The sequence below is a fragment of the Scyliorhinus canicula genome, chromosome 15, assembly GCF_902713615.1.
Source record: "Scyliorhinus canicula chromosome 15, sScyCan1.1, whole genome shotgun sequence".
NCBI lineage: Eukaryota > Metazoa > Chordata > Chondrichthyes > Carcharhiniformes > Scyliorhinidae > Scyliorhinus > Scyliorhinus canicula.
The window spans coordinates 61,565,916-61,687,811 of NC_052160.1; the positions used below are offsets into that span (position 1 = coordinate 61,565,916).

Below are 121,896 nucleotides of genomic sequence, written 5' to 3' on the forward strand. Positions count from 1 at the left end.
CCCCCCCCCCCCCCCCCCGTCCCCCCCCACCCCACAGGCTGCCACCCGACCCTTCAACGCCGAGGTCCGGCCAGCTCAGAGCAGGTTAGAATGGCGCCGGTGGGACCCGTTTTTTTTTTTTTTGCGGCCGTTCGGAGAATCGTAGTGGGGGGGCCACGTAGAGCGGCCCCCGACGGGTGTCGCCCCAATGACACCGATTCTCCGTTCCGCTCTTCGTCGGGGTGGCGTGGCGCGATTCGCGCGGCCCCCCACCGATTCTCCGACCCGACGCGGGGTCGGAGAATCCCATCTCAAACATTTTGCTTCCTGCCAAATTAAGTGGCCCCTCCAACCACGATTCCCGTTGCTGGTGGGATCAACCAATTCTGTCCTAAAAGAGGGAATGGAGATTATTTTAGATTATGAATGTGCAGCTGACACCTGGTGCGAGCAATAATGCATCCATGGGAACTTCAAGACTCTTCAAGTGTCTTGGAGGAACCACACGTCCAGTTGCTTGAGCTCAAGCTCAGGATTTCTGAATTTGAGCGACAACTGGAATCCTTTTGGAATATCGTGAAGGATGAGTTTCCTCGATTGCACATTCCAGGAGGTGGCAACCCCACAGAGCTAGTAGCTGGGTGGCTCTCTGGATGGGAAGGAAGAGGCAGAAAGTGCAGGAGTCTTCGAGGTGCTGCGCCACTCTCAAACTGAGAGTGCATTGGAGACTACCGTGAGTGACGATATCTTGAAGGAGTCAGTCCAGTCCATGGCAAGGGACTGCACCGGAAGGAACTGGAAAGTACAAAAATGCAGTTGCTACAGAGGACCCCTGAAGTAGGGTCCAGGCAGGCGTTTCTGTAATCATGACCCCGCATGGTGTATTGTCTCCCTAGTGCCATGGCTAAGTTTACTAATGAAGAGTTTTCAGATTATTCTGCAGAGGGATTGGGAGTGAGCAAGACGCTGTGCTACATCTTGGTACCAACCATACAGAGTGCAAGTATTGTGGTCCTACGGTCAGACTCTTAGGAACTATAGGTGAAATGTTTAAAAATCAGACCTCAAAGGTCGTCATCTCTGGATGCCTCAGTAAAAGTAGAAATAGGGAGATACGGAGGATGACTGCTAAAGTGGGCAGGCATATAATTTTGTACTGCACAGTCCAGATTTCAGCACATCTGGCCCTGTTCTGGTACCAGACCCCTTAAGGTCCGTTATTTAAAAGCTTGTATCGTTCACAAGGTCATGGCCCAGTATGAGGGAAGGTCCTGGTCTTCAAATCTTGTGGTAGAGGTTTCAGCACCACTTACACGCAGAATGCAGCTCACCTTTAGGAGCTGCAGTCTGGTTTTAACTGGCACTAGTCTCACATGAACTGCTTCTGGCTTTGGAAGCTATCACATTCTGCCCTCCTTAAATCTATCAACTAACCATGGGAAATGCCACAGACATTTTGCTCATAATTCATTAAAGTAGTAAATCTGGTATTTAAATTAGTTATTAGTGGCAACACAACTTGTGCAAATTGGGGAGGAATCTCATTCAAAACCAAGTTAGAAAACTAGTTTTTTTTAGAATTAATTCATGGGATGTGGGCTTCACTAGGGAACTATTTAGTGCCCTTAATTGACCTTGAGAAGGCGGTGGTGACCTGTATTCTTGAACTGCTCCTGTCCCTGTGGAGTAGGTACACCCACAGTGCTGTAGGAGGGAGTTCCAAGATTTTGACCCAGTGACAGATGTAAATGTTCCTGGATAGTAGATTTTTAGTGTGACTTGACAAACTTTAGGCAATTTTCACATTGTATTCACTATACTAAATTAATACGGTCAAGCAGCCATTTTGTACTAACATATTGGGCTAAAGAAACCATTTTATGTTCTGTACTTGGCTCAAATGTATTAATCAAGAATCACTGAATAATTAGTAACCAACCAGAAACAGTTGACTGCCTAACTAATGCACTTCAATTAATTAATTATTGCATGCCTGGGGGATTATATTCAAAATTCTGTAAGCTTGTTTTAAAAGTACTAATGATCTATGGTAGGATCTCATCAAAGGGTGTGGGAAAGAACAGAAATCAGAAACTGTGTGCTAGCTTAAAACCTCCTTGTCCATGGTAAAGTTGAGACAAGAGCTGGCTAATGAATAGAGACTTGTTCAAAATCAGACAGAAGAGACACCATGAACAGTCACATTGTCTTCTCTAATGGGGCAATGTATGTGGGTGCCTGAAATCTATTAAAATAATTCAACAACGAAGCTGACCAAATGCCAAATTATAGCATGTTCAATTGGAGATGAAGTAATGGTAAGAATTTGGGGATTAAATGTGGAATGTTCCAGAGAATGAAAGCTCCTGAGGCAGAGTTCGGGAGCATTGCTGTCAACAAAGGATCTTGAGGGAATTACATCTCTCTGGCCTGATCAACCATGTACAGCTGTACAGATCTGTCATAAAGTTATTAAGTATATATTTTCTTTCTATGAGACTTCTTTCTAGCAGCTTTCAAAGAATCCCACCTTGCCTTGAAAGTTGCCAACTGTGATTTAATGCATTCCTGGAGGTTTCATCATATGATTTGCACCCACAATCCAGCCATTATTTGACCAACACGTCCATCCTTGTGATGTATGGCTTTCCTACACCAATGAAAAAGCAAAAAGACTCATTACTTAATTGGACGATGCTTGACCGTCAGTCAAACTCCGCCTTTTTCTCCCCTTTTTAATATTCTTATAGCTGGTAAAGAGAAAAGTTCAAAAAATATTAAGGAGAAAAATATTTTATTGTTGATGGAACCATCAATTCACCAAACACGTGTTTCCGATATAAATCTAGGCTTTAATCGACTTACTTCAGAGCCAGCCTGTTACCCGTTGATGAACTCTTAGTGAACTCAGGCTGACTCTGGACAAGGGTATTTATACAGCGGCACTAGGGGGAGGAGTCGTGGGCGGAGCCAAGGGTGGAGCCCAGTACAAGTTCCTGAGTACTCCCAGAGCTACTCCCCCTACTGGTAGGATAGCGCTACTGCACTTACAAAGACAGTGTGAATTATCTTATATATATATATTACATTCACCACAATTGTCCCGATGAATTTTCTCCAGGGCTGCACACAATGAAATGAAATGAAAATCGCTTATTGTCACGAGTAGGCTTCAATGAAGTTACTGTGAAAAGCCCCTAGTCGCCACATTCCGGCACCTGTCCGGGGAGGCTGGTACGGGAATCGAACCGTGCTGCTGGCCTGCTTGGTCTGCTTTAAAAGCCAGCGATTTAGCTGAGTGAGCTAAACCAGCCAGAAGCGTTCTGGAGATTGACCTTCAATTGCTGGAGATTCCAAACGCCTGCCGCTGAGCATCGGTGGTGGAGGCAGTGAACGTTTAAAGTGATGGATGGGGGTACCAATCAAACGGGCTGCTTTGTCCTGGATTGTGAGGAGCCTCTTGAGCGATATCACCCATGCAACTGGGGAGTATTCCATCACACTTTTGAATTGTGCCTTCAAGATTCATGGACAGGCTTTGGGGAGTCAGGGGGTGAGCTACTCATCTCAGAATTACCAGCGTCCGACCTGCTCTTATCGCCACAGTATTTATATCACAGAATGATAGAATTCCTACAGTGCAGAAGGAGGCAATTCGGCCTATCGAATCTGCACCAACCCTCCGAAAGAGCACTCTACATAGGTCCACTCCTATGACCACCCCACCATATCCCCGTAACCCCACCTAACCTGCGCATCTTTGGACACTAAGTTGCAATTTTGCATGGCTAATCCACATAACCTGCACATCTTTGCACTGTGGGAGGAAACCGGAGCACCCGGTGGGAACCCATGCACACACGGGAAGAACTCCACACAGACAGTTACCCAAGTCCAGAGTTGGACCCAGGTCCCTGGTGCTGTGAGGCAGCAGTGCTAACCACTGTGCCTCCCCTGGCTGATTGAGTTCAGTTTTTAGTCAATGGTGACAACTAGGATGTTCATGGTAGGTGATTTGACAATGGTAATGCCATTGAACATCAAGACAAGGTGTCTTGTCTGTCTTCTAGATAATGGACAACTGTATGGTGCAAATGTCATCTGCCACTTATCAGCCCGAACTTGAATGTTGTCCCGCTCTTGTGTATGCAGGCATGGACTGCTTCAGTACCTGAGGAGTTGCAAATGGTACAGAAAACTGTGCAACATCATTGACCACCTAATTTCTGATCTTGTGATGGAAAGAACATCATTGATGAAACAGATGAATATGATTGGACCAAGGACTCTATCCTGAGGAACTCCTGCAGTGATGTTCTGAGACTGAGATGGTTGGTTTGCAACAGCCAGAGCTATCATTCTTTGTGCCAGGTATAACTTCAACCAGCAGAAAGTTATCCCCCATTACCCGTGGACTTCAATTTTCTATGCCCCTTGATACCGCACATTGTCAATTGCTGGCTTGAGGTCAAAGGCAGTTACTCTCATCTCATCTCTGAAATTTAGCTCTTTTATCCATGATTGGACCAAGGCTGTAATGATGGTCTGGAGGCGTGAGATTCCAGTGGAACCCAAACTGAACATCAGTGAGCAGGTTATTTCTCAGTAAATGCTCCTGATAGTAGTGTCCACAGCACCTTAAATCGCTTTGCTGTTGATTGAGAATAGGCTGTTGTGAGTGGTAAATGGCAGGATTGGATTTGTCCAGCTTTTTCTGAATAGGACATACCGAGGCAATTTTCCACTCCCAACCCTCACCTCACAGGCAAAACCTACCTGCTCTCAGCTCGGCTGCAGCCTGTCAATTAATATGGCTGGCTGTCAGTTAGGACGTCTATCTAAAACAAAACTAAGAAATCCTGCAACTAAAACCTGCTGGACTTTCGGGAAACCTGCACTTTCAGATTTGCAGTCATTACTCTAACCTCCTCTTCACTGCATGTGCCTTGTTGGGCGGGATTCTCCAACCCCCCTGCCGGGTCGGAGAATCGCCGGGGAGCGGTGTGAATCCCGCCCCTGCCAGCTGCCGAATTCACCGGCGCCGGGGATTTGGCGGAGGTGGGAATCACGGCGCACTGGTCGATGGCCGCTGGCAGCGTCCCCCCCCCCCCCCCCCCCCCCCCCGGCGATTCTCCGGCCCGCAATGGGCCGAACAGCTGCCCGTTTACGGCTGGTCCCGCTGGCGTAAATTACAACAGGTACTTACTGGCGGGACCTGGCTCCGCAGGCGGCCTCCGGGGTCCTCAGGCGGGCACGGGGACTCTGGCCCGGGGGGCGAGGGCCGCCACGGTGGCCTGGCCCGCGATCGGAGCCCACCAATCCACGGGCGGGTCTGTGCTGTGGGGGCACTCCATTCCTCCGCCACAGATGCTGTGGACCTTCATGATGGCCGACGCGGAGATGAATCCCCCTGCACATGCGCTGGGATGACGCCAGCACACGCTGGCGCTCCTGCGCATGCGCCAAATCACGCTGGCCGATGGAGGCCCTTCAGCACCAGTTGCCAGGCCCCTTCCTCACCTTCGGGGCGACCCGACACTAGAGTTGTTCACGACACTCCTTCGCGCTGGAGTTGCTCCCCCCCGCCGGTTTTCGCAGAATCCCACCCAAGATCAGGTCCCAAGTTTCTTGAACCCACAGCCCTCACACTCAGAGAAAAATGATTACCACTGTGCTGATGGGCTTGATGACTGGGAGATGGTAGTTTAGTGATAATGTTGGTGGGCTAGTAATCCAGAGGCCCAGGATAATGTTCTGGGGACTTGAGTTCAAATCCAATTCATAAATCTGAAATTGGAAGCTAGTCTTAGTGATGGTAACCATGACAACGATCATTGATGGTTATTAAAAACCCATCTGATTCATTAATGTCCTTTCAGGAAGGGAATCTGCTCTCCTTACCCAATCTTGCCTACATGTGACACCAGGCCCAGAACAGTACGGTTGACTCTGAACTGCCTGCTGAAATGGCTGAGTAAGGCACTCAGTTCAAGGGAAATTAGGGATGGACAACAAATGCTGGCCTTGCCAGTGACATCTACATCCCATCAAAGAATAAAGACTATGGCATTATTCCAACCATGGCTGGAAAGAATAAACAGGAGCCCCATAGGAACTTGTGCAAACTCCTTCTAAAATGTCCACTCCATTGTGTGAACTGATTACTGATATATTTGTGCATTTCTAAGGTTCCCTAGAGTTCTGCCCTGGAAATATGTATTTTTTTCTACAACAAAATTGATGCATTCTAGTTACTTTTAAGCCTTTCTGTACTTAATATCTTTACATATTTATCCTATACCATGAAAGCACAGGGGTTGGATTCGCCAGTCGCCGACGCCAAAATCACATTAGGCAAACGGCCGGGAAATCCAAGTTTCTGACCAAATCGGGGGCGGCACCACTTTCAGAGGCCACTCCGCCCCCTCCAAAGCACCGTACTCAGAGGGTACAGCGCGCCACCTATCGATGGCCTCGGGACATTGCCTGAGGCCCACCCCCCGATGCTCCGCCCCCAACCGGCCGAGTTCCCAACGGCGTGAGTCTCTTATGGTCTCATCCATCAGGAACTCAGCATGGCGGCTACGGACTCAGACCAGTGCTGCCACAGTCGGGGGAGGGCCATTCTGCGGGCAGTGGGGAAAATATTGGGGGCTGTGGGAACTGTGGGGGGGGGGGGGGCGAGCCGGACAAAGGGATTGGCAGTATTTCGCGAGCCAGGTCCGTGGGCTGCGTCCGCCATGTTGCAAGGTGTGGCTGCTGCAGGGCGCTGCCATACGCATGCGTGGCCACGGAACGGGAATTCTCCGGGGAGTATCGGCAGCTAGAGCTGGGTGCTCTACGCTGCTGTCCTGCTAGCCCCCAGCAAAACGGGGAATCGGTGGTCAGTTTGCGCCATTTATTCTGCCATAAAACACTGCCGTTCCATTGCAGCACAGTGGTGCAGTGGATTAGCCCTGCTGCCCAACAACGCCGAGGTCCCAGGTTGGATCCCGGCTCTGGGTCACTGTCTGTGTGGAGTTAGCACGTTTGCCCTGTGTTTGCGAGGGTTTCATCCCCACGGTAGCCTTGCGGTTTGCACAATTGCTTCACAGCTCCAGGGTCCCAGGTTCGATTCCGGCTTGGGTCACTGTCTGTGCGGAGTCTGCACATCATCCCCGTGTGTGCGTGGGTTTCCTCCAGGTGCTCCGGTTTCCTCCCACAGTCCAAAGATGTGCAGGTTAGGTGGATTGGCCATGATAAATTGCCCTTAGTGTCCAAAATTGCCCTTAGTGTTGGGTGGGGTTACTGGGTTATGGGGATAAGGTGGAGGTGTTGACCTTGGGTAGGGTGCTCTTTCCAAGAGCCGGTGCAGACTCGATGGGCCGAATGGCCTCCTTCTGCACTGTAAATTCTATGATATCTAACCCAAAGATGTGCAGGCTAGGTGGATTGGCCATGCTAAATTGCCCCTTAATTTGAAAATATGAATTGGGTACACTAAATTTATTTTTTTTAAACACCACCATCCCCACGCTGGCGTGGGGACATAGCCCCAGAATCAGAGAATCCAGCCCCAGATCATTTGGGTTTTCAACCACATCTTCACCTCTCTAAAAGCTGGTCCAAATATGTGAACATAATACCATTCAGCTTGGCCAAGTTCAGTGCTGTGCACCAGGCTTAATCATCAAGAACTACAATCTGACCCATGAAAAGTAATCCTTCTAAAGGTTGGTTTAGCATTATGTTTCTATAAATATAAATCACTAGGTAGCCCGCCAGTAAGAAGCATCCTTGATATTTCCAATGACCTTTTTGAAAAGAAAAGGGTAAAATTCAAAAACACGCCTTCTTTTTGAACTCAGCAGCCTTCTCCTGACAGGCAATTCTTCTGCTAGGCTATTAGAAGTCTAATGTGTTGTGATGCTCATCAAACTCCAGAAGGAAAAGTATGTCATGGAACGCCTGTTCAATTTCTGTCTGTTCTTGACCAATACCATTTCTCTCCAACTCACAAACATTTTGAAATCAGATGGAGATGTGCGTACACCGTCTCCATTAGCCTGAGGCTGTAATTACAGCCTAGGTTTACATGGACTGAATAAATAAGGGCATATGAGTTTAAAATGGGAATATTAAGTAAGAACATAAGAAATATCAAGTATACACCATATAGTACCATTATGGCTGATCTTCAACTTCAGCTGAACTTTCCAGCTAGCTCCCCATATCCCTTGATTCCCTGAAAGACCAGGGGCTGGATTCTCGGTCGGCATGATCCTCCGTTTCCCTGGCAGAGCACTCACGCCCGCGGATTTCCCGGTGGCGTGGGGGTGCCCACAATGGGAAACCCCATTAGGGGGGTACATAACACCAGAAAATGGGAGTGTGGGACGACCGAGAATCCCGCCCCAAATATCTGTCTATCTCAGCATTAAATATAATCAAAAATGGAGCTTCCACGACCCTCTGGAGTAGAGAGCTCCCAAGATTCACTGTCTGTGTGGAGTTTGCACATTCTCCCCATGTCTGCATGGATTTTCTCTGGATGCTCCGGTTTCTTCCCACAGTCCAAAGATGTGCTGGTTAGGTGATTGGTCTTGCTAAATTGCCCCTTCTTGTCTGAAGGGTAGTTGGGGTTACGGGGAGTGATAATAATTATAATCCTTTTATTGTCACAAGTAGACTTACATTAACATTGCAATGAAGTTACCGCGAAAAGCCTCTAGTCGCTACATTCCGGCTCCTGTTCAGGTTCACAGAGGGAGAATTCAGAATGTCCAAATTACCGGAATTGAACCTGGGACCCTTGAGCTGTGAAGCAATATTGCTTCCCATTGTGCTATCGTGCTGCCCCAGGGTGGGTAAGCTGCTCTTTCAGAGGGTCAGTGCAGACACGATTAGCCAAATGGCCTCCTTCTGCACTGTAGGGATTCTATGATGATGACAACCCCTTGAGTGACAAAATCTCTCATCTCAGTCCTAACTGATCAGTCTCCTACCCTGAGACTGTGCCGCAGTTTTCTAGATTCCCTTGCCAAGAGAATCAACCTGAGTATCTATACTGTACGGATTCTCCTGTTTAAAAACTATTTGTTCCTTGTTTACCCCTTGTATTTTTTTGCTATTACAATTGTTATCCATGTATGTTTTAGTTAATAAATTTAAATTTTTTACCAAATCATTTTTTCCAATTAAGGGGCAATTTAGCATGGCTGATGCACCTCACCTGCACATCTTTTTGGGTTGTGGGAGTGAGTCCCACACAGACACGGGAGATCCATGGATGATTAATGGACCTGTGCCTTTAATGTAGACTTTGCCTTTAATTCAAGCTGGAGAGATCAATGATGACTCAGTTTGACTGACTTGGCAGGTTTCCAATGAGCTGGCTCAAAATGCTAGACTTTGCCGATAACCATTGCCGATTGGCTCTGATTTCTCTGGAATGTCTCTATCTTCAGTAAGGTTGGGTTGCTTTAGTTTCCCTTTCGGTTCAGAAGCTAGAAGAAGCATCTCTGATTTTCTCTCTCTGCTACGACAGAATCTCTCTAAAAATCCAGTGTAAGAACTCTCCTCCTTCCCCCGTAAAGCTAGATGCCATTTTAGTGAAACTGCAAAGGATTGAGATTAAAACTCGGGCTGGAAGCTGGGTTTGATGCAGGTTTAAGAGTCTTAAAGAGACATAGCCTCAAAGGTGGACCTTTAAGTTGAAGGCCCAGTTTAATAAAGGCTACAGTGTCTCTCCAGAAGAAATTTAGTGCCTCTGAGTACTGAATGAATGTTTATGCAAGACCATCACCAATGGTACACCGGTGGCTTCGATCACTCAGCGGGCTGGGAGGAAAGCCTGCGGCAAACAATTCAACATTGAAAGCCAGGACTCTTCTCCTTTTTACCTTAATCCTGATTATTTTTACCCCTTTCCACCCTCTGTGTTTGTTTGTCTTGTGTGTGTGTGGGTAGAGGGTGGGATAGCTAAAGGGGGGTAGTGGGTTATCTTGCCATTATTCTGTTGTAATCACTGCACATTTCATCTTCATCTCTGTTATAAATAAACAGTAATTGTGTTTCAACTTACAAACCTGGTGACTGTAAATTATTGGACAGCCAAGGGCCAAAGATTTCAGGAGTTTTTACACGAATTATTGGTTAATTTACTCGTGCAGGGACTCCTGGGCCTCTGGGGCTGGAATCGACCACGCACTAGCCCAGGGTGTCATAACAACCCCTTCAGAATCTCATTGCTGAAAATGGAAAATAGTGGGCAGCACAGTGGTTAGCACTGCTGCCTACAGCGATGAGGACCCAGGCTCGATCCCGGCTCGATTCACTGTCCATGTGGCGTGCGCACATTTACCCCGTGTCTGCGTGGGTTTCACTCCCACAACCCAAAAGATGTGCAGTTTAGGTGGATTGACCATGCTAAATTGCCCCATAATTGGAAAAAAATAATTTTACATTTTAAAATTAAAACTCTAAATTTTAAAAAATGGAAATGGAAAATAGCAGTCACATGCAGGCTGATGGTGAACATTTTTTTAAATTGCAGCATTGAACATGTTTTTTTTGATGTGAGAATTAATCTCTGCCCTTAAGCATTTGTTTGAGTTTTCTTTTAGCCGTCTGAAAGCAATACCTCTTGGAATTGAGCTCAACTGAGCCAGTTGAGCCAGTTGAGCTCAATTCCAAGAGGCATTGCTTTCAGACGGCCAGCTGACCTCAATCCCATGAGGCACTGCTCACCCGCGGCCAGCTGACCTCAATCCGTTGAGGCACTGCTCACCCGCGGCCAGCTGACCTCAATCCCATGAGGCACTGCTCTCCCGGGGCCAGTTGGCCTCAATCCCATGATGCCCTTGTTTGCTCCGTAGCCTCGTGACCTCACTCCCATGCTTCTTCGCGGGCAACCATGGGGAAAGGAACAGGTCAGAAGGATATCGTGAAGGGAATTTATTAACTGCTCGTTAATTAATTTTGAAATCAGCGACAGAAGGGAGTTTTTGGTCGCGGTAGATGGGGCGGGAATCTCATCATGATCGCTGCAAATGGAGCGGGGCCTTTGCTCAGACGCGGGTTGCCATGGAAACCAGCCTTGCACATGGCTCCTGGAGACCATCCCTTCCTTGATAAATAAACCCAGAACAGAAAACAGCGGCAGTTATCAGTGCAGTTAGTCAGCACCCTTTTATTTGGGGTGTGGTTTGAAAACGTTTCCTTCCCTTTGCGAGGAGTGGACATTTTCTTCCCAGCAATCTCCTATTCTAACTATGTCAAAAGTACAGCACTGTGCAATTAAGATTTGGCTCAATGCCGTTCCAGCCTGCTTCATACCACACGAGTTGCAGATTACATTTGCATTCCACATTGATAAGCATTCCACATGGTATGAACTTGGCCATGAAGCCCGTTGAGCCTGATCCACCATTTGTGTCAGATCATGGCTGACCCTTAACTTCCACTTTCCTGCCCGATCTCCATCCATATCATGGATCCCCAAACATTTACCAATTTCAGCTTTGAATTTATTCAACAACTGAGCATTCAAACCTGCTTGAGGGGTGAATTTATCCTTCCTCAAGTATGGAGATCAAAATTGTACAGAGTATACTCCAGGTGTGGTTTCAACAAAGCTCTGTGCATTTGCACCAAGACCTCAAATCCTCTTGCAATTGAGCCAAACATACCATCTGCCTTCTGAATTGATAATTCTTACATTGAACATTTCCTGATATACACAGCCCGAGAGGTTCCACACGGGTTCCAGAGCCTCGGTTCAGTGAGAGGGCCTTAGAATATGGCCTTTCTTCATTGAGCCTTTGTGGCAGCTGCCATGAGCTTCAATGCATCGCTCAGCACATAGTCCTGGACCTTGGAATATGTTAATCTGCAAAACTCAGTTAGGGATAGCTTCTTGCATTAGAATAGGTTTTGAGCAGACCAAAAAATGTCATCCACCAAGTTGATAGCCTTCCTGTGCCAGTTGATGTTTGTCTTGGTGGGTACCCTTGAGAACAGGACATCAAACGCAGAGTCCTGTCTTGCAGAGCTGCGTATGATGAACCTCGACAAAAAACTATCGCACCTCTTTCCAAACATTCTTTGCAAATAAACTCTACCCCACTTCAGCCATCTAAAGAACACTATGTGAAGGCGCTGAGATTCTGGGTCTGCATAGTAATTTTCTTTTAAATTTTTCAGTTTAAAGGGCAATTTAGAGTGGCCAATCCACCTGCCCTGCACATCTTTGGGTTGTGGGGGTGAGACCGATCGTGACACAGGGAGAATGTGCAAACTCCACAGACACAGTGACCGGGGCTGATCGAACCCAGGTCCTCGGTGCCGTGAGACAGCAGTGCTAACCACTGCACTCCTCTGGATCTGCATAAAGGATCTGATGTGGAGTGCCCTTCACACCAGAATTCAAGTGCTTGGTTAAAAGTTCTTATGATGAAACATTCTACTAAGTGACTTTAATAGTCTGCTCATGGAACCACCTGATAGGATCCACCATCTCCTTTATAGAGTTTCAAAGATGTCTTGTAGAGAGCACTGCCTCTTTGAAATGTGGTCAAAGGTGTTTTTATGCACAACACTTTTCTACTAGGAAGTCCTCTTTGAGAAATGCTCCCACAATTGTTTGTAAAAACCTGGTCATCAGGTGCAATGTATTCTCAGTCGCTGTACATGGCAAGGTCTGGCCCATGCCTCAGTCCTACACTGTGACAATCTCAGCCTCCATTTTAACTGGAGATTGAAAATGTACCGTATTTGTAGTGACACGATAGTCAAACCTTCAGATAAAGGAGGGAAAACATATGCGACATTGGCTTCATCTTGAATATGGTGCAGTCCCAACCGAATAGAGCGTTCAATGGGAACATGGCCAGATCCATCTTTCAGAACATGACAGATAGCACGTAGTGACACTGATGTTAACCCAGGTTCTGTGCAGAGTTCAGGTGGACATAAACGTGGCGATCAGGATGAAGCCAATGTTACATATGTTTTTCCTCCTTTATCTGAAGGTTTGAATATCATATCCCTACAAATACGGTCCATTTTCAATCTCCAGTTAAAATGGAGGCTGTGATTGTCACGGTGTACGACTGAGGCATGGGCCAGACCTTGCCATGTACAGTGACTGAGAATACATTGCACCTGATGACCAGATTTTTACAAACAATTGAGAGAAGCATTTCTCAAAGAGGACTTCCTCAAAAAGGTAGCACTAGATCTGCAGGAATGTTGAAGACCTCGCACACCTTGACATCTTTTACTGTTTCAGTTAGGAGCCTGGAAGTGGCATCCATTTTGTTGTCATCTCTGCTGACACGTCCAGCCAAAGTCCATCAAAATGGTCATTTATTCTGGTCCCAATCCTTTAGTCTGTTCTTGGATACCACAATAAATTCTCCTCCGAGCCGCGCACCATCTTGTCTTGGAAATATATCGCTGTTCCTTCACTTACTGATTCAAAATTCTGGAACCCTTTTCCTAACAGCATTGTGGGTGTACCTAAACCAGATGGACTGCAATTGTTTAAGATGGTGGCCCACCCACTACTATCTTTTCAAATGCTTGCTTCACCAAACCCCATGAAAGAATAAAAATAGATACCTGTGGTTTATGTGAACTACTGGACTAACTCCTGGGTGAGTGACCACTCTTGGTCTTTCACAGGAGCGTAGTTCCACCAGGGTGACAGCAGCAATGTTGTGCGAGGAGAAAAGTTTGGGAGGTCCATAGTCAGTGCTGGCTTTTCCCTTTGTCCTCCATAAGAGTGTTCATCGTTACAGTATAGAAGGAGGCCATTCTTCCCAGCAAGTCCATGCCCGCTCTCTTTTCAGCAATTCAGTCAGTCTAACTCCCCCATTTTATCCTCGTAGTCCTGCAAGTTTATTTCCATCATGAGTCCATTCAATTTCCTTTAGAAATCTTGATTGTCTCCACTTCCACCATCCTCATATGTAGCAAGTTCCAGGTCATTACCACTCATTGGCTAAAAGAGTTCTTCCTCACCTCTTTCCTGGATCTCTTGCCCAAAATCTTAAATCTATGTCCAATAGTCCTTGTACCATCAGTTAATGGGAACAGCTTTGTCTGCCTTATCCAAATCTGATGTAATCTTGTACCAGCCATAAATAGCCATAGTCCATGAGGGACGGTAGATACCTCTGTTCATTGCAATTCTGTAGATCACTGTCATTCCTCCCTCTGCCTGGTTTCTGTTGTTTGCACCTATCCAGTCCTTCTCCAGCTTGGCCTGTTCTTTCCTGATGTTTCACCTTCTATTGTCGCCAACACCGGACTCTCATCCCACCTTTTCCAGTGGTCAGACTTTCTGCATTTCCACTTCATCACTCCGGGTGAAAGCCCAGGAGATGCTCAGATTCTCGAAGTTCCTATGGACAAGTTCACTGGTGGCTTCTCTCTGTCCGGCCGATTCGAAGGACCTTTCAGCTACTTTTCAAAAGCTGTAACCGTCAGCCTTAACTGAGGGTCCAGCTCAGACTCATGCAGCACAATGATCCATGCCAAGGATGATTTTGTCCACCTCCATCAAATCTCCCTTCAATCTTCTGTGCTCCAAGGATAACAGTCACAGTAAACTAATCTATGATTTTGCTGCTCCTGACTTCCCAGAGCAGATGAGGTATGCTGGCATATCATTACACCCCCATGTTCCAGACATTCTGATGGAATCACAGAATGGTTCAAAAACAAAAGGAGGTCATTCAGCTTGACAGTGTCCCTCTGGCTCAGTAATCACTGTGTTTACATGATTGACTCTTCTGCTACTATTGGTGTTAGACCAAAGCCACCCAACTAATGAGAAAATCAGCACTCCCCATTCCAAATATAACAACACTACACTGGATCTTAGGCAAGAAGCAATCCCATGCGGGTAAGTACCCTAGAACTTCCTAAACTCTGACCAACTCTGGACAGTACAGTTGAAATCAGGAACTCAGCACAGCTTAAATATGGTGGATTATCAATTAATCTCTTGTTGCTGGCTAATCATGCTTTCAAAGAAGTGCGAATGTATAGGCAGAATCGATTTTATCCAGCTTAGTGTTGCAATAGATGATGATAACATGCAATTTATTTATGTCAAAAAGTATCTGTGAGTTTGATGCCTCTGGCTAACGGCCTGCAAGTTCTCTTTGCGCAAGGAAGCAGCCAATCATGAATAAGTCTGCAGTAATTGACACCAACCAGACTTGTGTTTGTCGCGGTCGAGCTCCCTGCATTGCCTCCCAGGCTGCCCTCAAAACGAATGGAGCATCCCTGAGGTGCAGGCTGCCACTACCTGTAAATGAACTTGAAAATCACCCTGACAAATGCTCCAACAATTTCTGTGTTAAAATCTTGCGTACATGCTACAAATCCGCCAGTTTATTGTGGATGCTGTCCTATCTGGCTTAAAACAAATATTGGAGCACATTGCAGAGCTTAACTGAAACATTTCCACCATTTTCTGAAATTTACTACAGGCAAGACAATAATAGCTAATGTTTGATTTCCTTGATAAACCTGTTCAAACGCTATTTGTTTATCTCTTGTTAACATCATCAGTAGTATATCATCAGCTACTCGCACACAAGCAAATGAAAAAATAGAATGAAACTCTTCAACAAATTGGAAACAGTATAGCCAAGTACAGGATAAATGGATTTGACACACCAATGCAGTACTGAGTGGAACAGTGCCAAAAACGGATGTCTTGGCCATTCATCTCTTTGCTATCGTGGCATCATGCTGCACACAAAATGAAAGCTATATTTCCCTACGTAAGAAGAATCATTGCCTTCAATGTAATTTATTGTGTGTGAAACATTTGAAATATTTCTGAGAAACTCAAAATAAATGAAAGTTTTTCTTCCATTTTAACAGCAAGAAAAAGGCTAATTTTGAGGTTATAATCAGTTCATGTTCCCAGATCGTCACCAGTGTTTTTATGTATGTTGTACCCTCAATCATTGAGTAATCTAATGAAACGAGATAGTCAATTTGCTTGTGTGTGTACAAAAGGCAAAGGACAGTAGAGAAAGTGTGACTGGGAAATTAGATATATATTGATATATATGTCTGTGATGTTATAGTGTACCATCGACGGGAGGCAAACCTACTCTCTCTGCTTTATTCCAATGTCCAATATTTTATGTTAACAATGTGGCTGTCAGTTCACAAAGGAAAAATTCAATAATTATGAAACATTATTTATCACCACACAAGCACAAGTAGTAAATAACTCTCGACAACATGGTGCAATGATTGTACATGGCACATAGACTCCCAGTCCATTCACTTTTATTTCCCTTCTTTTGGGTCAATCTTATCCCATGAATCTTTCTTTGTCTTGGTATCGGCTGCCACCCTTGTCTCTCCATTGGATCTGAATGGAGCGCAGCAGTTTGAAAATGATTTCCAGAGTTCTTTCAGAAAATTCACCCGGAGGATGCATTGTCTCTTGGAGAACCTGAATTTTTTTTCAATTTCTTACTTTCGCCTAAAGCCCGCAGAAACAAATAGTTCCTACCAATTTTCTCACCTACATTTGTGATGTCATCAGTACATACGGTTCCATGAGCACCAACAGCCCTCTGATATTTATACCTAAATTGCCACCCTTCATTTCTTCATTAACCAGAGTGTTAGCGGCTATTCATTCGTAGGTGGTTTTGCCTTTGAGCTAGAACAGTTGTTAAATCTAAATTCGAGCAATGTCTGCGTGGGTCTGACCCCCACACCGAAAGATGTGCCGTCTAGGTGGATTGGCCAAGGTAAATTGCCCCTTAATTGGAAAAAGAACAATTGGCCACTTTAAATTAATTAAATAAATAAATAAAAATTTAAATTCGAGATAGATTTTTGTTCAGCAAAGATATTATGGGCCAACGGCAGGTATATGTAGTTAGGCCACAGAGTTATGACCTCAATAAATGGTGGAACAGGCTAGAGGGGCTGTATGGCCTACTCTTGTTCCTATGTTCATCCTCTTCTCATCAATAAGCTCTTTCCTCATGGATCACTGAATAGCAACTTGTTCTAAATTGTAGAATGGTGCCTCAGCCAAAACCATTCGTGCCCTCACCTGCATCTAGATTTTGGCTGGGACTCCTATTAAATCCAGTAAACTCACGTTAAGTGTTCACACAATGATTACAAACCACTTGATAGTCGGTTTGGTTGCTGCAAACGAGTATCCATTGAATTGGGTTTTTTTTAAACCTCATTTCTTACAATCTATTCTCTTTTTTTAACATAATTTTTATTGAAATTTTTACAAAATATAAACATCTCAACTCTATTCACAAAACAACCGTGGTATCACCCCAAGAACAATACCCACCCAACTTCAAAAGCAACTACAAACAAAAGAAAAAAACAAAAGAACACCCAAACAACAAAAGGGAAAGAGAGAACACCTGCCACATCCCACAAACCCATGTACACAGTTCTCCCTCCCACCGATCCAAACCCCCCCCCCGCCCCCCCCCCCCCCCCCCCCGGGTTGCTGCTGCTGCCGGCCTATTTCCCTATTGTTCCGCCAGGAAGTCCAGGAAAGGCTGCCACCGCCTAAAGAACCCTTGTACTGATCCCCTCAGGTCAAATTTCACCTCCTCCAATTTAATGAACCTCGCCATATTATTGATCCAGGCCTCCACGCTTGGGGACCTCACATCCTTCCATTGGAGCAAGATCCTCCGCCGAGCTACTAGGGACGCAAAGACCAGAACACCGGCCTCTTTCGCCTCCTGCACTCCCGGCTCCACTGCAACCCCAAAAATTGCAAGTCCCCAGCCTGGCTTGACCCTGGAGCCCACCACCCTCGACACCGTCCTTGCTACCCCCTTCCAAAACTCCCCCAGCGCTGGGCACGCCAAAATATATGGGCATGGTTCGCTGGGCTCCCCGAGCACCTAGCACACCTGTCCTCGCCCCCGAAAAACCTACTCATCCTCGTCCCAGTCATGTGGGCCCTATGCAGCACCTTGAACTGTATGAGGCTAAGCCTCGCACAGGAAGAGGAGGAATTCACTCTCTTCAGGGCATCCGCCCACGTCCCCTCCTCAATCTCCTCACCCAGCTCCTCTTCCCATTTACCCTTCAGTTCCTCCACCGAGGCCTCGTCTACCTCCTGCATTACCCGGTATATGTCCGAAATCCTCCCTCCTCCAACCCACACCCCCGAGCGCAACCGATCCCGCACCCCTCGTGGGGGCAGCAAGGGGAACCCCTCCACCTGCTGCCTGGCAAACGCCCTCACCTGCATGTACCTGAACATGTTCCCCGGGGGGAGCCCAAACTTCCCCTCTAACTCCCCCAAGCTCGCGAACCTCCCCTCCACAAACAGGTCCCTCAACCTCCTAACCCCTACCCTGTGCCAGCCCAGAAATCCGCCATCAATGCTCCCTGGTACAAACCGATGGTTCCCCCGCATCGGGGCCTCCATCGAGCCCCCCACTTCCCCCATATGCCGTCTCCATTGCCCCCAAATTTTGAGGGTAGCCGCCACCACCGGGCTCGTGGTATACCTCGTTGGAGGGAGCGGCAACGGCGCCGTTACCAGCGCCTCCAGTCTCATGCCCACACATGACGCCGCCTCCATCCTCTTCCATGCTGCTCCATCCTAGTCCATTACCTACTTACGCACCATCGCTGCGTTGGCAGCCCAATAGTATCCACAGAGGTTGGGCAACGCCAGCCCCCCCCATCCCTGCCCCGTTCCAGGAACACTCTTCTCACCCTCGGAGTCCTATGCGCCCACACAAATCCCGTGATACTCCTGTTGACCCTCCTAAAAAAGGCCTTCGGGATAAGGATGGGGAGGCACTGGAACAGGAACAAAAACCTCGGGAGCACCGTCATCTTAACGGACTGCACCCTCCCCACCAGTGACAGCGGTAAAATATCCCACCTCTTAAACTCCTCCTCCATCTGCTCCACCAACCTTGTGAGGTTGAGCTTGTACAGGGCCCCCCAGCTCCCAGCCACCTGGACCCCTAGGTACCTGAAGCTCTTCCCTGCCTGCTTCAGTGGGAGCCTACCAATCCCCTCCTCTTGATCCCCCGGATGCACCACAAACAACTCACTCTTGCCCAGGTTCAACTTATACCCAGAGAAACCCCCCGAATTCACTAAGAATCCTCATCACCTCCGGCATCCCCCCCCCCACCGGGTCCGCTACATACAGCAACAGGTCGTCCGCGTACAGCGACACTCGATGCTCCTCCCCACCCCGCACCAGGCCCCTCCAGTTCCCTGACTCCCTCAATGCCATGGCCAGGGGCTCAATCGCCAACGCGAAGAGCAAGGGGGACAGGGGGCACCCCTGTCTCGTCCCCCAGTACAGCCGAAAGTACTCCGACCTCCTCCTATTTGTGGCTACACTCGCCATCGGGGCCTCGTAGAGCAGCCTCACCCACCGGATAAACCCCTCCCCAAACCCAAACCTCGCCAACACCTCCCACAGATACTCCCACTCAACCCTATCAAAGGCCTTCTCCGCATCCAATGCCACCACTATCTCCTCCTCCCCTTCCATGGCCGGCATCATAATGACATTGAGGAGCCTTCGCACGTTCGTGTTCAACTGCCTTCCCTTCACAAACCCCGTCTGGTCCTCATGAATGACCCCGGGCACGCAATCCTCTTCTAGTGGCCAGGATCTTTGCCAGCAGCTTAGCGTCGGCGTTCAGCAGCGAAATCGGCCTATGTGACCCGCACTGCAGAGGGTCTTTGTCCCGCTTCAGGATCAAGGAAATCAGTGCCCGTGACATAGTTGGGGGCAAAGCCCCCCCTCCCTTGCCTCGTTAAAGGTCCGGACCAACAGGGGGGCCAACAGGTCCAAATACCTTTTATAAAATTCCGCCGGAAACCCGTCCGGCCCCGGCACCTTCCCCGACTGCATGTTCCCTATCCCTTTGACCACCTCCTCCAGCTCGATCGGCGCTCCCAGTCCCTCCACCTGCTCCTCCTCCACCCTCTGGAATCGCAGCTTGTCCAAGAAGCGCCCCATTCCACCCCCCTCCACTGGGGGTTCCGACCGGTACAGTTCCCCATAGAAGTCCCTGAAGACCCCATTAACATCTACTCCCCTCCGCACCACCTTCCCAGTCTTATCCGTCACTCCCCCAATCTCCCTGGACGCGTCCCGCTTTCGGAGCTGGTGTGCCAGCATCCTGCTCGCCTCTCTCCACATATTCATACACCGCCCCCTGTGCTTTCCTCCACTGAGCTTCTGCCTTTCTGGTAGTCAATAGGTTGAATCTGGCCTGAAGGCTACGCCTCTCCCCCAGCAATCCCTCCTCTGGAGCCTCTGCATATCTCCTATCCACCCGCACCATCTCCCCTATCAGTCTCTCCCTCTCCCTCTGCTCCTCCCTCTCCCTACGGGTTCGGATGGAGATCAATTCCCCCCTCATCACCGCCTTCAATGCCTCCCAGACCGTCCCCACTCGGACCTCCCCGTTGTCATTGGCCTCAAGGTACCTCTCGATACACCCCCGAACCCTCTCGGCCACCTCCCCATCTGCCAGCAGCCCCACCGCCAAGCGCCAGAGCGGACGTTGGTCCCTCTCTTCCCTCAGCCCGAGGTCCACCCAGTGCGAGGCATGATCTGAAATGGCAATGGCGGAGTATTCCACATCCTCCACCCTCAAAACCAACCCCCTGCTCAGGACAAAAAAAATCAATCCTCGAGTAGGCCTTATGCACGTGGGAGAAAAACGAGTATTCCCTTGGCTTCGCAAACCTCCAGGGATCCACCTGCCCCACCTGGTCCATAAATCCCCTCAACACCTTAGCCGCCGCCGGCCTCCTACCCGTCCGGGACTTGGATTGATCCAATGGGGGATCCAGTACTGTGTTGAAGTCCCCCCCCATGATCAGGCCCCCCACCTCCAGGTCCGGAATGCGGCCCAACATACGCCGCATAAACCCCGCATCGTCCCAATTTGGGGCGTAAACATTCACCAACACCACCCGCTCTCCCTGCAGCTTACCACTCACCATCACGTATCTCCCGCCACTGTCAGCCACCACATTTAACGCCTCAAACGACACCTTCTTCCCCACCAGGATCACCACCCCCCTACTCTTCTCATCTTGCCCTGAGTGAAATACTTGGCCCACCCATCCCTTCCTCAGCCGAACCTGGTCCACCACTCTCAGGTGTGTCTCCTGGAGCATGGCCACATCCGCCATCAGCCCCTTCAGGTGCGCAAATACCCGGGCCCGTTTGACCGGCCCATTCAGCCCCCTCACATTCCAGGTTATCAGCCGGATCAGAGGGCTCCCTGCCCCCTTCCCCTGCCGATTAGCCATACCCCATCCCTTGCCCACCACCGGCCAGCATCCCCCGCTCTGCCAGTTTCCCACGGCGGCAACTCCCCCCCCTCCAGCACCCCCTGCGTCCTCCAGCTCCTTCCTGACCGTTAGCAGCAACCCGGTACCCCCCCCAGCCCCCCAAGGCTAGGACCCCTCATAGCCACGCCCCTCCCTCCATAGCACTCCCGTGAGCCAGCTAACTTCTGCTGACCCCGGCGACTCCCGCCCTACCTCCGACTCCTCCCCACGTGGGACTACCCCTCCTCCATCCTGCCCGTCAACGGGTCCTCCCCCGCTCTTGCGCGGGAAAAGGAAACAGCCAGCAACGACCCGCGCTTCTCAGCCCCGACCCTGCCCCCACCATCTCCCAGCGCGGGAAACCCGCAGAAAGCCCGCGCTTTCGCCCTGCCAGGCCCCGCCTCCTCCAGGGCTACTCCCATTGTCAGTCCCCCCACCAGCTCCCCGAACTCCCCGTTTACCCCCCTGCCCGAACCCGTCCACCAGACCCCTACAGAAAAACCCATATAGAAAAGACAAATCGACATCACCCCACCCACCCTAAGGCCAACCCACATCTTACAATAAACCAAGCAAATACAAATACAGTATTATACAGAATCCCCCATCTTAGACCCTCAGTTTGAGTCCAATTTTTCGGCCTGCACAAAGGCCCACGCCTCCTCTGGGGACTCAAAATAATGGTGCCGATCCTTATAGGTGACCCACAGACGCGCCGGCTGCAACATGCCGAACTTCACACTCCATCCATGGAGCACCGCCTTCGTCCGGTTAAACCCGGCCCTCCGCCTCGCCACCTCCGCACTCCAGTCCTGGAAGATCCGCACCTCCGTGTTCTCCCACTTGCTGCTCCGCTCCTTCTTGGCCCACCGGAGCACACACTCACGATCCACGAACCGATGAAACCGCACCAACACCGCCCGCGGCGGCTCGTTCGGCTTGGGCCTCCTAGCCAGAATTCTGTGGGCCCCCTCTAACTCCAGGGGCCCCTGGAAGGACCCAGCCCCCATCAGCGAGTTTAACATAACCACCACATAGGCCGCTAGGTCCGACCCCTCCAGCCCCTCCGTGAGGCCCAGGATCCGCAAATTCTTCCTCCTCGACCGGTTGTCCAGCTCCTCGAACCGCTCCTGCCATCTTTTATGGAGCGCCTTGTGCATCTCCACCTTCCCCGCCACGGCCACAGCCTCATCCTCCCTTGCGGAGGCCTGCTGCTGCAGCTCCCGGATCGGGGCCCCCTGGGCTGTCTGGGTCTCCATCAGCTCCCTGTTGGTTATCTTCAGCGACTCCAGCAGCTCCAACTTAAGCTCCTGGAAGCAGCGCAGCAGAATTACCTGCTGCTCCTGAGCCCACTGCCTCAGCTCCTCAAGGCCTCTGCCGGCCGCCATTTTGTCTTCCTTCCCCCGCTTTTTCAGGGGTGCTTTCTCCGACTTTCTCCTTACCCCACTCCTGGTCCGGACCATAGGACCATTGGGGTCGACTCCTGTCCTCTTCCCACGTCGGGATTTGCCGACACAGCTCCGTTGGGGGCCCTGAAAAGAGCCGCAAAGTCCGTTTTCAGCGGGAGCTGCCGAATGTGTGGCTTAGCTCCTCATTGCCGCCACCGGAAGTGTCTTACAATCTATTCTCATTATCATTAAAAAGGAATGAAAAGACTGCAAACATGGCAAGGGAACTCGGTCATTTTATGGAACAGATGGGAGTGGTGGACTCCTGGAGGTTCACCACCCAGGGGAGAAGGAGTTTTCCTTCTTCTCCCCAGTACACAACATATACACCAGAATTGACTTCTTTGTGGTGGGAAAACGGTGCTTCCGGGGATAGACATAGTGGAATACTCCGCAATTGTAATATCAGACCATTCTCCACGCTACATGGACGTGAGGCTGGAAATGGGCAGGGCCCAGTGCCCCACATGGAGGTTGGACGTCGCCCTACTAGCTGACAGGGCCTTCAATGAAAATATATCGCGGGCCAGAGCAGAATACACGGAGAACAATCAGAACAGGGAGGTCTCGCCCTCCACGTTCTGGGAAGCGCGAAAGGCCGTACTGAGAGGGGAAATCATCGCTTTCAAAGCCCGAAGAGATAGGGAGGAAAAGGCAGCTAGGCAGCAGCTGGTTGACTCCATACTGGAGGTAGACCGTAAATACGCTGAAGCCCCAGACCGTAGAGCTCCTGGCGGAGAGGAAAGAGTTGCAAAGGAACTTCGATCTGCTCTCCACCAGGAAAGCAGTGCTCAACTCCGGCAAGCACGTGGGACCTTATACGAACACGGAGACAAAGCCAGCCGCCTGCTGGCACACCAGCTGAGAAAGCAGGCAGTCACCAGAGAAATTGCGCAAATCAGGGATATTAGAGGCACATTACAAACAGAGCCAGAAAAGATTCTTAAGGCCTTCAGGGCCTTTTACCAAGCGCTGTACACCTCAGAGCCCCCAATGGGGGAGGCCGGGATGAAACGGTTCCTTGATGGACTGGACATACCAGTCGTGGGGGAGGGCAGAAAACAGGGCCTGGTAGCACCACTAGCACTGGGAGAGATCATGGACAGCATAAGCTCCATGCTGTTAGGGAAGGCACTGGGGCCGGACCGATTCCCGGCGGACTTCTACAAAAAATTTGTGACAGCTCTGGTCCCGCACCTGCGAGAGATGTTCACAGACTCGCTGGCCAAGGGCACACTGCCACCCACGCTAGCACAGGCTTCAATCTCACTGATACCTAAGAAAGATAAAGACCCAACGGAATGTGGGTCAGACAGACCCATCTCACTGCTGAACGCAGATACCAAAATACTGGCCAAGATTCTAGACAAAAAGCTAGAAGACTGCGTGCCAAAGATGGTCGCAGAAGACCAGGCGGGCTTTGTCAAAGATAGATAGCTTACTTCCAACATCAGGCACCTGCTGAACGTGATAATGACCCCCTCCGGGGAGAGAACACCAGAGGTGATCGTCTCCCTAGACGCAGAGAAGGCCTTCGACAGAGTCGAATGGAAATAGAGGTACTGGAGCGGTTCGGGCTTGGAACAGGATTCATCTCCTGGATAAAACTCATATACAACGCTCCCATGGCGAGCGTACGGACAAACGACACCAACTCGCGATACTTCCAGCTGCACAAGGGCACCAGACAAGGATGCCCACTGTCCCCGCTGCTTTTCACCCTGGCGATCGAGCCACTAGCAATTACGCTCAGAGCGACAAAAAGCTGGAGGGGGATCCGAAGGGGCGACAGAGAGCACAGAGTCTCACTCTATGCAGATGACCTGCTCCTCTACATCTCGGACCACAAAGCAGCATGAACAGAATCATCGCGCTCCTGAAAGAGTTTGGCGCCTTCTCGGGCTACAAACGCAACATGAGCAAAAGCGAGATCTTCCCAGTACACCCACAAGTAGGTGGGGCAGCACTAACGGGACTGCCGTTTAAACAAGCCCGACTCAAATTCCGCTACCTGGGGACCCAAATAGCCCATGACTGGAAAGGGATCCACAAATGGAACCTCACCAGTCTGACAGAGGAAGTAAAAAAGGACCTGCAAAGATGAAACACACTCCCACTCTCCCTTGCGGGGAGAGTACAGATGATTAAAATAAACGTGCTGCCCAGGTACCTCTTCCTATTCAGAGCCATCCCGATCTACATCCCCAAGGCCTTTTTCCAAGCAGTAAACAAACTAATCATGGCGTTCGTATGGAGGGGAGGGGGAAGAATGCTAGGATCACAAAGAAGGTCTTACAAAAAACAAAATCAAGGGGAGGGCTAGCCCTCCCAAACCTACAATTCTACCACTGGGCGTCGACGACCGAGCGAGTAAGGGGATGGATCAAGGAGCCAGAAGCCGAGTGGGTGTGCGCGGAGGAGGCCTCCTGTAAGGGAACCTCCCTCCGGGCCCTCGCCACAGTGGCACTCCCATCCCCACCCAAAAAACACTCCAGCAGCCCAGTGGTGATAGCCACCCTCCAGTCCTGGAACCAGCTACGGCAGCAATTTGGCTTGACCAAAATGTCAGAAAAGCTCCCATCTGTAACAACCATAGGTTTCCACCAGCACTGACTGACGCCACCTTCAAAAGGTGGAGACAGGACGAGGGAACACTGACAGTCAGGGACCTATACACCGACGGCAGGGTTGCGACACTGGACGAACTGACGGAGAAATTCCAGCTGGCCAGGGGAACGAGCTAAGGTATCCACAACTCAAAATCGTCCTACGAAAGGAGACAAGGACTTACCCACAACCGCCACGACAGACATTACTGGAAGAGTTACAGGACGCAAGCATATTAGAGAGAGGAAACTGTAGCAACATGTACGACCGACTGGTAGAAGGGGCCGACACCGTAATGGACGCAACAAGAAGGAAATGGGAAGAGGAGCTGGGGATCGAAATAGGGTGGGTCTCTGGAGCGAAGTACTGCATAGGGTCAACTCCACCTCCACCTGCACAAGGCTCAGCCTGACGCAACTAAAAGTGGTACATAGAGTCCACTTAACAAGAACCAGTATGAGTAGGTTCTTCCCGGAGGTGGAGGACGGATGTGAACGGTGCCAAGGAGGCCCGGCCAACTACGTTCACATGTTCTGGTCCTGCCCCAGACTTGTTGAGTACTGCTCTGTCTTCTTCGAGGCAATGTCCAAAGTGGTGGGGGTGAGGGTGGAGCCAATGCTTGAAAGTGGCGGTCTTTGGGGTTTCAGACCAGCCAGATCTATTTCTGGGGAGGAGGGCAGACGCCCTTGCCTTTGCCTCCGTGATCGCCCGACGTAGAATCCTGTTCGGCTGGCGATCAGCAGCACCACCCAAAGCTGCAGACCCGTCCGACCTCTCGGAATCTCTCCAAATGAAGGAAATTAAATTCGCCATCCGAGGGTCAGACGACGGCTTCCACAGAACGTGGGAGCCATTCACCCAATTGTTCTGGGCCCTGTTTGTAGCCAACAAACAAGAAGAAGAATAGCCAGGTAGCCAGGAGAAAGCAGCCAAAGCATGAGAGGAGGGGTGGTGACAACTCATTCTAAGAGGATCTAACCCTGCTCCATCTTGCTTCCTCTTCCATTGAGCCATACATAATTTCTAATTGACTTTTATTCCGACACCTGGATCATCCAAAACTTCTTCCAAACTGATTGTCAGCAAAGAAAACTCATCTGGGACCCATCCACTTCCTTTGCCTCAAAGTTGATCCTTGCTGTTCCTGTCTCCTCTGCCGCCAATACTCAATGGCTTTAGCACATCAAGGCCTGACATCTCCAACACTTCCCCGTGCTACACCTCCAAAAGTCTTCCAACTCAACCAAGTTGCAGCAGCCCAACTCGTCATCCAACTGAGTCTCACACATGTGACTTACCAGCTCAAGTTCCAATGGCTCTATGAGTCCAAGGGTGCTGATTTCAAACTTTCCCGACCCAACCTCAGTGGCTTCCTCCTCCTTTATGACCCTGTATGTACTATTCACTTGCTTCTCCTCTCTCAAACCACTCCATCATCATTGATCACTTGTTGATCCACCACGTTCCTTTCATCTGAAATTCTCCAATTAATCCCCTTTCATGCCCGCTATCATAAAATTCCTCAATCTCTCCTCTGTAAACATGTCAATGGCCTTCCATTCCATTTCTACCTCTTTTTGCTGCGCTTCGTGTCCATTATATCATTTTCCTCCTTATTGCAAAGCACTTCCAGAATTGGGAGAGCACTATATAGATCCAAGAGTATCTTCCTATCACCAGAAGAGTGCCCTATTGTTCCAGAGACAGTGCTTTGTTGGAGAGATTTTTGTGTATTGAAAAATGAAATAATAGAGTTGGCGCGACCTTCTGGAGAAAAGAGAACAATATCTAGTTTGACTTAATCAAACTGGAATAGAATTTACAGCAACCAATTTTTTCTCAACATGTTTTTGACAGAATTTTTAAAAACCTCAAAGGCAGAACATTACTGACACAGATGGAAATGACTGAAGCTGATAAACGGTGATATCTTCTAACTAGAAATTGCGTTCATGTTGCACCTTTGACAACCTCAGTACATCCCAAAGCCTATTGCAGACAATCAAGCGCTTCTTAAGTATAATCGCTATATTGTAATGTAGGAAACACAGCATCCATAGATTCCATAGAATTTACAATGCAGGAGACCATTCGGCCCATCGAGTCTGCACCGGCCCTTGGAAAGAGCACCCTATTTAACCCCACATTTCCACCCTATCCCAGTAACCCCACCTAACCTTGGGGGGGGGGGGGTATTAAGGGCACTTTAGCACAGCCAATCCACCTAACCTGCACATCTTTGGACTGTGTGAGGAAACCGGAATACCTGGAGGAAACCGTGCTGCCCACTATTTTGCACACAAAAGGCTTCCATAAACAGCAACGTGGTAAACTAGTGATGCCGGTTGAGGTGTAATAATCAGCCATGACACCAAGGATAACTCTCTTGGTGTTTCAAGTTCTCTCTTGGTGATAACTCTCATGATGCCATGGAATCTTTTATGTACCCCTGAGAGGGACAGACAGGCCTCAGTTTAACGTCTTATCTGAACGATGGATATAGCCCCAAGTATAGAGCCACAGAGTTTTTGTTGTACACAGCTTCACCGTGACAGACACATTATTCCTCCAAGGCCATTAGATTACACAACTGCAACACAAGTAGAGTGTCGTGTTATGGTCAGGGACAAACAGACAATGCAGTAGCCATTCTTCCCTTGGGTTCCATGCTGTCCCTGATCTAGGAGTGCTGACATTTTAGTTTTTCAAAAAAAGGATAATTATCCCGCCCCCTCGCATTGACATCCCTCACTTTCATGGGCAAATTTTATTTCTAATAAACATGAACAATCTAGTACTATTTTACCAGTTAATTAATATTCAGTTTGAGACTGTAAACCTCGACTTTAGACATTATTGGCTCAATTACTCTAATGCAGTTGAACACTGAAAGTGATTAAAGCCTTTGTTTCTGTTTCAGCATTCCCCTGCAAATACTCATTTATGTAGGGTATAGTCCCATAGGTGCAGGAAGAGAATTAGAATTGGAATTGTCCTAAAGGTACTTAATGATCTAGCACCCCATATAAAACATAATTTTTCCATTTGTGAACCTGACAGCGAGGTGTTGTCAGCAGAGGTTAACCAGCCAATCCTACTCCTAATCTCAACCGCATTGTATTCATTCTCCATCAGTTACCACTGCATAGTTCGCCAAAGTTTGGTTGATATTTTTTCCTTTTTCCCCGAACAGTAGAGTAAGAAAGATAGGGGAATCAAACCTGCAAACTCATCTCCAGTAACAAAAATGCGTACTTATCATTAGCCTGTTGGGACAGATCTTTCTTAGTTTCAGGCAGAATTAAACTTGGGGTCAGTACAGCATGATTAGTATTCAGAAATGATCCATTGTTGGTTCAGGTCTGCACTGTCATAAATCTATTTAGGTCTGTGGCAAAAACACATTGTGTAGTCCAAAGTGATCTGTCAGGTGAAGTATTTTACTATGCCTGTTCCTTCACTTTTCCATCTTGTAATTTGGCATTACATATACCTATTGAGCAATTTGTGATTGTCTTGTAGTGCCACTTATCGAGAGGAGCCTGCTGGATTTGAAGGTAGCAGAGGTTCCTAACTGGGCTATGCGTCGACTCCTATCTCCAAAATCTATCTTTCATGCTATCTGCAGATGTAAGTGTGATTCAGGTCATTTAATTGTACACGTTAGCACTCTGTGTCACTGAACATTCATGGTATAGAATAGACTAGTATTTGAGTAAAGCTTCCCTTTAGTGTAGCAGATGTTCCACTCTATTCTGCTCTATTCTGTCATGCAGGTCATGATTCATACTACAAGAAGTATATTGATGTGAAGAAAGGCGGCATTGGTGGCGTTTCAATGTTCCTGATGGGCTATATTATCATGAGCTACATTTGGAGTTTCAGCCACATTAGTAAGTAAACCTAAACAGACTCCTCCAGTATTTAACCTATTTGTATTCCACTGAATTTGTGTTATAAATCACAGTGTTATAAAATAAGAGACCTGTACATTTACCAGTGCCCCTCAGTCACTTGTCTTTTGGTCATTAGAGGCAATTTTCTCCACTGCCAGATCTTGATATTAAATTCTGGTGCAACAGCATTGTGAATGAAGGTTGCTGCGCACAATCAACTGAAAAAATTGTTGTAGAAATTATTTTTTAAATAAATTTAGTGTAAATCATTTTTCCAATTAAGGGGCAATTTAGAGTGGCCAATCCACCTACCGCGCACATCTTGGGGTTGTGGGGGCGAAACCCACGCAAACACGGGGAGAATGTGCAAACTCCACACGGACAGTGACCCAGATCAAACCTGGGACCTCGGCGCGTGAGGCATCAATGCTAACCACTACGCCACCGTGCTGCCTTTGTAGAAATTATTTTAATTGTCTTAAATTATCTTAGACTTCCCTTTCGACCTGGAGTTTAGTTTATAATCCAAGGAGAAACCCTACTAATTTTAGACTATTTCCCAAAATTTTCATTGTGAATTTAAGTTAGCAAAAGAGTTTTGGGGATTATTTTTCTCCCCAGTGTTTATTTCAAATAATGTATTACTTTTTATTTTCACAAACCTATTTTATTTGCATAAAGCCTAGGCGGCACAGTGATTAACATTGCTGCCTACGGTGCTGAGGAACTGGGGGTTCGAACCCTTCCCCGGGTCACTGGTGTAGAGTTTGCACATTCTCCCTATGTCTGCATGGGTTTCACCCCCACAATCCAAAGGTGCGCAGGTTAGGTGGATTGGCCACACAAAATTGCCCCTTAATTGGGAAAAAATAATCAGATACTCTAAATTTATTTTTATAAACTCATAAAACCTGACATTTGGAACATATTTTGCAAATTGAAATAATAAATTAACATTTTGTTGAGAAATAATGAAGTACAGCATATCTGGGAACTAAGGGCTGGATTTGAAGTTGCCAATGTACTGGGAACAGAGGGCTCCAGTAGCATGTGGGAAACCCATAGGTTTGTGCATCATGGCTGTCAGAGTTATTTTTTAACTAAATGACTGTATTCGCATATTATTTCCTGACAAATTAGTGTGAGCCGGCGGGATGACAACCTCCGAGTTGATTTTAACTCCAGTTTTTAAGAGGACACTCCAAACATGCAATTTGAGCAATTTTGGAATTGGTAGAATGGAGGCCGCACATTCAATTTAGTGATGTCTCCCTGGACTTGATGCGGGGGGGCTGCAAGGATCCCCTGAGAGTATCTCTTCCCTATTGATGGGAGACGTGCTGGTAAAAGGAAGGGATAGTTGGAGGTTTTTCATGAAGTCAGCAGCAGGAGCGTTGTGCCACTAGTGGATTCAATGGTGAAAGCAGTTTAATGACCTAAGTAGGGCAGGAAAGGTGAGTACAGTAGCATATTCACCTACATCAAGATGGGCATTTCACTCCAACACTCTCACTCTGCCTTCTCAAGCCCACTCCAGTATATCACTCCTCATACCAAATCAGCTTCCATCCCACTCTGTCAGTGCACTTTCTGACATCCCCACCTCCCCACTTGACAAACTACTACTCCCGTTCATCCTCATCTTTGTGTAGTGTCATGCCTCTCACTTATAGGTCTCGTCAATCCCTCCTTGCAAGAGAAACAAGCAGAGAACATGGGGGTGAAGCAGAGAGGTGGTCCTCCAGCTATTTCTCAACTGACAGCTGCAGAAGAGGAGACACTGGTCATCAGTGAAGTTTTGGTGCATATGGCCATCGGAGAGGATGACATAGTTGAATATCAGACAGCCCCACAGCAAACAGCCCTCAGTCTGGTTAACTTGATTTAGATTGACTGTCACGTGTACCGAAGTACAGTGAAAAGTATTGTTCTGTGAATAGTCCAGGCAGATAGTTCCATGCATGAAAATCATAGGACATACGATAAATAATACACAATACATAGACATCGGGTGAACCATACAGAGAATAGTGCTACAACAGTAGAGAAGATATGGATGGCACGATAGCACTATTGCTTCACAGCTCCAGGGTCCCTAGTTCGATTCCCGGCTTGGGTCACTGTCTGTGCGGACTCTGCACGTTCTCCCCATGTCTGCATGGGTTTCTTCCAGGTGCTCCGGTTTCCTCCCACATTGCAAAGATGTCGGGTCCAAAAAGGTTAGGTGGGGTTACTGGGTTATGGGGATAGGGTGGAGATGTGGGCTTAAGTAGGGTGCCCTTTCCAAGGGCAGGTGCAGACCCGATGGACAGACTGGCCTCCTGCACCTAAAATTCTATGATTCTATGTGTAGAGAGATCAGTTCTGTCCATAAGAGGGTCATTCAGGAGTCCGGTAACAGCAGGGAAAAAGCTGTTTTTGAATCTGTTGTTGCGTGGTCACAGACTTTTGTATCTTCTAGTCGATATAAGAAGTTGGGAGAGAATAAATAACCCAGATGGGAGGGGTCTTTGGTTATACAGTCCGCTTTCCAAAGATAGTGGGAAGTGTAGACAGAGTCAATAGATAGGAGGCGTGTTTGCGTGATGGCTTGGGCTGTGTTCACGACTCCCTGTAGTTTCTTACGGTCTTGGGCCGAGCAGCGATGCAGCCAGATAGGATGCTTTCTATAGTGCATCTGTAAAAGTTGGTGAGAGTCAATGTGGACATGCCGAATTTCCTTAGTTTCCTGAGGAAGTATAGATGTTGTTGTGCTTTCTTGGTCGTAGTATCAACGTGGATGGACGAGGGCAGACTATTGGTGATGTGTACACCTAGGATTTTGAAGCTGTCAGAGCTACACGGTGGCGCAGTGGTTTTAACTGCTGCCTCGGCAGGTTCGACTCCAGCCCGGGTCACTGTCCTTTGGAGTTTGCGTGGATCTCACCCCCACAACCCAAAAGATGTGCAGGGTAGGTGGATTGTCCATGCTAAATTGCCCCTTAATTGAACAAAAATAATTGGGTACTCTAAATTTATTTATTTTTTAAATTTGAAGGTGTAAACCATTTCCACCACGGCACCATTGATGCAGACAGGGGCGTGTACAACGCTTTGCTTCCTGAAGTCGATGACCAGCTCCTTAGTTTTGCTGATATTGAGGGAGAGATTGTTGTCTGTGCACCATGCCATTAGGTTCTCTACTTCCCTCCTGTACTCTGACACATCGTTGTTTGAGATCCGACCCACTACGATCGTGTCATCAGCAAACTTGTAGATGGAGCTGGAGCAGAATTTTGCCACACAGTCGTGTGTGTACTGGGAGTATAGTAGCGCGCTAAGTAGGCAGCCTTGCAGAGCCTTGGTATTGAGGACTATCGAGGAGGAGTTATCGTTGTTTATCCTTACTGATTGTGGTCTAGTCTATGAGTCAGGAAGTTGAGGATCAGGTTGCAGAGGGAGGAACCAAGTCGTAGGTTTTGGAGTTTGGATATGAGCTTGACTGGTATTCTGAAGGCGGAGCTGTATTCAATGAATAGGAGTCTGACGTAGGAGTACTTTTTGTCGAGATGCTACAGGGATATATGAAGGGCAAAGGAGATAGCATTTGCTGTGGACCGGTTGTGGCGGTATGCAAATTGCAGTTGATCAAAACAGTTTGGAAGTATGGAGTTGACGTGTCTAATAACGAACCTCTCGAAGCACTTCATAATGATAGATGTCAAGGCCACCAAACGGTAGTCATTGTGGCACTTTGCCTCGTTCTTCTTTCACCCCAGTATTATAGTGGATTTCCTGAAGCAGATGGGAACCTTGGAACAGAGTAGGGAGAGGTTGAAGATGTCCATGAACACACCCACCAGTTGGTCCATGCAGGATCTGAGTGCACAACCAGGGACTCTGTCAGGACCCATTGCTTTCCGTCGGTTCACTTTCAAGAAAGCCGATCTGACTTCTGAGGCTGTGACGGTAGGTATGGGTGGGGTGTTCTGTTGCCAGAGATTCTACTCGGCTTTACTTTGTAGCCCATTATATTGTTTAAGCCTTGCCATGACCAAAAAATGTCCGTGTCGTTAGTCTGTGACTCTAGCTTAATCTGGTATTGTCTCTTGGCGACCCTGAGGCTTTGTGGAGGTCATACCTAGATTGCTTGTCGAGGTCAGGGTCACTGTCTTGAACCACCTCAGATCTGGACTTCAGTAGGGACTTGATGTAAGGCACGAGTGAATATCCATGTGAATACAAATAACTTAAAACATTCTTACCGTGACAGTTCTAATTCATGTCTCCAATCTACCAAAGGGCCATCAAGTGTCCTGCAGAAGATGGTACGGGAAGATGGGGATAACCCTTCAGAGGAAGTTGCTTCCTTTTGATACACCATTACAGCACTCATAGACTGTGCACCAGCTCAGATATTCACACAAGCAGTGGATTTTCACTTGGTGACTCGCATATTATAAGTGAGCAACATAGTGGAGAGAGGATCAGCAGAAGAGAGTCTGCGCTGGAAGCTGCAGGACAATTCAAGCTCCTCAGCTGAATGTCCATCTACTTTGGGACTCTCGATGAAGAGATTGTGCAATGTACAGACAGGCATTCCAGTTGCACTGTGAATGCTTGCAGAGAGATTGGACGAGTCCCTCTCAGGGTTAAGTAGCATAATGTCACAGACCGTTACGATGATGTCTTAATTCATGGACAAAGTGCCCAACTGCTTGCAGCATCCAACACAACAATCATCAATGTCTTGCACGCATTTCAATACCACCGAGTACAGGATGAATGATATCATAGCCTTGGCTGTTCATCACCCCACTGATGTGCAGCAAAGTGTTCTCCAGCTCATTGCTAACAGGGTAGTGAAGGTGCGGCATGAGAGGGATGATGGCAAATGGGAAAATGGAAGCAGGGACCCAGCTTGAAATGCTTCCATAGTGGATAGATTCTTGATAAGCAGGGGAATGATAGGTGAGATGCAGATTTGAGGTTACTATCAGATCAGTCATAATCTTATGCAGGCTCGAGGGGCTGAATGGCCTACTCATTGCACCATTTTATTCATCTTGAATTTTATTCCGAATTTTGGTTTTCCTTTTGTTTTTCAAAAGAAATTTGATTCGATTCTAATTTTAATTCAGTTGAGAATATCAACTCTTTATAACTTTAATGAACTAAACACTGGCTGGGGGGAGTTGGGGAGATGTGGAGGTCGTATAGGGTGGCAGAATTTAGTTGAATCACATCCAACTAACGTTCCCTCAGTGGATCTTTACGAAACTGATTTATGTTTCAGAGGCCAGATTATAAATGGCAGACTGGGGCAGCACGGTGGTGCAGTGAGTTAGCCCTGCTGCCTCATGGCGCCGAGGTTCCAGGATCAATTCCGGCTCTGGTCACTGTCTGTGTGGAGTTTGCACATTCTCCCCGTATCTGTGTGGGTTTTGCCCCCACAACCCAAAGATGTGCAGGGTAGGTGGATTGGCCACGCCAAATTGCCCCTTAATTGGAAAAAATGAATTGGGTACTCTAAATTTATTTTTAAAATGGCAGACTGTTTCCCCCACCAACCCGAAATACTCACATCTGGACGCAGCACAGTCAGCGTCATCTGCAAATTCCAAACACAATCGTGCTGCTCCATTAATTGTTTCGCTCCTTTTGTTGCGCCAGAGACGAAGTGAAAAAAAAATCGACTTATTCTTGCTATTGAAAATTTGCCAGATATATAACTGCAGATTCTATTCCATTGTATTGCAGAGCACGATCGCTGGAGGAAGCACCATTAAATGGTCTGCTCATACATCACAGCTCAAAGTAACGATAGGTGACAAAATGTCTCAGTTGGGCCAATGAATTGCAACTGTTGTTTTTGAATGCTTGCATTGTTTTTGTGTTTTTCTAACACCAGTTAGTGACAAGTAAAACTCATTGTTAATTACCGTTGTCCTACAGTGATGTATGAATCGTCAACACTCCAGTTTCTTGTTTTAAGAATGAAAAGTGATATGTTGCTGAATTTGACTTCTTTAGAGGTTTAATTATTAAAGGAATATAACACTCCAGAAAGAACTCTCATCACATTCTTTTTTTAAATAAATTTAGAGTACCCAATTAGTTTTTCCAATTAAGGGGCAATTTAGAGTGACCAATCTACCTATCCTGCACATCTTTGGGTTGTGGGGGTGAAACCCACGTAGACACGGGGAGAATGTACAAACTCCACACGGACAGTGACCCAGGGCTCATCACATTCTTGAACAAAAATCAGATCACGATGTTCTTATGCAAGTTTTAATTTGTTCTTGCCCATTTCTGTATTTTGTCTTGTCTATCAATCTGTTGCATATACGTTCGACTGAATTTCAAACTAGTGCTTGAGATAATGTGGAATGATCAAGCATCAAGTTCCTACTGCCCCAAGGCTGTTGCCAGTAAAAAGCAACCAGAAAAATGGATCATAGCCAGCAGTCTTTTTAATCCCTTCCTCTGTGTTGTCTTGTTCTGTGCCAGCATCACTGCCTTTGGCAACCTTTGCTTTATTTGACTCTCGGATTTTACACACCAATAAAATATGTTCAATTAATTGTTTCAGAGTACAGAATCAGATGCCATGTCTCCTGTCCAATCTCATATTCAGATAATTGCAACACTTAGTTTCTAGTTTTAACAGCTTATTGCATTGCCCAGTCAGTGGATCACTAGATCTTTCAGATGCTTGTAGTGTTAGAACATGGATTATTCCATCTTGTAAGTGTTCACCGACTGAATAGACAAAAAGGTGCTGTTATATGAACCAACGTGAATGCTATGGTGCATTATTTAGTTCAGAAGCCAACTGCCTGTGCTAAGATAAATTAAACACTCTGGGATCAGTGTTAGATAGCTCCACAGAAATAAACATTTCTTGGGAATTTCCAATAGCAATTTCTTCAAGTGCTGGTACAGAAAAGAGAGCAAAGTAGCTAATCAAACCACAAAACTTCAAACATCTTTACAGCAATGTGCTGCTTACCACATGGCAACACATGACTTGCCTATAACCAGAGAATCAACTATTATTGCGGCATTTCTGGATAATGAAGATAAAAAGATTTAGCAGTTAATTTCAGGGATTTTAAATAGATTTTGTGTAGCACACTCTTCACACTCACACTGTTTTACGCTTTTGGGGAATTGTGGTGGAAGGATTCCCAGACTGATTATCAGACCAATGAACCAGGTTATGAACGCTTCTGCTATGGTCAGCAATTCCTGGCATTGGACTTGAATGCAGAGCTTCTGGCCGAAAGAGAGAGGTACTATCACTGAGATCTCCTAAGTAGTAAAAGGAACATTGTGCTGGAATTGAGAATACTTGCTTGCCACACAGGACACTGCAATCAACTTAATAGACATTTTAAATGTTTGATTCTGGCAAGAACATATGATTTCATTGTCAATCGTATAATTATCCAACAAATGGATGGCACATTGATTAGCACTGCTGCCTTACAGTGCCAGGGATCTGGGTTCGATTCTGGCCTTGGGTGAAATTCTGAGTGGAGTTTGCATGTTTTCCCCGTGTCTGTGTGAGTTTCTTCCCACAGTCCAAAGATGTGTAGTTTAGGTGGATTGGCCATGCTAAAATTGCCCCTTGGCCTCCAAAGAGTGCTCTTTCATAGGGTTGATGCAGACTTGATTGGCCAAATGGCTTCATTCTGCACTGCAGGGATTGTGTGTGAAATAGCGATGTACTTTCAATTCAACTGTACCTGCTGCTAAAAAAGCAGTCTGCTCTAAGTTAAGGTGGCCAAGTGCAGAGTGGTTGATTACTTGTGGAACTACTCCCGTCATTTCACAAGCGTGACCCCAAGCTTCTGAATGCCTGTCATTTTAATTCTCTGCCCCACTGTCATTCTGACCTCACTCTGCTTGGTCTCTTACACCTTTGGCATTGATGGCATGTGAGTGTCCCTGGCAAAGTCAGAATTAGTGCCGATTTAACCGCCCAAGCAAGCTACTCAGTTGTGGATCAACCTGAATGTTGAGGGTCTGGACTCACGTGAACCAGACCGGATAAGTGTGGAAGATTTCAATTACAGCTTACTAAATGCTATTTCACTTTGAAGTGAATAGAAACTTTGCAGATCAAAGGATCTGAGAGGGTTTAAAGCCTTGTAATATGGTTTTGGCTTGCTCTGAAATTACAGCTGCTGATTTCTAAATATCTGTCTGAGGCAGCAGGTGTAACGTATAGGTAAATGAAAAAGCAGTGATTTCTTTTCACCGTTTCTGCCTGGACTGCTCTTTAGCTTCCAGGCAGGGGTGGCTGATGGAGAGGGTCTCTGTTATGGGGGGTTCTCTTTATGAGAGGGTCTCTGCTATGGGGGATCTCTGTTATGGAGGAGTTATCTGATATGGAGGTTCTCTGATATGAGGGGGGGGGGGTTTATCTTATATTGGGGTGGTTTCTGATATGAGGGGGTTCTCTGTTATGGAGCTGCTTGGTATGGAGGGGTTCTCTGATATGGGGGCCCTCTGGTGGGAAGGGGTCTGAGATATGGGGGCCCTTTGGTGAGGGGTCTCTGATATGGGGGCCCTCTGTTGGGGGGGTGGGGTTGGGTCACCCTCATGCATGCGTACTGTGGAAGGGGGGATAGCTCCTTTTGTGACTGGTGGATGAGGCAAGCCGCCAGACCTCGATACCGGGCTGCCTGCTCAAAATGGCGGCCAGAGAGTAGGATTAACAAAAGAGTCCCTCACAATCTCCACGATGCATATATTTTCATGGCAAGGGAGAGTGAACGGATTCTGGGTGCCGCTCCTAGCACCAGCACAAACCAGAAGCAATTCAGCTCCGGCGAAAGAACATAGTCTCCCAAATAGAGAATCCTGCCCGTAATGTTAGACAACTTGAGTATAAAGTAGGCGGCTAAAACAAGCAAGAGAAGATGGAGGTGCATGTCGTTGGGGAATAAACAGAGGACCTAACCTTAGGCTGATCACTACTACACTATTAAAGTACATTAGTGAAGCAGGTGAGTTTTTACAACAATCCGGTAATTTAGTAGTCACCATTATTGATAGTAGGTTTTTATTATTTCATTAATTAAAATTCTCAAACTGCTATGGTGAGATTTGAATTCACGGCTCCAGATCATTACTTTGCTTGCTGGATTACAAATCCACTTCAACCTTTTCAGATCATAACCACCATTCCCTTTATTTTCAGACCATTGATGTTGGTGTAATGTTTCCGTTCACAACTTGACTAAACGCATCTTTTGTTTCTTCACTTCTCCCATTATCACCCTCGCTCACCTTGCACCATCAACTCTTTGTTCATTCAATCTCTCCTTCCTTCTAACCTATCGACAATGTATAAGCACCTTATCTTTAAAGTAATGAAACATCCCCTGTGGGACTCCACAGGAGCATTATAAACTAAAGCATGACATCGAATCGCAGAAGGAGAATTAGGTCAGATGACCAAAGGCCTAATCAGAGATAGGTTTTCAGGAACAACTTAAAGGAGGAAAGCTGCATAAAGAGGTGTGGGAAGTATATTCCAGAGCTTGGCGACGAGGTAACGGAAGACTCACCTTGTACCTCCTTCAATTTAAACTTCCGATTTGCCACGTTTCAGCCTTCAGGACCCAACATTGAGTTCAACAACTTTGGACTGTGACCTCTCTCACTTTTTAAATATCCCATATATTTATTGTCTCAAAGCAATAACCCTTGCCCAGACACCGGCGCATCTGTCTCTAATTCTTCAGGTTGCTACATCTTGTAATATCTCCCAGCGACAGTTTAATACCCAACAAACAATTTCCCTCTCTTTAGTTCTGATGAAGTTATACAAACTCGAAATGTTAACTCCGTTTTCTCTCCCTGCAAATGCTGTCAGACCTGCTAAGGTTTTCCAGCATTTGTTTCTGTTGTTGAAGACTGATCATCCCTTTTGTTCTTTCCTCCCCTCCACTTTTCCCTTGCCTTTGCGCTTGCTTATAACCTATCACAGTCTAAACTTATTTTGTTTGAAAAGGTGATCAACCTGAAATGTTAACTTTTGTTTCCCTCTCCACCAATGCTGGCTGACCTGCCGAGTACAGTATTTCCAGCACTTTGTTTCCAAATTCGCTTTACATTTGGATTGCTGAAGAATATCAGCATGCCTCATGTAACAGTTCTTCAACTGCTCAGCAGTTTATTTTATGGATGTAAATGATCTCATGAGGTAATTTGAAAGAAAGCATTTATCCCTCAACCATACAGTGTAACCTTTCAGCTCTGAAGAGACTCTGTTTCAGCTGGGGTTGTCCTCCTTACAGCAGAGATGAGGGGACCTGATCGAGGTGTACAAAATGAGGGCATAGCTGGGGCAGATTGGAAGAAACCCTTAGTTGAGGGGTCAATAACCAGGCGGCTATAGATTTAAGATAACGGGCAGGAGATTTTTCACCCAGAGAATGGTGGCAATCTGGAACTCACTTCCTGAAAGGTGGTAGAGGCAGGAACCCTCACATTTTTTAAAATATAAATTTAGAGTACCCAATTATATATATATTTTCTAATTAAGGGGCAATTCAGCATGGCCAATTCACTTAACCTGCACATCTTTGGGTTGTGGGGGTGAAACCCACTCAGACACGGGGAGAATGGGCAAACTCCACACGGACAATGACCAAGGGCCAGGATTCGAACCCGGGTCCTCAGCACTGCAGTCCCAGTGCTATCCACTGCGCCACATGCCGCCACCCACACAACATTTAAGAAGCATTTAGATGAGCACTTGAAAGCCATAGTGTACAAGGCTACGGGCCAAGTGCTGGAAAATGGGATTAGAATATATAAATGCTTGATGGCTGGCACAAACATGATGGGCTGAATGGCCTCTTTCTGAGCTGTAAAACTAGAGTCTATGAACTCTGGAACTCCAAAATCTGGAAACACCAGTTGTCCAGAATTCTTTTGAGCGAACATGCAACTCCAGGCATGGCCACTTGAGACACGACAACAGAGTTAACGTATGGCCCTAATGATTGTGGTATTAAATCTATGATAATATCTAATTAAAATCTCCAGAGCCTTCCAGGCAATACCTTGCTTTGTCAAATACAAGTGCCTCTAATGCACAGGATGTGAATAGGATGATGCAGTCAAAGAGATATGTTTCAAGGAGGTTTTTGAGGATGAAATGTGTTCAAATTGTAATCAGTCCCACTCCGCAATCACACACTGTAACCAGCACCTCTGTCCCATCTCCCAGTAATCAGACCCTCCGTCTCCCATACACAGACAGTTATCTCTGCCTTCCACACACACAGTAAACAAGCCCTCTGACCACACACAATCAGTAAACAATCTCTGCCCATGGAACACAGGCAGTAAGAAGCCGCTCTTCACCCCCTCCGCACGCCACACACATAATTAGCCCTTTTTTCTCCGCACATGTTGGTTTAGTTGCCAGTACCTGCACTTTAGGGTTTCAAACTCGGGGCAAGGATCCTGCACAATAGTCAGAGAGGAGCAGAAACACAGTGAAGTCTGAACTAGCGACCTCGCCTTCCTGGCCTGCTCAGCCGCATTTTTCCAGCACTCAAATCACCGAGTTACACCTGCCAGCCTCTGCCTGTGCCATATCAGTGCATAAATATCAGAGGTCTGCTCAGCACTCGCTGATAAAGTGTTTTCTATCTCAAAGAGAGCAGTTAGCTTTACATTGATCAGAGGGAAATGTTGGAATATATTATTGAAGCGGTTATAGTGGGCAATTTAGAAAATCTCACTGCAGTCAAGCAGAATCAATATGGTTTTGTGAAAGGGAAATTGTGTTTGACTAATTTGTTAGAAATCTTTGAGGAAGTAACAAGCAACATGGATAAAGGGGAACCAGTGGATAATCTATACTTATATTTATAGAAGGCATTTGACAAGGTGCCGCATCAAAGGCTACCGCACAAAATAAGAGCTCATGGTGTAGGGGATAACATGTTAGCATAGAGAAAACTGCTAACCAGTCACAATGCTTTCGAAAGTCTTGTCTCATGCACAAACTTTGAAATTGTGCCCTGTACATCAAGGTCTAAGTCATTAATATATAACAAGAAAAGCAAGGGTCCCACCGCTGACCTGGGAGAACGCCACTACAAACCTTCCTCCGGCTTGAAACACGTCCAGTAACAATTACTCATTGTTTACCGCCACGCCACTTAACCAATTCCATATCCACATTGCAACTGTCCCTTTTAATTCACGAGCAATAAACTTTACTCCAGCCTCGACCAATTACTCACGCATCCCAAAGGGAGACAAGCGGATTCTTCTCGGCGACTTTGATGCTAAAGCTTGGAAGGATGCAAACCTTTGGAAAGGCATGTTAAGCAGGGAAGGTGTGGGGAAAACAAATGCCAACGGAGTTCTGCTCCTGACAAAAGGTTTAGAACATGACCTGGTCATCACAAACACCCTGTTCCACCAAGCAGACAAGCAGAGGACCCCATGCAACGCGCGCCCCCCCCCCCCCCCCGCCCCCCCCCGCTCCAAGCACTGGCACCTATTAGACTATATCATTGTCCGAGCAAGGACCACAAGATGTCCGCAGCACCCACACCATGATCAGAGCAGACTGCTGGATTGACCACCGGCTAATCCGTTCTACCACCTCCATCACCCTGGCCCCAAACCGGCAGAAAAAACTCTGCCACAGGAAGCTCAATGTCGTTGGATTAAAAGACCCTGAGAAGAAAGAGCTACTCAGCCGGAGCCTCACAACTAACCTGGCAACGACTAACGTGCCAGAGCCGCAGAATTCCCACAGTGCCTGGTCTGCCTTAAAAGCCACCATTTGTTAAAAAATAATTTTTATTCAAATTTTCACAAAAGAGAAGACAATAACAGAAAATTCTAAGAACAGAAACCCCCCCCCCCCCCCCCCCCCGCATATACAAAAGAGAAACAATAAATTAACGCCCGTCGTTGGCAAAAAACAGATATTCAACCCAAAACAAAAACAAAGACAGCCCCCCTTCCCCCATCCGGGTTGCTGCTGCTGCTGACCTTTTGTTTTTACCGTTCTGCCAAGAGATCTAGGAATGGTTGCCATCTCCTGAAAAACCCCTGCACTGACCCCCTTAGGGCAAATTTCACCCTCTCCAATTTAATAAACCCCGCCATATCGTTGACCCAGGCCTCCACGCCTGGGGACCTTGCATCCTTCCACTGAAGAAGAATCCTCCGCCGGGCTACTAGGGACGCACTCCCGGCTCCACTGCAACCCCAAATATTGCGAGTCCCCAGCCTGGATTGACCCTGGATCCTACCACCCTCGATACCGTCCTTGCTACACCCTTCCAAAATTCCCCCAGCGCTGGGCATGCCCAGAACATGTGGACATGGTTTGCTGGGCTCCCTCAGCACCTAATACACCTGTCCTCGGTCCCAAAAAACCGGCTCATCCTTGTCCCGGTCATATGAGCCCTATGCAGTACCTTAAACTGTATGAGGCTAAGCCTCGCACACAAAGAGGAGTTCACCCTTTCTAGGGCATCTGCCCACGTCCCCTCCTCAATCTCCTCACCCAGCTCCTCCTCCCATTTATCTTTCAGCTCCTCCACCGAGGCCTCGTCTACCTCCTGCATCACCTGGTATGCTTCCGAGACCCTCTCCTCTCCAACCCATACCCCCGAGAGCACCCTGTTCTGGACCCCACGCGGCGGCAGCAGGGGAACCCCGCCACCTGCCGCCTGCCAAACGCCCTTACTTGCATGTCCCCGGGGGGAGCCTGAACTTCCCTTCCAGCTCACCCAGGCTCGCAAACTTCCCGTCTATGAACAGGTCCCCCAGCCTCTTGACACCAGCCCTGTGCCAACTCAGGAACCCGCCATCAATTTTCCCCTTAACAAACTGGTGGTTCCCCCGTATCGGGGACCCCATCGAGGCCCCCACCTCCCCCCCTGTGCCGCCTCCATTGCCCCCAAATCTTGAGGCCCATTCAGTCCCCTCACATTCCAGGTGATCAGCCGGATCGGAGGGCCACCTGCCCCCCTCCCCCGTTGACTAGCCATCACCCTTCCGTAATCCACCACGTGCCCGCGCCCCCCGCTCAGCCCGTTCCCCACAGCGACAGACCCCCATCCCGACCCCTTCTGCACGCTCCAGCTCCTTCTTGGCCATTCCAGCAGCAACCCGGTATTCCCCCCCCCCCCCAACCCCCCCCCCCCCCCCAACCCTCCCCACCCACCCCCCCAAGCTAGGTAACTCCGGTCATTGTACTTCCGTAAGTCAGCCGACTCCTGCTGACCCCGGCTGCTCCCGCCACCCCAATTACCCTTCCCAGTGTCACACAACAATTCCCCCAATGCCGCTCCCGCCCCCTGCTTCTCCAGCGCGGGAGAGAAGCCCGCGCCCCCCATCCCAAGCCCCGCCCCCGACTCAAAACGTGGGAAGACAGGCATATGACCCAACAGGGCCGCGAACCCCACCCAAACCCGCAACCAGTGAAATAATAAAAATCCCAAGATGATATGATAAAACACCCAAGTAAACAAATAACAGTCCCGAAAAGCAGAAAAGAAAAGGCAAGACAGCAAAAAAAAACATCGTCCAATAGAACCAAAAAGAGCGAAAGGATTTCAAGGAGGACAAAGCCTCCGGGCTGCGTACAACGTTCCCCAGTCCTCAGTTCAAGTCCAGCTTCTCTGCCTGGACAAAAGTCCAGGCTTCCTCCGGGAGTCAAAATAAAGTTGGCGGTCTTTATAAGTGACCCACAGGCGTGCCGGCTGTAACAGGCCAAACTTGACCCCCTGCGTGTGGAGCACTGCCTTCGCCCGGTTAAACCCAGCCCTTCTCTTCGCCACCTCCGCACTCCAGTCCTGGTAAATCCTGATCTCCGTATTCTCCCACTTACTACTCATCTCCCTCTTCACCCAACGAAGCACACACTCACGGTCGACCAAGCGTTGAAAGCTGACCAGCACCGCCCTGGGCGGCTCGTTCGGCCCGGGCTTCCGCAGCCGCACCCGATGGGCACTCTCCAGCTCAAAGGGTCCCCGGAACGACCCCGCGCCCATCAGCGAGTTCAGCATCAGAACCACGTAGGCCCCCAAATCTGAACCTTCCAGCCCCTCTGGAAGGCCCAAAATCCACAGATTCTTCTGGCAGGAGCGGTTCTCCATCTCCTCCATCCTTGCCAACCATTTCTTGTGAAGCGCCTCGTCCGACTCCACCTTCACCGCCAGGCCAAGGAGTTCGTCCTCGTTCTCCGAAGCCTTCTGCTGCAGCTCCCGAATCTCCGCAGCCTGAGCCGTCTGAGTCGCCCCGAGCCTGTCCAGCGATGCCCTCAATGGCTCCAGGATCTCAGCCTTTAGTTCCTGGAAGGAGCGCAGCAGCAGCTCCTGCTGCTCCCTCGCCCACTGCTGCCACGCTGCCGGTTCCCCGCCCGCCGCCATCTTGTCCTTTTTGCCTCGCACCTTCTTCTGCTGCAAAGTTGATTTTCTGGTCGCTCCACTTCTCGTCCAGCCCATCCACCGGCCGCCAAGCACAGAGGCTGCGTTCCCACCCGGGGAAAAATCAAATCAGCGCCGTTGCGGGCCCTTAAAAGAGCCCTTGGTCAGATCTTTTCACAGTTGTTCCCTCTGCTGCTAGAATTCAGCTTTCATAAAGGCCCTCAGGTCAGCTTGAGGCCTTTAAACTCGCCCTTCCCCCGCCTGCATGCTGGAAGAGGCTTCTGTCTCTGCTGTAGCTCCAGCCAAATCTTTCACTGTTTCTGCGGGTCTGGTAACCAAGAAACATACCATTCCTGGGGGAAAGTACTCCTCCAACATTCACCTATGCTTTTTCATCAAAATTCCACCCCATATTGCTTAAAAAAGAGCTCTTTTCTGTAACCCTGGGCAGGAGCTTCCTTTTGTGTGACCACTTACTCCATGGTGCACACCGGAAGTCCCTTAAAAGCCACCATAGCCAACACCTGTGAGGAGACACGGGCTCCTGACCAGGAAACACCAAGACTGGTTCAACGAGAATGTTCAGGAGGTCCAGAATCTCCTTGACTGCAAACGCAAGGCGTTCCTGAACTGGCAGCTCCACCAAAACCCGAGTGAGAAGAAAGAAGCCTACAGGCAACTAAAGGCTGATGTGCAACAGAGGACCTGCGGCCTAAAGAACAGATAGTGTGTGGAAAGAGCGCAGGAGACTCAGCAACTCGCCGACAACCACAATATGCGCGGCTCCTTCAGCGTAATTACAACCATCTACGGTCTGACTACCCAGGGACCCACACCACTGAGAGCCAAAAACGGAGAGGTGCTCATCAAAGTCAGAGAGGTAGCTAACACCCACTGGAGAGAGCACTTTGAGGACCTCCTCAACCAATACACACCTTTGATTCAAGTGCCCTCGACACCATCCCACAACACGCTTTCCACCACCATCTCAGAGCAATTCCAGCTCACCGTCAGTTCAAAAAAGCCACCCAACAGCTGAAAAGCCCTCTGGCACAGAGAGACTCCCCGTAGGAGTTGGTGATATCTCTCCAGGGATTTGAGGTCTCTGCTGTACATTGTCCATGTTTCTGATGCATACAGGAAGGCGGGGACCACGGCTGCTCTGTAAACCTTGAGCTTGGTGCTGGATTTGAGGTCTCTGTCTTCGAACAGTCTGTTGGGCAGCACGGTAGCACAGTGGTTAGCATTGTCGCTTCACAGCTCCAGGGTCCCAGGTTCGATTCCCGGCTTGGGTCACTGTCGGTGCGGAGTCTGCACGTTCTCCCCGTGTGTGCATGGGTTTCCTCCGGTTGCTCTGGTTTCCTCCCACAGTCCAAACATGTGCAGGTTAGGTGGATTGGCCATGATAAATTGCCCTTAGTGTCCAAAGGGGTTGGGTGGGGTTGCTGGGTTACGGGTACGGGGCGGAGTTCTGGGCTTAAATGGGGTGCTCTTTCCAAGGGCCGGTGCAGGCTCGATGGGCCAAATGGCCTCCTTCTGCACTGTAAATTCTATGTTCTATGTTCCTCAGGCATCCGAAGACTGCACTGGCACATTGGAGTCGATGCTGGATTTCATTGTCAATATCTGCTCATGCTGACTGATGCATTCTTGACAAGAATCCACAACCTCAACACCCTTGTCTGGAAGGAAGAGAGCATGCCGGACGATCTCAGAGATGCCTTAATTGTGGCCACCTTCAAGAAAGTAGACAGGTCTGACTGCGAATATTAGAGAGGTATTTCCCTACTCTCTACAACGGGAAAGGTCATCACGATAATCGTCCTCAACCACCTCCTCCCTGTAGCTGAAGAGCTCCACCCAGAATCTCAGTGTGGCTTCCACCCATCAAGAGGTTCAATGGACATAATATTCAGCGAGCGACAAATCCAGGCAAAGTGCAGGGAGCAGCATCAGTCTCTGTGCATGGCCTTCTTCGATCTTGCAGAGGCCTTTGACTCTGTCAAGCATGAGAGATTGTGGAACATTCTCGTCAAGTTCAGATACCTTCAGAAATTCGTCACCATTCTCTGCCTGCTCTATGATAGCATGCAAGCTGAGATCCTCACCATCGGAACCACCACAGACCCAATACTTGTGTAAACCTGAGTCAAACAGGGCTGCGTCATCGCACCAACGTTCTTTTCCATCGTCCTCGCAGGAACACTCCACCCCATCACCCTGAAGCTCCCCGCTGGAGTGGAGCAAACCTACCGGCAAGCGGGAACACCTCTTGGCCAGAACCAAGGACACCCAACCTCTGTCATCAAGCTGCAGTACCCAGACAGCACCTGTGTGCGCGCATTCAGAGGCTGAGCTAAAAACCATTGTCGACACTTCACCGAGACATATGAGAGAATGGGCCTCAGGCTAAACATCCAGAAAACAAAGTTTCTCTATCAGCCAACTCCTGCCACACAAAACTGCCTCCCCCCCCCCCCCCCCCCCATCAAGATCCATGGTGAACCCCTGGACAATGTGGATCATTAACCATACCTCAGAAACCTCCTCTCAGCACAAGCAGATATTGACAATGAGATCCAGCATAGACTCCAATGCGCCAGTGCAGTCTTCGGATGCCTGAGGAACAGAGTGTTCCAAGACAGAAACTACAAATCCAACACCAAGCTCAAGCTTTACAGAGCAGCCGTGGTCCCCGCCCTTCTGTATGGATCAAAAACATGGACAATGTACAGCAGATACCTCAAATCCCTGGAGATATTACCAATGTTGCTTACCGCAAAATCCTGTAAATCCACTGGCAGGATAGGCCTACTGACGTGAGCGTCCTCTCCCAGGCCAATCGAGCACTGGTCATGCTCCATCAGCTGTGATGGGCAGGCCACATTGCCTGCAGCCTCCTAAACAAATGTTCTAATCTGAGTTCCACAATGACAAACGATCACTAAGAGGGCAGAGGAAACGCTACAAGGACACTGAAAGACTCCCTAAATAAATGTGACATCGCCATCACATGTGGGAATCACTTGTCTTAGAACACACAAACTGGAGAAGAAGCATCCGCGATGGCACCAATCACCTCAAGCATCACAGGGTGAAGTTCAGAGAGAAGGCGTAAACAGTTGAAAGAGAGCGCAGAATCCAGTGTCCCACCCATCCCATCACATACCACCTGCAAACCTGTGGCAGAGTCTGCAGATCCAGGATTGGACTATTCAACCACTGCAAAACCACCTCCTCGGAATGAAAGCAAGTCATCCATGACCCTGAGGGACTGGCAAGAAGGCGACAATGACTCATAAGCCTGTTGTGTGGCAGTGTATCAAATACCTTTTGGTCGTTCCTGTACACCACATCAATAGCATTTCCCTCATCAGCCCTCTCTGTTACCTCGTCAAAAAGCTCCAGTTAAACATATTTCCCTTAAGAAATGCTTTGTGTTTTGCACATTCTCCCCATGACTGTGTGGGTCTCACCCCCCCCACAACCCAAAGATGTGCAGGTTAGATGGATTGGCCACACTAAATTGCCGCTTAATTAGAAAAAAAAGAACTGGGCACTTTAAATTTTAAAAAATGCATTGTGCCTTTTCTTAATTAATCTACATTCATCCATAAGGAGGTGTATGGAATTATTTTCTTTTATCAGCAGAGGCATATAATTTAAGAGCAGGGAGGTTATGCAGAAACTGTATAAGTCATTAACTAGGCCATAACCTGGGAGGATAGCACAGTGGTTAGTACTGCTGCCTACGGCACTGGGGAAGTTCCATCCTGGCCCCAGGTCACTGTCCGTGTGGAGTTTGAACATTCTTCCTCTGTTTGCGTGGGTCTCACCCCCACAACCCAAAGTGTAGGTGGATTGGCCACGCTAAATTGCCCTTCAATTGGAAAAAAAAATAATTGGGCATTTTAAATATTTTTTTTTTACAAAGGCCATCACTTGAGTATTGTTCTGGTCCCCTCATTACAGGAATAGTGTAATTGAATTAGAGAGTGTACAGAGGAGACTTACAAGGATGGTGCTAGGACTAGAAAATTGCAGCTATGAGGAAAGATTGGATAAGCTGGGGGGGGGTTCTCCTCAGAACAGAGGCTGAGGGGAGATTTCAGATGTACTGAATAATTAGGGGTCTGGACAGAGTGGATGGGAAGGTCCTGTTTACTTTAGCAGAGAGAACAGTAACCTGGGGGCATAGATTTAGTAATTAGAGAGATGAGGAAAACCTTTGTCACCCTGAGAATGGTGGGGGTTTGTGACTGACTGCCTGAAATGGTAGCAGAGGCAGAAACCCTCAACCCATGTAAAAGATGTCTGGACGTGCATCTCAAGGTGTTGAAACTTGCAGGGCTATGGACCAAATGCTGAAAAGCGGAATTTGGCTGGGTGGCTTGTACTTCGGCCGCAAAGACACAATGGGCCAAATGGCCTCTTCCTGTGTTGTAAATCTTCTACGATTCTATGACTATTAAATTGTCTCAAATAATTGTTTCTAGAAGTTTCCCCCAGCATTGAAATTAACTGACTATCCTGTAATTGCTGGGTTTATCCTTGCACCTTATTTTCATTTATTCGTTCGCAGGATGTTTCATTGGCTGGGTCAACATCTGCCGCCCACCCGAGGGCATTTAAGAGTCAACCACATTGCTGTGGGTCTGGAGTCACATGTAGGCTAGACCAGGTAAGGATGGCAGATTTCCTTCCCTAAAGGACATTAGTAACCATGGTTTCATGGTCGTTATTAAAATTTTAATTGAATTTTTTAAAACTTGAATTCAAATTCCACCATCTGCCCTGGGGGGATTTGAACTCATGTCCCCAGAGCTTTACCCTGGGTTTCTGGATTATTGGTCCAGTGACAATACCATTACACTACTCCAATCCTCTGGCACCACCCCTGAACCCAAGACTGAAACATTATAGCCAACGTCTCCACAATTTCCACACGCAGTATCCTTGGGTGCACCTCATCCTGTTCTGGTGCCTTATTTACCTTAAGTAGAGGTAACCTATCCAATACCACCGTTTCAATTTTAAACTCTTGTAGTGTCTGAATTGCCCCTTCTCTTGGAGTGTCTGAATTGCCCATGGACTCAGTAGCAATCTTCCTTGGTAATGGCAAATGCAAAATATTAATTTAATACCTCTGCTGCCTCTGCCTCCATATGTAAATCCCATTTTTGGTCCATCATCATGATTGGGTGATAAAATTTGCAGCTGCGAGGGCAGCATGGTGGTGCAGTGGTTAGCCCTGCTGTCTCACGGCGCTGAGGTCCCAGGTTCGATCCCAGCTCTGGGTCACTGTTCGTGTGGAGTTTGCATATTCTCCCCGTGTTTGCGTGGGTTTCGCCCCCACAACCCAAAGATGTGGATTGCCTATGCTAAATTGCCCCCTAATTGGAAAAAAATGAATTGGGTACTCTAAATTTATAAAAAAATAAATAGATTTGCAGCTGCATTTCCCTAGTTGAATGCATGCTAGTAGTGCTTCATTGTTTGGAAAGCTCTTCGCGATGGAAAGATAGAAAGCTCTGTCAATGGATCGCGATCCCATCTGATTTCTGGGCTTTTATACCAATCCCACAACTGCCATGTCGGGTATTTAAAAGGGGAAAAAATCCAAATGCTGCATTTTGGTACAATCTAAAAAAATACAATCCGGCAGAATAGCATTCACCCATCTTCTCGGCTTTATTCCTTTCTTAGCTAACACACAATGGAATTAGGGATAAATACAGGTTAGCTAACCCTCAATACTGCTGCTGTTCAATAATCAGCCACTAAAATATGGAAGAACAACCTACAGCATTTTCTTTTCAACTTTGTTACATTCCGGGATTGCCCCTTCATCGGAGTTCCCCCAATAATGAAAGAAAAGCTTGTCTGCCATTTTTCCTACTGGTGCTGATTATTTCACAGCTGCAGACATTTCCAACAGAAATGAGTATTCCAGATACCAAAAATCTGTAGTTTGGCAGTAAAATCAGTATTTTCATTTCAAGGAATAAATGCCCACCACCAATCTGTAGTATAAATCTAAAACAAGAATGGAAATGCAAATCTAACGCTGTTACATATATGGAAAATGAAAATTGCTTGTCACGAGTAGGCTTCAATGAAGTTACTGTGAAAAGCCCCTAGTCGCCACATTCCGGCGCCTGTCCGGGGAGGCTGGTACGAGATGGTACATCAAGAGTGGGCGTTTTCAAATAAAGCTTCAAACATTCAGTAAATCTAAAAATGAAAAATTCTATATTGCAGAGATCAATGTAGCAGGGTTTAAATTACCCATTTCTGATTCCCAATTCCCAGAGAGCACAATAAAAGCAAAGACTATCTTCGTAACAACTACCAAACATTGTAAAATTCCATCACATCACAATTTTCAATGCTGTACAGGCCTTCGGTGATGTAGTGTACACGTGTGATTGTGTAGTTGACCCTCAACCTGATTTTTTTTTTTAAATAATTTTTAATAAGATTTTCACAAAATGTAAACAAAACATTAACAAAACAACCATGGTAAAAACCCAAGAACAACACCCACCCAACGACAAAAGCAACTACATAAACAAAAAAAAAAGCTAACAACAAAAAGGAAAGAGATAACACCCGCCACATCCAACAAACCCATGTACTCAATTCTCCCTCCCACCGAACCAAACCCCCACCCCCCCCCCTCGTTGCTGCTGCTGCTGGCCTATTTCCCTACTGTTCCGCCAGGAAGTCCATGAAAGGCTGCCACCGCCTAAAGAACCCTTGTACTGATCCCCTCAGGGAAAATTTCACCTTCTCCAATTTGATGAACCCCGCCATATCATTGATCCAGGCCTCCACGCTTGGGGGCCTCGCATCCTTCCACTGAAGCAAAATCCTCCGCCGGGCTGCTAGGGACGCAAAGGCCAGAACACCGGCCTCTTTCACCTCCTGCACTCCCGGCTCCACTGCAACCCCAAAAATTGAGAGTCCCCAGCCTGGCTTGACCCTGGATCCCACCACCCTCGACACCGTCCTTGCTACCCCCTTCCAAAACTCCCCCAGCGCTGGGGACGCCCAAAACATATGGGCGTGGTTCGCTGGGCTCCCCGAGCACCTAGCACACCTGTCTGCGCCCCCGAAAAACCTACTCATCCACGTCCCGGTCATGTGGGCCCTATGCAGCACCTTGAACTGTATGAGGCTAAGCCTCACACAGGAAGAGGAGGAATTCACTCTCTCCAGGGCATCCGCCCACGTCCCCTCCTCAATCTCCTCACTCAGCTCCTCGTCCCATTTACCCTTCAGTTCCTCCACCGAGGCCTCGTCTACCTCCTGCATTACCCGGTATATGTCCGAAATCCTCCCTCCTCCAACCCACACCCCCGAGAGCACCCTGTCCCATACCCCACGTGGGGGCAACAAGGGGAACCCCTCCACCTGCCGCCTGGCAAACGCCCTAACCTGCATGTACCGAAACATGTTCCCCAGGGGGAGCCCAAACTTCCCCTCTAACTCCCGCAAGCTCGCGAACCTCCCCTCCACAAACAGGTCCCTCAGCCTCCTAACCCCTACCCTGTGCCAGCCCAGAAATCCGCCACCAACGCTCCCTGGAACAAACCGATGGTTCCCGCATATCGGGGCCTCCATCGAGCCCCCCACCTCTCCCCTATGTCGTCTCCATTGCCCCCAAATTTTGAGGGTAGCCGCCACCACTGGGCTCGTGTTATACCTCGTTGGAGGGAGCGGCAACGGCACCATTACCAGCACCTCCAGGCTCGTGCCCACTCAGGACGCCATCTCCATCCTCTTCCATGCTGCCCCTTCCCCGTCCATTACCCACTTACGCACCATCGCTGCGTTGGCAACCCAATAGTACCCTCAGAGGTTGGGCAGCGCCAGCCCCCCCCATCCCTGCTCCGCTCCAAGAACACCCGTCTCACCCTTGGAGTGCCATGTGCCCACACAAACCCTTTAATGCTCCTGTTAACCCGCCTGAAAAAGGCCTTCGGGATAAGGATTGGAAGGCACTGGAACAGAAACAAAAACCTCGCACACCGTCATCTTAACGGACTGCACCCTCCCCGCCAGTGACAGCGGTAACATATCCAACCTTTTGAACTCCCCCTCCATCTGCTCCACCAACCTTGTGAGGTTGAGCTTGTGCAGGGCCCCCCAGCTCCCAGCCACCTGGACTCCTAGGTACCTGAAGCTCTTCCCTGCCTGCTTCAATGGGAGCCTACCAATCCCCTTCTCCTGATCCCCCGGGTGCACCACGAACAACTCGCTCTTGCCCAGGTTCAGCTTATACCCAGAGAAGCCCCCAAATTCGCTGAGAATCCTCATCACCTCCGGCATCCCCCCCACCGGGTTCGTCACATACAGCAACAGGTCGTCCGCATAAAGCGACACTCGATTCTCCTCCCAACCCCGCACCAGGCCCCTCCAGTTCTCTGACTCCCTCAACGCCATGGCCAGGAGCTCAATTGCCAACGCAAAGAGCAAGGGGGACAGGGGACACCCCTGTCTCGTCCCCTGGTACAGCCAAAAGTACTCCGACCTCCTCCTATTCGTGGCTACACTCGCCATCGGGGCCGCATAGAGCAACCTCACCCAACGGACAAACCCCTCCCAAAACCTTTCCAATACCTCCCACAGATACCCCCACTCAACCCTATCAAAGGCCTTCTCCGCATCTAATGCCGCCACTATCTCCACCTCCCCTTCCACAGTCGGCATCATAATAACGTTGAGGAGCCTTCGTACGTTAGTATTCAACTGCCTTCCCTTCATAAACCCCGTCTGGTCCTCATGAATGACCCCCGGCACACAATCCTCTATTCTTGTGGCTAAGATCTTTGCCAGCAGCTTGGCGTCTACATTTAGCAGCGAGATCGGCCTATATGACCCACACTGCAGAGGGTCCTTGTCCCGCTTCAGGATCAAGGAAATCAGCGCCCGTGACATAGTTGGGGGCAAAGTCCCCCTCCCCCCCATTGCCTCGTTAAAGGTCAGGACCAACAGGGGGCCCAACAGGTCCACATACCTTTTATAAAATTCGCCCAGAAACCCATCCGGCCCCTGCACCTTCCCTGACTGAATGCTCCCTATCCCTTTAACCAGCTCCTCCAGCGCCCCCAGTCCCTCCACCTGCCCCTCCTCCACCCTCGGAAATCACAGCTTGTCCAAGAAGCGCCCCATTTCTCCCCCCCCCCCCCCCCCCCCCCCCCCCTCCCTCCACCGGGGGTTCAGACCGATACAGTTCCCCTAAAAGTCCCTAATGACCCCATTAACGTCTACCCCCCTCCGCACCACCTTCCCAACTCTATCCGTCACTCCCCCAATCTCCCTGGCCGCGTCCCGCTTTCGGAGCTGGTGTGCCAGCATCCTGTTCGCCTTCTCCCCATATTCATACACCGCACCCTGTGCTTTCCTCCATTGAGCTTCCGCCCTTCAGGTAGTCAATAGGTCGAACCTGGCCTTAAGGCTGAGCCTCTCCCCCAGCAATCCCTCCTCCGTAGCCTTCGCATATCTCCTATCCACCCTCACCATCTCCCCTATCAATCTCTCCCTCTCCTCCCCCCTCTCCCCATGGGTTCGGATGGAAATCAACTCCCCTTTAATAACCGCCTTCAATGCCTCCCAGACCGTCCCCACTTGGATCTCCCCGTTATCGTTGGCCTCAAGGTACCTCTCAATACACCCCCAAACCCTCTCGGCCACCTCCTCATCTGCCAGCAGCCCCACCTCCAAGCGCCAGAGCGGACGTTGGTCCCTCTCCTCCCCCAGCCTGAGGTCCACCCAGTGGGGGACATGATCCAAAATGGCAATGACAGAGTATTCAACATCCTCCACCCTCGAAACCAGCCCCCTGCTCAGGACAAAAAAAATCAATCCTCGAACAGGCCTTATGCACGTGGGAGAAAAACGAGTACTCCCTGGCCCTTGGCCTCGCAAACCTCCAGGGATCCACCCCTCCCATCTGATCCATAGATCCCCTCAACACCTTAGCCGCCGCCGGCCTCCTACCCGTCCGGGACTTGGATCGATCCAATGGGGGATCCAGCACCGTGTTGAAGTCCCCCCCCCCCCCCCCCCCCCCACCATGATCAGGCTCCCCCTCCCCACCTCCAGGTCCGGAATGCGGCCCAACATGCGCCGCATAAACCCCGCTTCGTCCCAATTTGGGGCATAAACATTCACCAACATTCTTGGCCCACCGGAGCACGCACCCACGATCAACGAACCGGTGAAACTGCACCAACACCACCCGTGGCGGCTCGTTCAGCTTGGGCTTCCTAGCCAGAATTCTGTGGGCCCCCTCCAACTCCAGGAGCCCCTGGAAGGACCCAGCTTCCATCAACAGGTTCAGCAGACCACATAGGCCGCCAGGTCCGACCCCTCCCAGCCCCTCCGTGAGGCCCAGGATCCGCAAATTCTTCCGCCTCGACCGGTTGTCCAGCTCCTCGAACCGCTCCTGCCACTTTTTAATGGAGCGCCTCATGCATCTCCACCTTCCCCGCGACGGCCACGGCCTCATCCTCCCTTGCGGAGGCCTGCTGCTGCAGCTCCCGAATCGCGGCCCCCTGGGCTGTCTGAGTCTCCATCAGCTCTCTGGTGGTAGCCTTCAGCGACTCCACCTTAAGCTCCTGGAAGCAGCGCAGCAGAGTCTCCTGCTGCTCCTGCGCCCACTGCCTCAGCTCCTCGAGGGCTCCGCCAGCCACCATTTTGTTTCTCTTCCCCCGCTTTTCGAGGGGCGCTTCCACTGTTTTTCCTCTCACCCCACTCCTGGTCCGGACCATAGGACCTTAGGGATCTACTCCAGACCCCTTCCCACGTCGGGATTCGTCGACGAAGTTCCGTTGGGGGCCCTGAAAAGAGCCCCAAAGTCCGTTTTTAGCAGGAGCTGCCGAACGTGCGGCTTAGCTCCGCATTGCCGCCACCAGAAGTCCCTCAACCTGATTTTTTTAAATCCCAATAAAGGATTGTACGGCCACCTCCGTGCGAGCCCGCGTGAAGGATCACAGTAATGCTCTGTAGTGTGCGGGGGGGGGGGGGGGATGACAGTACGGGACCTCCACGTGGGACTCTCCCTTCTTCCAGCAGCAGCCGTCGACAAGGAAACTAGTCACTACAGCAAACGCTGAATAGCAATCAGCGCCTCTTCCCCCCCACACACACACAAAGCCAGCCAGCCTTTTACAGGAAGCTCCCACTTAATATTTTTTTCTTCCCCCTAAAAAAAACTCCTCCCCTTGCTTAAATTACTCTCCTCAAGTACGATGTGTGGTATTTGTCCGAGGAGTGGATTTCGTATTTCAACGCGAGAAATCGTATTGCGTATTCAAGCAGACTTTCCATAGAAAATACGGCGCTGTCCCCTTCCAACACCTCCTTTGTGGACTGGGAGAGCGCGGAATCTTAATTGAGGCCTCATTTTGTTTTTAAAAATATCATCCACTTGATTGAAAATAAATGATTTTCAAAAGGAACCTCAACACAAAATCTTCTCGGCCCAACAATTCACTTCAGGAACTTCACTGAGAAATTTGAAGGTAATAATAATGCTGAATATGGCTGTAATGTGATTAAATAAGGACAAGTCAACAGGTCTTTGTTAAAAAATATTTATTAAATCGGATAAAAATGAACACGACAATCATAAGGTGATTTAGGCTTCAAGAGTAGAATTTCTGCAACTTTCATTGCATTTTTCTCGTCACAAAACTAAAAACTTTCTTTCCTATAAAATGTGATAACGCACAGGCAAATTAATAAGACACCCTCGCAGGGAATTCTACATGACCTAAAGTAACCCTCATCAATTATTATTTTGCAAATCCAACAGATATCTGCATCGAAGTTGATGTCTGACCAGGATTTTCTATTAGTTTTCATATCAGTATACAAGCTTGGGTGGTACACTGTTAGTGTAGATCCATCCAGTGCCAATCAGATTAGGATGACTTCACACCCCTCCCCCAACACTTCTACATACAAGCATACTTCTCAATTGCCTCACTTTAATCAGAGCATCCCAACGCCAAACAGTCCCACTACAGACATTGAGAGCAGCCAAACCTGTAGTTCAAAAGAGAACTGAACATCTGCTCAAAGCATGGTGATGCCGCCACACTTGGGAGGTGTGCTTGCAGGCCTCTAAAAACAGATGGGAGCAGCTTCAGCTCAAGACCTGTCTCAGAACCGCCCTCACAATTGGAAACACTTTACAGAAACAAAACAAAACTAAGTACGTGCACAAAATATGTGATAGAAATATCACAATTTTTTGTCTCTTCTAGCGATTTTGAGATTCTGCATTTCTCTCTCCCTCACATTTCTTTACCAGTCAGTCCACTGCCAATTCTGTACCAGGTTTCAGTGCAAAATACAAGCTGTGGGACAAACAGTATGGTTGGAAACAGGTATAATGGAAGCTATTGTAAATAGCTTTTTCATTCTTCAGAGCAAGTGCATCCTGACACCAAACCTTAAAAACAGTGGCACAGACTACAGTAGCTACTGTCACAATGTGCATAAAGGGGGTGGGAGATAAATTAATTTTTCCAACTTCCAACCCTATTCACGAATAACGTACACTCCATCTGGGGCATCAGTTGAACTGGAGTTCTCCATCAAAGCATTGTTCACCAGTGAGTCTGCTACTGACCGCTAAGAAATGCCAGGTGTCCTTTGGTACATCGGTTAGCATAATGTCCTTTTTCACCACACTGGGGGGGGAAAAAAAAAATTATTTCAAGGCTATAATTCTACAGACTACATAGTCAGTTAAAATATGGAAAAGGTGAGGCACAGTTGGGCCATCATTACCCCACTAAAATGCACCATGAGATTTGTACGGCGATAGGTTCTCAGATGCACAATGGGAAAATTCAAGCTTCTCCCTGATCCTGGAGGATTACTCAGATAACCAATTCATTTTGTACTGACTGAAATATCCATGTGCAATCAGCTCCTTATTCTTTGTGTGAAATATACCAGAATACCTTGCTGTTATATTCCCTGCATGAAGTCAACCCACTTGAATGCAAACAATATATGTAACTATGCTTAGACGACACATGATATCAGGTTATATCCAGTGAAACAAAAACCCCATCATTGGTACTGTATCTAAATCATTTGAGGTCACCATGTGCCAGCCAATTTCAATTATAACCTTCTTTATCCACCTCAAAAGCAAACTTGTACACTCTTATGGAGTGCATTACAGCAAGTTAGTGAGAAAAACATTTTGGCAATCCTCCCTGGTACAGGCCTGTTAGGCTGACATCAGTCCTCGGGAAACTCCAGAAATCTGTTCTTAAAGGAGCTTTAACAATGCACTTAAAAAAACATAGTAGGATTGGAACAAATCAAAGTGGTTTTATGAAAAGGGAAATCTTGGTCAATTTTACTAATGGTCGACTTCCGGTGGCGTGGGCACGCAGGGCGGCCGCAGCGCGAAGAGCTCCTGCCGGTGGCTGCGAGTCGCGGTGATTTCAGGGAAACCCCCGAGTTTCAACGCACCCCTCCCCCGACTGCCGTCGGCCTTTGGGGCCGTCGCAAGCAGCCAGCGAGGCTGGTTTAAAAACCGGTGAAGAACCCCGCGTGGGTGTTGGGGCGGCGGGGGCTGAGGTCCTGGGCCCAGCGCGGCGTCGGGGCGGAGTGGAGCTATGAGGAGGCAGGCCCGAGTCCAGGACACCATGTAAGAGCGGTGTCCCACAATAGATGGCTCCCACCTAGGAGGAAGAAAGAAGGCTGGAACCTGGTCCCAGGGGAGTTCTGGATGAGTACAGAGGGGAAAGGAAGAGAGCTGGAAGATTTAAAGAAATTTGGTGAAGTTTTGTTTTCCCTCCCCAATGTCTTTAAAAAAAGAATAATTCAAGGGCAGCACGGTGGCATAGTGGTTAGCATTGTTGCCTACGCCGCTGAGGACCCGGGTTCGAATCCAGGCCCTGGGTCACTGTCCGTGTGGAGTTTGCACATACTCCCTGTGTCTGCGTAGGTTTCGCCCCCACAACCCAAAAGATGTGCAGGATAGGTGGATTGGCCAAGCTAAATTGCCCCTTAATTGGAAAAAGTTATTGGGTATGCTAAATTTATTTATTTTTTAAAATTAAAAAAAAAAAGAATTCAGATTGATGAAGAACAGAAGGGTGGAGGGAGAGAGAGGAGAAGAGAATGAAAGTGAAAAACAATAAGCTGCTAAAGGATGCAAAAAGCAGCATCGAAGAAAGGAGGAAACGCGGGGTCGCCGCTGAAGGAAAATAAAAATATATTTTTTTAAATTTTACTAATGGTCTCGAGGATCCAACTAGTGGGGTAGATGAAGGGGACCCAGTAGATGTGGTGTACCTGGATTTTGAAAAGCATTCAATAATGTGCCGCACAATAGATTAATACACAAGATGAGGGTTCTAAGAGTTGGGGGATTAGCATGGATAGTGGATTGGTTAACAATCAGGAAGTAGAGAGCAACGGGACATTTTTTAATTGTCAGGTTGTGACTAGTGGAGTGCTCTGGCCTCAGCTATTTATAATTATATTAACAATTTAGATGAATGCGATAATGAGTAATGTGTCCAAATTTGCTGACAATACAAAGCTAAGTGGGAATAAAAGCTTTGAAGTGGATTCATGGAGGCTGTAAAGACATATATACGGTTATGTGCACGAGCCACATGATGGCAAATGGAGTACAATATGGAGAAGGGGGAGATTACTTAGTTTGGTCATGAGAATAGAAAATTGGATTTTTTTTTTTTTAAAGTGCGAAACTTGTAAATGTTGATATTCAGAGAGACCTAGGCATACACTTTTAAAAAGTTAGCATGCAGCTACTTTTTCTTTTTTTAAATATTTTTCCAATTAAGGGACAATTTAGTGTAGCCAATCCACCTACCCTGCACATCTTTGGGTTGTGGGGGGTTGAGACCCACGCAGACAAGGGGAGAATGTGCAAACACCACACAAACAGCGACCCAGGGCCGGGATCGAACCTGGGTCCTCGGCGCGGTGGGGCAACGGTGCTAACCACTGTGCCATGTCGCCATTAGCATGGAGGTACAACACGAAAATCGGAAAACTGTCATTTGTTTGGAAAATTGTGCTTCCTGATTTCACTCTCAAATGGCTAGCTCGAGCTTGAAGATTGTATCAAATTATTTTGTACCCCTCCCACCAGAGGAAGTAATCTCTCCATTTCTACCCTTTTAGGAATTTGGAGCAGAAGTAGACAATTCAACCCTTCGAGCGTGCTCAATCAGGTCATGGCTGCCCTCTTCCTGGTCTCAAATCCACTTCCTTGCCTGTTCCCCATATCCCTTTAACCCGTTTTTAAAAAAATCAGAAATATATCCATCTCTTCTTGAAACCATTTAATGATTCAGACTCCATTGCACTATGGGTCAGCAGGTTTTCACATATTCACCACCCTCTGCATGAAGTAGTTTTTAAAGTGTGAAACTTGTAAATATTGATGTTCAGAGAGACATAGATGTACTCTTTCAAAGACCAAAAAATTAGCAGGTACAAGAAAACCGGAAAGCAAATGGCACATTGACCTCCATCAGAATTGGAGTAGCAGAATAAGGAAGTCTTGCTGCAATTGCACACATGATGAGATCGCACCTGGAACACTGCGTAATTGTGGTCGCCATATTTAAGGGTACACTTCGACTGGAGGTACTACAGCAAAGGTTCACGGTCCCTGGGATGAAAGGGTTTTCCTGTGATAAGTGGCTGAGAAAATTGGGTCTATATCCCCAGGAGTTACAAAGAACGAGAAGTGATCTCATTGCTCCGCAGGCTGGAGAAGATAAAGTTCGCCTTGAGAGAGCCTGTGGAGGGGTTTGCCCGGAGATGGCAACCGTTCATCGACTTATTTAATAGTTAGGATGTCAGCATTGGGGAGTTGGGGGGCAGGGGGGTTTAACCTGGGGCTAACTACCTAACAGCGCTAGGGGTGTACCCTACACCATATGGACTGCAGCAGTTCACAATGATGACTCACCATTACCTTAGAGGGCAAATAGGGATAGCCAATAAATGCTATTTTTTTTCATTAAAGAAAGTCACCAATGAAGTAACTGAATCATTTTCCCTCATGGAATTATTTCTCAATGACAATGAACCATCAATTAGCCTCCATTTACCTTATAACATGTGACTTGTTCCAAAGGTCTAGGGCCCCGATTTGACATTGGCTGAAACTGGGATTGCTGCATTGGTCCACAAGATTGTGGAATTGACTTCTGCTGTCCAACGAGAATATTGGCACTGGGAATCTGTACCAGAGAGGATGATCGCTGAAGAAACGGGGCAAGATTTTGCTGTGAAGAGAGACAGAAAGGTATTAGCACCGGATTGTCAAACCGCCATGCTTTCTTGGGCAGATTTTTTAAAATGTAGTTATTCACAGGATGTAGGCATTGCTGGCTAGGTCAACAGTTATTTGCCATACCTAATAACCCTAAAAATTACATGTAACTTGGTACATAGCCAAAGAATGACAAAATGCAAGGTTGAATTGAAAGAAAATACATCAAATCACTTTGTCAGACCAATTTACAAACTTAATTTCAGTGCCATGTTTAAATCACAGCTTAGATTACGAGTGTGACTCGGAGTAGCGCTTGAACCAATAACTTTCAAGATGAGAGTTCTATCACTAAGCCCCGGCTGAGAATGAGATATTTTTGGGATTGAGATTGTTTTGGGCAGTTCGATGGTATATGCACTCCTCCTCCCGTCACCCACTAGAAGCCCTAACTGTTGCTGCAATGTGAGCTCTAAATGCTGGTAGCTCTACATGGCCTCTCAACTCCCCATTCCACATGTGTGAGCTCCAACAGCATGGTAACAGTGGTCAGCACTGTTGCTTCACAACGCCAGGGTCCCAGGTTTGATTCCCGGCTTGGGTCACTGTCTGCACATTCTCCCCGTGTCTGTGTGGGTTTCCTCCCACAAGTCCTGAAAGACATGCTGTTTAGACATTCTGAATTCTCCCTCGGTGTACCCGAACAGGCATCGGAGTGTGGCGACGAGGGGATTTTCACAGTAACTTCACTGCAGTGCTCATGTAAGCTTACTTGAGACAATAAAGATTATAATTATAACTGAGTAGGCAAGCTACATGACCAATGGTATCCATTGTCCAGCTTGACCCTGTCCACATCCAACATAATATACTTTGCAGCATCGCTAGATAGAAATCAATAGTGGGAACATAGGCTGATTTTGGACTTTGTGGCCTGGGGCTAACAAAGCCAATTGTGATACGATGGTTATTGTCCTGTCCTGACTGAAAGGACCTAATTCAGCAAAGTCCAGGGATCAAGTCTGACATCTTGGTCTGTATGCTTTAGTGCTACATCATGTAATGTCTAAATATTGCCCTACTGAAATGTTGTGCAAACCCAGATGACACTGAACTCACTCTGGGCAGAGGCTGGGAGCAGAAAGATTCTTTACAGAGCTGATGCACATCTCCAGAACAGGAAGGAAAAGCAAAACAAACTTAGCAACCCACTCTTCAGACAGAAGCTGAGGAGAGAATAAACCCGGTCATTAGCAATAGCCGCAGCTTTCAGTGAATGGGAAAGGGAACAAAAAAAAAATTGGAGAAAGCAACAGAACAAATAAAGAATTTTGGAAAAAAGATGGACAGTAGCTCACCTTTTGGAGTATTTGTTGCTGTTGTTGTAGTAATGGCGGTTGGTCAACGCCAGTACCCATTGGCAGCTCAAATCGAGGACTGATGGGAGAGAATAAAATATATATTTTTTCAACAAATCTTCTCTTTTGTGGAAGGCAAAGAGGCCAGCTTAAGAGAAATAGGTTTGTAAAACACAACGTATAAAATCGAACCAGTTCCTGACATGAATAAGGATTTATAAGGTTCCTCCATTTCCACAGTTCAACATACAGAGGATGATAAATGATTAGGTGTTACAGGCCTGCTCTACACCCACTTCACAGGACACCATAAACCATGCTCAAGCAACTCATTCAGCCACCTTCGATTAGTAAGGCACAGTGCTAAACATTACTGGGTTACTACACTCAATGCCTGCAGTGATTTAGAAACACAAAGAGGCCAGGTTTCTATCCCCCCCAGGCCAGTTCTGTTCGCCACTTTACATCATAGCTGATCTGTTCTTAAACTTCATTTCCACTGGTTAGGTCCAAACCTTCTCGATACCCTTACGTAACTAAAATCTGGAGGCGCTGTTAAAATTTCAATTGACCCCCTCAGCTTTTCGGAGGACATGATTTTTTTCTTTGGAAAAACGTGTTTCCTGATTTTACTCTCAAATGGCTAGCTCTGACTTGAAGGTTGTGTCAACTTGTTCTATACCCTTCCCACCAGCGGAAGGAATCTCTCCATTTCCACCCTATTAGGAACATAGGAACTAGGAGCAGAAGTAGGCAATTCAACCTTTCGAGCGTGCTCAATCAGATCATGGCTGATCTCTTCCAGGTGTCAAATCCACTCCTCTGGCTGTTCCTCAAATCCCTTTAACTCGTTTTTTTCCATCAGAAATATATCTATCCCCTTCTTGAAACAATTTAATGATTCAGACTCTACTGCACTGTGGGGCAGCGAGTTCCACAAATTCACCACACCCCTCGAAGAAGTCGTTCCTCCTTATCACAGTTTTAAATCTACTACCTCTCAATCTATATCTGTGACCTCTCATCCTAGATTATCCACTAGGGGGAACATTTGGTCAACGTTTTACTTTATCAACCCCTCTTAGTAGTTTATATACCTCGATCAGATCCCCTCATTCTTCTAAACTCCAGCAAGTACAAGCCCAAACTGTTCAATCGTTCCTCATCCGTCAACGCTTTCATCCCCAGAATTAATCTGGTGAACCTCCTCTGAACTGCCTCCACCACATCCTTCCTCAAATAAGGAGACCAAAAACTGGACACAATATTCCAGATGTGGTCTCACCAGCACTAAATTGCAACAACGCTTCTCTACTTTTATACTCCAGTCCTTTTGCAATAAACGCTAAAACTCCATTAGCCTTTTTCATTACATGCTGTACCTGCATACCGACTTTCCACGATTCATGAAAAAAGACACCCAGATCCCTCTGCCCAGACGCATTTTGAATCTGTTTTCCATTTAGATAATAATTTGCCTTACTATTTGTTCGGCCAAAATAGATAACCTCACACTTATCCACATTAAACTCCATCTACCAGATTTTGGCCCATTCTCCTCGCCTATCTATATACGCCAGTATACTCTATCTCCTCTTCACTGCCTGATGTCCCACCTATTTTAGTATCATCTGCAAACTTTCCTGTGTTACACTTATCATTTATATAGATCGTAAACAGTTGAGGTCCGAGGACTGACCCCTGCGGCACCCCATTAGTTACAGTCCGCCAGCCAGAGAACAACCCAATTATCCCGATCCTCTGTTTTCTGTCAGTCAGCCAATCCTCAATCCAATCTAGTATTCTATACCCAACCGCCTGCAATCTCGTCTTCTGGATCAGTCTTTTCAATCCCTTTATGATTTAGACTCCTGGTAGTGCACCCTTGATGTAATATGTGGGTATTACATCAAAGACTGACCCACCAACGTAGAGTACATTTATTAAGATAAAAAGGGTAGCACAGTGGGGACCACTGTTGCTTCACAGCTCCAGGGTCCCAGGTTCAATTCCTGGCTTGGGTCACTGTCAGTGTGGAGTCTGCACGTTCTCCCAGTGTCTGCGTGGGTTTCCTCCGGGTGCTCCGGTTTCCTCCCACAAGTCCCGAAAGATGTGTTGATAGGTAATTTGGACATTCTGAATTCTCCCTCTGTGTACCCAAACAGGCGCCGGCTTGTCACAGTAACTTCATTGCAGTGTTAACGTAAGCCTACTTGTGACAATAAAGATTATTACTTAAGTGAATGGTCAGTCTGCATAATATGAAATTACACATGCCATTGGTACCTTAAACCGTAACATTACACAACAGCTTTAACATAGGCTGGAAGCTCCTCCTGACATCAAAGGTTCCTCATTTGATTACTGTATTTCCACACGCCACATGAATTCTCCACTTGGAATGGATTGGCATTCTGTAGCAGTGACTGAAAGTACCTACTCCACGTTTTCATAACAAGAGGCCCACGTAGGGCCACCCGTCCAATGGGGTAAACATATAGAGCTTCAAGGGGCTGACACCGAGTGTGTAGATCTCAACAACATACACCGAACAGGAACGAGCCATGAACATGTCAGGAAAGGATCCAAACCTTGCCACAGCTGAAAGGAGTGGACCTACCTTGATGAGCCAAGAATCAATGGCCTGATGTTCTTTTCCACTGCAACAATTAACACCCTTCTACTCCCCCACACTGAATATGTTCTTGCCATCAATGCTTCCTCTATTTTCTCTTTGTTTATTTGTTTCACTGTGAGGCCTCCGCTTATACTAATATTAAAGGGAACATTGGTTAACTGTGGCCGGTTTATTTCACAGCGTGGGATGTTAGAGATCCCTGCGAGGATTTGCAAACACTGCTTGTGATCTATCATTACCATAAGCAGAAAATTCAAGACTTCTCCCCTCCATTGGGAAGTACAAGCAATTTAAGCCCCTCATGGAGATGCAAGTTTATCTCTAACAAATCCTAACTAATCTCCCTTCCCATGAGAGAGAGAGAGAGAGGGGGAGAGAGAAAGAGAAAGAAAGAGAGACACAGAGAGATGTCTCAATAGCCAACAATGTACTTTTGCAGGATAATCACTGCAGCAATGTAGGAAACTTGGCAACCAGATTTTGCACAGCAGGTTCCCATGAATTGTAATGTGATAATAACCAGATTATGTTTTAGTGATGTTAACTGAAGGATAAAAAATAGTCAGGACAGTGGGTACAACTTTCCATGTTCTTATTCAAAATAGGGTCATGGGATCTTTCAAGAAGACTGGCAGGGCCTCTGTTTAGTCCCTCATCCAGACAGCGCCACTAATAGTGCAACACTTCCTCAATTCTTCCCTGGGAGTATCAACCTAGGTTTTGCACTCAAGTCATGGGGTGGGACTTGAACCTCCAATGTTGGGGCTCAGAGATGTGGATGCTGCTCACATAGTGCCAGCTGACACATAGAGCTCACCACCTCCTCCGTGCACTCCTCCACTATCTGACCCCCAACACGCTGAGTGTTTTGTTGACCAATCACAATAATTCTTACTGATGTCATGCTCAATCGGCAGTCAGAAAATCATTGATCAATCTTGTCTGAAGATGTGTCACCTTTGGACATCAAGGAGTACCAGTGGGAAAATGGAACTGATCCAACAGAATGACAGAACAGGTTTGAGGTGCTGAATGTCCTGCCCCCATTATAATGTTCCTACGTCTCTATATACTTACTGCATAAATTTACAGCTGGGGCCCTCGGGGCAGAATCCTACCAAATAATTTACACAGATAACTCGCCGTGTGTGTCGGTGTCTGCACAGAGGGCCTGCAACAGGATAAGATTCACAATCAGCAATCTGCCAAAATATTATTCAGAAAATTACATTCTTACACCCATAGCAGTCGGATTAATCAGAAAGGGTCTGAAAATTCTAGCTGTACACAACTGCATCCACTTAAAAGCATTTTATTTTTCAAACTTTATTGAAACAATATCTGTGCTATTCATGCAACCAATATTGATAAAGAGTACTTATCAAACGTCTCTAATTTGGAACTGATAGGTGTAACCAAATCAGAGTGAAAATATGCTCACCCAACACGGACAGAAATCTCAGGCAAAATATTGCCCCCAACAGGCTGGATAGGAAAAGGGGAAGAAAATACTGGATCGTTGCTTCAGATCACCACTGAACGCCTCCTGCAAGGGAGTATGCTGGTGCGGAGGCAAAATCTGAACCATGCAACTAATCAGCTTGCTGCTGCACTGGGAGTGGATCAAAGGGGCCTGCTGTCAGGTCTCTGCTAATCAATGCCAGGAGGATGTATATCAGTGTTCTTCAAAGTCGGGGGCACGACCCGCGAGTGGGTCGCAGACGGGTGTCGGGAGGGCCGCGGAGCCGTTGTCCGCGGCACTCTCAATCGCACAAATCCCCGCGCAGCAGCCGGCTTTTCATAACGCCGGCTGCAAGCGGCCGCGAACATGTTTTTTTAAAATTTGGCCGCATTGTGCATGTGCGCACGATGATTGCTCGCGCATGCGCATTCCACGAATATGTTAAAAAGATTCAGCCGCAGCATGCGCACGATATTCGGCGTGCGTGCGCAAATGCACATGCGCGCCAACAATCGGGCACACATGCGCAATGCGGCCGCTATTTTTTTAAACAGTTGCAGCTTTTTTAAAAATAAGTTCTGTAGTGGTTTTTATTCATTTAATTTTTATTTTTTCATTTATTTTATTCATTTTTTTTTACAAGTTCGGGGGGGGGGGGGTTATTCACTTTTTGGGTCGTGAAGGTCGGCCGGCATGGGTCGTGAAGGTTGGCTGGTTGGTAAAAATGGGCCCCCAGAAAAAAAGTTTGAAGAACACTGATGTATATGAATGAGCCCTTGCCACAGCTCAGAGCTTACCATGTTTACAAAACCCTCGGTCGTACCAGGGGCAGTCTTTGATTTTGGACTCAGGATCAATGTGTAGAAACGGACATTCCTTGTTACTACATTCACCTGGGGAGGCAAAAGAGTAAATGAAAACACAGATCACAATGAGGAAGCAACAAGAAAAACACTCAATATTCTCTTCAATTTTCAGGATTTGTGTCAATCCTTTCAATCCTCCTTCTGCCATGATGCCACCCCATAACCCACTACCCTCAGCTGGTTCAGCAATCTGTCCATTTCCTTCCTGAATACATCACCTGAACGAACCGTCTTTGTTCTGACAGTAGCTTATTCCTGAAATTAACTCCCAGTACAAAGAAATTAGATCTTAAATTATGTCCAGCTCAGGTTTCTGTGAGGATACCCTGTTGCAGGAGACAGATGATGCTAAGAGCATGGGAAAACACAGGTCCAGTCTTTGCAATACACCCATGCAGCAAACCCACTCCTGGTGAGGAAGCAAGTGGGCTCGAAATGCAAAGAAAATCTACAAAATAAAAATAAAAAACAAAGTGCCAAAAATACACAGCGGGCAACCAACTTCTGAAACAGAAATGTCTGCTAACAGCAAGTGACTGGAGCTTAATCCAACTCGTCACCAATCTATGGTGCAATTCCAGTTGCCAATAAAACCCACTACACTGCCCAAACATTTAAAAAAAATAAAGTTATTAAATGATCAAATTATTAAAAAGACAAAATCACAATGTTATGGTTTTAACCACATGGGGGAGTTGTGACAGATTGCTCCTTTAATGTTCCATCTGAGGGAGTTAACCACTTTGCCATCACGAGAGACACAAAGCCTGCCCTTCCCACCCCCAATTGTGATCAGACATCTGGGTGCATTTAGAAACCACAAAGAGGGAGCGCTCACCAAACTTGGAATAGAAGTAGCACTCGGGCATCTTGGTCATGTCATACTCGTGTAAGAATTCACACTGATCTCCTTTCTTGCAGAGCCCCCTCAGCCAGTGTTTGCACACCACCGTCTTCTCACCACTGATGTGGCGAAAGGGGCACATCCCACCTGCACAACAAAATCAGATTCAATTACCAGAGCCACACCCTCCACACAGGACACTTCTCGATTCTCTGTTTTGGGGGTGATGAGGAAAAGATCCACAGTGAACAGGCTGGCACTCCTGGTGCACGGGTAGAAATCAAGTTACTTGACACAGTAACTTACACATTTTACAATGACTAGATTTTCCCAGGAATTGTGACTCGTTCAATATGAGGGATGAATACCATGCATCAGGAGGATTGGAGTAGATATATTCTTCTGAATATAGAAAATATTTCCTCTCCCTTGAGCATTGCAGCTGACACATGCAGATGAACAAGCGAGGGGACAATGCTCTTCCCCAACAGGAGACACACTCGAACAGAAGGGGCTGAAATTAATTGACCCATGAATTTTCATCGCTTTTTGTGGAAATATCTTGGCACCCATCCTCTCCTGTAACCAGGACTGAGATTGCCCTAAACAGGGAATCACACATGCAGGTCAATAGTCCGGACTCTCCACCCCACTTGCAGCATGGATTCATTAAGTTATGACACAGGAACACTTTGAGACACTGTCTCACAATTAAATGAGCCACACTGCTGCATTATCTTCCCTTCCTCACCTCACCCTGCTGGTGCTCCTTTGTCCGGGAACCATGATGTAGTTGAGAAGGCTGACTGATGAGCTGCCTCCTGATTTCTGCAATGCATTATTCAGTCAGGGCACTGGCATGTGAGCACTGTCAGAGTGACTCCTCATCTTGGTGTGAAGGCAGCTTGCTTCAGCCCTCCCCCTGACATCACAAGTAAAACAGATCCAAATGGCCTGGGGCAGTGGGGGATGAAAAGTGAGGCTTCACGAGGAAGTAGTGACCCCACCCCTCCCCACTCCCAGAATACTTCATGTACAGTAAAACACAATAAAGCAGCACCTGACTGAACGTTAGTGATAAGAGCTATGGTCACAATGGATTACTGCATCACTAATGGGCTGAAGTAGTTGAAAATCAGCAGACAACTGAAGATGGAAACAGCTCAGCCCAGATCGCTTACCCTTTCCACATGATGCCCTCAGAAAGTATTCACAGACCGCTGCCCCAGACTCTGAGGGAGAAATAAAGAGCACACATTTGAAAACATCAATAGTTTTGAAAAGTTTCAGTTATAATAATGCAGGTTGAGGCTACTTGTACCTCATGACTGATTGCATAGGAACACAGAAGGAAGGGGTCATTTGACCCATCTGTCACTCAATGAGATCGTGACTGATCTCTGACCTAGTTCGATATACCCACCTTTGCCCCATATCCCTTAATTCCTAAAACCTATCAATCAATCTCAATTCAACATTTTTTACAGCTGGTAAGTGGGGGGACAGCTGGTAAGTGGGAGTCTTTCAAAAGGGGTTAACTAGGGTTCAGGGTGAGCATGTTCTTGGAGTGAAGGGTAAGGCTGGCAGAAGTAGGGGACCCTGGATGACTCAGGATATTGAGACCATGGTCAAGTGGGAAGCATATGACATGCATAGGCAGCTGGAATCAAGTGGATCCCTTGAAGACTATAGGGCTTGTCGGAGTAGAGTTAAGAGAAAAATCAGGACAAAAAGGGGACATGAGATGAGAATCCAAAGAGCTTTTACAGATACATAGGGCAAAAGATTGACAAGGGAGAGGGTAGGGCCTCTTAAGGATAAACAAGGTCATCTATGTGCGGATCCACAAGGGATGGGAGAGGTCCTAAATGAATATTTCTCATCAGTATTTACTGTTGAGAAAGGCACGAATGTTTGGGAAATTGGGGAAATAAAAAGTGATGTCTTGAGGAGTGAACATATTACAGAGGAGGTGGTGCTGGACGTATTAAAGCACATCAAGATCGATAAATTCCCGGGACCTGATGAAATGTATCCCAGGGCATTGTGGGAGACTGGGGAGGAAATTGCCAGCCCCCTAGCTGAGATATTTCAATCATCAACAACCACAGGAGAGGTGCCTGAAAATTAGAGGGTAGCAAATGTTGTGCCCTTGTTTAAGAAGGGCTGTAGGGATTAGCCTGGGAACTACAGACCAGTGAGCCTTACTTCTGTAGTGGGTAAACTGTCAGAAGGTATTCTGAGGGACAGGATCTACAGGCATTTAGACAGGCAAGAGATAATTAGGGAATGTCAGCATGGTTTTGTAAAGGGAAAGTCATGTCTCACAAATCTGATTGATTTTTATTGAAGGGGTAACCAAGAAGGTAGACAAGGGCAGTGCGGTCGACATCGTCTACATGGACTTTAGCAAGGCCTTTGACAAGGTACCGCATGGTAGGTTGTTGCAAAAGGTTAAATCTCACGGAATCCAGGGTGAGGGAGCCAATTGGATACAAAATTGGCTTGGCGACAGAAGCCAAAAGGTGGTTGTGGAGGGTTGTTTTTCAAACTAGAGGCCTGCGACCAGCGGTGCGCCTCAGAAATCGGTGCTGTGTCCACTATTATTTGATATTGATATTAATGATTTGGGTGAGAATTTAGGAGACATGGTTAGTAAGTTTGCAGATAACACAAAGATTGGTGGCATGGTGGAAAGTGAAGAAGGTTATCTAGGATTACAACAGGATCTTGACCAATTGGGCCAATGAATGGTAGATGGAGTTAAATTTGGATAAATATATGCCCAGCACTGGAAGAATTCTGTAAGGGGGTGGCGGGGACGGTGTCGAGGGTGGTTGGATCCGGGGTCAAGCCAGGGTGGGGACTCGCGATTTTTGGGGTTGGGGTGGAGCCGGGAGTGCAGGAGGCGAAAGAGGCCGGTGTCCTGGCCTTTGCGTCCCTAGTAGCCCGTCGAAGGATTCTGTTACAATGGAAGGATGCAAGGCCCCCAAGCGTGGAGACCTGGATCAGTGACATGGCGGGATTTATAAAATTGGAAAAGGTCAAATTTGCCCTGAGAGGATCAATACAAGGGTTCTATAAACGATGGCAGCCTTTTCTGGACTTCCTGGCTCAGAGATAGGTAACTGGGTCAATAGCAGCAGCAACCCGGGGGGGGGGGGGGGGGGTGCATTATTGTAGTGTTTATTCTGTAACTTTATAGTGTGTTAATTTGTGTTGTTGTTAAAATACTGGGTTGTTCATGGGGATGGGGCGAATGTATATGATTGTTAATATTATTGTTATTTTCGGTATTTTACTAAGGTGCGTTATTGTTGTATAAAATCAAAATTTCTCAATAAAAATTATTTTTTTTTTAAAAATTGGATAAATATGAGGTGATGCATTTTGGTAGATCAAATCATAGAATTTACAGTGTAGAATGAAGCTATTCGACCCATCGAGTCTGCACCGGCCGCTGGAAAGAGCACCCTGCTTAAGGCCACACCTCCACCCTATCCCCATAACCTCAGATAACATTTTTGGACACCAATGGCAATTTAGCATGTCCAATCTACCTAACCTGCACATCTTTAGACTGTGGGAGGAAACCGGAGCACCCGGAGAAAACCCACATAGACACAGGGAGAACATGCAGACACCGCACAGACAGTGACCCAAGCTGGGAATCGAACGTGGGGTCCTGGAGCTGTGAAGCAACTATGCTAACCACTGTCTTACCGTGCCGCCCTACTCCATTAATGGCAGGGAGTTGGGGAGAGTTACAGAACAAAGAGATCTAGGAGTACGGGTTCATAGCTCCTTGAAGGTGGAGTCGCAGGTGGACAGGGTGGTGAAGAAGGCATTCTGCATGCTAGGTTTCATTGGTCAGAATATGGAATACGGGAGTTGGGATGTCTTCTTGAAGTTGTACAAGACATTGGTAAGACCACACATGGAATCTATGTTCAGTTCTGGTCACCCTATTATCGGAAGGATATTGTTAAACTAGAAACAGTGCAGAAGAGATTTACGAGGATGCTACCAGGACTTGATGGTCTGAGTTAGAAGGAGAGGCTGGGGCTGTTTTTTCCCTGGAGCGTAGGAGGCTTATGGGTGATATTATAGACGTCTATAAAATAATGAGGAGTATAGATAAGGTAGATAGTCAACATCTTTTCCCAAAGGTAGAGGAGTCTAGAACTAGAGGGCATAGGTTTGAGGTGAGAGGGGAGAGATACAAAAGAGACCAGAGGAAATTTCTTCACACAGAGGGTGGTGAGCATCTGGAACGGGCTGCCAGAGGCAGTGGTAGAGGCGGGTACGATTTTGTCTTTTAAAAAGCAGTTAGACAGTTACATGGGTAGGGTGGGTATAGAGGGATATGGGCCAAATGCAGGCAAGTGGGACTAGCTTAGTGCCAGAAACTGGGAGGCATGGACAAGCTGAGCCGAAGGGCCTGTTTTCATGCTGTAAACATCGATGACTCTAATTTTAGGTTACCCAATTCTCTTTTTTTCCAATTAAGGGGCAATTTAGCGTGTCCAATCCACCTAACCTGCACATCTTTGGGTTGTGGGGGTGAGACACGGGGAGAATGTGCAAACTCCACACGGACAGTGACCCGGGGTCAGGATTGAATTCTACTTTGACAAAGGGTCATCTGGACTCGAAACATTAGCTCTTTTTTCTCCCTACAGATGCTGCCAGACCGGCTGAGATTTTCCAGCATTTTCTCTTTTGTTACAGGCTCTTCTGCAGACCTTGTCATATGGACTTGAAAATACAGTTTATCCTGCATTTTCTGTTTTTATTGCAGATTTCCATCAACTGCTGCTTGGGGAAGAGTTTCAAACTTCTACCACTTTTGTTGAAGAGTTTCCCAATTTCATTTGTGAAAGATCAGACTCTAGCTCTTTAAGCCATAACCTGTGGTCCTCGACTCCCCAGCCAGCAAAAGCAGTTTCTCTATTGCCTGAAATCTGTTTATTCTCACCCCCACAACCCAAAGATGTGCAGGGTAGGTGGATTAGCCATGCTAAATTGACCCTTAATTGGAAAAAAACAATTGGGTTATCTAAATTTATATTTTTTTTTAAAGAAAGCTTTACATTCTGCCCTCCTGTGTTAACACAAGGGTTATGAATTGGGCGGTCTCAAACTGTTCCCCCAAGCTCCCCTATGATTGAGGCAGAGGCCAAATGGTGAAGAGGCCAGACATGAAAATGTTCACAAGTGAGTTGACTCTGTTTACAGTGGTATGCCAGTTCACTAAATACTGCGTTTATTTTTTAAAATTAATCAGCACACTAGCGTCGACTTTAAAAGAGCTTCAGTGGTACAAGAGGATGCTGACCACTCTTTCATGCTGGTCAATCCAACTCCGTATGCTTCACTCGATGTCTGTGTTTACATTTTGTATTTATCATATATCCTATGTTTTTTCAGGTATGGAACAATCTGCCTGGACTGTGCACAGAACAATACTTTTCACTGTACCTCAGTACACATGACAATAAATCTAAATCAAATCAAAGCGGCACCAGTTTTTAGGAAATTGCAACTGTGTTTGTACAGATTGATTGCAACATTAAGCAACACCAGTTAGTCTATATGTTCTATATGCATTCAGCTCATCTACAACACTGTTGTTCCTTCAGGAGAGGTGTTCATCATTGTTAGGGCCACTTGAGAGAAAGATGTGGCCTGCCAGTTGCAGCTGGCCAAAGTATTCAAGAGAAATCACCATTGCAATGATGGCAACTTGACTGGGGCTATCCAAACACACAGATTCACATCACACAGCATCCCGGTATTAAGTAAACATCTAGCAGCAGTTTGATTTAAAAACTGCATGTAGTTCAGGGAGTGGGGAAGGAAAGGGGAGTTGTCAATAGTGATAATTTTGTCGCTATAAGTGGCAGACTCGATCCATGATTGTTACAAACATCCTGGACGATACTTACTGAAGCTTTCTGTACACACACTCTCCACAGTCAAGGGGACAGGTCCAGAGCATGCATGGGTAAAGCTAGAGGAAGTGCCGCTATCTCTGTCGTTGTCGTCCCGTTCCCCCCCCCCCCCCCACACACACACACACACACAAACAGCACAGGTTGTAACTTACCATGTGGGGAAATCACACCGTGTGGTACAATGCATTTAAGTTGTAACATGCTGCAATAGTCACTGGGCACATTTATATTAGCACCAGTAAATGATATTCCAATTGTGTAAGACCAAACTAAGGCAAAAGCTGGAGTACAGTTTTGGTCTCTTTGCCAAAGGAAGGATACATTTGCCCGAAAGGGAGTGCAGAAAGGTTGACTAGACTCATCCCAGAGATGAGAGAATTGCCCTCGGAAGAGAGTTTTAGTGGCATGAGCCGATGGTCGTTAGAATTTCAATATTTCTCATTGACACATATAAAGGGGCTGGTTTAGCTCACTGAGCTAAATCGCTGGCTTTTAAAGCAGACCAAGCAGGCCAGCAGCACGGTTCGATTCCCGTATCAGCCTCCCCGGACAGGCGCCGGAATGTGGTGACTAGGGGCTTTTCACAGTAACTTCATTGAAGCCTACTCGTGACAATAAGCGATTTTCATTTTTCATTTCATTTCATAAAGCTCTGATAGGTTAAATGCTGGGAGAATCTAGATCGAGAGGTCAGTCTCAGGATAAGGCATCGAACAGAGATGTCTTCGCTCAAGTTGTAGATCTTTAGAATTCGCTACTCCAGAGGGCAGTGAGTGCTCAAACTATTAAATCTGTTCAACACAGAAATCAAGAGATTTTTGGATACAAACAAATCAAAAAGATTTGGGGCTGCTGCAGGAAGATCAGCCATGATCATATGAAACGGTGGAGCAGACTCTTGGGCTGATTGGTCTACTTCTGCTCTTATTTATGCTCTATGATGCCAATGGTAATAACAATTATTTAAATGCTTCCATTCAGCACTTGCAAGTGCTACACACAACCACAATATACTTGAAGAAAAAAGCTCAACCTCTCAACACATATGCAAAAATAATTTTCATTAAAGATTAGAATTAGAACAGTACAGCACAGAACAGGCCCTTCGGCCCTCAATGTTGTGCCGAGCAATGATCACCCTATTCAAGCCCACGTATCCACCCTATACCAGTAACCCAACAACCCCCATTAACCTTATTTTTTAGGACACTAAGGGCAATTTAGCCTGGCCAATCCACCTAACCCACACATCTTTGGACTGTGGGAGGAAACCGGAGCACCCGGAGGAAACCCACGCACACACGGGGAGGACGTGCAGACTCCGCACAGACAGTGACCCAGCCGGGAATCGAACCTGGGACCCTGGAGCTGTGAAGCATTTATGCTAACCACCATGCTACCGTGCTGCCAAAGATACCAGCACTGCAACAATGCCATCTTAATGATAGTTGCTATTGTGACAGCACAGCTGAAGTGACATCCCACAATTCTGCACTGTCGCAGATTCTAGCCTGTGGTCTACAAAAGGTTTGAACAGTCCCAGGGGCCTGCACAAGCCACAAGTACTTTCCAACGCAAATCAATTCTGTTCAGCAACATTATGGGAAGACTTGCTGCTGTTGTTCAGGATACACAAGACATTCACTCCCAACAAGATCAACTCCAAATTTACTTTCCCAGTATCTCCACATCGCCAACTTTTGATTCAATTTAGGGCGGCACGGTGGTGCAATGGTTAGCACTGCTGCCTTACAGCATCGAGGACCAGGGTTCGATCCCAGCCCCGGGCCAATGTCCATGTGAAGTTTGCACATTCTCCCAGTGTCTGCATGGGTCTCACCCCAACAACCCAAAGATGTGAAGGGTAGGTGGATTGGCCACGCTAAATTAGCCCTTAATTGGGAGAAAAAAAGAATTGGGTACTCTAAATTTGATTTTCTTTAAACTTTTGATGCAATTCATAAAACATTTTTTAATATAATAAAATGTCACAAGGAACTTTACTGAAGTTTTGTCAAACAAATATTGATATTGAGCCTACGGAGGTTGGCGGGGTCAGGACACGGAGGGCATGGGGCTCTGGGGGCAAGGGGGTCGAGGCACGGAGGGCAAGGGGGTCGAGGCACGGAGGGCAAGGGGGTCGAGGCACGGAGGGCAAGGGGGTCGAGGCACGGAGGGCAAGGGGGTCGAGGCACGGAGGGCAAGGGGGTCGAGGCACAGAGGGCAAGGGGGTCGAGGCACGGAGGGCAAGGGGGCCGAGGCACGGAGGGCAAGGGGGGCGAGGCACGGAGGGCAAGGGGGGCGAGGCACGGAGGGCAAGGGGGGCGAGGCACGGAGGGCAAGGGGGGCGAGGCACGGAGGGCAAGGGGGGCGAGGCACGGAGGGCAAGGGGGGCGAGGCACGGAGGGCAAGGGGGGCGAGGCACAGAGGGCAAGGGGGCGAGGCACAGAGGGCAAGGGGGCGAGGCACAGAGGGCAAGGGGGTCGAGGCACAGAGGGCAAGGGGGTCGAGGCACAGAGGGCAAGGGGGTCGAGGTACGGAGGGCAAGGGGGTCGAGGTACGGAGGGCAAGGGGGTCGAGGTACGGAGGGCAAGGGGGTCGAGGTACGGAGGGCAAGGGGGTCGAGGACGGAGGGCAAGGGGGTCGAGGTACGGAGGGGCAAGGGGTGGAGGTACGGAGGGGCAAGGGGTGGAGGTACGGAGGGCAAGGGGTGGAGGTACGGAGGGCAAGGGGGTGGAGGTACGGAGGGCAAGGGGTGGAGGTACGGAGGGCAAAGGGGTGGAGGCACGGAGGGCAGGAGTGGAGATGCGACGGTGTTGTTGGCGGGTGAATGCTCCCGCTCCCGCCCCCGGCCTTCCTCCCGGTCCCGCCATCACTCACTGTCCATGCCGGGGAAAGGCAGCGGCTGCGCTCCGAGCTGCTGCTCCACCGCCATCTCCAGCTCGAACCTGATGTGCTCCACATTGGAAATGAGCTCCTGCATTTTCGCAACTGCAGCCGCCGCCGAAGCGACCCTACCCGAGCCCCAGGATACACAGCCTGAGCTCCAGGCCCGGGAACCGCGCCACCCACCCCTGACCCCCCCTCTCACTCCAAACAAAGAGCAGCCACTCAGAGCAAGAGGTGCCGCACCGCCAGGCACAGCGCCACCTCTCTGCTGGAGGACGCAACTCCGGCAACAAAAACAAGTCACTTTCTCCTCAGCCTTTGAAAGCGAGAATTTGCATTTATATAGCGCCTTATCTTAGAATGTTCCCAAGCTCTTTATAGGCAATAACGTATCTTTGAAAATTATTCAATCTTGTGGTGCAGCAAATGTGTGGTCTAAGTGTGAACTTCAGGCTCTAGTTATAACCCGCCTTTTGGAAGCGGTGCTGGCAACATGGGATCTGGACTATGAGGCTATTTGGTCAGAGGGTATGATGGGTAGAGGAGTGATAATCTATCCCAATGTAAATGGTCGTTTGATTTCTTTTGACAGGCTGAACGGTAGCAGAGTGTTTAGCACTGTTGCTTCACAGCGCCGGGGTCCCAGGCTCGATTCCCGGCTTGGGTCAACTGTGCGGAGTCTGCACATTTGCCCTGTGTCTGCATGGGTTTCCTCCGGGTGCTCTGGTTTCCCGAAAGACGTGCTGTTAAGTGAATTGGACATTCTGAATTCTCCCACCGTGTACCCGAACAAGTGCCAGAGTGTGGCAACGATGGGAGTTTTCACAGTAACTTTATTGCAATGTTAATGTAAGCACATTCTCCCCGTGTCTACGTGGGTTTCCTCTGGGTGCTCCGGTTTCCCCCCACTATCCAAAGATGTGCAGGTTAGGTGGATTGGCCGTGCTAAATTGCCCTCAGTGTCCAAAAAAATGGTTAAGTGGGGTTACTGGGTTACAGGGATTAGGTGGAGGCGGGGGCTTGAGTAGGATGCTTTTTCCAAGAGCTGGTGCAGACTCGATGGGCCGAATTATCTCCTTCTGCACTACAAATTCTCCGATTCTATAAGCCTTCTTGTGACAATAATAAAAATTATTATTTTCTTCCCGCAGTCTACCGGTGAATGGTTTGCTTTGACAGATTTTCATTCTTCTCTGTCCATACATAGATTTCATAGAATTTACAGTGCAGAAGGAGGCCATTCAGCCCATTGAGTCTACACCGGTCCCTGAAAGAGCACCCTACCTAAGCCCACATGTCCACCCTATCCCTGTAACCCAGCAACCCCACCTACTTTTTGGACACTAGGGGGGCACGGTAGCACAGTGGTTTGCACAGTTGCTTCACAGCTCCAGAGTCCCAGGTTCGATTCCCGGCTTGGGTCACTGTGTGTGTGGAGTTTGCACTTTCTCCCTGTGTCTTCATGGGTTTCCTCCGGGTGCTCTGGTTTCCTCCCAGTCCAAAGATGTGCAGGTTTGGTGGATTGGCCATGCTAAATTGCCCTTAGTGTCCAAAAAGGTTGGGTTGGGTCGGCTTACTTGGTTACGGGTGGAGTGGGTGGTGTGGGATTAGGTAGGGTGCTCTTTCCAAGGGCTAATGCAGACTCGATGGACCGAATGACCTCCCGCACTGTAAATTCTATGAGAACAATTTAGCGTGACCAATCCACCTAACCCGAACATCTTTGGACTGTGGGAGAAAACCAGAGCAGCCGGAGAAAACCCACGCAGACACGGTGATAACGTGCAGGCTCCGTACGGGTCCCTGGCACTGTGAAGCAACAATGCTAATCTCTGTGCTACCATGCTGCCTTTTCATTAATTTGCTTTCTCACATATGTGTATTATTTGACTTCACTCATTACACCTCCTATTGTCTTATTCAGCACTTCTGCCATTTAACTATCTCTTGCATTTTATACTCAATTACTTCCAGATTATATTTCTTTTTCAGTGTGTGTTGTGCCTTTGTGTATTTATTTTCTCTCTTCCTTTATAGAAAAGCAAATGTTGTGGATGCAGTAACCTGAAACAAAAACAGAAAATGCTGTAAAAACTCAGCAGTTTGGCAGCATCTGTGGAGAGAAAATAAGGTTAATGTTTCAAATCTATATGACTTTTTTGAATGGTGTTCCTTCTTGTCTGACAAACATCCATACCTGACATGTTAACTGATCTATCTTCCACACAGGTGCTACTGGATCTGGTGTTAACGTGCAGCATTTTCTATTTTGTTACAACTCTAACTTTTGTCTTTATGGTACAGGAATGACCTTTGGTGGATATAAAACAAAGAACAAAGAAAAGTACAGCACAGGAACAGGCCCTTCGGCCCTCCAAGCCTGCGCCAACCATGCTGCCCGTCTAAACTAAATTCTTCTACACCTCCGGGGTCCGTATCCCTCTATTCCTAATCTATTCATGTATTTGTCAAGATGCCCCTTAAATGTCACTATCGTCCCTATTTCCACCACCTCCTCCGGCAGTGTGTTCCAGGCACCCACTACCCTATGTGTAAAAACTTGCCTCGTACATCTCTTCTAAACCTTGCTCCTCGCACCTTAAACCTATGCCCCCTAGTAATTGACCCCTCTACCCTGGGAAAAAGCCTCTGACTATCCAAATGTCACAAAGGAAGGCAATTTTTCTTATAAATTTAGAATACCTAATTATTTTTTCCAATTAAGGGGCAATTTAGCGCGGCCAATCCACCTAACTTGCAAATCTTTCGGTTGTGGGGGTGAAACCCATGCAGACACGGGGAGAATGTGCAAATTCCACACGGACAGTGACCCAGGGCCGGGATTCGAACCCGGGTCCTAAGGAAATATTGCCTTTTGACGCATTCCAATCTGTTTTTAACATTTCCAGTGAGAGAGAAAAATACATTTGTGCATTTCAGGCTCTCTGGACAGTTGGAGGGATGGGGAGAATCGATTGCTCGTCCACCCATTGTTCGCGACTGGGTGATCAGGCTCCTTGTGATTGGATGTCGTATAGACCAATCACATACCGAGATGTGCGAGCGAGTTCTCCAATCAGGGCGCAGTCACTGGTACACTGACCAATCGTGCTACCTGTGGGCGGGGTTTCAAATGGACCGGAAGCACATGGAGACAAGGCCAGTATTGCAGTTCCAGGGGATTGTTTAATTGGAAACTTGTTCAAAGTATCAAATGTAACCGGGAATGTTTTAATCCATATTTAAGTTTTGTTTGGGGTCTCTGATGCTGTTGCGATAACGTCTGGTGGGTATCTTAGCCTGTCTTATTGTATCTAAGCCCTGGTGCTCTGTGGCAGGGATGAGAAACTATAATTATGAAGATAGATTGGAGAAGTTAGGATTGATTTCCCTGGAGAAGAGATTTCATAGAGGTATTCAAAAATCATGAGGGGTCTGGACAGAGTAGTTGGGGAGAAACCTCCCATTGGTGAAAAGATCTAAACGAGAGGGTAAAGATTGTTTTAAATTAATTTGTAAAAGAAGCTATAGTGATCCAAGAAAACGCTTTTTCACACAGCAAGTGGTTCGGGTTTAGAACACACTGCCTGAGAGCATGTGGAGGAAGGTTCAATCGAGACATTCAAAAGGAAATTAGACTTATCCGGAAAGGAATACGGTTTACGGGGAGACGGTGAGGGAATGGCACTGGGTGAAGTGCTCATTTGGAGACACAATGCACCAAATGGCCTCCTCCTGAGCTACCGTGCTGCTACCTTTTAACACTACTTTATTATTTTAAATGCAATACATTACAAGTTGTTGAAAATCGAGAAATTTCTGAATGTCAGTTGGACGTCTGAAATTGAATTAATGCCTTGACCTGAAGCAATTGAAATTTTCACGAGACTTTTCTTTTTCAGCAAGGTTATTGAGGGTTACTGAACACAAGGCAGGCAAAGACAGTCGCGATTACTGTCTGTGCGGAGTCCGCACGTTCTTCCTGTTCTGCATGGGTTTCTTCCGGGTGCTCCGGTTTCCTCCCACACGTCCAGAAAGACATGTTTGTTAGATGAATTGGACATTCTGAATTCTCCCTCCGTGTACCCAAACTGGCGCCGGAATGTGGCGACTAGGGGCTTTCCACAGTAACTTAATTGCAGTGTTAATGTCAGCCTACTTGTGACAATAAAGATTATTATTATTAATATTGACTACTGGAATATGCTCAAGGTGCTGAATGCCTTCTCCTGTTACACTGTAGTCATCTGCTGTTTGTTTTTATCCTAAATCAATACAGATGCAGCCTTTAGTAGAACATAGCATGAGTAAATGTAAAGCAAGGGGCACTGGAGAGGGTACAGAGAAGTTTTACAAGGAAGATACCAGTAATGTGAGTATACATATCAGAAATAGTAACAGGTATTCTCCTGGTATGCGGGTCCTGGAGCAAGCCCTTTATAACTGGGTGGCATGGTAGCACAATGGTTAGCACTGTTGCTTCACAGTGCCAGGGTCCCGGGTTCAATTCCTGGCTTGAGCCACTGTGCGAAGTCTGCACCTTGTCCCTGTGTCTGCATGGGTTTCCTCCAGGTGCCCTGGTTTCCTCCCACAAGTCCTGAAAGATGTGCTGCTAGGTAATTTGGACATTCTGAATTCTCCCTCCGTGTACCCGAAAAGGTGCTGAAATGTGGCGACTAGGGGCTTTTCACAGTAATTTAATTGCAGTGTTAATGTAAGCCTATTTGTGACAATAAAGATTATTATTAAATTATTACTATTACAAACCAAGCCTACCCAAAAGGCTGCACCGTGTTAGCCACAATCTATTTCTAAACAGGGTGGACTTTCTGCTCACTGCTAAATTGTTGCTTATCTGCTTCTATCCCTGATCCGCACTCCGTGTGCCCACTGATTGAACTATGTTTTGTGTACAGATGTCAGTGATTCTGAGATGGATTATGGCTTACAGATGTCTCATGGATATAAATGTGGCTTTAATTTAATCTCATGGTTCCCTGATCCATCGTGCACAAACTTGCCCGATGAAGGATCATTACACCCAAAACCTTGACTCTGCTTCTCTCTCCACAAATGCTGCCTGACTTGCTGAGTATTTGCATAATTTTTTTTTTAAATTTAATTTATGTACAGATTTATCTTTGTTATCAAAACCTTTGATTTGTGTTATAACCTTTAACTCCAGTTTTACAATCCCCTGACCTCAACTTCCATGATTGCATGTCATTATCACAAAGTGAACTCAATCTTCTTAATCTTGTATAAATGTTTACCTCTAATACTGTTCTTTTTTAACTTGGCATTCCAGCAGAGAGATTCATTCCGCAGAACGTAGACGTAGGCGAGCAGGATTTCGCAAAAATGACTTGGCTGGGATTTTTACACCTTCGACATTACCAGATGTACCTTTCCTTGCGACTTTGTTCTTTGCTGTATCCATGCCTATCCCCATTCAGACACATGAGTGCTCTTGTGAGGAGCAACCCTGTGAGAGCTGTGCCCCCTATAAGTGCGACACACCCAAGGAATCTGTTGTTTCAGAACTACGGATGGACGACTGTACCCCGGATGGTCAGTAGTGACACAGAGGGCAGGCAGAGCCAAGCTGCACCAGCACAGAAATCATCGCCTGCATCGTCCGAGGAAGAAACTGACTCTGAAGGATTTGGAGTACAAGGCAAAGTCTACTCTTCAAGGCGACATTTTCGTAAAAGCTCTTTGGAGCTAGAGGATTCCAGATACAGTGACACCACGGATCAGAACAAAGAGGGTATTAAAAGTCCCGAAATGAGATGGAAACCAGGCAGAAGGAACACTACATACTGGTACTTCCTGCAGTGCAAAAAACTCATCAAGGAAAATAAGGTCTGGAGTATTATTCTCAGTTGTATGACCAGCTTTATTTTGTCTAACTTTTTCAATGTTGTTATCATCTTGTACACCCCTATCACTAATCTACTTTGGTCCTTGGAGGATAACCTCAGCTTCTCTAATGTAAACGTGCAGCTAAAATCCATCATCCCTGGAACCTTTGTGGTAAATCTCCTCTGCACCCTCACGTCCTTCCTAAAGTGTGGTGGCCAGAACTGGACACATTATAAGAGGATAGAGTGATGAATTTCCTCCAAGCCAACCTCAGGAACTGTTATATGCAGAACATGTACTTAATCATGTCTGGGACAGACCCGTTCACATCTCTTTCCCCAGAAGCTGTCTTGAGTCTTGCCATGAATATTTAACCTGCCTCCACCCGTCCTGCTTAAGGAACCACAATTCTGCCTTCCCACAGCACAGCTGCTCAGGATCACTCTAGCAGAGGAGGTCACAAAGATCAAGATTTGTAAATCAAACAGGAGCTTGACTCCCATTTAAAGGCTTTTAATATTCTCCCATATTAATGTGCATGTGAGGTGTTGTGAGAGGAGATAATTTCACAGGGTGAGATCAGTAGTGGCACAATTCCATAATTACAGGAACATTTGTTAAATTTTTAATTGCAGTTGAGTAGGTGCCATTGTTGTAAATAGAATGGATTGTGCTCAGTTGTGTGACCTGATGGTTATCACAAACTCCAAAGTTATGCAATAGCGGTGGCCCTTCATTCAGTACAGGCCAATCTTTTAGAGTGTGGTGTCTTACAGTCAATTACACCAGTGTTTTTCAAACTTTTTTCCCAAGGACCCATTTTTAACAACCGGCCGACCTTCGCGACCCACGCCGGCCGACCTTCGCGACCCACGCCGGCCGACCTGCACGATCCACCATTTTCTCTTACCTTGTTTGTTGCTGACAAAAATGGAGGAAATGGTTTTGGGTTCCTTTGGCCCCAATGGTCCCCTGAACTTGGGGGAAAAAAGGCTGCGACCATATAAAAAAGAAATGCATGCGCAGTGCGGCCAATTAAAAAAACATTTTTTTAAAATCTGTTCCTGGCCATTTTGAAGGCCACACGCAGCCGACATTTTTAAAAGCCGGCTGCTGCGGCTGTTGCACGCGGATTTGCGCGATCGGGAGCGCAGCGACGGACGGCTCCGCGACCCTCCCGACACCTGTCCGTGACCCACCTGCGGGTCGCACCTCTGAGTTTGACAATGACTGCATTAGACCATGTCGAACAGCTATTCAGTACTGAATCCCTAGACTGACTTGTGACTGTCAGTCACTGTACAGCTGACCCAGCACACCTTGGTTCAAAATTGTAATTTTAAATAAAGCTAGATATGGAGGCCTTAAAATTACTTTGCATTTGGCAGTTTTAGACCCGCGTGTACCTTTTAGGAACAGGGATGCATTGTTGCAGCTGAACCACCCCACAACCGTATCCTTTTACCCTTATAGCTGTTGTTTATTATTTTCACTGCATGTTTCATCAGGTTCCATGGGAACATAGGAGATGGAGTAGGCCCTTTGAGCCTCCTCTGCAATCAATAAGATCATGGCCTTCTCTATAAAAAGTCTATTTAACTTATTCTTGAATATATTCATAACCCTGCCTCCGCTGCACTCTGGAGAAGAGAACTCCACAGACCAACAACCCACTTGAGAGAAAAATTAGTTTTCATCATATAAAACTAGAGAGGTTATGATGCAGCTGTATGAAACACTCGTTAGGCCACAGTTAGAGTAGTGTGTGCAGTTCTGGTCGCCACACTAAAGGAAGAATATGATTGCACTAGAGAGAGAATGCAGAGGAGGTTTACCCGGCGTTTCAGCTACGAAGAGAGGCTGGTTAGGCTGGATTGTTTTCCTTAGAGCACGGAAGATTGAGGGGGCCCTGATTGAGGTGTGCAAAATTATGAGAGACATAGATAGGGTAGATAGATTTTGCCCTTAGTAAAGGTGTGAGTAACCAGGCAGCATAGATGAAATGAAATGAAAATCGCTTATTGTCACGAATAGGCTTCAAATGAAGTTACTGTGAAAAGCCCCTAGTCACCACATTCCAGCGCCTGTTCGGGGAGGCTGTTACGGGAGTGCTGCTGGCCTGCTTGGTCTGCTTTCAAAGCCAGCAATTTAGCCCTGTGCTAAATAGCCCCTAATGATATACGTAGATGTACGGTAACGGGCAGGAGATTTGAGGGAAAGCTTTTTTACCTGGAGAGTGTTGGGAATCTGGAACTGCCTGAAAGGGCGGTAGAGGCAGGAACCCTCACAACATTTAAGACTCATTTAGATGAACACTTGAAACACCGTAGCATATAAGGTTACACAGCAAGTGCTGGAAAATGGGATTATAATGGACAGGTGCTTGATGGCCGGTGCAGACACGATGGGCTTAAGGGCCTCGTTCTGTGCTGTAACATTCTGGCCCTATGAACCCTCATTCTTTTTTTTTCTAAAAATTTAGATTACCCAATTATTTTTTTCCAATTAAGGGGCAATTTAGCGTGGCCAATCCACCTAGCCTGCACATCTTTGGGTTGTGGGGCGAAACCCACGCAAACACGGGGAGAATGTGCAAACTCCACACGGACAGTGACACAGAGCCGGGATCGAACCCGGGTCCTCAGCACCGTAAGGCAGCAGTGCTAACCACTGCCCCACCGTGCCGCCCAGAAACCTCTTATTCTTAAACTGTGTTCTAATCACTTTTCCCTCATGAAGAGGAAACATGCTCCCCGTATCTACCCGATCAAATCACTCAGAATCTTCCATGTTTCAGTAAGATCACCTCTCATTCTTCTGAACTCCCAATGGGTACAGGCCAACCTATTCAACCTATCTTAAGAAAAGCTCCTCATCCCGGGGATGAGTTGAGTGAATCTTCTCTGAACTGCTTCCTACAGAATTATATCTTTTCTCAAATAAGTTCACAAAACTAGAGTTCCCGAAATAAGTTGTTCCAAAAGTCTATTATCCTTTGGGATAGTTTTAATATCCTTTTTTTGTTTGTTTTATTTGTATGAACAACAAATCCAGTTCAGCTCCATCAATCCCCTTCATAGAATGTTGCTATTTGATCAGGCCAGCATTTTTTTTCCCCAACAATAGCCAGCACAACTTCTATAATGTTTCTTCACAACTAAGATGCCCAACATCTGGAATCATTTTTGTTGGTCTATGCTCCACCAATTCAAGCACAATGTTATCCCCCATTAGCTTGGTGATCAGAATCGTACATGGTAGTCTGATGAAGGATTAAATCTAATATTTGCAGGGCAGCACAGTTGCACAGTGGTTAGCACTGCTGCCTCACGGTGCTGAGGACCCGGATTCGATCCCGGCCCCGGGTCACAGTCCGTATGGAGTTTGCACATTCTCCCGGTGTCTGCGTGCGTCTCACCCCCACAACCCAAAGATATGCAGGGTAGATGGATTGGCCACGTTAAATTGCCCCTCAAGTGGAAAAAGATAATTGGGTACTCAAAACTTTTTTTAAAAATCTAATATTTCCACATTAACAGCATCGGCTCAGCCAATGGACTTTTATTGTTCCTGTTGCCATGTGCTGTACTGATGGATTGATTGCATAAATCCCTTTCTTGGTTAGTATAAGGACGGCACAGTGCTAAGCACAGCTGCCTCACAACGTCAGGGACCCGTGTTTAATTCGAGCCTTGGGTGACTGTGTGGAGTTGGCACCATTCTCCCCCTGGCTGAGTGGGCTTCCCCCAGGTACTCCGATTTCCTCCCACAGTCCAAAGATGTGCTGATTAGGTGGATTAGCCATGCTAAAATTGCGCTTAAGTGTCCAGAGATTTGCACATTAGGTGGGGTTACAGGGATAGGACTGGGGAGTGGGGTCTAGTTAGGGTGCTCTTTCAGAGGGTCAGAGCAAGACTTGATGGGCCAAATGGTCTCCTTTTGTATTGTAGGGATTCTATACTTTTAATTGTACTTGCAGCATACTTTGGTAATTCTCACACTGATGTCTTTCTCCTCTCTAGTTAGCTGAGGCTCTGGATATGTTTGAGACTCGAATGATCAAGGAAGAGTGGCTGATCCCAGAGGAATACAATTACACAGTGCTGATAGGCGGTTGTGGACGCGTGGGTTACTTGAAAAAAGCCTTTCAACTCTACAACGATGTGAGTGCTGGAGATGGTGTTATATTTCCGATGAGAGATTTGTGAAATCTGTTTCTTGGTATGAAATAGTGAGTGTGGGAGGGGAACGTATAGCGTTGTTCAAACTGTCATTAATCAGCCACGTTCAGACTCTCAGCCCAGGCCATACAGCCCTTGAAGCCCAGGTCATTCAACCCTATTTGCACTTTGCTTTTTAAAATAAATTTAGAGTACCCAATTCATTTGTTTTATCAAGGGTCAATTTAGCGTGGCCAATTCACCTACATCTTTTTTTGGGTTGTAGGGTGAATGTGCAAACTCCACACGGACTGTACCCCAGGGCCGGGATCGAACCTGGGTCCTCGGCACCGTGAGGCAACAGTGTTAACCGCTGCACTACCGCGCTGCCCCTCTATTTGCACTTTGCATTGTTATTATTTGCTGGTCTGCCCCTGTTGAGTTTTGTGGGCCTAGTGGCTAGGAAGGATCGGTTCTCAACACTGCTGTCTCATTCTAAAAGCAAAATACTGCAGATACTGGGAATCTGAAATAAAAACAGAAAATGCTGGATAAATTCAGCAGCTCTGGCGTCATCTGTGGAGAGCAAAACAGAGTTAATGTTTCAGATTTAAATGATCCTTCTGCATAATTCTATAGAATTTGATCTGAAAGGTTAACTGTTTCTATCTATAGAAAGCAGCACGGTAGCACAGTGGTTATCACAATTGCTTCACAGCTCCAGGGTCCCCGGTTCAATTCCCGGCTGGGTCACTGCCTGTGCAGAATCTGCACGTTCTTGTCGTGTCTGCGTGGGTTTCCTCCGAGTGCTGTGGTTTCCTCTCGCAGTCCAAAGATGTGCGGGTTAGGTGGATTGGCCATGCTAAATTGCCCTTAGTGTCCAAAAAGGTTAAGTGGGGGTTACTGGGTTATGGGGATAGGGTAGATATGTGGGCTTGAGTAGAGTGCTCTTTGTAAGGGCCGGTGCGGACTCGATGGGCCGACTGGCCTCCTTCTGCACTGTAAATTCAATGATTCTATGAGATGTTACCAGACCTGCTGAGTTTATCCAGCATTTTCTGTTTTCATTACTGCTGTCTTATTGGTGGATTGAGATGCATGTGGAAAGATAGATTTTTAGTGTAAGCCTGGCCCTGTGACACTCTGTGCTACATGCCTATGCTACTCTGTTCAAGGACGTGGGAGTGAGTCTTAAAGAACCCCTGTTACGAAAACAGCTGATGTTAAGACTGGACACATTAAATCACATAGTGAGAACTAGGTTGAATAGATCCTAACTTATTTTAGAAACCGTGGAGGAAAGTTACTTAAAGTCACAGGAGTCTGCTGATAAACTTCTGTCGCAAAGAATAAAACATTTATTAAACAAGAAAAATGAACTTTTTTCCACCAGACAAAGAGGTTGGAAAGATCTCAATATAAACGCTCAATATTCCTTTTACCCCAACAATATTTTTATGGACATATAAAATTCAGGAAGATAAAAGAATTTACAGTGTATACTCTAATATTCAGGTTAAGTATGGGGTACATGTGAATAATCAAGCGAACGGTGGTCAGACACACCACCCTCAAAGTAAATGACAGATGTGACCAAACCAGATTCCATGGATTTCTCAACAACCCAACCAGATGTTTGTCACATTGTGAATCTGCCTCGTTGAAACTTTGTCTTTTTCATGAGAGTTTCCAATCTCCAAATTTGAGGAACTTGCCTTGGAATTCCCGCCAAACCGTCACTTCCACATGGATGGTTTCAACAAGAATCCCCCTAGTTTCAATCTCACCATCCGAGATTCCTTTTCCCAGATCTCCAAATACACTTGGCTTCACCATCCAAGCACAGTTTCAGATCTTCGCCCGTGCCAAGCAAAATGCTACTGCTGCAAAGGGGTATCTTTGCCCCTAACACAGCACAGAGTTACCAATCTTTGGCTGTCCTCTTGGATCTTCTGGGCTTCTCTCAGGGACCTTTGTTTCAAGTCTGATACCTGTAGCTCTGTCTTAATTTGAAGCCTATTGCTCTGTTACTTTCTTTCAACTTGACTTCTGGGGCCTCTTGCTGTCCCCCTCCCCGTGCATTGCTCCCTAGGACACCTTCCTCGGATTGGTGCTCCCGTTCAAGTCACCTGACCAGCTTTTCCACACATTTTCTCTTCTTTGCTTCCTTTCCTCCTGTGAGGACGAGCATGGCTGGTTCCCAGCCTAAGGACAGTAAGAATGCTAACTACCCATATGCGCCATCTCCCAGCCAACACATACCCCAAGGAACATTTTTTTAAAAACAGAACTGTGCATATGTGGCCATTTCCTGGCTGGCGCATGCACAGAAGGCCCGGGGCGCTCTGGGAACTGGAGCTTCCAACCTCCGGCTTCAGATTAGCCAAGTATTTGCGTTTTATCAGACCTCTAAAACCACTTGTGATGTCTGTGCACCACAGCCTCTCAGACATTAGATAGTGTCAAATACCAGCTCCCTGCGTGAGCAGGTAACCCCAGGCATGTGGATAAGGTCTGGTAGGTTTATATGGAATCTGTACCACTCTGGTCATTTCACTCGCTGTTGGCAGTCCTCTGGGCCATAAACTCTGTAATTTCCTCCTCAAATCTTTCTTTCTGCTCTGCCCACTTTTTAAGATGCTCCTTAAAAATTCATATTTTTATTGCACATCCTAATATCTCCTTTTTGGGGCAGCACGGCGGTGCAGTGGTTAGCACTGCTGCCTCACGGCGCCGAGGTCCCAGGTTTGATCGCAGCTCTGGGTCACTGTCCGTGTGGAGTTTGCACATTCTCCCCGTGTCTGCGTGGGTTTCACCCCCACAACCCAAAGATGTGCAGATAGGTGGAGACTGGGCATGCTAAATTGACTCTTAGTTGGAGAAAATGAATTGGATACTCCAAATTTATATTTAGAAAAATCCCCCTTTTGGCACACTGTCAATTGTTGCCTAATTACACTCTTATGAAACACCTCAAACATTTTTACTGCTGTTACTGATGCCATATAAGTGCCAGTTGTTGTTGATTGAATTGCAATTCAAATGAATCAGGTTTTTCTTTGCAGATGAAGAAGAGAGAAGTGACTCCCTCTGAAGCCACCTACACTGCTCTGTTCAATGCTTGTGCAGAGTCACCGTGGAAGGACTCGGGTCTGCAGTTTTCCACAAAGCTCCGGGAAGAATTAAGCAGCAAGAATATCTGTCTTAACCTGATCACATACCACGCAATGTTAAAGGTATATGCTGTCTGCTCCGATCTGAAGGCTTGCTTCGATGTACTTCGGGTAAGTACTTGCACAAGGAACTGGCACTTGAGTGCGTGCTATCATTAGTATTCTCCAGTTACTGATTTTTTTTTAAATTCAAGAGATGTGGGCGTCGCTGGCTGGGCAACAGTTATTACCCATTCCTAATTGAACTTGAGACAGTGGTGGTGAGCTGATTTCTTGAATTGTTGCAGTCTATGTGGTTTAGGTACACCCACTGCTATTTGGGATGGAGTTCCTGTATTTTGACCCAGCGACAGCAAGTCAGGATGGTACATAAATAGATACATAGAAGATAGGAGCAGAAGGAGGCCTTTTGGCCCTTCGAGCCTGCTCCGCCGTTCATCACGATCATGGCTAATCATCCAACTCAATAGTCTAATCCTGCTTTCTCACCATAGCCTTTGATCCCATTCTCCCCAAATGCTATATCCAGCCGCCTCTTGAATATATTCAAAGTTTTAGCATCAACTACTTCCTGTGGTAATGAATTCCACATGGTGAGTGACATGGAGGGGATCCTCCAGGTGGTGAGGTTCCATGGTATCTGCTGCCCTTTTCCTTCTAGATCGTGGGTTTGGAAGGTGCTGCCTAAGGAGTCTTGGTGAGTCCCTGCAGTGCATCATGTAGATGGTACACATGGCTGCAACTGTGCACCAGTGGTGGAGCGAATGAATGGGGTGTCAATCAAGTGGGCTGCTTTGTCCTGGATAGTGTCAAGTTTCTTGACTGTTGTTGGAGCTGCACTCATCCAGGCAAGTGGAGAGTATTCCATCACACTCCTGACTTTTGCCTTGTAGATGGTGGACAGGCTTTGGGAAGTCAGGAGGTGAGTTACTCACCGCAGAGTTCCTGACCTCTGACCTGCTCTTGTAGCCAAAGTATCAGAATGTTGGTAGTGGGGGATTCAGCCATTAAATGTCTATTGAACGTCTCACTGAACAAGCTCATGGCTGGGTCTTCACATTGAAGAGGAGGTGAGGAACAGGGTTAAAATTATGATTTCTCCAGTAGGGTAACTGCGTTAATATAGCACCTTATCGCAGTCACAAAAACATTTCAAACAATACATTAATGAATTTTGGAATTTAGTGAGTGCATGGATTCCTAAAAGCAGTTGTAACAAATCGACGGGTAATACATTAAACTCATAATAATAATCTTTATTAGTGTCACAAGTAGCCTTACATTAACATTGCAGTGAAGTTACTGTGAAAATCATAGTGCTTATCCATACAGAATGATGGAATGGTTACAGTGCAGAAGGGGGCAGTCAATCTGTTGAGTCCATACTAGCTCTCTGCACGGACAATTTAACTAGTACCACTCCCCAGTATCCTTCCTGTAGTCCTGCTAATTATTTCCCTTCAGGTATTTATCATATTCCCTTTTTCCAAGCAGTGCATCCCAGTTCGTAACCACTCACTGCAGCAATGGATTTCCCTCTTGACCATTGGTTCTTTTGCCAATACTTTAAATGGGTAGCCACTGACTCTTCGTTCCCTCTTCCATTGGGAACAGTTTCTCCCCAACTGCTCTATCTAAACCCCTCATGGTGTTGAACCTCTGTGTCCAATCTCCTTTCAATCTCCTCCTCACTGCGGATAATAAACCCAGGACGGCACAGTAGTTAGCACTACTGCCTCACAGCTCCAGGGGCCCAGGTTCAATTCCAGCCTTGGGGGTGACTGCGTGGAGTTTGCACGCTCCCGCCGTGTCTGTGTGAGTTTCCTCCGGTGCTCCGGTTTCCTTCCACAGTCCAAAGATGTGCAGGTTAGGTGGATTGGCCATGATCAGTGCGCAGGGTTAGGACGGGGGAGTGGGCCTAGGTAGGGTGATCTTTCAAAGGTTTAGTGCAGACTCTATGGGCTGAATGATCTTCTGCACTGTAGGGATTCTGAGGAGTTTTCAGTCTTTCCCCGTAACTGAAATCCTTCATCCCCATCCTCTTAAACCTTTTCCACATCCTTTCTAAGGTGCGGTGTCCAGATTTGGAGGCAAAACCAGCATTTCATAAAGATTCACCATAACCTTCTTGCTTTTGTAACCTGTGCATCTGTTTATGAAGATGTGCCTTTTTCACCAGTATTTCAACCTGCCCTCCTACTTTCAATGATTTGTGCACAGATACTTTCAGTCACTCTGCTCCTGCACCCTGTGTAGAATTTCAATTATAAGAACAAGTCTCACATTGCCATTCATTTGAAATGCCATTTTCATGTTTGTGCTTGGAGTATTGCATGGGCTAATTCAGTTACAATTTTTGGCAGGATCACAGGTTCCAGATAGAGGATGCAGGAGGTGTTGTATGTATAGATTATTGGAGAGTTTCATAAAGTGCCACACAACATTCAACCATAGTCTCTTCCACATCCTCCCCTCCTTCTGGAAGGGGTCATCGACAGTGCTATCAAGCAGCACTTGCGCAGCAATAACCTGCTCGTTGACACTCCGTTTGGATTCCTCCAGGATCACTCAGCTTTTGACCTCATTACAACCTTGGTTCAAACATGGACAAAAGAGCTGAACTCCAGAGGTGAGGTGAGAATCACTGCCCTCGACAAGAAGGCAGCCTTTGATCGAGTGTGGCATCAAGCAGCCCACTTGATTGGCAGCCCATCCATAAACATTCAGTCCCTTCACCACCAACGCACAGTGGCAGCTATGTGCACCATCTACAAGATGCACTGCAGCAACTTGCCTACATTCCTTAGACACCGCCTTCCAAAATAATGACCGCTACCTTCTAGAAGGACAAAGGAGGCAGACACACGGTAACACCACCATGTGGAAGTTCCCCTCCAAACCCCACACAATCCTGACTAGGAAATATATCGGCATTCCTTCACTGTTGCTGGGTCAAAAACCTGGAATTCCCTCCTTAACAGCTCTGTGTGTGTGCCTACATGGACAGCAAAGGTTTAAGAAGGCAGCTCACCACCACCACAAGGGCAATTAGGGATGGGTATTAAATGCTGGCCTAGCCGGCATTCCCCACATCCCATGAAAAAAAACTCTGCATTCTGCCAAACTGGCACTGCACTCAGGAAATGTTCTCCTCAACCCCTCCATCTCCACCTTCCTTTGCATTGCACCCTCTTTAAAATCCATTTCTTTGACAAGCATTTAAACAACCCATATAATACCTTCTCCTTTGATTCCCAATGTTTTCGATTTACAACTTTGAAGTACTTTTGGATGTTTTTTTTACATTGGAGGTGCTATATAAATATAAGTTGTTTGAATCCAGTCAAAGGGAGGCGATGTTGAATTTACTCAAGATATTGATTAGGCTGCAATTAGAATATTTTGTGCAGAAGTTTCAATCAAGTGACATCCGGACCAAAAAGTTCTAATTGTAAAGAAAGGCGTTCTCACTGAAATAGGGAAAGTTAAGAGGTATTAGTAGAGATTTTCAAACAGTCTCCAAGGTGGGGTGCACACATGTGGGTTAAAACAGATTGCTCAGTGCTGCTGCCTTTCTTACCAGAGCTGTCTCTTGTGTTTACATTACAGGAAATAATTCACAGCGGTCACAAAATGAATGTGGAAACATTCAGCATTTTAATAATCGGTTGCATCAAGGACACCAAAAATGGTTTTAGATATTCGTTACAGGTAATTATCGTGTTGTTTTCTTCTCCATTCCCTCCCGCTCCTGGACTTTACGCTGACGGGATAAGCTGAGACAACCTGTGATCATTTCTGCTCTCTGATTTCCCCCTTTCTTTGTTGGGAAAGCATCTCGCTACTCCCTCTCATTACTCACAGGAAACTCTGCCCGTCTCTTGCTGCAACGTCAACCTGCAGTGCCATTTTATAAATAGCAGAGTTGAATATATTGATATTTTTGTGGAGAAGTGCTGAGATTGAATTGGGTGTTTGTCTCTCCCCAAGGGGCAGATGATATACTGACGCCCCCTTCCTATTGCTCAGCAGTGCACTGCGCTGGTAAGTCAACATGTACCAGCGGAGCGTCATATACTTGTGCTCACGTTTCTTTATTGATATGCTCTTTAAAGGTCATTTTTTATTATCTCAATGTCTTTCAAACAATGAAAGTCTGTCTTCAGTGAGGAAACAGTGATTGTGCTGAATGTCACAGCTCGAGCTGAAGCACAGCTTCGAGTGACATCAGGTGGACACTGCCATACATTGTGGTGAGAATTGGTCTTGATTTTGTTTTCGCATTATAAAGTAAACAAACAAAAAAAAGTACTAAATGGCAGTTAATGAAGTAGCAGGCGATGAGCCGATTCTTGAAAAGGGGTGGTGACAATACATACATCCCGGCAGTAAACTGTGCACAGCTGAGGTACCAGAGTAACATCCAGGGATTTGGGCAAAAGCAATGAGTTTACTGCAGACTTCCCAGAAAGAAAGAGGAAGCAAAACGTGAGGAAGCTTCCGCGTAATGCGTGCTCACTGAAAGAGGCTAGGTTTGTCAGACGGGAAAGAAGGGAGCAAAAGGAAGACATTTACAATGACATAGCATCTTTGCCATCCAGGACTCCCAAGGAGCGTCATAATCAATGAAATACTCTGAGGTGAGGTCATTATTTTAAAAGGAATTTGCACTGAACAAAGCTTCACCGAGTAGATCATTTGTTTTGGTGGAATTGGTTGATGGCTTTCTGCTCACACGGCCAAGGAGAGAACCTGAGCTCCTCAAATAATGCCAAGCGAAGAGAGAAAGAGCATTGCTGTTGCTCTGAAAAACAGCAGCCATAATTCTGCACATCTGCACTGATGTACAAGTGTCAACCTGGAACATATGCTCAAATTGCGACTTGAATCTATAATCTTCAGACACTTGAGATGAGGTGAAAACAGAACCAATCGCTTTTTTTTTTAAACTGAGGGTCAAACTCTGTTTAGTAAGCCAATCATGGCACTCAACAACTAGGTTTAAAAAGCAAAGTTTTTTTTAACTGCGTCTCTACACTGCTCCCCTGTTGATTTGGTCGATGATATTGTGATTATCACAGACTCTGCACTAGAAAATCCATTTGAATGTTGAATTTACTTTATCTCTCTTGCAGATTTGGCGAGAGATGTTAAAGCTTGGCGTGCAGCCCGATGCCAAGAGCTACAACCTGCTGCTGCGAGCCACGAGGGACTGTGGTATTGGGGACCCAGCCGTGGCATCACAGTTGCTGTTGGGCGAGGAGGATGAACTATGGCAACTGAAGCAGCGACGAAGAGTTCAAAGAGTCAAAGACCAAAGGAAAGCAAGAAGCAGCAAGAACACAACCACTTTAGTTGTAGGTTTATTGGAAGAGCAGCTGTTTGGATTGACCTCTGACCAACCAACTAGCGGCAGAGTGCCTGAACCAGAGGCCGACCACAATAATGAAACTTTATCAAACCTAACTGAAGCAGAAAATCTACCATCCAGTGATGGGCGAGACAAAGAACTGGTGCCACAAGGAGCACACTCTTTGGAACTAGTTCCCAGAGATCAAATGCTTCTAGTTCATTCAGAAACCATTGACCTTCCTCAGAATGCTTATCTGCCTAATCTACTTGATATCCAGGTCAACAAGAAGAACCTCATTTCTTTGGGAACAGCAGCTACTCCACCTGACAGACTAGCACTGATTGGATATCTGAGTGGCTTTTTAAGTAAAATGAAGGAAGATGGTGTGGCGCCAGATATTAAAACGTTCACACTATTGGCTGAAGTAGTGGAACCAAACAGCCAATCCGAGACCTCCTTGCTGGCCCTCATGGATGAGCATGGTGTGAAGCCGGACATTTCATTTTTTAATAGCTTCATTAGAAAAAAGAGCAGGCAGGGTGACCTGGAGGGTGCTAAGGTAAGTGGATGTGTGGATAAACCAGCTTTTGTTTAAGGACGGAATGGCGCAGTAATTTACATTCTCCACATAAAAAATGAGCAATATTTTATCAAATTTACAAAATGCGCACTTATCGTTATAACAAAACCTGGCTGGAAAAACCCAGTGGCCTCCAGGTTTTCTCCCTGAATGCAAGAGTCGGAAAGCCTGTTAAGTGGTACCAAGTGATATGTGTCACTCTTTATTCCCTTCATGGGGCACAGAAACCTTAATGGAATCTGCACGTCTGTGAGAAAATAGATTAGTCCCAAAGGATTATACATCCATAAATCAGCGTGACAATTTGACGGAATCACATTGTTTGAAAGCTGCAAATGTCTCAAAACCCCAATGGTTTACATTTTATACGTATGTACGAACGAGGAGCAGGAGGAGACCATTCAGCCCTTCGAGTCTAATCTGCCATTCAGTCAGATCATGACTGGTCTGATTGTAACCTCAATCCCATTCCTGCCTGTCCCTCGATAACGTTAGATTCTTCACGAACAAAGGAGTCAAGGCAAAGATATTCAATGAGCCTGCCTCCATTTATCCATTTTACAAGGTGCCTGCAACCTGAGCCCAAACGCTACCCCCATTTTGTAATTGCTTCAAAACTTTAAAGACAAATTGGGGAGGAGTAATTAAAAACACTGCTGAAGTAAAAATCCACACCTATTTAAAATGGATAATTGATATTTGTCCATCCCTGATGAATACTGTATTAATCCTTTTGAGTAAGTTTTTTATCTATATTTCCATGGGATGTGGGCATCCCTGGCTGGGCCAGCATTTGTTGCCCCTTCCTAATTGCCCCTGAACTGAGTGGCTTGCTAGGCCATTTCAGGGGGCAGTTAAGAGTCAACCACATTGCTGTGGGTATGGAGTCACATGTAGGCCAGGCCAGGTAAGGATGGCAGATTTCCCTCCCTAAAGGGGATTTGTGAATTAGGTGTTTTTTTACGACAATCTTTTAAGGATCACCCTGGTTACTGAGGCTAGCTTTCAATTCCATATATGCACAAATGTATGGATGTAGGTATGCATGAAATATTCACTTGTTTTTAACAAATGACTGTGTGATTATGCGTTATACTGGAAGTGAAATTGCTAAATTGCCCCTTAATGTACGAAAGTTTAGATGGGGTTACTGCGTTATGGGGGAGGGTGGGGGCCTGAACCTAGGCAGGGTGCTCTTTAAGAGGATCGGTGCTGACTCGATGGGCCAAATGGCCTCCTTCTTCACTGTAGGGATTCTATGAAACCAAAGACAAATTTCCATATTTGTGTCGACAATAAAGCTCTATTCGATTCTATTTATTAATCGAATTAAAATTCCACCAGTTGCCATCCCATGAGCATTAGCCTGGGCCTCTAGATTACCAGTTCAGCAACATTACCACCAGGGCTACTGTCTCCCCCTTAATTAGATTATGATTTTGTTAAGTGAAAGATCTCAAACTGGATTTGTAACTGTATATCTGGTTTGACTTCTCCTGGGCTGTCCCTTCTCTCCATGTGGGGAAATGTCAAGCCTCTGCACCATAAAATGGATAAAATCAGAAGCTAAATGTGTGGAGTGAACCCATATCCATCCCAACCAAGCTGTAGAAATCCACACCACCCAAGGTATCGAGGCTTTGATCACAAGCGGCTGAGTTTTAGAAGTGTTGCCTTCATGTTTATTCCAAGTCCAGATGCGGGGTAGTTTCTGCTCTTGGCCAGGTTCTCTGGAGTCATTTTCGTGGACGTTATTCACATCATGTTATTGTGTAAGCTTTTTATTTTCGGAAAATTTGCTGCATTGTATATCTATTGCTTTTATATTCTTTCCACCGGATGTGGGCTTTGCTGGCTCTGTTTTCCATCCCCAATTGGATTTGTTTATTGTCACGTGTACCGGGGTACAGTGAAAAGTATTGTTCTGCGGGCAGGTCAAACAGATCATTCCGTACATGAAAAGAAAATACATACTAGGGCATACATAAAATACACAATGTAAATACATAAACACAAGCATCGGGTGAAGCATACAGGAGTGTAGAGAAGATGTGTGAAGAGGACCGTTTAGGAGTTTGGTAAGAGCGGGGAAAAAGCTGTTTTTGAGTCTGTTCGTGTGTGTTCTCAGACTTTTGTATCTCCTGCCTGATGGAAAAAGTTGGAAGAGTGAGTAAACCGGGTGGGAGGGGGGTCTTTGATTATGCTGCCCGCTTTCCCAGGGCAGCGGAAGGTGCAGACAGAGTCAATGGATGGGAGGCGGGGTTGTGTGATGGACTGGGCTGTGTAAACGACTCTGACGTTTCTTGCGGTCCTGGGCCAAGCAGTTGCCATACCAGGCTGTGATGCAGCCAGATAGGATGCTTTCTATGGTGCACCTGTAAAAGTTGGTAAGAGTTAATCTGGACATGCCGAATTTCCTTAGTTTCCTGAGGAAGTACAGGCGCTGTTCTGTTTCTTGATCATTGCATCGACGTGGGTGGAACTGAACAGATTTTTGGTGATGTGCACACCTAGGAATTTGAAGCTGTCGACCATCTCCACCTCGGCCTCTTTGATGCTGACGGGTGTGTACAGTACTTTGCTTCCTGAAGTCAATGACCAGCTCTTTAGTTTTGCTGACATTGAAGGAGAGATTGTTGTTGTTACACCACTCCACGAGGTTCTCTATTTCCCTCCTGTATTCTGACTCATTGTTGTTCGAGATCCGACCCACTACGGTCATGTCGTCAGCAAACTTATAGATGGAGTTGGTACCAAATTTTTCCATGCTGTCATGTGTGTCATCGAGAAGGTGGCGGTGAATTTTTATCTTGAACCTCTACAGTTCACATCCTGTAGGTACACCCACAATGCTGTTAGGATATTGTACAGCCTTCTGATTGTTAAGAATTACAAGGGGTATAAAAATGAAAGCAGTATGGGTACTGGAGGATGTAAAAGGTCTACAATGCCTATAATTCTGGTATTAATTCTTTCCTTTAATTTGGTGGGGTAGCAATACCCTAATTTGCAGCAGCTAAACACAAGACCCTGGCCTCAGCACCCAATGACTGGCTGATCCACTGACATCTTCATAACTTGTATCACGTTGGAATATTCCCATCTGTGCCTTTGAAAAACACTTTATAACAATCATAAATACATATAATGATCCCACCCTGAACCTCCAGCGCTGTCCCACTTCATTACTACACCGCCCTGTATGAAGCACTCAATTTTGTGTTGACCAGGATGCCAGGGGACTAGTAGTTTCATCATCAAGCACCCCCAGGTCAGTGCCATCTTGGTTATGAGCAGAGTCCAGCTCTATCTACTCTGCCCAGGCCATTTCATGCCTGCACTGAACTCAGAAGAGCAGCCCACACTGTGTACCAGTACAATGGGCAACACTGTAGCACAGTGGTTAGCACTGTTGCTTCACTGTGCCAGGGTCACAGGTCCAAATCCCGGCTTGGGTCACTGTATGTGCGGAGTCTGCATGTTCTCCCTGTGTCTGCGTGGGTTTCCTCCGGGTGCTCCGGTTTCCTCCCACAAGTCCCAAAAGACGCGCTGTTATATGAATTGGGCATTCTGAATTCTCCCTCTGAATCCGAACAGGCGCCGGAATGTGGCGACTAGGGGCTTTTCACAGTAACTTCATTGCAGTGTTTTTTTTTTTTTAAATTTAGATTACCCAATTATTTTTTCTATTAAGGGGCAATTTAGCGTAGCCAATCCACCTACTCTGCACATTTTTGGGTTGTGGGGGCGAAACCCACGCAGACACGGGGAGAATGTGCAAACTCCACACAGACAGTGACCCAGAGCCGGGATCGAACCTGGGACCTCAGCGCCGTGAGGCGGTTGTGCTAACCACTAGGCCACCGTGTTGCCCTACTTCATTGCAGTGTTAATGTAAGCCTACTTATGACAATAAAGATTATTATATTATGACACCATTCCTCTTCCACACCCACAGCTATCCCGGGTCCTAATTTGAATGATCAATTAACACTGAATTGGTTTGGGGGTTTCCTTCCACAAGTTCCACAAGAGGGTGAGACCCATACAGACACAGGGAGAATGTGCAAACTCCACATGGACAGTGACCCGGGGCCAGGATCGAACCCAGATCCTCAGTGCTGTGAGGCAGCAGTGCTAACCACTGCACCACCTGACAGTTGTTGCCCTTCCCACATGGAAGCAAACTGGTACAAGGGGCCTTCTTTCATGTCTAGCTGAGAGCACAGACGATGAGAACATCTCATCAAAGGATGCCACCGCCAATATTGCGCACTCCCATTACGGAATTGGGAGTGTCAGCCTGGATATTTTTGTGCTCGCGTTTCTGGAGTGGGGCATGAACCCACGATTTTTACACTCTGAGATGAGAGTTCTACAAGTTGACAACATGGCTATATCAAGATGCTCTCTTCTACCTGCCCTCTGATGATGTGCATTTATTCCCTTTAGGCTCTGCTGCCGGTGCTCGTTGAACGAGGTTTATCACCGACCATGCACACCTTCTGCAACCTTGCAATAGCCTGCAGAAAAGAAAGTGATGGGCTGAAACTTCTCCGTGACATGAAGGTAATCTCTGACACTTCATTTTCGACAAAAGGTGGAGCCTTTGCTTTGCACGAAATTAAAGGGAAAAATATCCAGATGCACTTAGTCAATAGGAAGATTTTTGGTGGCTTCCAGGCCTCCTTTGGATTAGATTCTTTGATATTAGGTACCTAGATTGTGACAAAAAGCAAAAGGAGTTGAAACGTTAACACTGACTTCTCTCCTTACAGATGCTGCCAGGTCGGCTGAGTTTTCCCAGCTTCCTCTGTTCTTGTTTCAGATTCCAGCATCTACCGCATTTTGCTTATTTATATATTGGTCATGGAGCTGAACAGACTGCAGCGGTGACCCAAGATCATGGAGACATTCCTGACAGTTGTTGTCCTTCCCCCATGGAAGCAAAATGGTACAAGGGGCCTTAGAAGAAAGATTCCCAACTTGGAGTCACTAAGCCTCTACTAATTGATTGACCTGATCATCTCAAATTATCTTTTCCCAATGTGGTGTTTCATCTCAGTTTTTCAAAAGTATCTATTGCAGTGATTACTGAAATTCTCCCATTATTGCAGATGTCTGGAGTAACCCCCAATGTCAATGTGTACAGCACCTTGATCAACAATGCAGCAAAGCAGCTGGACTACGTATACCTCACAAACATCCTACAAAATATGTCGAGAAATCAAGTACAGCCCAACGAGGTTGTGCTTCGACAGTTGGAATTTGCTGTCAGGTATCCTCCAAAATTTGACAAGGTACATGATGAGCATTGATTTTTCATTATGAAAGATGAGGTGTTTTTTAGGAGCACGTTGCATTGCTAAACCAAGGTGGGTATCAGCCTCCACACACATCCATTTTTCCAGGCGCAAAACACTCTGCAGCCAATCACTGAAGGAGGATATGGCAGACAGGTTTAATAGACTTCATTTAATTCCCTCCAGCGACATGGCTAACTCGAGAAGCAGGCTGTCTGTGGAAATGTGTGCCATAGCTTACACAAGAGTTTAAAAGGAGACAGAGCGTTGTACTGAGGTGTACGCAAAATATTTGAGGGCTTGATGTTTTCAGTAGCAGTGATGCTGTGTTTGAATTTGTGCAGTTCCTCAGGCAGCAAGTATAGGTTGGGGACTAAACTGGAAGGTATAAGTGGCAGACCTCTGTAACACCTTATGTCTCACGGTGCATCGTGAATAATGAACTGCTTCTGAAGTGCCTTATAGGAACATATAGCATCTTCCTACAAAGAATAATGAGATAGATGGTCGCATTGCTCCAAGAGGAATGTCAACCAGAAAATAGCAAACCCCCTTCTCTAATATAACAAGATCTCATGGGAAACAGGCAGGCAGGATCTCACTGAATACCTTGGGGGTTATCGGGGAAAATTCTGCAACAATGATTGATGGAAATACTCAACGGTCAAATAAAAGATGGTGAAAAGAAAGGAACACTTGGGAATATGTTCAAGATTATAACAGACTCGTTACGTGAGGATGCAAATTTACCTTCTCCAAACATTTACAGTTTCTATACCATTATCGATCGTGCTTAATTTTAGCTATAGTAAATTTACAATTAAATGCAAGGGAGAGTAATGCGCCAAGCCACGGTGGCACATTATTTTGAGAGCTAAATTATCCACAGCGTCTAACTACAGCTGTGATGTAGACTTTATCCAACTTTAGCATATTACAAGAATCACCTTGAAAGAGGCTGTTACAAAGTAGTTTAAATGTTTTCTCTCCTTTTTTGCCAGTACAAGTCAAAAAATACCTATCTGGAAAAGATTGATGGCTTTCGTGGGTATTATTATCGCTGGTTAAAATTTATGCCTGCAGCAGAGGCACCACATCCATGGGAAAAGTACAGAATTAAGGGCTGTGACCCGGCAAGAGAATAAACGCAAACATTGGAATTGGGGAAACAGCACAACATTTCAAGATTGATATGATAACTGAACCTTGCAGCGTTAACTTTCAGCCCTTCATTACCACTCTATTCATGCACTGCAGCCTATTGCAGTTCTCAATGTGGGTGGAAAAGTTCACCTGATATTGCAATGGAGATATATAGAGATGAGTAACTTTTGTAAATTTGTCCCAAGTAAGTTATTGACTTAATTTACTCTTTGTGCAATGGAATAAAGATTATCTACATCAATGGAAAAGAATATGTCCTTTAAACTCTTAACAAGGAGCAGTGGTGAAGCCCAGGGCTACTTGATAGTAATTCCAGTCTTCACCTCTGGCAGAAAGAAGCTTCAAAGGCAGGTTGGAGGCAGTCTTGTGGAGCCCCACTAGAGGGCGTACACAATTTATTTTTTGATTTTAAAACCTCTCTTACCTACAATGTACTCTGCACTTCATCTGTGTCAGGGAGATCTTTGATTCTGGCTCTGTGGACCACAAAGCTTCCTTACCAACACCATTAAATTTAACGTGAAAGGGCAAGGATAAACCAAATGTGAAAATACTCAACTGGAAGAAGGATCATTTCAATGATATCAAAAGGTATCTGGCCCATGTGGATTGGATAAAAAAAATGAGGTAAAATAGTAAATGAGCAATCAGAGCTATATGAAGGGACTAGAAGTAGACATATTCCCACTAGGGAGAAGACGGACATGCAAAGTTGTAACTATCTTGATGACAAGTCATATATATTAAAATTAAATAGAGGAAGTGTATGGTAAATATTAGGTTCATAATTCAGTATAAAGCCAAACTGAGCACAGCACAGGGAAGAACTGAAGAAACTAAATGAGGGGCAGGCAGCGCAGTGGGTTAACACTGCGGCCTCATGGCACCGAGGTCCCAGGTTTGATCCCGGCTCTGGGTCACGTGCACATTCTCCCCGTGTCTGCGTGGGTCTCACCCCCGCAACCCAAAGATGTGCAGGGTAGGTGGATTGGTCACGCTAAATTGCCCCTTAATTGGAAAAAATGAATTGGGTGCTCTAAATTTAAAAAAAAAGAAACTAAATAAGGGACAGAGAGAGTGGATGACAGATTGTTGAGCAACAATAAAAGAGAACCCAAAAGCCTTACATACGAGTGGTCAAAGGAATCTTCGTGTGGAAGCAGGCCATTGCTGAGGTACTAAATGACTTGTCTTCATTAAAAAATATACTGCCAATGTCACGGTAAATGAGTTTTTCATAGGATTTTAAAAAAAGTGGGAGCATTTAAAAGTTCACAGCACCCAAAGTAGTAGTCTCGGGAGGTTGCATCCAAGGTTACTCAGGGAATGGTGGAAATTACAGAGGTTCTGACTACAATCCTTCAGTGCTGCTTCGATATGGGAGTGTTGCCAGAGGACGAGAGATTTTTAATGTTACACTGCTGTTCAAAAAGGGGGTTAAACCTGAACTCGGTGGTGAGGTAACTTTTGAAAGCAACAGTTTGGGACAAAATTAATTAGCGCTTGAAAAAAATGAGTTAAATGAAAGACAGGGGACTTCTGGTGGCAACATACAGAGAGCAGTCGCACACGAGGTGGTTCCCGCCAGAGTACCTTGGTGATTTGGGGTGGAACTTTATTAATAATCTTTATTAGTGTCATAGGTAGGCTTACATTAACACTGCAATGAAGTTACTGTGAAAATCCCCTAGTCGCCACACTCCGGCTCCTGTTTGGGTACACAGAGGGAGAATTCAGAATGTCCAATTCACCTAACAAGAATGTCTTTTGGGACTTGTGGGAGGAAACCCACGGGGACAACGTGCAGACTCTGCCCAGACAGGGTCCGGAGAATACTGGGACTGAATGGCTAATGACATGCAAACGGTGTTAACACTTAAGTGCATTCCAGAACGCATTGATGCCACTGTCAAGGTGGCGGAGAATTGCGATTTGGTGGTGCCGCTGCCATTTTGACGCCGGAACCTATTCTCTGCCCAATCGCATTTCGAGATTTCAGTGTCAGCCAACAGAGAATCCCATCCCAGATATTTATGGTCAGATTTTGCAGGTGCAGGGCAGGTGGCTGTGGTTAGCACTGCTGCCTCACGGCACCAAGGACCCAGGTACGACCCCAGCTCTGGGTCACTGTCCATGTGGAGTTTGCACATTCTCCCATAGTCTGCATGGGTCTCACCCCCACAACTCAAAACAAGATGTGCAGGGTAGGTGAATTGGCCATGCTAAAGTTCCCCTTAATTGGGAAAAAATTGGGTACTTTTTTTTAAAGATTTTGCCAGTGAAGCAAGCTCCGTTGGATGGGGTAAAATGGAAGTGGGAGAAGGAGCTGCTTCTGGTTTTTGATGGGGGTGGTGTGGAGTGAGGCCCTTCACAGGGTCAACTCCACCTCCTCGTGTGCTAGGCTCAGCTGAATTCAGTTCAAGGGGAGCCTAGGGCACATCTGACCAGCGTGCGAATGAGTGGGTTTTTTCCAGGAGTGCATTGCTGCAACAGTCTCAATAATCAACACCTACAACTGCCATTCTCCAGACGCAATTCTACAACTCATCCGCTTCATCCTAGATCATAACATCTTCACCTTTGACAACAAGTTCTTCATCCAAACACCTGGAACAGCCATGGGGACCAAATTCGCACCTCAATATGCCAACACCTTCTTGTACAAGTTCGAACAAGAACTCTTCACCACACAGGACCTTCAACCGACGCTATACACCAGATACATGGATGACATTTTTTTTCCTTTGGAAACTTTGGCAAAGAATCACTGAAACGACTACACAGTGACATCAATAAATTCCATCCCGGGAATCACGGTGGTGCAGTGGTTCGCACTGCTGCCACAAGGCAAGGTCCCAGGTTCGATTCCGGCTCTGGGTCACTGTCCATGTGGAGTTTGCACATTCTCACAGTGTTTGCGTGGGTTTCGCCCCCACAACCCAAAAGATGTGCAGGGTAGGTGGATTAGGCACGCTAAATTGTCCCTTAATTGTAAAAAAATGAATTGGGTACTCTACTCTAAATTTATTTTTTGTAAAACAAAAAATAAGTTTCATGCCACTATCAGACTCACCACTCGGACTATCCAGAATTGGTTGCGTTCTTGGACACAGGCACCTTCATCAAGGACGGTCACCTCAGCACTTCGCTTTACCGCAAGCCCACGGATAACCTCACGATTCTCCACTTCTCCCACGTCCACCCGAAACACATTAAAGAAGCCAGCCCCTCTGCACAAGTCCTCCGTATGCACAGGATCTGCTCAAAGAGGAACGTAACAGACATCTACAGACGCTGAAAGATGTCCTTGTACGAACGGGATATGGCGCTCGACAGTTTCAACGCACCACAGCAAAGAATTGCACTGACCTCCTCAGAAGACAAACACGGGACATAATCAACAGAGTACCCTTCGTCGTCCAGTACTTCCCCGGAGCGGAGATACTATGACATTTTCTTCAGAGCCTTCAACACTTCATCGATGAAGACGAACATCTTGCCATGGCCATCCCCACACCCCCACTACTTGCCTTCAAACAACTGCGCAACCTCAAACAAACTGTTTGCAGCAAACTACACAACCTTCAGAACAGCGATCATGGCACCACACAACCCTGCCATGGCAATCTCTGCAAGACATGCCAGATCATTGACATGGTCACCACCACCAGGTACACGGTATATACTCGTGCGATTCAGCCAATGTTGTCAACCTCATACACTGCAGGAAAGGATGTCCCCGAGGCATGGTACATTGGCGAGACCATGCAGACGCTGCGACAATGGATGAACTGACATCGCGTGACAATTACCAGCAGGAATGTTCCTTTCCAGTCAGGAAACACTTCAGCAATCAAGGGCATTCAGCCTCTGATCTTCAGGTAAGCGTTCTCCAAAACAGTCTTCAGGATGCACAACGCAGAATTGCTGAGCAGAAACTGATAGCCAAGTTCCACACGCATGAGTATGACCTCAACCGGGATCTTAGATCGATGTCTCACTCCATTTTACCCCCATATCTGGCCTGGGCTTGTGAAATCCTACCAACTCCTGGCTTGGGACAATTTACACCTCTTTAACTTGTGATTATCCCTCTCTGGTTGCACGGTCTGGACCTGTAAAGACTTAATTACCTGCAAAGACTCACATTCAACTTATCTTGCATTATTGGCTTTGTCTATATATGCTGTTCGTGTAACCTACCTCTTCACTCACCTGATGAAGGAGCTATGCTTGAAAGCTCGTGATTCTAAATAAACCTGTTCGACTTTAACCTGGTGTTGTAAGACTACTTACTTGATTTCTTTAGATTGCATCTCTGCCTTTTGGCTAAGTTCACAGACCAAGCCCAAGATGAAGTGCAATGTCTTTTCTTGTCAGCTTGGATCTTGTATGTCTCTCTTGTGGAGACTATGAATTGGCTTCAATTTAAATTGTTTTTTGGAGCAAGCAATGAGATGGGTTAAGAGTTTGCCCTGGCCACTCTGCACATTGGCTTTGTAACATTAAGGGTTGGATGAAAAAAATTAAAATCTTCGGTTTCTTTCGGACCAAAACCTCATTGGGAGGATAATTTAAAACTTTAAAAGATTAGTTTTTAATCGCCAATTTGATGACTTGGGTTTTCAGAATTACTGTGTAAAAAAACAGGAGAAAAATGAAATTCAGGGAACGTACTTTTTCAACATTGTCAAAGACTTTTACAAGGGTACCATCAAGCGAAATAATAGACTATGGCTACTTAAGAGTTATCAAACCACCCCCCCCCCCCCCCCCCCCCCCAGAATCAAGCTTTGACTGTGGCAACTATGTCAGTAGACCATTACCCTATCCCATGCGCAGTTAGAAGTGAAGAACTGACATTTGCTGCAGTGTGACAAATATATTCCTCAGAAGTGATCCTTAAAACAACATGAAAAGTAAATTATGTGTCGAGATGTACATATGTGGCAGGAGGATCATGATGGCTGCAATTCCCCAGAGACTGGCGGAGGCAGGGTCATTGAATATTTTTTAAGGCTGAGGTAGATAGATTCTTGTCTAACAAGGGTATCGGCGGTAAGAAGGATAGCCGTGTTGAGGTCATAATCAGTTCAACCATGATCTTATTGATGGGAGGAGCAGATTCCAAAGGGCGAAAAAGGCCTACTGCTCCTAATTTGTTGTTTGTATGGATTTCTGGGTCTGCTTTTATTTTACAAAATAAGAAAGCAGTGGGTAGTCAGGATTTCCCCATAAATATCTTCCAACTCTTAACAGTGGAAAAAAAAATCTGAACTTTATCGGTACGTAAAACAGTGAAAGCCGATTTTAAAAGATCCCTAAACATATTTGCCCTAAAGAAACAAATCGAAAGATGCAGTATTCGATAACCAGGGAAATTGATTCCAGGGCAAAACGTTCATGAAGTCGGGGGACGTTGTCTTACCAGGAAGGATTATGAATAAAATATACTAAATAGTTATATATTTTAAAGATCAAAAGCTAAGAGATGCTTTAGGAGCCCCTGACATTGCAGGCTACTATAAATAAAAACAATAATTTCCATCTGTACCCTGGGATAGATTTGGAAATTTTAACTCCAAAAGATGTTCATTATTTTGTAGGAAGTTCAAAAAAAAACTGCAGAGAAGTGAACAAAAACTTTATTTCACAGTAACTTTCAATACAGATCAACCAGCAATTCGAGAAAGGTTACTAAAATGTGTGGACTCGTATCTGTCAAGAGTGGTTGTAGGATAGGATGGTTTTCAATTATAGTTTATTGTTGATGTAATCAGTCTGACAGAACTAACTAGCCCAAAGTAACCTGGTCATCTCTTACTGGCTGTCTGGAGTGCTGCTTCTAAACTCAAGTTACATGCAGTGAGTGTAGTTGTTTAATTGCACCAAGCTAAATTGCCATACTTTTAAAAGAGGGTACTTCAGAGTGGACGCAAGTGCCATCCAGATCAATCTACTTGTAATGCTATTTGTTACTTTATAAAGGTAAGTGTTCAGAAGCTTCAGTTTTAAAATACATTTTCATTCAATATATTCAATTTCAAAAAACAAAGCTGCTTACAAGAGAGCTACAGCAGATACAGTAATTATCCTAATTATGGTCCATACATTGATTCAAAATAAAATTGATTATCCGTAAACTAAAACTCCCCCTCATCCAAAAAGGACACATTCAACCAGAGCAGCCTCTGCATCCACAGTGTGTGCACTCAATAATCCTCCCCTGTGGGGAAAAAGAGAAATTAAGTGATTATAAAGTGAGTATTGATGATCACAAGAATTCTGAAATATTTATAACTCTGCAGTCCCCGAGGATTAATCCCTGGACCCTTTTCCTCTCTATATCCTGCACCGGGGTGATATTATCTGAAGTCCCCACACATACAAAAGCACCCTCCCCCAACCCATCATCAAAGGCGCTTGTCCGACACAAGAGTCCTGGAGAGTCAACATTTCCTCGAGTTGAACATTGGCAAGACCAAAGCCAGTGCCTTCTAACCCCGCTAGAAAAATAGCGTGCCAGTTTTCACCTCCTTTCATTGTTTCAGACTGAACCTAATGTTTGCAATTTACACATCCTATTAATGCAAATCTGATATCCTTATCACCCATGTCTTTCCATCATAAAGACAACAAACTTTCACCTGGTTCATTGCCCCGACCGCTGCCACCTTTTAGTCCATCTGCTTTGCAAACTCTTATCCATGCTTTAGGTTATTGTCAGTGTTGCCAATTCAATGCTGTCCTGATTAACCCCCCAGCTCATAGTCCACTTAACACTCAGTCCCGCTCATCCACCACCTTAGTCCTTGCTGACCTAAGTTGGTTCCTGATTTCTCAATGCTTCAAACTTAAAATCATCAACTAAAATAAAAGCAAAATACTGTGTTTTAATTTAAGATCTCCAGCATCCAAAGAGCTGGAAAAACTCAGCAGGTCAGGCAGCATCGGTGGAGGGACAAACAGACTTAACGTTTTATGTCTAATGTGATTATTTGAACACAATTCTGAACAGTCATGTTGGACTCAAAAATTTGTTAATGTATCAAATTGAAATTGTTGTTTCTTAATAATCCATTATTAAAACTACTTTTGACTAGCCGACTGCCTATTTAGGTATGTGGGTCCAAATCCAAACCCACAAAGAACTCTGTCGTCCTCTAACCTTGTGCACCCCCTCTACCTCTTTTGTCCCACCACTTACAGCCATGTCTCCAGCCACCTAGGCCCTACCAATGTTTTTTTTAAATAAATTTAGAGTATCCAATTTATTTTTTCAAATTAAGGGGCTAAATTGCATGGCCAATCCACCTACCCTGCACATATTTGGGTTGTGGGGGTGAAACCCACGCAAACGCGGGGAGAACGTGCAAACTCCACAGGGACAGTGACCCAGAGCCTGGATCAAACCTGGGACCTCAGCGCTGGGAGGCAGCAGTGCTAAACACTGCACCACCGTGCTGCCCATGCCCTACCAATGTTGCCGTTAAGCTGTGCCCCGGAAGCAACCGCCATTGGCCGGCAGCAGGATCTTCAGGCCCATCATTGTCAACAGAGTTTCCCATTGAATGCACCCGTGCTGCTAGGAAACCCGTGGCGGTGGGGGGGATGGGATCAGCAGGGCGCGGCTGGAAAGTTCCAGTCATTTGTCTATGTTAAGTGTCACACAAATACAATTGTACGGGTACCATGCTTTTAAAAAATAACTGGCAGTGCACTTCAACAACATTTTACAGGGAACATTAGACCCCTACCCACTTAAGAGTTTCTTCCGAGATCTTTCCTCAAAACCCAACTATCTGACCACAGTTTTCATCATTGCTGCCGATATCTCGTTTGGCTTCAGTTCATTCTTTTGACTGTTTTACTTGGTGAAATACTTGGGGACATTTTTCTACATTAAATGTGACCATATACTAGAATTCTGAATATTTATTTTCCATAGTACACCTTCCAAATAACAAGTGCATTTCTGTCCCAGATTAATGGCATAAATCGGAGTTATCAAATGGTTCTCAATATACATTATGCACAAGGGGGTGGCGAGGACGGTGTCAAGGGTGGTGGGATCCAGGGTCAAGCCAGGATGGGGACTCGCGATCTTTGGGGTTGGGGTAGAGCCGGGAGTGCAGGAGGCGAAAGAGGCCGGTGTGCTGGCCTTTGCGTCCCTAGTAGCCCGGCGAAGGATTTTGCTACAGTGGAAGGACGCGAGGCCCCCAAGCGTGGAGACCTGGATCAATGACATGGCGGGCTTCATTAAGCTTGAGAAGGTTAAATTCGCCCTGAGAGGATCGGTGCAAGGGTTCTTTAAACGGTGGCAACCTTTCCTCGACTTTCTGGCTCAACGATAGGGTACTAGGACAGTAGCAGCAGCAACCCCGGGGGGGGGGGGGGGGGGGGGGGGGGTTGATTATGTTTGCTTATTTTATTTAAATTTGAATTTGAATTATTTAATTTATGGTTAAGTTCTCTTGTGGGGGGGGGGGGTTGTGTGATACATGTGATGTTACGGTATGGGGGGAATTGTGGGTGTTATGGGGCTGTTAGTTGCATATTACTGCTTGTTGCTATACTTGTTGTTATATTTTTATATTTTCTGTAAAAAATTCCAATAAAAATTATTTTTTTAAAAATATATACATTATGCACATAGAATATCCTTAATTGTTATTTATATCCTGTTGGGCCCCCTGTTGGTCTGGACCTTTAACGAGGCAAGGGAGGGGGGGCTCTGCCCCCAACTATGTCACAGGCGCTGATTTCCTTGATCCTGAAGCGGGACAAGGACCCTCTGCAGTGCGGGTCATATAGGCCGATTTCGCAGCTGAACGCCGACGCTAAGCTGCTGGCAAAGATCCTGGCCACTAGAATAGAGGATTGTGTGCCTGGGGTCATACATGAGGACCAGACGGGGTTTGTGAAGGGAAGGCAGCTGAACACAAATGTACGAAGGCTCCTCAACGTCATTATGATGCCGGCTGTGGAAGGGGAGGCAGAGATAGTGGTGGCATTAGACGCGGAGAAGGCCTTCGATAGGGTTGAGTGGGAGTACTTGTGGGAGGTGTTGGAGAGGTTTGGGTTTGGGGAGGGGTTTATCCGGTGGGTGAGGCTACTCTACGAGGCCCCGATGGCAAGTGTAGCCACAAATAGGAGGAGGTCGGAGAACTTTCGGCTGTATCGGGCGTCGTGCCCCCTGTCCCCCTTGCTCTTCGCGTTGGCGATTGAGCCCCTGGCCATGGCACTGAGGGAGTCAGGGAACTGGAGGGGCCTGGTGCGGGGTGGGGAGGAGCATAGAGTGTCGCTGTACGCGGACGACCTGTTGCTGTATGTGGCGGACCCGGTGGGGGGGATGACGGAGGTGATAAGGATTCTTAGGGAATTCGGGGGTTTCTCGGGGTATAAGTTGAACCTGGGCAAGAGTGAGGTGTTTGTGGTGCATCCGGGGGATCAAGAGGAGGGGATTGGTAGGCTCCCATTGAAGCAGGCAGGGAAGAGCTTCAGGTACCTAGGGGTCCAGGTGGCGGGGAGCTGGGGGGCCCTGCACAAGCTCAACCTCAAGATTGGTGGAGCAGATGGAGGAGGAGTTTAAGAGATGGGATATGTTACCGCTCCCGAGGTTTTTGTTCCTGTTCCAGTGCCTCCCCATCCTTATCCCAAAGGCCTTTTTTAGGAGGGTCAACAGGAGTATCACGGGATTTGTGTGGGCGCATGGGACTCCGAGGGTTCGAAGAGTGTTCCTGGAATGAGGCAGGGATAGGGGGGGGCTGGCGTTGCCCAACCTCTGTGGGTACTACTGGGCGGCCAACGCAGCAGTGGTGCGTAAGTGGGTAATGGACGAGGAAGGGGCAGCGTGGAAGAGGATGGAGGCGGCGTCTTGTGTGGGCACGAGCCTGGAGGCACTAGTAAAGGCGCCGTTGCCGCTCCCTCCAACGAGGTATACCACGAGCCCGGTGGTGGCGGCTACCCTCAAAATTTGGGGGCAATGGAGACGGCACAGGGGAGAAATGGGGGGCTCGATGGAGGCCCCGATACGGGGGAACCATCGGTTCGTCCCAGGGAGCATTGATGGTGGATATCTGGGCTGGCACAGGGCAGGGGTTAGGAGGTTGAGGGACCTGTTTGTGGAGGGGGGGTTCGTGAGCTTGGTGGAGTTAGAGGGGAAGTTTGGGCTCCCCCCGGGGAACACGTTTCGGCACATGCAGGTTAGGGCGTTTGCCAGGCGGCAGATGGAGGGGTTCCCCTTGTTGCCCCCACGTGGGGTACGGGACAGGGTGCTCTCGGGGGTGTGGGTCGGAGGAGGGAGGATTTCGGACATGTACCGGGTAATGCAGGAGGTAGACGAACTGAAGGGTAAATGGGAAGAGGAGCTGGGTGAGGAGATTGAGGAGGGGACGTGGGCGGATGCCCTGGAGAGAGTGAATTCCTCCTCTTCCTGTGCGAGGCTTAGCCTCATACAGTTCAAGGTGCTGCATAGGGCCCACATGACTGGGTCGAGGATAAGCAGGTTTTTCGGGGGAGAGGACAGGTGTGCTAGGTGCTCGGGGAGCCCAGCGAACCACGCCCATATGTTTTGGGCGTGCCCAGCGCTGGGGAGTTTTGGAAGGGGGTAGCAAGGACGGTGTCGAGGGTGGTGGGATCCAGGGTCGAGCCAGGCTGGGGACTCGCACTTTTTGGGGTTGCAGTGGAGCCAGGAGTGCAGGAGGCGATAGAGGCCGGTGTTCTGACCTTTGCGTCCCTAGTAGCCCGGCGGAGGATCTTGCTCCAATGGAAGGATGCGAGGCCCCCAATCATGGAGGCCTGGATCTCTGATATAGCGGGGTTCATTAAATTGGAGAGCGTGAAATTTGCCCTGAGGGGATCAGTACAAGGGTTTTTCAGGCGGTGGCAGTCTTTTCTGGACTTCCTGGCGGAAAGGTAGGGAAATAGGCCAATAGCAGCAGCAACCCGGGGGGGAGGGAGAACTGTGCACATGGGTTTGTGGAGGGTGCTATCTCTCTCTTTTTTGTTTTTTTTGTTTTTTCTTTTTCTTTGGTTTTGTTCTTTCCTTTTGTTTGAAGTTGCTCTTGAAGCTGGGGGGGGGGGGGGGGGGGGGGGGGGGTATTGTTCATGGGGTGTTACCGCGGTTGTATGTTAATAGAGTTAAGATGTTTATATTTTGTATTTTGTAAAAATTTCAATAAAAATTATTTTTTTTTTTAAATTGTTATTTATATCTTTAATCATTGTAAATGTTTTGGGGTCAAACCCTATTTGAAAAATGTTGCAAATGAAGGAAAGAGCTTGCATTTATATCACATTAACTTGTCACAAATGTGAAAGTTTAAAGGAGTTAGCATTATTTCACGGCAGTCTAGTTGAAGAAACAGCCGTCAGACTGAAATGTCTCCCATTAAATGATTGAGTTTAAGGATTCTAAACAGTTTTACTGTGATGGGGAGACCTCCATGTCGAGGGAGACTCACCACTTCAAGCTTGCTCTTGGGGACCCTGCAGATGCAGTTTGTTCCAAAGTTGGTGTCTCGGGTCTGGATGCAGCGGAGACAGCACAGGTTCTCGTAGCCCTGTTTCTTCCATTTAGCAATGAGATTCTTGTCAGCATATCCTTCCCTTATGCAATAATCATACAGCTCTACAAAACAAGATTGAGATGTTACTTGCTTTGACACACACTATTAAAAGCCCTCTTTAATCATAGTAAATGATTGAGGAATGACCTCATACTTATAAACTCAGCAGTTTCCTGTCTGGGATGTTGGAACTTAATTTCCGTTACAATGCATACAATTACATGAATATTTGTTCCCTATAAAGTACAATTAATGGGGGGGGGGGGTAGTAAATGTCAGCAATTCAAACAATATTGCACAAATAGACATTGATGGACATGCATCTGTTTTAAATAAAAATTTAACGCACCCAATTAATTTTTTTTTCAATTAAGGGGCAATTTAGCGTGGCCAATCCACCTGCTCTGCACACCTTTAGGTTGTGGGGGTGAGACCCAAGCAGACACGGGGAGAATATGCAAACTCCACAGACAGTGACCCGGGCCCGGAATTAAACCCGGGTCCTCGGCGCCGTGAGACAGCAGTGCTAACCACTGCACCACCATGCCACCCCTGATGGACATGCATCTTAACTGGGCTGTTGTATTTGTCATATATAAACCAGAAACGAGGCCACCGTATTGGAGGCATCTCCTTTTAAGTGATATAATTACACTTTATCCCAACACTTGGTTTTAATAGCATTTCAGTATTCAGATATTTTCAGATTGACCGTATATACGGTAGGGCCAGGCCTGGGTAAAAAAGGTTAAGTCACCATAGTCACAGGTGACCATAGGCTGCTTTCCCCTTTGAGGGGGAGAGCTGACTGTGGGTGATTTAACCAGAGGATCACCCCACCTCAGGTGAGCGGCAAGGGTGAGAAGGCAGGACCTTCATGAATAAGCCTTGGCTAGCTAGACTACCAATATGAGGTTGTTTCTCCATTTTCCAACTCTCACGCAATTCCTTACCTATTAACACTTATTACACCTGCAATATATGACATTGTTTTATCAACATAACAACTAACTGCATTGTCATTCAGAAAAACGTTCAGTTTTTAGATAAAAGATTTTCAACCTGTATTTAAAAGGAGCTGTATGCTTCAGTTAGTTACCAATTTGGAAGTCAATGAACTAGCAAGAGAACAGTTCCCCATGATTTCTAACAAAATTATAGCACCGCAGCCTGGAGACTATACCTGGAATTTTCCGGCCGTTCTCGCTGGTGGAATTTTATGGTCCCGCCGATGGAGAACCCCCCTGCCGCGGGTCATCTGATGGTGGGGGTGCATAAAACGGGAAACCCTATTTTTTTTAAAATAAATTTAGAGTACCCAATTATTTTTTCCAATTAAGGGGCAATTTAGCATGGTCAATCCACCTAACCTGCACATCTTTGGGTTGTGGGGGCGAAACCCACGCAGAGACGGGGAGAATGTGCAAACTCCACACGGACAGTGACCCAGGGCCGGGATCCGAACTCGGGTCCTCAGCGCCGCAGGCAGCAATGCTAACCACTGTGCTGCCCTAGCCTCCTCCTCTGTCATTTTTTTATTTTTTATTTTTTTAAATTTAGAATACCCAATTAATTTGTATCCAATTAAGGGGCAATTTAGCGTGGCCAATCCACCTACCCTGCACATCTTTGGGTTGTGGGGGCGAAACCCACGCAAACACGGGGAGAATGTGCAAACTCCACGCGGACAGTGACCCAGGGCCGGGATCGAACCTGGGACCCCGGCGCCGTGAGGCAGCAGTGCTAACCACTGCGCCACCATGCTGCCCTGGCCTCCTCTGTCATGATGCACGCTGCGGGGGGCACAGAAAATGCCACCCAATGGCATTGACAAATCAGAAAAAAGTTGTGAAACTGCACTCAATAAATCTGCTCAGTTGTGAGTTTGTACTAGCAGAAGCTTCAGATAGTTGTAAATACCGAATTTGACTAATGGTCAGTGAAGGAGGTTTACCACTCTTACCCGATTTGGCCTAATGAAACTCCTACGATAGTCTAGCGAGTTATTGCAGTGACAATCACCACAAAGCCAATAAGAAAAGAAAGCCGAATAGATTAATTGTGTCAGGATAAATCTACAGCATTGCCAGCACAGTCTACACGGCAAAGTCCTTCTCACTAATGTCTGGGAAAACCATCCCGTAAAATAATCAACTCATAGTCTGACAGTCGTGGAATACCACAGGCCATCACCTAATCCCGGTCTACCTCAACCAATGATTCTATAGAATTCCACGTTAGGCATCACTTGGGGAAAGCTTTGAGGGCACCAGGGCACAGAATTCACTCTGGGTGGGGGACCTCAATGTTCAACACTAACCAGTAGTATCATCTCTGATGCCAGCTGCCAATTCTACCATCACATAGATTAATTGAAATGACACTAATATGGGGTAATCTTAACTTATTGATCGTATCCTCACTAACCAACTTTTCACAGATCCATTGTTCAATCATAGCACTGGTAGACAGTGTTATGTCTTGTGAAGGCAAAATCTTGCTCCTACTGTGAAAATATTCTTCATCATGGAGTGGAGCATTACCATCATGCTAAGTGAGACAGACCAAGGACAGATCTCAAAGTTGAGCAAAATTGAGCAGCAGCCATCATCAGAACTATGCAGCACCACAACGTAATCAAATTGCCCATTGCATCTCTCACTCGTATCACAATCAGGCCACGAGACTCTATAGTAAGTGTACAACCTGCAGCTCCAGATATACTTCTGAATGAGGTAGGAAGTTTGTGCATCTACATAGCATTTCCTGCACACCCAATACTAAAACTGGGTTATATATCACGCTATGTCTCACAATAGCAGCAAATTTCCGCAGCCGTGTGGCATCCAATTGAAAATAGTTGTGGACAACTGACAGGAGGAGGAAGTTCTATCAATATATCAATATTTTAAGTGCTTTCATCCAAATGTGTCAAATAGATATCTTATTCAATCTCTACCCAAAGTCACCACCATCATAGATGCCAGTGTTCAGCAATGAGCTTCTCTTTATTCTCACATGGCGTGATCCCAAGTACACTGAACACAGCAAAGCCAACAGCTCCTGACAGCGTTGTCAGAGTACTTGCATCAACATTCACCAGTCAAAGGGCAGCACAGTGGTGCAGTGGCTAGCACTGAAGCCTCACAGCGCCGAGGTACCAGGTTTAATCCCTGCACTGGGTCACTGTCCGTGTGGAGTTTGCACATTCTCCCCGTGTTTGCGTGGGTTTCACCCCCACAATGTAAAGATGTGCAGGCTAAATGGATTGGCCATGCTAAATTGCCCCTTAATTGGAAAAACTGAATTGGGTACTCTAAATTTTAAAAAAAGATTCACCAGTCAATCCTGACCAGATGTTTCAGCATTGGAAACTTCTGAAGGCCTGACAACATGCTGAACCAGAGCTAGCTGCTCTGCTTTACAGAGTTAACAGTCAAATTTACCTGACAATGTGGAAACCTACCAGCTCTGTCCGAACAACAAAATTATACAGGATGGTAATTGGTCAGGTTAGATTTATCCTATCAGCTTCCTTCCAACCACTAATAATTGAAGTCATCAAGCAACACCCACTCACTGACACTTTGGATTTTGTAGGATCCAACCATCACAGCCTTGCTCCAAACATGGATGCAAAAGCTGATAACAGAGAAGAGGCAAGAGTAGCTGCCTTCAACATTAAGGGAGCATTCCACTGAGTATAGCACAAAGAACCCCTCACCAAACTGAAGATATTAACGGGAGTCAAAGGGAAACCACTTGCACTGGATGAAGTCATACAAAATGCAAACGAAGATGGTTGTCATCAGGAAGATGGAGGCCATCAATCATAGCTGGTTTAGCACAGGGCTAAAGAGCTGGATTTTAAAGCAGTCCATGGCAGGCCAGCAGCACGGTTCAATTTCCGTACCAGCCTCCCCGAACAGGCGCCGGAATGTGGTGACTAGGGGCTTTTCACAGTAACTTCATTTGAAGCCTACTTGTGACAATAAGCGATTTTCATTTTATTTCATTACAAGAGTTTCTCAGATAGGCATCCATTTACAGCTGCTCCCTCAACTGTTTTTTAAATTTAGAGTACCCAATTCATTTTTTCCAATTAAGGGGCAATTTTAGAGTGGCCAATCCACCTATCCCGCACATCTTTGGGTTGTGGGGGCGCAACCCACGCAAACACGGGGAGAAAGTGCAAACTCCACACGAACAGTGACCCGGGGCCGGGATCGAACTTGGGACCTCGGCACCGTGAGGCAGCAGTGCTAACCCACTGCACCATCTTGGTGCCGCATGAAATTTGAATTCAATAAAAATCTGGAATTAAACGTTTAGTGATGACCATGAAACAATCGTCGTAAAAACCCATCTGGTTCACTAATGTCCTTCAGGGAAGGAAATCTGCCATGCTTACCCGGTCTGGCCTAGATGCGACTCCAGACCCACAGCAATGTGGTTGACTCTTAACTGCCCTTCAAGGACAATTAGGGATGGGCAATAAATGTTGGCATAGCCTGCGATGCCCACGTCCCATGAACGAATAATTTTTTTTAAATTCAGACTGAGAAACATAACTCCTTTCATCAGAACCCAGGGCAGAACTCTTAAAATGAAACAATAGGGCAGCACGGTGGCCTAGTGGTTAGCACAACCGCCTCACGGCGCTGAGGTCCCAGGTTCGAATCCCGGCCCTGGGTCACTGTCCGTGTGGAGTTTGCACATTCTCCCCGTGTCTGCGTGGGTTTCGCCCCCACAACCCAAAAATGTGCAGAGTAGGTGGATTGGCCACGCTAAATTGCCCCTTAATTAGAAAAAATAATTGGCTAATCTAATTTTTTTTTTAAAAATGAAACAATAAATAGGGTAGGGCTGAAAACAAAACTACAAAACAGAGCCATCCCCACAAATGACACCACAGCCTGCGTAGCTGTTAACCCCTTAATCATAGCTTTATTGAGCAGACTTATAATCTGGATAACCTAAGTTCTTTGAATATCTTATTGCAACAAATATAAATAATATATATAGAAAACTTTCCACCATTCATCACACATGCAAGTGTCAGGTAATGAGCATCTAGAACAAGATGAAAACATCGTCCCCGGATCTTTAATGGCGTGAGATAGTACCCAATAATCAACATTCCGGGAGTCTTCAGAAGCTGGACTGGATCAGTCACAAGACTGTGACTACAACAGCAGGGCTTAGACGGTGTAATCTGCACTGGATGGATCCACTCCCAAAGCCGTTCTACATCTACAAAGCTCAAATCAGGAGTGCAGTGGAACACTCAACCAGAAGTGCCCATCAGGAATCAGGCCAGAGCACTTTGATCAATACCTATTGTTCGTGCACCCAATATCCACCTCCTCTACACCTGTGCACTGTGGCTGCTGTATTTGGTCCGCAAGATACAATGCAGCAACTCATCAAGGTTACCTCAACAACATTTTGTTTCTTACCTCTGCTAATCGCCTTTCTCTTATAGAACAGGTCAAAGATGTAACGTGTTCGCTGGTGGTGGAGTCTGAAGATGGGCCACAGTGATTCTACTTTCCTCTTTCCTTCATGAGGTTCAGTCTCAGCTACAAAAAGAATGGAAAGATAATTTAGCAGAATCTCAAGTTACAAAATCTTGTTCTTCCTCATAGAAAACAACAATGATCGTTGAAACCCTTTTTTGGAGACAATGATCACAATTTTAGGATTATATTAATAAACAGGAAGATAATATTTACCTGTAAATATCAAACCAATTCCTAATTTAAACAAATAGTTGTATTGTCCTATAGCAGTATTGTACACTCAATAGGAAATTTATGGGGCAAATTAAGGATTTTTTTCCCTTTGGTACCCTTTTGTTGTGGTCATTAGTTTCCAATTTGCTGTGATGTGACTATTCTTCGCTCAATATGTCCATTGTAGTTGACTGATGTGCTAAAATTAGACAAATTGCCTTCTTTATCTGTATTTCGCCAGTGGTTAGACTGTTTAGGACAAGTTACACTATATGTAAAGGAGGAACATAGAAGCAGTTCAGGCTACTGTGTTATTTCCGTACGGTCTCCGTTTTAATAAGGTTTATCTTTCTATATAAATCCTGCACTTCCCCATGGTACAAAAGACTTGCTCAAGGGAACAGCTCCAATGGCAATTTTCCAATGTTCGTTACCTAGAAGGCACTGTTCTGGAAATCTATGATCTCCCAATTCATTCAGCTCAACATCTCCATCACATCCTACCCTAGCACTGCCATTTTTGTTTGTCACAAACTCCATTGCCTTGCCATTGATTCCATCATGTGGAAATGCCGGCGTTGGACTGGGGTGAGCACAAAGAAGTCTTACAACACCAGGTTAAAGTCCAACAGGTTTGTTTCAAACACGAGCTTTCGGAGCACTGCTCCTTCCTCAGGTGAATCTGCCAACAAACCTGTTGGACTTTAACCTGGTGTTGTAAGACTTCTTACTGATCCCATCCTCTTTCCAGCTACAATCTCAGATTGGTCTGATCAGAGTTTCTCGAGCTCCCATCCATATAACAATGCCTGTCTTTGGCTGGCCTCAAGCTCATCCACTGCTGAAATCCTTATCCCTGTCTTTTTTGCCTACAGATGCATCTTTTCCAATACTCTCTGGGCCTGGCACCCATCTTCCACTCTCCATAAATTTGAACTCATGTCATAACTCACACCGAATAATCCTACTCACCCCGACTGCAGAAGCTGCCAGAGCCGTGCAAGCACAAAATGTAAAGGTCCAAATTACAGTACAAATAGCATCCCCAACACCATGCAACCCAGGACACAAAACAGTGGATAAAAGCAAATTACTGCGGATGCTGGAATCTGAAACGAAAGGGGAAATGCTGGAAAATCTCAGCAAGTCTGGCAGCATCTGTACGGAGAGAAAAGAGCAAACGTTTCAAGTCCCATGTCGAAACAGTGGATTCAAGATACAGGACGGCCCCGTAAAATTGGGGACAGTTAGTACTCTGGTTTGGTGAATGCAAAAGATCCCATCGCACAGTAACTTAAAGAAGTGGGGAATGACACCCAGTATCCTGGACTACATTCATCCCTCACTCTACATCACAAAAGCAGGCCATCTGGTTACTATCATGTTGTGGGATCGTGTTGTGCACAACTGGCGTTGCATGCTTCCTAGATTACAGCAGTGTCGACACATCAAACAAAAGTATTTCAATGTTTGTAAAAGGGACACCTTAAGGTGGGGAGGCGCTATATCAATGCAAGTCTCGTACTGATGGCGTCTGGTCCTGATCGACGCCGACATTCGCTCTGTGAACCCACCCCCCCAAATTGATTTTCATCACCTCCATCCAGTCACCCTGGGCCTCACTCACCCTCCCGCATTTTCTGGTCCAGTTCATCTAGGGTGGGTTCAATCAGCTCCCAGCCATCAGGAGGCGGTTTGCGGCTTCGCTTCACCTTCGGCATCGCAACGTCGAAGGCCGCGGCACATCCGGGCACTGCGGCCCGTCCCACAAATAATACGTCATCGCCTAGAGGGTCCTCCTGATCCGACGGCCCTTTACCAATGACGTCACTGGCCGTCAATATCAGGGCTTTGCAACCTGTTAAGTGGAAAGTCCAAATTAATTCAACTTTCCATGATTTATCTTCCTGCAATAGGAACTATTTGTCCTTAACGATATCAGAAAGTTTTTCTTTTTGTCTAAGGGAAGTAGGGCCCTGTGAACTTTAGCCACCAAGAAGCAC

General features: G+C 46.7%; 4 protein-coding genes across 5 annotated transcripts; 2 read left to right on the plus strand and 2 right to left on the minus strand.

Annotated features, from left to right (window-relative positions):
• Positions 1-10,769: 10,769 nt before the first annotated feature.
• Positions 10,770-35,320, plus strand: atp5mf (ATP synthase membrane subunit f). Its single transcript, XM_038821120.1, has 4 exons — positions 10,770-10,889; positions 28,896-29,003; positions 29,150-29,266; positions 35,009-35,320. Exons 1-4 carry the CDS (start codon positions 10,874-10,876, stop codon positions 35,035-35,037), a joined length of 270 nt encoding a protein of 89 aa, XP_038677048.1. The 5' UTR covers positions 10,770-10,873; the 3' UTR covers positions 35,038-35,320.
• Positions 35,321-56,266: 20,946 nt separating this feature from the next.
• On the minus strand, positions 56,267-77,180 carry cpsf4 (cleavage and polyadenylation specific factor 4). Its single transcript, XM_038820132.1, has 8 exons — positions 76,982-77,180; positions 69,326-69,376; positions 68,139-68,291; positions 67,232-67,327; positions 66,050-66,143; positions 62,335-62,413; positions 60,813-60,989; positions 56,267-57,386 (listed from the first exon to the last, which is right to left on the minus strand). Exons 1-8 carry the CDS (start codon positions 77,082-77,084, stop codon positions 57,318-57,320), a joined length of 822 nt encoding a protein of 273 aa, XP_038676060.1. The 5' UTR covers positions 77,085-77,180; the 3' UTR covers positions 56,267-57,317.
• A 2,939-nt stretch (positions 77,181-80,119) lies between these two features.
• ptcd1 (pentatricopeptide repeat domain 1) lies at positions 80,120-102,836 on the plus strand. Of its 2 annotated transcripts, XM_038820220.1 has the most exons (10): positions 80,121-80,276; positions 81,270-81,362; positions 82,299-82,855; positions 86,878-87,018; positions 90,081-90,299; positions 93,798-93,899; positions 95,324-96,100; positions 100,574-100,690; positions 101,239-101,421; positions 102,426-102,836. In XM_038820220.1, the coding sequence occupies exons 3-10, from the start codon at positions 82,352-82,354 to the stop codon at positions 102,567-102,569; spliced, it is 2,187 nt and encodes a 728-aa protein (XP_038676148.1). In that variant the 5' UTR covers positions 80,121-80,276; positions 81,270-81,362; positions 82,299-82,351; the 3' UTR covers positions 102,570-102,836. The 2 variants fall into 2 exon arrangements, with proteins under 2 accessions (XP_038676149.1, XP_038676148.1); XM_038820221.1 differs by lacking the exon at positions 81,270-81,362 and having other exon boundaries at positions 80,120-80,276.
• A 5,380-nt stretch (positions 102,837-108,216) lies between these two features.
• bud31 (BUD31 homolog) lies at positions 108,217-121,693 on the minus strand. The gene is made up of 4 exons (XM_038820263.1): positions 121,521-121,693; positions 119,618-119,740; positions 114,054-114,220; positions 108,217-108,814 (listed from the first exon to the last, which is right to left on the minus strand). The coding sequence occupies exons 1-4, from the start codon at positions 121,612-121,614 to the stop codon at positions 108,764-108,766; spliced, it is 435 nt and encodes a 144-aa protein (XP_038676191.1). The 5' UTR covers positions 121,615-121,693; the 3' UTR covers positions 108,217-108,763.
• Between the last annotated feature and the right edge of the window lie 203 nt (positions 121,694-121,896).

Excerpts from the sequence above, each read along its gene's own strand:
- ptcd1 (XM_038820221.1), top strand. The coding sequence starts at position 82,352 with ATGACTTGGCTGGGATTTTTACACCTTCGACATTACCAGATGTACCTT. Across the intron at positions 82,856-86,877 it reads AACTCATCAAGGAAAATAAG|TTAGCTGAGGCTCTGGATAT; the intron begins GTCTGGAGTATT and ends TCTCCTCTCTAG. Across the intron at positions 96,101-100,573 it reads GTGACCTGGAGGGTGCTAAG|GCTCTGCTGCCGGTGCTCGT; the intron begins GTAAGTGGATGT and ends TATTCCCTTTAG.
- bud31 (XM_038820263.1), bottom strand. The coding sequence starts at position 121,614 with ATGCCGAAGGTGAAGCGAAGCCGCAAACCGCCTCCTGATGGCTGGGAG. Across the intron at positions 119,741-121,520 it reads GGACCAGAAAATGCGGGAGG|CTGAGACTGAACCTCATGAA; the intron begins GTGAGTGAGGCC and ends TTCTTTTTGTAG. Across the intron at positions 108,815-114,053 it reads CCAAGAGCAAGCTTGAAGTG|GGGAGGATTATTGAGTGCAC; the intron begins GTGAGTCTCCCT and ends TTTTCCCCACAG.
- cpsf4 (XM_038820132.1), bottom strand. The coding sequence starts at position 77,084 with ATGCAGGAGCTCATTTCCAATGTGGAGCACATCAGGTTCGAGCTGGAG. Across the intron at positions 68,292-69,325 it reads GAGGGCATCATGTGGAAAGG|GTGGGATGTGCCCCTTTCGC; the intron begins GTAAGCGATCTG and ends TTTGTTGTGCAG. Across the intron at positions 66,144-67,231 it reads CCGAGGGTTTTGTAAACATG|GCCCTCTGTGCAGACACCGA; the intron begins GTAAGCTCTGAG and ends ATCCTGTTGCAG.
- atp5mf (XM_038821120.1), top strand. Across the intron at positions 29,004-29,149 it reads CTTTCATGCTATCTGCAGAT|GTCATGATTCATACTACAAG; the intron begins GTAAGTGTGATT and ends TCTGTCATGCAG. Across the intron at positions 29,267-35,008 it reads TTGGAGTTTCAGCCACATTA|AGCACGATCGCTGGAGGAAG; the intron begins GTAAGTAAACCT and ends ATTGTATTGCAG.